At 42.2% G+C, this 144,179-nt stretch overlaps 3 protein-coding genes and 1 long non-coding RNA gene across 9 annotated transcripts in view; 2 read left to right on the top strand and 2 right to left on the bottom strand.

Moving 5' to 3' along the window:
• The window catches only part of LOC106579179 (testicular acid phosphatase homolog), a 15,044-nt gene extending 66 nt beyond the window's left edge, over window positions 1–14,978 (bottom strand). Inside the window, exons 1-12 of the mRNA XM_014158837.2 lie at window positions 14,581–14,978; window positions 14,108–14,252; window positions 13,428–13,523; window positions 13,028–13,114; window positions 11,990–12,145; window positions 8,198–8,296; window positions 3,871–3,969; window positions 2,084–2,216; window positions 1,710–1,792; window positions 1,381–1,487; window positions 707–885; window positions 1–457 (exon numbers count right to left, since the gene is read on the bottom strand). The exon at window positions 1–457 is cut by the window's left edge and continues 66 nt beyond it. Of these exons, the coding sequence (XP_014014312.1) occupies window positions 348–457; window positions 707–885; window positions 1,381–1,487; window positions 1,710–1,792; window positions 2,084–2,216; window positions 3,871–3,969; window positions 8,198–8,296; window positions 11,990–12,145; window positions 13,028–13,114; window positions 13,428–13,523; window positions 14,108–14,197 (1,239 nt within the window). The 5' untranslated portion in view covers window positions 14,198–14,252; window positions 14,581–14,978 and the 3' untranslated portion in view covers window positions 1–347. The remainder of the gene's footprint in view (window positions 458–706; window positions 886–1,380; window positions 1,488–1,709; window positions 1,793–2,083; window positions 2,217–3,870; window positions 3,970–8,197; window positions 8,297–11,989; window positions 12,146–13,027; window positions 13,115–13,427; window positions 13,524–14,107; window positions 14,253–14,580) is intronic.
• A 19,034-nt stretch (window positions 14,979–34,012) lies between these two features.
• On the bottom strand, window positions 34,013–76,156 carry lrrc4bb (leucine rich repeat containing 4Bb). Of its 5 annotated transcripts, XM_045702557.1 has the most exons (5): window positions 75,773–76,156; window positions 64,428–64,445; window positions 63,649–64,211; window positions 37,620–38,222; window positions 34,013–37,489 (listed from the first exon to the last, which is right to left on the bottom strand). In XM_045702557.1, the coding sequence occupies exons 4-5, from the start codon at window positions 37,860–37,862 to the stop codon at window positions 35,474–35,476; spliced, it is 2,259 nt and encodes a 752-aa protein (XP_045558513.1). In that variant the 5' UTR covers window positions 37,863–38,222; window positions 63,649–64,211; window positions 64,428–64,445; window positions 75,773–76,156; the 3' UTR covers window positions 34,013–35,473. The 5 variants fall into 5 exon arrangements, with proteins under 5 accessions (XP_045558513.1, XP_014014315.1, XP_045558512.1 ...); XM_014158840.2 differs by lacking the exon at window positions 64,428–64,445; XM_045702556.1 differs by lacking the exons at window positions 63,649–64,211; window positions 64,428–64,445; window positions 75,773–76,156 and adding an exon at window positions 61,756–62,029.
• LOC106579181 (uncharacterized) lies at window positions 75,425–79,346 on the top strand. The gene is made up of 4 exons (XR_001322604.2): window positions 75,425–75,556; window positions 77,440–77,548; window positions 77,683–77,846; window positions 79,188–79,346. It is a non-coding gene; the product is annotated as an uncharacterized lncRNA (long non-coding RNA).
• Window positions 79,347–84,916: 5,570 nt separating this feature from the next.
• LOC106579182 (heparan sulfate glucosamine 3-O-sulfotransferase 2) lies at window positions 84,917–118,148 on the top strand. Of its 2 annotated transcripts, none has more exons than XM_045702555.1 (2): window positions 84,917–86,911; window positions 113,920–118,144. In XM_045702555.1, the coding sequence occupies exons 1-2, from the start codon at window positions 86,874–86,876 to the stop codon at window positions 114,536–114,538; spliced, it is 657 nt and encodes a 218-aa protein (XP_045558511.1). In that variant the 5' UTR covers window positions 84,917–86,873; the 3' UTR covers window positions 114,539–118,144. The 2 variants fall into 2 exon arrangements, with proteins under 2 accessions (XP_045558511.1, XP_014014318.1); XM_014158843.2 differs by lacking the exon at window positions 84,917–86,911 and adding an exon at window positions 107,827–109,387 and having other exon boundaries at window positions 113,920–118,148.
• Window positions 118,149–144,179: the final 26,031 nt, after the last annotated feature.

Genomic DNA, 144,179 nt, shown 5'->3' with positions numbered 1-144,179 from the left:
AATCTTAATGTAATCCATTTTAAATTCAGGCAACAAAATGTGGAAAGAGTCAAGGAGACAACTAATTCAATCATTTTCTAAATATTATAAAAGCCAAATCACTCAACAAAGACCTAAGATGACTTGACATTCTGCTAAATAGAACAAAATCCAATAGGAACTCAATACAATACAATAAAAAACAGTACAATATATCACAAGAGAACAAAATTCACAAGGTCATTGTATGGATTATTTCCATTTTAATCTCAGAGATAGTAGGCCTATAAGTATTGATGTATTGCCCTGTCCTCTCCAAACGCCTCCATGTTGTTTTAGGAAGACTTTTTCAAGCCTGGAGAGCCTTACTACCCCTCCCTGGAGTACAGGTTTCTCCTCTGGTGGATCAACACAGCTATGCTGGCCAACAGCGACATTGTCAGGATAGCTACTGCCACTGCAAGCGCCGCAATGACACCTTGCAAAAGTCAGGAGAGATGCAATGAAGATAAGTAATCCGATTTAAAAGATTTCAGTCTTAGAGTCCGGTTTCAATGAGCAGTGGCAGTTTCCGAGTTAAGCGTTATGTTTACTTATACTTACAGTATCTGTGGCAATATTTATGGACATTCTGGTGTATAGAATGACAGAAAAATGAGCTCCTATAAGCAAAAGTAACAAAGCAAAACCTTTGAGCCATTAGGACAATATGGACTACCTTTCTTACCTGTGCTGGACCATGATGGTTTGAGCCCACACTCGGCGTCCCAGTCCGTAGAGATGACATCTTTAACCAGGTCAGTGAATGAGGTCAGAGGGCACGGCGTTGTCTCACAGCCAGGCACAGGGGTCGGGTAGGGATCACGGGATGAGTCATTACGGTAATACAAGTCAAGAGAATAGGACCTGGAATAGTTCACACAGAATACTAATTTCACATCTCGCATACCATTCAGTTGTCATTTAAAGGTGCAATGTGCAGAAATCGCTCAGCCATTTCCTGGTTGCTAAAATTCTAATAGTTCACCAAATGTTTACGTGACAAAACAAGCAATGTATAGTGTAAAACAAATCATTGTACCTTCTAAACCACTGTGCAATATCTTTTCAATAAGCAAAAATATTGTATTTTCAGCTGTTTGAAGCTGGTGTACAAAACTGAAATTAAGAGATGCAAATATGAAACTTAAGCACGGGAAGCATAAAAATAGCGCACATAGAACAGATATAGCGCTTCTTGGACTTGCTTTTAATGTGAATGACTATGTGAATTTTTTCAGGTCACCCAAAAAGTTACATATTGCAGCTTTAAACCAAATAACTTGTACAGTTTATTGCGCTAAAACATTAGCCTTGTACATATGATCATTTCTGGAGGTATCACAACTAAAACTACATTACCCATCATCCTCTTGGTAGAACTCAAAGAGCTGACAGGCAGCATAAGGAGGAAGAAGACCATTGTAAATGTCTAGGGCAGCCTGGAGAGTGATGAGGGTGGAGTCATGCTAGAGAGAGAGAGATGTGCACGTTAGAAGACAGAATGAATTGTGTCGCATAAATTGCATAATCACATAGCATTAACATTGTGTTTGGTCACGTGTGGATGTGCTTGTGAATGTGTAAATATGAATACGGAGACATGCTAGATGTCAGATTGCATAATATGAAGTGTGAGTGTACATGTATGCATGTGGGTGTGTATGTGTGTGCCAGCGGTGTTCACTAACTGCTGAATACATGATGAACTTGAGCGTGCTCCCTTGCTCCATTGCCTTGGAGAAATTCCTCAGGATGGCATTCAACAGAACCCCTAAACAATAAACAAACCATCAACATTATAAAAACAATCATAGTGACATACACACAAACAAACAAACTGTTGGCATAATCCAACTCATTAACATAACATTCAGACCAACTCACAATCCAAGGGATATTTCATCCACTCAGCATGAGCAACCTCTCAGTCCACAGTCACAACATTAACTCAACGTCACTTCAACTTAGTTTCAACTCTCAACCCACAACATCAAAGCAACATTACTTCAACTCTTCTACAACCCACATGACCTCTGACACCTTCTGAACTCTACCCTCTCACCTCCTGAGAGCCTAGCCTTTTCCTTTCTCTTGTGAGTGACGACGCTGAACATGACCTCAAAGGAGGATATTTCCTGTAGAGTGTTGAGGACTTCCTGTGTGGCCCAGCCAGGGGTGGTCAGGTTGTGATTCCTCTAACCAGGGTACAAAGACAACCGTTAGCATCGTTCTGTTTGAAGCGCAATCTTCTCCAACACATGAGTCATGACCAAGCCTGTACCCGTGTAATTATTGTGGGTGCATCCCAAATGGCACCCTATTCCCTTTAAAGTGCACTAGGGCACATAGGACTCTTGTCAAAATTAGTACACAATATTGGGAATAGGGTCCCATTTTGCGAGGCAACCTGTATTTCACGGTTTGTATAAGTCTTTCTATTTATATCCATCTCTGAAAATAACAGATGATGGATGTACACTTTTCACTGGTGCGAATGTGTATTACTGTAAATATGACCATATTATTCATTTCAATGAGCTATTGAGTGATTCATCAAGCCCAACTGCCGAGATGATCACTTGGCAGTGTTTCCCCTATACTGTTTGTTCCCAGGCGGGGCACAAAAGCCCAAAGAGTAACATCCAGGCTTTCTGGCATCAAAGTTGTCAATTGAAACCAATAGAAGCCAAACTATTTGACACAGGGCAACTTGCAAGAGAGGTAGGCAGGGGAAGGGAGGGGAAGCGTCCTGCCTATATAATGAGTGAGGCAGGATGCAGAGTCAGATGAACTCATGGATGCAATTTTTACGTCTCTGTGCAGTATTTGTATTTGTATTTTTGTATTTATTATGGATCCCCAAGGCAGCAGCTACTCTTCCTAGGGTCTAGTAAAATTAAGGCAGTTTATACAATTTTAAAAACATTACAATACATTCACAGACTGTGTGCCCTCAGGCCCCTACTCCACCACTACCACATATATACAGTACAAAATCCATGTGTACGTGTGTGCATAGTGCGTATGCTATCATGTGTGTGTGTGTGTGTATGCATGTGTCTGTGCCTATGTTTGTGTTGCTTCACAGTCCCCGCTGTTCCATAAAGTGTTTTTTAATCTGTTTTTTAAATCGATTTTAAATGCTTGCATGAATTACTTGGTGTGAAATAGAGTTTAGTACTGTGCACCTTCCATAGTCTGTTCTGGATTTGGGGACTGTGAAGAAACCTCTGGTGGCATGTCTTGTGGTGTATGCATGGATGTCTGAGCTGTGTGCCAGTAGTTCAAACAGACAGCTTGGTGCATTCAACATGTCAATACCTCTCATAAATACAAGTAGTGATGAAGTCAATCTCTCCTCCACTTTGAGCCAGGAGAGATTGACATGCATATTATTAATATAGCTCTGTGTACATCCAAAGGCCAGCCGTGCTGCCCTGTTCTGAACCAATGGCAATTTTCCTTTTTGTGGCACCTGACCACACGACTGAACAGTAGGAAGTTAGAGGTAGTTTCGTAAGCCAATGCTAACTACCATTAGTGCAATGACTGAAAGTTACACAGTGGCACGGACAACATGAAGGAAACGTGAGTTTATTGGGTTTCAAGCAAGTCTATGCATGCATCCCAAATGGCACACTATTCCCTACAGTGCACTGCTTTTGACCAGAGCCCTACAGGCCCTTCACAAAGTAAGTGGCCTATAAAGGGAAGAGGGTGCCATTTGGGACGTAGATCCCTTCGAAGGGGACCTGCAACTAACCCTAGAGGGGAAACCCTACATGTGGCATAGTATTTATTTCAGAGTCAGAGTGTGTATGCAGAGAGCTACATACAATAGTCCAGTACCTGACAGGAGAGAGTGTCGTAGACCCTCCAGATGGAATTCCTGCCCAGCAGCCTAGACACAGGGTACCCAGTGTGGTTGGAGAGCTCCTGTATAAATCGCTGTGGGAAGATGTTCATCTTAAACGATTTTTTTAAATTCCAGTCAGTCAATTTTATTATTGCGCCTGATGGATTCCTAAAAGAAATCACTTGGTCACATATTTATTTTACCTTTATTTAACTATGCAAGTGAGTTAAGAAAAAATTATTATTTTCAATGACGGCATAGGAACAGTGGGTTAACTGCCTTGTTCAGGGGCAGAACGACAGATTTGTACCTTGTCAGCTCGGGGATTCAAACTTGCGACGTTTCAGTTACTGGCCCAACGCTCTAACCACTAGACTACCCTGCCTTCCCGTCACACATTCGTTTTTTGCTTCCATAAACAGTTGATTATTAAAACCGTAAGTCTAGTCAAATAAGGGCACTGTACCAAGGTTTTTTTTATACCCAGTGCTTAGTTGAGAGAGGGAAGGTTCTTAATAGTCTAAAGCGACATCCTCTCCTTGTGTCCTTCCCTTCATCTACACTGATGCAAAATACATGAATACAAGTCTTGATTACTGTCAGTACGTAGTGATAGGTCATCATTCTAGGTCCAGTATGTAGCTTTGTGGGTGACCCAACCAAATTCAGATAGAAATGTGAGTTGTAGATCTGTCATTCTCATTGAAGGCAATATGTGAGCTATTTCTATGCTTCCCATCCTTAAAGAGATTGAACGGGATCTTTTGGACTTACATATTGTATGAATTGGAATTCATAACACATCATACATTTTGGCTCATGAGCGCTACTTTTCAACTACTGGCTGAAATTATACAAAACCTTTATAACGTATCTTTAAGTTTCGGTTTTGCATCTTTTTACTTTTCGTTTTGTACACCAGCTTGAATCATCTGAAAATACGATATTTTTTATTTTAGAAAATATATTTCACAGCAGTTTAGATTGTTTAATGATTCTCTACACTTGTTTTGTCACATCAACTGAAATTAGGCGAACATGATAGAATTTTAGCAACCAGCTAATGGGGAGCGATTTCTACATATTATGTCTTTATGCCCATTAACCTTTCACCTGCTTTTCAGATAAACATAAAATGAGACAAGAGGAAGCCACTTGTGACTATTAGGATGAACGCAGGGTGACAAAAATTTTCAGATACTCCCTCTTCTCACCAGAGGGTAGTAAAGAGTACCAAGGACGCCTCCATCAAAAGCCAGACATCTCCATAATAGGAATCAGGATGGGATTCAGTTAATTAAAGCCTTTTCATTTTAATTCTCAATATAATTCAATCCTGTCATTAATTAACAGCTCTGAGAATGTGAGAGAAATTGCACCAAGCAGCTTTTTGGAAGATGAAGGAGAAAACTGTGAGCGAAGAAATCACTGAGGACCTGATGTCACACCGAAATAACTAACAAGGCCTTTGTGACAACTAATAACCTACTGGAATGAAACAATAATTCAGTCTTTGAATAACAAACACATGTAGCAAGTGAGTCAAAATGAATTCACAAGACAAGATGAATAGGGACAGGGTTGTGAGGAAAAGGGTTTCATTGCTGCGACATATTGCTCAAGGCCCATCTATGACAGGATAGGACTTGAAATGACTAGACAGAACAACAAAAAGAAACATTAACAATAACAACATAAAAAAAACTAGTGAAAGCGATTGAGGTGTGTTCGATAACCTTGGAGTTTTTCCCTTTGGAGCTATTCTATTTGGACAAACTCAATCAAGTGCAGAGTATTTGAAAGTATTTGACATACTACTATGCATTTGACACAGGTCTGAACATGTTATGTCATGTCTACTACAGGTGTAGTATCTTCATTTTTAAAACTCCCGAGTGGCGCAGCAGTCCCTGGTTTGAATCCAGGCTGTATCACATCCGGCCGTGATTGGGAGTCCCATAGGGCGGCGCACAACTGGCCCAGCGTCGTCCGGCTTTTGCCGGGGTAGGCCGTCATTGTAAAATAATAATTTGGTCTTAACTGACTTGCCTTGTTAAATAAAGATTTAAAAAATATATATATATATATATATATATATATATTGATCACTCTGTTGCCACTGACAATTTTCCTCATTATTTACATACAGTCGTGGCCAAAGGTTTTGAGAATGACACAAATATTAATTTCCACTAAGTTTGCTGCTTCAGTGTCTCTAGATATTTTTGTCAGATGTTACTATGGAATACTGAAGTATAATTACAAGTTTCATAAGTGTCAAAGGCTTTTATTGACAATTACATGAAGTTGATGCAAAGAATCAATATTTGCAGTGTTGACCCTTCTTTGTCAAGACCTCTGCAATCCGCCCTGGCATGCTGTCAATTAACTTCTGGGCCACATCCTGACTGATGGCAGCCCATTCTTGCATAATCAATGCTTGGAGTTTGTCAGAATTTGTGGGTTTTTGTTTGTCCACCCGCCTCTTGAGGATTGACCACAAGTTCTCAATGGGATTAAGGTCTGGGGAGTTTCCTTGCCATGGACCCAAAATATCGATGTTTTGTTCCCCGAGCCACTTAGTTATCACTTTTGCCTTATGGCAAGGTGCTCCATCATGCTGGAAAAGGCATTGTTCGTCACAAACCTGTTCCTGGATGGTTGGGAGAAGCTGCTCTCGGAGGATGTGTTGGTACCATTCTTTATTCATGGCTGTGTTCTTAGGCAAAATTGTGAGTGAGCCCACTCCTTTGGCTGAGAAGCAACCCCACACATGAATGGTCTCAGGATGCTTTACTGTTAGCATGACACAGGACTGATGGTAGCGCTCACCTTGTCTTCTGAGGACAAGCTTTTTTCCGGATGCCACAAACAATCGGAAAGGGAAAATGACTTTACCCCAGTCCTTAGCAGTCCAATCCATGTACCTTTTGCAGAATATCAGTCTGTCCCTGATGTTTTTCCTGGAGAGAAGTGGCTTCTTTGCTGCCCTTCTTGACACCAGGCCATCCTCCAAAAGTCTTTGCCTCACTGTGCGTGCAGATGCACTCACACCTGCCTGCTACCATTCCTGAGAAAGTTCTGTACTGGTGGTGCACCAATCCCGTAGCTGAATCAAGCGCCCTGAAGCCTTCTTCACAACAATTGAACCGCTCTCCTTGAAGTTCTTGATTATCCAATAAATGGTTGATTTAGGTGCAATCTTACTGGCAGCAATATCCTTGCCTGTGAAGCCCTTTTTGTGCAAAGCAATGATGACGGCACGTGTTTCCTTGCAGGTAACCATGGTTGACAGAGGAAGAACAAGGATTCCAAGCACCACCCTCCTTTTGAAGTTTCCAGTCTGTTATTCGAACTCAATCAGCATGACAGAGTGATCTCCAGCCTTGTCCTCGTCAACACTCACACCTGTGTTAACGAGAGAATCACTGACATGATGTCAGCTGGTCCTTTTGTGGCAGGGCTGAAATGCAGTGGAAATGTTTTTTGGGGATTCAGTTAATTTACATGGCAAAGAGGGACTTTGCAATTAATTGCAATTCATCTGATCACTCTTCATAACATTCTGGAGTATATGCAAATTGCCATCATACAAACTGAGGCAGCAGACTTTGTGAAAATTAATATTTGTGTCATTCTCAAAACTTTGGGCCACGACTGTACATTCTCTGAAAACCTGTAGTTCTCTTTCTCTCTTGCTCGCTCAAACACTAAATCACCAGACAGAATAAATGTCCTACTGCTGTAGGTCCTACTACTGCCGCGTTAAAATGTACAACAATGTATCTGAAATGCAGCCATACACATCAACAACTGTCATCGTATATAGCTTATTATAAACGAATGCTGATTGGCTGACAGACGTGGTATATCAGACCGTATACCACGCGTATGACAAAACATGTATTTTTACTGCTCTAATTACGTTGGTAACCAGTTTATAATAGCAATAAGGAAACTTAGGGGTTTGTGGTATATGGCCAATATACCACGTCTAAGGTCTGTATCCAGGCACTCTGCGTTGCGTCGTGCATAAGAACAGGCTGTATACCACACCCCCTCGGGCCTTATTGCTTGAATAACACAAATATATAGTGGTCTCTACTACAACATAGTGTATCCGAAAATGCAGCCAATAGCCTACTGTAGCCTATCAAAACTAATTTCCGTCATAAATTATCTGTGAAAAAATACAAAAATAAAATCCTCCTGCAGCAGGATTATTTTACTCCTGTGACAAAACTGGTCCAATTAAGATGTAAGAAGCGTCATAGGCTTTATGATTTGATGTGTTACCTTGACAACTCTTCTGAGACTTACCTGGTGAGACTTGAGAACTCTCCGGTAGTGTTGGCTGTCAAACGTCTCCCCCATCAGCTCTCTAAACCTGGGGCAGTGTTTGCTTGGGGACTTCAACAGCTTGTGAAATCCAAGACAAAACAACAACTTTTATTCCTCTGTCAAATTCCTCTTCCTCTTCTCCTAAAACCCATGTAAACTCGGTTTCCAGCTTTGCTTTATTAGTGGCCCTTTCTTTTGTTTTTAACGCCATCTCACTGCCAAATGGCCTATTGGTAAGGGAAATGGACATGAAGGTCCATGCTCACATCTCAAATGGGCATAGTGATATTGAGTTCCACATCAGGCTCCAACAAAACCAATATATCTTAATTCAAACTAGTCTTTCTTTTTTTTCAAATACTTCAGATGGGATGGGTTTACACTTCTGGGACTATTTCATTGGTTTCAATGTAACCAGGCAAGCTCAATCAAGCACAGCTAAAGTTTTTGAAAGAAAACAAACACTATTTTGAACCCAGGTCTACTGGATAGATTCATACAGTTGATTTAATGGATGATGTGTGAGTGAGTGGGCATGTTTGTCTATGCCAGCCAGCCGCCAGCCCAGGGCTCTAAATGAAACAAATTCATTGATAGCACTGGTGCTCCCAACTTTAAAAAGTTAGGAACACCACATGAAATTTAGGAGCACCAGAAAATATATATTTTTTAATTGATTGAGATATACTGTATGTGGCCTATATTAATTCTAGATACTTTTGTGCCCTAAAAATATGTAACACAGTAAATACATTTGTTTATTATAAAAGCTAAAATGTTGATATAAATACCTGTCATTAAAATTACAAAGAAAATGGTGGAATATTTTGTTTCTACATTGTGTAAAAGCACTATTTTCATATTGCGATGCATTACATTGAAAATTATACACTTTCTCTTTAAAAATGTCAGGTTTGCGATTAAGAGCAGCGCTATTAGTGAAAGGAGGAGCTAGGAATCCCATTGGGAAATAAATGGAGGACCGTATAATGCCCCACCCAGTAGATTGTCAAACAATCGCGTTCACGTTGTCATGCTGCTTCACGTGGTTGCTAAAATAATTGTCACGCAATCCCTTCTCAAAGTCAGGGTATGAGTCAAGAAACCTGACTATTTTTCTCGAAAGTACATAATGTCATGATTCCAAAGCTATACGATGTTACATCTCGGAAAAGACTTGTAATGTTGTACTTCTTGTTCACGGAATTCATGCTAATGTTGGGTTTTTAAACTAGCGCCCAATTGACCCCCATTCACTCCTTGAAGAAGATATTTTCTTGCCGTAGAATAGCCCAGAATGCACCTCGCGGCTCATTGACGACGCATGGCAATGTACACAATCGCATTAATATGATTTCAATGGAGTTTCCAATCTCCTCAAAAGTATCTCTGTTAGTAGTGTGTGATTGCAGCCGCAATCGAGCGTGTCCTCAGTCCAGTGCGTTCTGTGTCTGCTCCTCGCACTCACCCTGAAGTGCGTGTCACCAGTCTGGTGCCACCTGTCCCAGCTCCACACACTAGGCCTCCAGTGCACCTGCAAAGTCCAGTGTGTCCTGTGCCTGCTCTCTGCACTCGCCCTGAGGTGCGTGTTACCAGTCTGGCACCACCTGTGCCAGCCCCACGCATCAGGCCTCCAGTGCGCCTTCCTGTTCCAGAGCTTCCAGCGACAGTTCCCAGTCCAGAGCTTCCGGCGACAGTTCCCAGTCCAGAGCTTCCGGCGACCGTTCCCAGTCCAGAGCTTCCAGCGTCAGTTCACAGTCCAGAACCTCCGAGACGGCCTACAGTTCGGAACCTCGTGAGACGGCCTACAGTCCGGAACCTCCTGAGATGGCCTACAGCCCGGAGCCTCCTGAGACGGTCCACAGCCTGGAGCCTCCTGAGACGTTCCTCAGCCCAGAGCCTCCTGTGATGATCCATAGTCCAGAGTCTCCAATGACGGTCTGCGGTCCAGAGTCTCCAGCAACGGTCTGCGGTCCAGAGTCTCCAGCGACGGTCTGCGGTCCAGAGCCTCCGCCGATGCTGGCGGGTTCGCAGGATGAGAGGGTTCTTCGTCCTGCACCAGAGGCACCTCCTATGCTGGCGGGTTCACAGGATGAGAGGGTTCTTCGTCCCACACCAGAACCGCCTCCAATGCGGGAGGACCCGCTGGATGAGAAGGTTCTTCATCCTGCACCAAAGCCACCACCAACATTAGACACCCCCCCTAACCCTCCCTTTTGGTTTCAGGTTTTGCGGCCCGGGGGGGGTACTGTCACGTCCTGACCATAGAGAGCTTGTATTTTTCTATGGTAGAGTAGGTCAGGGCGTGACTGGGGGGTTTTGTCTAGTTTATTTATTTCTATGTTGGTTCTAGTTTCTTTTTTCTATGTTGGGATTTTTGAATGATTCCCAGTTAGAGGCAGCTGGTCATCGTTGTCTCTAATTGGGGATCATATTTAAGTTGTTGTTTTCCCACTAGTGTTTGTGGGAGATTATTTTGAGTTAGTGTATGTTGCAACTCTTCGTCACGGTTTGTTGTTTTTGTTTATTAGTTTATTGTATGTCTTGCATAGTTTCACAGATAAATAAAGATGTGGAACGACACACACGCTGCACTTTGGTCCGCTCCTTCATACAACGAACGTAACACTTGGCACATATTTTCTTTCCTTTACACTGAACAACTACATGTCCCATTCTTTGGAATTTAAAACACTGCATTGGGGATGAGACAAATTCTCCGACATTGAAACTAAGGAATCCTATCTGTACTTTTCCAGGCAAAACCTTCTCAAACCTCAGCATCACTGATAAGCTTTCATTTCTTTGACCCTCTTTCCTACTGATCTACCTTTTGGCCTCAATCACTCTGCCTCCCTTCACATTTTCTTTAATATAATCTATGGACATAGATATTGGGACCCCAGTGATGACTCCCCTCGACCTAGCATAAGCATCAGGGACATGGCTTTTAATCTTCTTCCCATTAAGCTTTCCATTACAGAATCTTGCCTTGCTGAGCCTGGCTACCACAAAATATTATCACTCTACCATTTCCAATGAACCAGGCTGGTTTGACTTCACCTATCTCTACGGCATTGGTTAATCGGATAGGGTGTAAATGAGGCCCTGTGGTCTCATCAAACACCATCACAACTTTCCACTCCAACACATTATTACTCTTGCTTCCTACTTGGCCCTCTTTATGCTTTGCAGACTAGACGCTCCGCTGCTTTCAGTATCATGATCTCTCTTCTTCCTATGTCTTTCCTCTACAGACCATTCAGATCCTTGACCCTCATCCTCCCACTCCATATCATCAGAACGGTCACCCATATTGATCGCATTCCAGCACAGCTGTTGCTTCTCCAACCTTGTCTCAATTTCCTCCACTTCGTCCGCACTACTCGCCGCCATTTCCAACCATCCGCCATACGTTACCATTCCTCGACCTGTCTTTTTTGCTCTGTTATGGTTCTTCCATCTAGAGGGAGCTGCCAGCTTGCGATGGATCTGCCATTGGAAGATGAAAATGTTGCGCCGATAATATTGAGCAGATCTTTTGACCTGGTTGGGTTAGAAGCACGCCGTTTTCGCTGTAGTCATTCATGGTGAAACCATGACGCGAATGAATCTGCACTCGCTTGTTTCTCTAGCGCTCAGAGAAACAAATGGTACAGTGAAGCCTTATCGTTACAGATGTTTTCATAGTCGCTCAGTGCTCCCAAAATAAAACTCCTAGTCGCACAGGACAATATTTGGTCGCAAGTTTAGAGCCCTGCGCCCGCCTACCTTATCCTGTGCTCTGGTGACAGTGTGCACTGGAATGGGCCGCCATGGTAACTGGGGCGTGAGGGGAGGGGGGCGTCTGTTTGGGGGGAACAGCCCAGCCAGGTTAGCCTGGGCACTCATTAGAGTGCGGTCATAGTCTGTGCTCCGCACGTACACCTGTGTGGAGGGGAAGAAGTAAAGCTTAGGTTCCTATGTCTATACCAGCATACCACTTAGAGAATGCATGTCCCAAAAACTACTCCACTGTACAGTAAGTGGTTTGCCAGTGTGCATAATGGAACAAAGCTTTACTGTATTAACAATTAATATGTTCTACTTAAAATGTGCTTTTCCCTTTTCTGTCATCCTATGTGAAGTGATTGCACACTGTAAATCATTTTGACAACATTGGCTTTTCCTGTGATGCCGATAAAGCTTGCTTGAATTCGGATGTGACATGACAGGGGACAGGAAAGGTACAGCACGAGCTGAAACTTGAGTGTGACAACAAATCGTTAGCGACAGCGAATTAGGAAAGTTGTTATTTTGGTGGTAATTGCTACTTTATGGACGGAGGGAGGGAAAAAGGGAGAGAGAGACGGGGACGAGAGAGAAAAAGATAAAGAGATAGAATGGAGTAAAGAGAAAAAGGGAGAAAATGACAGGAAGAGAAAGAGAGCGACTGGAAGAGGGAAATCAGATCGTTGTTGTAATGCCAGTACGATGCGAACTGCCTCGGGGCAAACAGAGCCAAACAACATGCATGCAGTCTAATGCACAGTGACGAGATCAGGCGAGATTAGCCCACATGTTACATCATGTTATGAGGCCGGGGTGATGATGTCATCAACATGAGTCATTCTCATTAGCCTACACCATAACAGACATTACAGGCACTAAGTACCACACATGGATATTGTGTGGTCATATGCTCCAAAGAACCCAGACGTATAGCCCGAAATAGATTTGCCAAGACTCAAATGCACAAACAGCACATATGGTAAACAATGCAATTTCTCTCCTGTGTAATATGTACATGTTTGGGCTCCAGTAACGCACCTCTTTGCTGTTGTAGTCTTCACTGAGGAAGTGTCCATAGCGTCTCTTTAGAAACCTGCCAAAGTCAAACTGCTGTCTCATCCCCAACTGAGCCAAGTGAGACAAAAAAAGACGAGAGAAAGCTTATACCTCACACAACAGTCTAGGTCAAGTAAGAACTTCTACGGAGAAGATTTAGGAGATATTACTGTGAAGTGTGATAATATTGCTTGTTTTTGCTACGGTACAGGATTATCTAACATTTCATGACAGACTCCTTCAACTTTTTCTAAAGAAAATGTGTGTGCTTGCTTAAGCTTATAGTTGTAGAAGAAGTTACAGGCACATTCAGAGTGAAAATATAGGCAAAGGGATATGTTTTTGGAAATATAATTGTCATTGCATACTCAAATTTCTGTACCTCAGTTAGCTGCCCGAAGCCTTGTGCCCACACTTCCTCACCGTGAGGGTCCGTGGGAAACGACTCAATGGGGGATCGATCGCCATGACGAAATACCTTACGCCAGTCATATGTTTTATGTTATATGTATAGAGCTACAGTACCTTACACAAGTCATGTGTCTTATATTCTTATGTGATATGCAGAAGTATATTTTATACCTGGTGCTAACGTGTCCTATGTCCTAATCTTATCCAGTTTCCGATTGTGCCCACATATTAGTCGTCGCATCTACACGTGGTATTAAAATGTGTCTCTTATCTGATTACTGTGTCCCCATTGTGACCAGATATCCTAGTCCCTCCAGAGGTGGTCAGGAAGATCGGATCACAATCAGCAAATAATACATATTTTAATCACCTACACCTGTCTTAAAATGTGGGCACAATCAGAATGTGGACAAGATTGGGACAAAGGACACATGTTAGAACCAGGTATAAACGGGGCTAAAATTGGGTTAAATTAAGCTTGAGTGATTGGTTTAATGGCTCCTACATCAGACATAAAATACAATATGATTATTGATCATCTTATTTACATATTTTCCCTTCAAGCATAAACCAAGTGTTGAATCTATCAGGATTTCATGAAACATTTTAAAACAAATCCCAGAAGAGTAAAGCAGAACTGAAAAGACTTACGGCTACAACAAATTTCAGAATGCGGGATTCAGTCGATGAGACACAAGAGAGAAGTAAAAGGTATCCCAAAGTTTTCAGGCACTCCACCATCTCTTCTGTAGTTTCTTTCACTTCTGTTACAGCGGTGTCGCCTTTTAGAGGTTAACTGAAAAAAGGTCATATCGAATATCGATAAAGACAATGAAAATGTTCTGCCAAATTCAGTCTATTTGCTCACTCAATATTACTTGGAAACTTTTAGCAGAAACACACTATTTGGCAAGTTCATTAATAAGGTCATTATTTTATAGAAATGCAATGGTGATTCTAATTCCACAAGTTTAATAGTTGTTAATTAACTAATAATAGTTTGTTTGTTTAATAATAGTTAGTTAATTTCTTCTGAACCCTTATGTCATTAAATGTAAATGATGACCTGTCATGTAACAAATTTGATTAATTATAAAACATAATTACTGCAAATTTTCACGTACCTTAGTTTGTATGTAACAGACTCAGAGTAGTTCCTTACAGCTGGTTTGTATTTTAAGAAATCTATGAGAAAAAGGCCCACTGCAGTAAATCTCATCCGTGAAGCTATACACAGATATGAATTGACATTTAGTGCATGTTTCACTACAGGATGCACTGCTTTCATAACCCACCTAGCTGACCCCCTCTTCCTCTTCTCTTCCTCTCTCCCTTGTGATGCCTGCTCCCAGTTCGCACTGGCCGCTCAAAATCCAAATCACTGTATCTGACAATCGCACTCTCTCTCCCTTGACGTACCAATGGACCAATATACCCTGGCAGTTCTCTTCAGTTTCGCATTTGATCTGTAGACATATCTGTCCACCCCACCCACCACACACACACACACACACACACACACACACACACACACACACACACACACACACACACACACACACACACACACACACACACACACACACACACACACACACACACACACACGCACAAACACTCATTATATCGTGCCATGTCATCCACCATGGATTTTGCCCCAAAATTACAGGGCCTGCAGTGTTTTCCCTGACTTAGCAAACTTGTAGGGTTCTGTTAGTATCAAATTCGCCTTATGGGTCAGTAAAATAGGGTAATATGATGTACTATAGGCTTATAATTTATGACCCATCATGATTGGAACAAGTGAGCTGACTTTTAGTGCTCAGTTATTCATCAGTTCATTATTTTGTAACCCTGTACATTCTTAGAATGTGGGGACAGCCAAAGAACCCTCTTGGAACCCTTTTTTGTAAGATTGTTGTCACAAGCGTCGTATTGATGAGACCAAGGCGCAGCGTGTAGAGTGCTCATTCTTACTTATTTTAAGAGAACACTTAAACAAAGAAAAAACAAACGATAGCAAACAGTTCCGTAAGGTTCACAGACTATACGGAAAACAACCACCCACAAAACCCAAAGAAAAACAGGCTGCCTAAGTATGGCTTCCAATCAGAGACAACGAAAAACACCTGCTTCGGATTGGAAACCATACTCGGCCAAACATGGAATATGAAACATTGAAATAGAAAACTAGAACCAAAATCCCCTAGAACCAAAACCCCCAAAACACACAAAACAAACCCCCCTGCTACGCCCTGACCATACTACTATGGCAAATGACCCTTTTCACTGGTCAGGACGTGACAGTACCCCCCCCCACCTCCCCCGAACAAAAACCCCACAAAAACAACCCCAAACCTAAAGGGAGGGAAGGGAGGGTGGCCACCGTCTACGACGGTTCCTGCTACACCCTAGCCCTTCCGCCAATCCTCTAGCTACGGAGGTGGCTCTGGTTCCGGGCGTAGGCCCCGTTCTGCGCTGCAGACCACCGCTGGAGGATCCGGGCTGCGGACCGTTACCGAAGGAGGCTCTGGGTTGCAGACCACCGCTGAAGGCTCTGGGTGGCAGACCACCGCTGAAGGCTCTGAGCTGCAGACCACCGCTGAAGGCTCTGGGTTGCAGACCACGGCTGAAGGCTCTGGGTTGCAGACCACCGCTTAAGGCTATGGGTTGCAGACCACCGCTGGAGGCCCTGGGCTGAGAGGCGTCGCTGGAGGCCCCGGGCTGAGGGGCATCGCTGGCGGCTCCGGGCTGAGGAGCGTCGCTGGAGGTTCCGGGCTGAGGAGCGTCGCTGGAGGCTTCGGGCCTAGGAGCGTCCCTGGAGGCTCCGGGCTGAGGAGCATAGCTGGAGGCTCCGGGCTGAGGAGCGTTGCTGGAGGCTCCGGGCTGAGGAGCGTCGCTGGAGGGTCCGGGCTGAGGAGCGTAGCTGGAGGCTCCGGGCTGAGGAGCGTAGCTGGAGGCCCCGGACTGAGGGGCGTCGCTGGAGGCTCCAGGCTGAGGAGCGTCGCCGTAGGTTCCGTGCCATGGATCATCACTGGAGGCTTCAAGCCATGGATTATCGCTGGAGGCTTCGGTCCGTTGATCATTGCTGGAGGCTTCCTACGGGGAGCTGGAACTGGTCTCACCAGACTGGGGAGACGCACAGGAGACTGGGTGCGCAGAGCAGGCACAGGGCACACTGGGCCGTGGAGGCGCACCGGAGGTCTGGAGCTCAGGGCTGGCACACTCCGTCCTGGCTGGATGGTCACTGTAGCCCGGCATGGGCGGAGCGCTGGCACAGGGCGAACTGGGCTGTGCTGGGGAATGAGGGCTGCCGTGCGTAGAGCAGGCGCAGGATAAACTGGGCCAAGGAGACACACTGGCGGCCAGATGCGCTGAGCAGGCACACTCCTTCCTGGCTGAGTGCCAACTCAAGCACGGCAACACTGCGGAGCCCGTACCGACCGCACCGGACTGTGCGTGTGGATGGGCGAGATAGTGCGCATTACCCCGTAATGCATTTCTTGACCCTCTGCAGTGCCCTCTCCGCCAGCACCATTTCCCGGAATCTCACGTCGAACTCCGCGCTTGACTCCTTGACTTGCTTGGCTCCGGTTTGCTCCACGGCTCTCTCCTGTACGCCCGGGAAGTTAGGTCAGGGCTCCCCCCTGACCTAGCCAAACTACCCGTATGCCCCCCAAAAAATTTTTGGGGGGCTGCCTCTCAGCCTCCTCTTGCCGCCCCAGCCGTTCCTCCCAGTATCGCCGTTCCGCCTTCGCTGCCTCTATCTCCTCCGGCGGGCGGTGATACTCTCCCGGCCGTGTCCACGGTCCTGCCCCATCCAGGATTTCCTCCCAGGTCCACGACTCGATGTACCTCCTCTCACGCTGCTTGGTCTTCTTTTGGTGGGTGGTTCTGTCACATCTGTCGGAAGGATTAGATCAAGGCGCAGCGTGTAGAGTGCTCATTCTTACTTATTTATTTTAAGAGAACACTTAAACAAAGAAAAAACAAACGACAGCAAACAGTTCCGTAAGGTTCACGGACTATACGTAAAACAACCACCCACAAAACCCAAAGAAAAACAGGCTGCCTAAGTAAGGCTTCCAATCAGAGACAACGAAAAACACCTGCCTCTGATTGGAAACCATACTCGGCCAAACATGGAAAATGAAACATAGAAATAGAAAACTAGAACCAAAATCCCCTAGAACCAAAACACACAAAACACACAAAACAAACTCCCCCTGCCACGCCCTGACCATACTACTATGGCAAATGCCCCTTTTCACTGGTCAGGACGTGACAATTGTAGGTATGTGTATACATAGTAGGATGAATATGGTTTAGCAGTACAAGCTAAATGACACATTTGAGTATACAGCCATAAGCCATAAATAGTATGCCCACACAGTACACACTGTACACATTGTACACGCACACACACAGTGCCTTCAGAAAGTATTCAGACCTCTTGACTTTTTCCACATGTTGTTGTGTTACAGCCTGAATTTAAAATTGATTACATTGAGATTTGTTATCACTGGCCTACACACAATACCCCATAATGTCAAAGTGGAATTAGGTATTTCTTTTACAAATTCATAAAAAATGAAAAGCTGAAATGTCTTGAGTCAATAAGTATTCAACCCCTTTGTTATTGCAAGCCTAAATAAGTTCAGGAGTAAAAATGTGCGTATCAAGTCAAATAATAAGTTGTATGGACTCGGTGTGTGTGTGCGGTAATAGTGTTTAAAATTATTTTTGAATGACTACCTCATCACTGCACCCCACACATTCAATTATCTGTAAGGAGTGAATTTCAAACACAGATTCAACCACAAAGACCAGGGAGGTTTTCCAATGCCTTGCAAAGAAGGGGACCTATTGATAGATGGGTAAAACATTTACTACACTTTGGATGGTGTATCAATAGACCCAGTCACTCCAAAGATACCAGCATCCTTCTTAACTCAGGGATTTCACCATGAAGCCAATGGTGACTTTAAAACAGTTGCAGAGTTTAATGGCTGTGATGGGAGAAAACAGAATGGATCAACAACATTGTAGTTAATCCATAATACTAACCTAATTGACAGATTAAATTAAGGAAACCTGTACAGAATAAACTGCAAAACAATTGGCAAAGAAATTAACTTCATGTCCTGAATACAAAGCCTTATGTTTGGGGCAAATCCAACACAACACATCACCGAGTACCACTCTTCATATTTTCAAGCATATTGGTGGCTGCGTCATGCTATGGGTATGCTTGTCATCAGCAAGTACTAAGGTTTGTTTTTATAATAAAAAGAAACCGAATAGAGCTAAGGACAGGCAAAATCCTAGAATAAATCCTGGTTCAGTCTACTTTCCAACAGACACTGGGAGACACATTCACCTTTCAGCAGGACAATAACCTAAAACACAAGGCCAAATATACACTTGAGTTGCTTACCAAGATGATATTGAATGAAAATCTACCGCAAGACTTGAAAATGTCTGTCTGGCAGTGATCAATAACTAACTTGACAGAGCTTCAGGGGCTGAGCCCCACCTGTTTATAAAAAATGTTGGGCCTGTTTTGCATGTTATTTTGTCATTCATACGTGTCACATATCAGTTTGCAAACAATGTAAAAAAATAAATAATATTTCAGTTAATAAAGCAGCACGCAAACTTGGTCTCTTTTGCTTTCTAGAGTTAGGCAGCTCCAAAATGCAGGTGTTTCAGCCTAGCTCAGTGCTCTCTGTGGTGGTGAGGCAGCCAGCGGAAAATATGGGGTTTGTAATTTTCTCTCGTTGCGCCGTGGCTCAGTGTTCTGTCACTCATGGGGACGCTACGTCACCGCAAAATCTATGGGTAGAGCTACGTCTACGTTGAGAATTTGAGAGTCTACATTGAGAGTCTACTCTCAACGTAGACTCTCAACGACTCTCAACGTAGACTCTCAACGTAGACTCTCAAATGGTCTTTAAATTAGGGTCTTTAAATTAAAGATCCAAGCAGCCTCTCGTTTTAACAATAAATTGTCGAGGTCACCCCCTCTCCTAGGGAGGGTGACATGTTCGATGCCAATATAACGTAGAGACGAAATCGAGTGGTTTTCTTCTTTTCTTCCAAAAAGTGGGCCGCAACTGGGTAAGTCAAGTTTTTGCACCTAATGGTGCTACGATGCTCTGAGATACGTAATTTTAATTCACGCTTTGTTTAACCCACGTAATATTTACCACAGGGACAAGTTAAAAGATAAATAACTGCCTTAGTGGAGCACGTGATAACACCTTTGATTGGGATCTGTTTCACTGTTTGGGGGTGTTTGAAGGATCTACATTTATAAGTGCCATTGCATTGAGCACAGCCATTACATTTGTAGTTTCCATCCAGTAAGGGTGCTAATAGACGTTGTGCAGGGATATCTTGGGGTGGTAAATCAGAGTTTACCAGTTGATATCTGAGGTTTCTGCCCTGCGAGAATACGACCAAGGGAAGGTCCGAATCCACCTGACACACACACACACACACACACACAGTCTTGTATAACTAACCTTGTGGGGGTACACAATTCAGTCCCATTCAAAATCCTAACCTTAACCCCAAAACCTAACCCTAGCTCCTAACCCTAACCCTCAAACGAACCCTAGCTCCTAACCCTAACCCTAAAACTAATTCTAACCCTGACATTCATTCTAACCTTAACTCTAAACCCCCCCAAATAGCATTTGACCTTGTGGGGAATAACAAAATGCTCCCAGTTGATCAAATGTTTTTGTTTGCTATTCTTCTGGGGACTTCTTGTCCCCACAAGTATAGTTAAACACGACCCCTTCACGCACACACGCACACACACATACAGTATATACTGTTGACACTGCAATACACTGACTACGACATCTGAACTGCATTAAAGGGATGGTAAGATATATATATTTTACTGCAGCAATACTGTTTTTGTCTCTGTTGAAATGCAGTGCATTCGGAAAATATTCAGATCCGTTGACTTTTTCCCCAAAAAATGACATTACCGCCTTATTCTAAAATTGATAAAATAGTTTTTTCCCCCCTCTTCAATCTACACACAATACCCCATAATGACAAAGCAAAAACACGTTTTTAGATTTTAAAAATGTAACTATCACATTTACATAAGTATTCAGAACCTTTACTCAGTACTTTGTTGAAGCATCTTTGGCAGCGATTACAGCCTCGAGTCTTCTTGGTATGACGCTACAAGCTTGGCACACATGTATTTGGGAAGTTTCTCCCATTCTTCTCTGCAGATCCTCTCAAGCTCTGTCAGGGTGGATAAGGAGCATCGCTGCACAGCTATTTTCAGGTCTCTCCAGCGATGTTCGATCTGGTTCAAGTCCGGGCTCTGGCTGTGCCACTCAAGGACAGTAAAATATTGTCCCAAAGCCACTCCTGCTTGTCTTGGCTGTGTGCTTAGGGTCATTGTCCTGTTGAAAGGTGAACCTTTGCCCCAGTCTGAGGACCTGAGCGCCCTGAGGCAGGTTTTTGTCAAGGATCTAGCTGTACTTTGCTCCATTCATCTTTCCCTTGTCTCCCAGTCCCTGCCGCTGATAAACATCCCCACAGTATGATGCTGCCATCACCATGCTTTTCCGTAGGGATGATGCCAGGTTTCCTCCAGATGTGACGCTTGGCATTCAGGACAAAGATTTCAATCTTGGTTTCATCAGACCAGAGATGTTGGTTCTCATGGTCCATCTTGTTTGGCAAACTCCAAGCGGGCTGTCATGTGCCTTTTACTGAGGAGTGGCTTCCGTTTGGCCACTCTACAATAAAGGCCTGATTGGTGGAGTGCTGCAGAGATGGTTGTCCTTCTAGAAGGTTCTCCCATCTCCACAGAGGAACTCTGGAGCTACGTCAGTGACCATCGCATTCTTGCCAGGTCTAGGAAGAGTCTTGGTGGATCCAAACTTCTTCCATTCAAGAAGAATGGAGGCCACTTTGTTCTTGGGGACCTTCAATGCTGCAGACATTTTGTGGTACCATTCCCCAGATCTGTGCCTCGACACAATCCTGTCTCGGAGCTCTATGGGCAATTTCTTTGACCTCATTGCTTGGTTTTTGCTCTGAAATGCACTGTCAACTGTGGGACCTTATATAGACAGTTGTGTGCCTTTCCAAACAATGTCCAATCAATTTAACTTACCGCAGGTGGACTCCAATCAAGTTGTAGAAACATCTCAAGGATGACCAATGGAAACAGGATGCACCTGATCTCAATGTCGAGTCTCATAGCAAAGGGTCTGAATACTTATGTAAATAAGGTATTTCTGTTTTGTATTTGTAATACATTTGAAAAAATGTATAAAAACCTGTTTTTGCTTAGTCATTATGGGGTATTGTGTGTAGATTGATGAGGGAAAAAATATTTTAATTTATTGTTGAATAAAGCTGTAACCTAACAAAATCTGGAAAAATGAAAAGGGTCTGAATACTTTCCGAATGCACTGTTATGCCACAATTTCACAATTGTTGTCATGGAAACCCAGCAGTTGATGAATTTTGACCGAATCTGTGCAGGGAGACTGAGAGATTGAAAATGGGAGATGAGAGGTGGAGGGATACAGAAATCCATCAAACGAGTGAACGTTACTAAACAGTGCAGGGCATTTCAACACAATAAGGCTCCAATGGGAATGAACGGTTGTGAGAAAGAGCACAAGAGAAAGAGCGAAAGAGAGAAAGAGCCAGAGCAAAAAGGACGGAGAGGGAAAGAGCGAGCTATTTTAGGCCGCAGGTTGTCATGGAAACAGCAGCCTCGCTACTACAAATGGAGACAACTAGAACACATGGATCGACAAACAAATGGCGTGCGTACAAGCGCATGCAAATGCCACGGCATGTGTGACTACTCTCCATCTTGGTCGGGTTAATCCTCATGAAAACACAGTCTCTTTCAGCCAGAGTGAATATGAATGGGGTGCTTTAGTGAGAGGGGACAAACGCTGGGAGTCAGGGGCTAAGTAATGTCCATTCAGTCAATAGTGAGCCAGCCACTCAGTCTGTCTTTTAATTAACCAGTCCCTTTGGCCGCTTCCTTCCCCCTCTTTTTCTCTCTTTCCCTCTCTATCTTTCTCCCTTTCTCTCTGCCCTCTCTCCCTTTCTCTCTCCCTTTCTCCCTCCCTTTCTCTCTCCGTCTCTCTGAAGGACAGAGGTATTCCCACAGTTCTCGGGTTGCTATAGCAACACTGCGGCGAGAGGAAAAAAAAAGAGAGGACACAGGCGGGAGGAGGAGTAGGGGGAAGGGGTAGAGAGAAGTGGGGCCTAAGATGAGGGGATGTGTGAACAATGCTAATGCTAATGATAGCCGCACCCGACCGGGGCGATGGCGAATCTTCGCTTGTAGAGCCGCCGAGAGCCCAGACTGTCACTGTCATTAACATAATTCTCGCTGGATATCTTATCTTGCTTCGAGTCGATATCTCTCTCTCACTCTCTACAGAACACAGTGGAGGCCTATAGCCGTCTGCTCATTCATTTGACATTGAGTTGCTCGATTGTCATAATTGTGTTGAATTTATTTACCTCGTGAGCGTCGTTCAGAATGACAGGAAGTACAGTGATAAGATCCCACACATCATTACTTTACCCAGGGAGACTGAGAATGACAGGGGGATAATGCAGTGTGTGGTTATTGCGTGAGGACTTAAACAATGCAAACCAAAGGGCCCATCTGACAAGAAGGTGGATTTTTTTTAAACATGATAAATAAACGGATAAATATGGTATGAAGTTACTGTTATACACATACTGATATAATACCCTTCCGTGAATGTATACAAAGTCGGCATGCTGTTGGTCCAGTTGACGACACCCGACGCATGCCTTCACTCAACCAAGTTTGGCCCGAGTCCTGGTGGTAACTGGGTAATAACGATGACACTCAATCTCTAATATGTACATGTACAGTGTATGTATATGTAGGTAGGCTATATGTAATATCAAAAATATTTGTCACATCAACACATTAACACAACCGAAGACATACAGTATGTGCCACGGAAGGCCATGAGGAATATTAAGGGGAAATAATCTGAGTGTCCGTGTTGCCAATGTACACTGAGTGTACAAAACACCTGCTCTTTCCATGACATAGACTGACCAGGTGAATCCAGGTGAAAGCTATGATCCCTTATTGATGTACTTTGTTAAATTCACTTCAATCAGTGTAGATGAAGTGGAGGAGACAGGTAAAGGAAGGATTTTTAAGCCTTGAGACGATTAAGACATATTGGGTAGGCGCGCCATTCAGAGGTTGAATGGGCAAGACAAAAGATTTAAGTGCCTTTGAACAGGGGTATGGTAATAGGTGCCAAGCGCACCGGTTTGAGTGTGTCAAGAACTGCAACGCTGCTGTTTTTTTTTAACGCTCAACAGTTTCCCATGTATTTCAAGAATGGCCCAGCAGCCGAAGGATATCCAGCCAACTTGACACAACCGTGGGAAGCATTGAAGTAAGAAAACATGGGCCAGCATCCCTGCGAAACGCTTTAGACACCTTGAGTCCATGCCCTGACACATTGAGGCTGTTCTGAGGGCAAAAAGGGGTGGAACTCAATATTAGGAAGGGATTCCTAATGTTTTGTACACTCAGTGTACACCTGGTAGACACATACATGCACAAGTCCAGTAGATACACGTAGGCTATGTATCACTATGGCCATCAATGTGTGTCCCATGCATACCGCATAGGCCTATTAGGGGGACTTTTGTTGTTGGCGTCTCGTATACCTTCTGCATGTCAACTGTCTCTCTGGCCTCTCTTGTCAATCAATAACTCATCTCTTGACGTCAATAATGTTGTACCCCATGGGACAAAATGTATTTCCTTAGGACAAATGGAGTATAAGATGGGAGAGGGGAGAGAGAGAGAGAGAGAGAGAGAGAGAGAGAGAGAGAGAGAGAGAGAGAGAGAGAGAGAGAGAGAGAGAGAGAGAGAGAGAGAGAGAGAGAGAGTTATAGTAGATAGGTATAGAAGAGAGAAGAAGTAAAGGGAAAGAGAGATAGATAGATGTGGAGAGGTAGAGAAACTTGTTCTGCCTTCCACTCTCATCATGTTATAAATAATATATCCGACAGCAAGAATTGTTACATCTTTCTTTGCTTTCCTTTTATCTTTCTTTCTTAATTTTTTTCTTCCAGTCCTTTGCTTCTTAAAACAATCTTCTCCTTCTTTGTGTTGTCAAAAATGAATTTTCAGAGAGAAAGAGGACCTGCCCCCAAAAATAAGAATACATATTGGAACAGTAATAAAATGGAATCAATATATTAATCTAGACACAACAGAGAGGCAGCAGACACAGAAACGATCAAGTGCCTTACGACTGCCCCATATTCTCAAGTGTTGAGTTCGCAGACACTGATTTGTCACTTCTACCGTTCCGAGATAGTCGTGAAACTGACAGTTACTTGCAAACGCATTCAAATTAAATATATATAGCTCATGTTACCAGGCTTGAAACTGAACACTCCACTCAATGAGTAGTGACATGTTCCAAACATGGACCTTTCACCCTCTTCTCATATTTTTCATTATTTCTCTCTTTACATTTTACAATCCTTTATCATTTCCCCTTAATCCTCATCCACTTCCTTGCCATCATCCTACGGTGTCTCTAAGGAGCAAAGGAGCTTCACCGTATCATCCGGCAACCAGAGGCCTACTGTAATGTACCATACGCAGTAGTGATGCATACTGTAGTCTATTCCAAGATGTATCCACACACGTCAACATAGTGCATAAACTTACCTCAGCATACCAACATACATGACCTACTACTTCTCCCCCCGTTCATCTGCAAGACTGGGATATCAGAAACGATAGAGAAGTAGCTAAAAAGCAAGGAATCCCTTTCTAACCTCAAAACTCTTTTTACAGTGGCTGGTGAGATCTTTATGGAAGTCCTGTGCTTGTTAGAGGTTCTGTATTGGTAACATCTAACACGGTTAGAATACATTATGAAGGAGATTCTAACGCACTAATGCATTCTGAATGTGTGAGCTATTTCAGTGTGTGTTGATGATGCACCACAAGGAAAATATATTTTGGTAATTGACCCATTGCTGCATTGCTGGAAATGGAACACAAGACAATCATCAACAAAAAAAATGAAGATATTTTGCTGACATTTTCTGTTAAGGTAACATGTTTTCGCTGAGAGTAAAAGAACATTCTAAGTGGAGACTGGAGACATAAGCATTTAAGTTTACACAATGCTTGACTTGGACTGAAATAGGTGCCAGTACTCAGTTCCGGTGAGCTGCTGCCCAAATCAAGCACTGGTTTTACAGCTTTAGAATATAACTGTGATAGCCTTGCGTATGTCCTTAAAGACACGGACAAGCTGTTCAGGAAGCTTGTCATGGTGTTATGAGAATTCTGTTCCCAGTGTTCATAAACTGAACTTCAATTAGACTACTCAGTCAGCACCCCAGATTTTGTAAGATTCTGGATAAATGACACAGACGGAGGCCCAGCTTACAATAGTCAACAATGTTTATTCACGAGAGCTCTGAATATCATACAATGTACACAGCCTTTTATACCTAACCTTTGGTCATACCATATGTCATACCCCTTACAAATGCCCCTTCCTCTTCTTTAACACTGTCAATGCTTATTTACAAGTCTTCTCCATCACATACATTGCTTATCATATCCTGCCCCATGTTACATAATCTACTGCAAGCCTAAAGGTTTCTCCCCTCCCTGGGTGGGGAGACCTCTTTCCTGTTATTAGTTTCACAGTGGTCACAGGTTGTCTGCTGTCTGTTAACAGTTCCCCTTTTCCTTGAATGTCTCACTTACATTGCTAAATAGTAAAGTCTTAGCTTGTCCTATGCACACACATTTATAGAATTAGTCTTATAATCACTCAGTTATACATTTTCAGGGGGAAATCATTTAGTCAAACCTTTAATCCTATAATATCCATTACACAAGGAAATAAGATACAGTATTTATACCATGCGTACATGATTGAAAAAGTGTATCTCCTCTTCAGTCTCAGTGTCAAAGGAAAATGCACACAATTCCTCCCAGTAACAATACGGGCAAAGGTTTCCATTTGGAATCAAACACATGCATTTCTTAACAACAACAATGTCCATATTTTATTCCACAAAATTTGTTTCAGGTGGGCACATGAACCAATTGGATCATCATAAAAAAAGTTGGCACAGGCTCCAGATAAACTCTATCAACCTACTCCCCCATCTCCCACCCACTTCCACCTTTTTGCATTAAACGATAGGAAAAAATCATCAGAGTAGAAATACAAATATGCAGTTATTTCAGGTGACATAGCTTGCTGGGTTGAGCGCTGTCTCCCCCTGAGAGACATCAAATGTGGTAATGAAACTGCCCTGGGGGAGGAGTGTGTTAGGAAAGTGAAAGTGGAGATATGGGTTAAGAGTATGACTAAAATAGAACACGGATAGCATCTTCCATAGCTCTTTGAGCTGGTATACACTGTCCAGAATACTAATCGAGATAAAAATCGCATTTTCCTGAAAAATATATTATTTACATCTGTATATTTCCACATACCATACATTGTGTTAGACACTGAGACATTCGAGAGCATTCGGTTCTCATCTAATGGGGATCCAGAATAAAATGCAAATGCAAAATAATAGTAAGCTGAAGTAGTAATTTGTCTCTATTTACATATAAAGATCACTATCTCAAAAATAATTGTATTTAGTACAATACATCCGTAATACACACTAACTCCTATTCAGTTGAATGTATTCTGTTCCTTAGGCTTTCTCTCACATGTAGATGTAGCTGGGAAATGTTGCCCAGTTCCAGGCTTTGAGTGGCATTAAAAGGCAGAGCATATCCACTCAATTCCCTAACAGATCACATAATCCACAGCCAGTATCTAGCCATTGATGCTACATCCACACTTGAATATAGCTACCCTAAACTGCTCTTGTATGCATGTACTGTAGGTATGCTCAGAAGTACGCTACCTCCCTACAGCAAAAAAAACCCCAAAATGTCCATGGTTCTAGAGCAAAGGCGCTACTGTAGCTGCCTACGCACTGTGACACCTCTGCTCCATAGCTCCATAGTGGAGTTCATGTAGTGTCGGTCTCCCAACAGACACTGTAGTATATGTGCAGTCTGTTTGTTGGCCAGAGGAGTGAAAAGGGAATCCCCTTGAGAATCACTGCTGGGAGGCTATTGAATTTGAAGGGAACAATAGCACGGAAAAAGAAAAACAGGGCAAGAGAGCAGGCTCAGGGAGGCTCAGGGAGAGGATAGATACATTTTTGGGGGATCCAGATAAAGGGGACAGCGATGGGGAGGAAGGTAGCATCCATCAACAAAAACAATTTGTATCCCTTTCATTTCAATTAGTCTGGTCACAATTAGAAGAGCCAAAAACGTAATGTAAAAAAAACGTGCCCCCAGTACAAATGATTGTGCCTTGCTGTGAGCGATGAGAAGGGTACTTTCACAAGATCACCTTGCGCTGCCACATATGTCCGCGTTAAGATCACACGCTCCTCTAATCACATTTGCATTCCCAGAATTTTATCTTCGGTCTTTTAGTGTGGATGCGTGTTCAATTTGTTTTCCGCCGCAGCATACGACGCATTCCGCTTCTCTCTTCAAGGCCTCTTATAATATTTACGATTGATGCGATACCTAAATCTGCCTGTTCTGTCGACATAAAAGCCTACTTAAGGCACGAGTGATAGATGTTATGTAGATTTTTTTCTTTTTCGTTAACCCACATTTATTTCCTTTCAGCTCATTCTGTGTGTTTAGCAACACAGCTTACGATTTATCTACTCGAATTTTCACCTCAAGGTGTTTTGGGTGCAACTGCTTTCAAGCCTCATCACAGCTCAAGGTTATCTCCTTCAACTTATTAATGAACACCATCCTTACTGGCAGCTACAAATGTAACTCCGTTTTTCTGTTACAATTCCCCAATTGCTACCAACCCATCTCTTTAGGTCCAATCAATGTCTGTACTGCAGTGTGATGCTTGTTCCAACAGGAAGTTTTTTAAACAGATGTACAGACAGTCTCCAGGGACCAATGGGGGATTTCCAGAGGCTGCAGGAGGACAACCACATATAAACATGCCCCAAAGAACATGCCCCAGAGAATTGAATAGTGTCCCTACAGTAGTGTTAGTTAAACATGGCACATAAGCATCACAAATCAGACAAATGTTGCAAATTCGAAACGCAAAACGGATCACCAGTTTCGTACTTGTCAATCAACATTTCTTTATATTGGTTGTAATCAATAAGCAATAAACCTTATGAAACTGGGACAAATAAGTGGAACATACTATGATTCCAGTACTGAAGGCTTATACCCACGGTTATGAGAAGTTACGTTTACCTTTCTGTGACGAACCAGATGTAGGTAACTGTCCTCAACCATTACTCTATGACCAATTGGGTGCAAAACACAGACAGTTACTCTACCCTGACCACGAAATAAAACATGTCCTGTGTTCTAACAGTGTGTCAAATCAAGGAGTTAATCTATCAGTGGTTCCCAAACTTTTTATAGTCCCTTACCCCTTCGAACATTCAACCTCCAGCTGCGTTCCCCCTCTAGCACCAGGGTCAGCGCACTCTCAAATGTTGTGTTTTTGCCATCATTGTAAGCCTGCCACACACACACTATACAAAACATTTATTAAACATAAGAATGATTGTGACTTTTTGTCACAACACAGCTCATGGGAAGTGACAAAGAGCTCTTATAGGACCAGGGCACAAATAATAATCAATAATTTTGCTCTTTATTTAGCCATCTTACAAATAACACCTTATTTGTTCATCAAAAATTGTGAATAACTCACCACAGGTTAATGAGAAAGGTGTGTTTGAAAGGATGCATCAGTTTCCACACACACTCTGTGCCTGTATTTAGTTTTCATGCTAGTGAGGGCTGAGTCCACTCTCACATAGGTACAGTACGTGGTTGCAAAGGGCATCAGTGTCTTAACAGCGCAATTTGCCAAGGCAAGAAACTCTGAGCGCAGCCCTATCCAGAAATCTGGCAGTGGCTTCTGATTAAATCAAATTTTCACAGAACCGCTTGATGCAATTTAGATGAGGCTCTCTTGTTCAGATATCCATAAGAGGACTGTAGGCAGGGCATGAAAGGGATAACAAATCCAGGTGTTTGTGTTGTCCGTTTCTGGAAAGTACCTGCGTAATTGCGCACCCAGCTCACTCAGGTGCTTCGCTATATCACATTTGACATTGTCCGTAAGCTTGAGTTCATTTGCACACAAAAAATCATACAATGATGGAAAGACCTGTGTGTTGTCCTTGTTAATGCAGACAGAGACGAGCTCCAACTTCTTAATCATAGCCTCAATTTTGTCCCGCACATTGAATATAGTTGCAGAGAGTACTTGTAATCCTTGATTCAGATCATTCAGGGGATAAAAACATCACCTAGATAGGCCAGTCATGTGAGAAACTCGTCATCATGCAAGCGGTCAGACAAGTGAAAATGATGGTCAGTAAAGAAAACTTTAAGTTTGTCTCTCAATTAAAAAAAACCGTTTCAATATTTTGCCTCTTGATAACCAGCACGTATGTTGTAAAAGCGTTACATGGTCTCTACCCATATCATTGCATAATGCAGAAAATACACGAGAGCTCAGGGGCCTTGCTTTAACAAAGTTAACCATTTTCACTATAGTGCCCAAAACATATTTCAAGCTGTCAGGCATTCCCATGGCAGCAAGAGCCTCTCGGTGGATGCTGCAGTGTACCCAAGTGGCATCGGGAGCAACTGCTTGCACGCGCGTTACCACTGTGCTATGTCTCCCTGTCATTGCTTTGCGCCATCAGTACAGATACCAACACATCTTGACCACCAAAGTCCATTTGATGTCACAAAGCTGTCCAGTTCTTTAAAAATGTCCTCTCCTGTTGTCCAGGTGTCCAGTGGTTTGCAGAAGAGGATGTCTTTCTTAATTGACCCCTCATAAATGTAACGGACATATACCAGGAGCTGTGCCAGGCCCGCCACGGCTGTTGACTCATTCAGCTGTAACACATATAATTCACTGGCTTGTATGCGAAGCAGTAATTGTTTCAAAACATCTCCTGCCATGTCACTGATGCGTCGTGAAACAGTGTTATTTGATGAAGGCATTGTCTGTATATTTTTTGGGGCCTTCTACCCAAGCATTGTCCCAGCCATATCTGCGGCAGGATAAATTAAGTCCTCCACAATAGCATGGGGCTTGCCTGTCCTAGACACTCGGTAGCTCACCATAAAACTCCTGTGGATTATTTTTCAAATTGTCATGTTTCGTTTCTAAATGTCTGCGCAAGAGTGAAGGTGTCCTGCGAGAGAGTAACGGTTAATGTGATTGGATGTTAATTATTTGACTAGGTTACTTGTGTTTGACATTGTGTTGTTATTTCGCTGAACACTAGATGGTTTAATTTGATTTTTGGCAGTGAAACGAGGATACTCAGGCGAGAAACAAAACCTCACCCAAATGTATAGCACCGTTGGAAAATATAAATGTACTGTTTGAAAATGTGAAGAAATTATTATAATTAAAAAAAAAATGTGAATAACATTTTTATTTGGCGTACACCCGACGGCATTGTGCGTATCCCAGAGGATACGCGCACCCCAGTTTGGAATACCTGATCTAGATGAACAAAGGGTAAAATCCATCTAACGTCATTTTTTGTCAAATACTTTAAAGATAAATATCTTTACTGTGTATTGTGCACCCTGACAGATGGTAGGCCTTTTTGTCACTCCTATGTAAATATTATAAAGACAGTATGTCAGGCCACCTCAAGTATTATTACCTTGGTACTTGCTGTACACCTCAACATGCTAGAAAGCTAGCAACATCACAACAACAAAGAGCACCTACTCATGTGTGGTTAAACAAACTTGCAATGACTTCCACTCATGCATTGATTAAGAGTGTACTTTCATAGCCCAATCTCATTAAGCCGTACTGCAGTGTAAGATTCAGTCCACAGCAGTGACTCACACCTGTCTACGGTGTCCATATTAGGACACTTACTCCAAGCGACAATGATATCAACTCCAAGTGACTCTGACATAAACCCCTGCTAACTCTGACACAACTTCCATGGATGTGTCTCTGACCTAATATGGGCACCGTGCTAGTGGTCAATGAAGTACTAACTCCCTTTTCTTCTTAAAAAAGAAAAAGAAATGACAGAACACACAGAATAATTTATATTTTTCAGAATTCATTTCATTTTTGTTTTACCGAATCCACGCCAGAACTTAATGTATCATCATGTGACCCCGGCTTAAATGTTAAAACTTCTGTAGTACGTGGTGCTCAAGATGGGAAAACAACAACAACAACTGAATTGGAACTATGTGTGTTGAATAGTTCTGTATGTGAAATATGATTTACAGCTGGCAGAAGGTTAAGCCAAACTGGCATAGACAGCAACGTACAATACCTCTCAGTCATTGTATGACAATCATAGAAGTGTAAATACCATATGTATTGATTTGGCCAAAGTTATAGAAAAATAGTATAGTGTTTCAAACCTTCTACTCCACCATTTTGTATCCCTGGGTTTATGATTTATACAGATGACAGTACATTGATAATGACCATATTAATAATATTACACTTTAGATACAACCAACACTTGCGGAAAAAAATGTCAACAAATGAACACAAAAATGACACTTTTATTATTTTGCATTTAAAGAAATCTATATGTTTTCTATAGCTTCACTTCATGTATTTCACATCATTAAAAAGCTTTCCAAACAACAACCTAGTTCAGTTTCTTGTTCTGTTTATCAAATGGAATCTTGTACCAAAAGGTCAGTTTGTGGTTCAGAATACAGTATTCCATTATTTTCTCACAATTTTGTGGCTGAAGTAATAGTAATCTACATTCTGTGTAATTTATCCAATTATTGCTCCAAACACCAAAAGTAATGGCATCTGGGCTGTAGCATCCAGCTGTACCAAGAGGTGGGACAAACAACACACTCAGTATTACATCTGTTGCAAGAGGCCATCATCATCTTCTTCTGTGAAGAAGACAAAGTTCATGTGTTCTCTTCTGATGTTGTTACTCGGGGCATGACTTAGTAGTAACTGTATAATACTTCCTGTTGTGTAATTCCTCCATCAAATTCACCGCACCACTATCTTCAGGGTGTAACAGGGTTGTTGATAATTATGATAATTCTAATAATAATAACAATAATAACATAATAATGTTAATAGTAATATGGCTTAAATAATAGATTTGTTTCTCCAATGGTACAGTTGTAACAACAGTGATGCTACAATATTCATATTGATCATCAAACATGGCCAAATACTATAATTCCAAGAAAGGAATTTCTTGTTCTACTAGCATATTCAGGAGGTACTTAATATGCTCTTTGAAATCTGACAGCACAGTTACCAAATGTAGCACATCAACTGTCATCAACAGTGCAGCCATATGTTGGAGTTTTTAGTCTTCATTTATATTCTAGTAGCGTCTCAGTAGGGAAACAGTTGAACTCTCTGCCGGGCCACATTACTAAAATACTATATCATCATCCTACTTCACTCCTTTTGAGGAGGAGTGCCATAATTACTGAAAATGTGTGTAAAACATCAGGGAAAACCTTGCTTTACAACTCCCTAATAGTTCCTTGGTTGGTTGGCCGTTTTGCCTGTCTCATCTCAGGAAGACTACAGGCAACACATAAACTGAGCGACATTGAGAGCAGACAAATTGCATCGACAAGTGATTCTGCCCTGTTATTGGTATGTTGTTCGGTATGTTCCTCTCATATCTTAACACTGATCGAACTAACTTAAATCCATATGTAAATGTACGAGAGATATTATCACAAATTCTATCAGAATTGACCATATTATTATTAATGTTATTATTATCATGGTTGTTTTGATCATTATCAGAATCATTATTTCCTAAAAAATAAACGATGCACTCGTTACGGGAGTATAACAACGAGTAGATCAGAAGAACCAGCCTTCCCCACCCACTCAAGCACTGAAAATGTATGCAGCACCGCGAGGAGAGAGGGGTGCAGCAATAGCGATTGTTGAGTGGTTTGCAAATTACACAGAGCAGCATGTTGGTGCAAGATCCCCTCCATATACACAAAGACTTCTGCGGGTAGCGTTACCATCACACACGTCTAATCTCAGTTGTCTTTCACTTGAATGGAGTTGGCGTGTTCAGTTTGCTCTCAATTGCAACAACCATTTTTATATCAGTTTTCCGTGTTGATTCACATCACTTTCTTGGGGTTAAGGAGACAAACTGGATTCTGTGTCATTTTAAGCAGCCTTTTAATGCCAATGTAACTCCCTCATAAGAATGACTAAAAGCCGGTCTTGAGATATAAAAAGAACAGACATCATAATATGATTACCAAGATGACTAATGGGTGTATCGTATACCATATAGGTTCAACCTAGATTGAAATATGTAGCCTACTGATCACTCTTTATAACTACTGCATGTTTTCAGTTGGTTTCAATTGACCGCCCAGACCTCGATATATGATTTATTTATTTCATGTGAATGATACATGGCTAGACAACTGTACACGTTATATCAAACTAAACAAAAATAATTGAAGACATAGTTTAAATGCACAAAGCTTTAAATGGTATTAACACATGAAAGGTACACCGTAAAAAGATGGTTCGTACAATTGTCGTACAACCAAATACTATTATCATACATTTCTGTTCCACTAAACCAAAGAATGTGGCCGAATCCACCCACTGAATGCCATTGCAAAGACAGGCATTTAATCACCCTTATGACAGCGTTATGTAGCATCAAAATGGTCACCATGAGAAAGGAGTTCATATCAAATTCACCACTTATAGCACATATCTTGCTACTGATCGAGTTACACTTTGTCAACATTTCCCATTGCCCATACAAGTCTTTGCAAGGTATTAGCTCACTGTTGATGTGTTTTGTTATTTCACCTAAATTTGCTGATGGTACACGTATATGCTGGCATCTGGAGCGCTCATTTGAATAATCAAGTAGCCTGCTGGAACATGTGGAATATATTCTCAAAAACAAACAAGAACAGAAGTGTCCAGTTATTGTCGCGGTTGAGGGAGTGAAACACAGGAAAAAAAGCTCGCCAAACAGAAAACTAGGGGAACTCTCCAACCATTCTTCAGAATTCATGGCAGCCAAATTCATAGATTCACAATGAGTGTTGCAATTGAGCCCTTATGTATTCGAGGAGTAGCCAAACTCAAAACATATGTATCATATAATCAACCTTCACAATCACCGCCCCTGATTATTCACAAAACAAACTACTACTGCTCATACATCCTCCAAAATATCTCTGCGTTAGAGTCTGCAATGTAACATATTCAAATGAAAATATATTTATGTATCTGTGGGATTTTCACAGTAGTCTGTACTGTACTGTACTGTATGTACCTTTTGTCCTTCCATTTCTGCCAACCTACAGCCTCAAGGGGAGACTATTGAGTTCATATGAGAGTGTCTTGCACAAGTATTTTCTGTGAAAGAGAAATGTCTCTAGCATTTTTTCTGCAATGTCTCCAAACTTCAATGTAGTCAGTGCTGTGCGTGACTTAAGTCTTGACTTACTGGCCCACCACGTCTTGGGGGATTGAGCTACAGTACTTGGAAAGGCGGTTTCTTCTATGTGAATACAACTCGTAGAAACTGCAAGAAACATTTGCTTTGGCACAGATTTACATTGTAGCGATGTTCGTTTTTGAACTCCATTGCCGTGATCGTTACTACAAACACAAGTAGCCCATTGTGGTAATCCTTGGCTCAGTACACTGTCGCTGACCAGTCTATGTGTTTGTGTATTGCCGTGTCAGTCTATCCCCTCTCCTGGTGTAATGTCAATGCACTGTAGTGTTTAATCGTTCGGCACGTAAAGAGGCCATCAATCCCCTCTCTGTCTTTCCCTTGCACTCTCTCTCTCCTCACTCTTTTTTTTCAGATTTGAGTCTCTTGAACGTTTTCCTTTGAGTTTCCCTTGAACAAAAGAGGCTCCATTTGTGGATTCTGGTTCTGGCCCATGAAACCCTTGATCGATCCGTGTAATCCCATAGGGGACATGGGGAGGGACATCGGCAGAGGTGGGGAAACAGAAAGAGGGTTGGTGTTGGCGCCATTTCCGGACATGGTCTGGAAAGCGGCTGAGGAGATTGGAACCTGTGTACAGGAGATGGGGATATCCTGGCCTTGCTGGTTCAGTGGGGACGGGTTGTTCTTGTTGCTTAGAGTACTGACGCCTGCCCCTGTTCCAATGCTCAGACCCATCACGTTGTTGTTGAAATGATTGGCCTTGTAGTAATGGTTAAGATGCTCTGATCGCCCGATGTTGGGAAGGTTGACTATTTCCGGGTGATGCATCCTCAAGGTTCCGTCTCCTCCGCACCCGGATTGCATGGTCGAACCCCCTGAGATGCCGCTCCCGGCCCCGGCACCAATCTCATCCTCCACATTGATGATCTCGATGGCGCGGGTGGGGCCATGGTGCTTGTGCAGCTGGTGCTGCTTCCTCAGCTTGTAGAAGACCACCAGCATCACGGCCGCCATGAAGGTGATGGCCACGAAGCAGCCAATGATGATCTTGGTGGTCTTCATCACGTCGTCCAGGCCAGGGATGTTCGTGACCTCCATTATCGACACTGTGACTGCCTTTTCAGGAGCTCTGGTGGCTTGCGGGGACAGGGAGGAGAGAGATGAGCGAGATGGAGATATGGTAAATCCAGCCCTGCCTTTACCCAGTACCCCTCCTGAAACAGTGGGACCCAGGTAATCTGGCGGTACATAGGTTTCGTTGATGTACTGCCTTGCAGCGGAATCCTCCCCATTGTTAGTTTCCACGGTTTCCACAGTGACGGTGGTGAAATAGCTGAAAGGGTTGCTGGAGTCAGAGGTGGACACGTTGAGCACTGCGGTTGCCGTAGTGTTGCCGGCAGAGTTGGTCACCATGCAGGTGTATTGGCCTGTGTCCTGCACAGTCACATTGGTGAAATTCAGGGTTCCATCGTGAAGGACTGAGATCCTGACGCGGTACGACCCATGCGTCATGAGGGTGCCATTTGGGGTGAGCCAGTTGACAGACGTCATGGAGGTGCCAGTGCGACACTTCAGCTCGGCAGCCATGCCCTCTGTGACATTGAGGTCAGTGGGTGGCTCTACAATGACGGGAGCGTAGCATGTGAAGTGGCTCTGGTCCAGCTCACCAATGTACCGGCCCTTCAGGCCTGGGGGCGCATGGCAGCGGGCACAGCATGTGGTGTTACTGGGAACCGTCTCCTTCAGCCACCAGCTAAGCCACAGGACATCACAGTTGCACACCCAGGGGTTGTGGTTGAGGTGCACCCGCTCCAACTGGTGCAGCGGGGTGAAGAGATCATGGGGCAGCGAGTGCAAGGTGTTGTGGGACAGGTTGAGTTCCTCCAGGTTCTTCAGGTCGTCGAAGGCATTGCGCTCAATGACCGTCACCTTGGAGTGCATGAGCCACAGTTTGCGCAGCGACACCAGGCCTTGGAACGAGCCGGGCCGGACATTCCCCAGCTGGTTCCCAGACAGCTCTAGCTCCTCCAGTCGGACCAAGGGTGTGAGGTTGGGGATTTCCTTCAGACCACACATGCCCAGGTTCAGGAAACGCAAGTTGAACAGGCCCTCGAAGGCGGCCTCAGAGATGTAGTCCAACTTCCGTAGTTCGCCCAGGTCGAGACGGCGCAGGGAGGGAACGCGGTGGAAAGCGTACGCCGGCAGTGTCTCGATGGGGTTGTTCCGTAGCCAGAGCTCCCGCAGCTTGCTGAGGTACTCAAAGGCCTGCGACGGTACCAGCGTGAGGCGGTTGTCGAAGAGCTCCAGGGTGTTGAGGTTGGGCAGGCCATTGAACGCGCCCACCTCGATTTGTCGGATGTGGTTCTTGGAAAGCTGCAGGATTTCCAAATGCCGCAGGTGCTTGAACGTGTCAGACTTGATCACCTGTTAAGAGAGATAAATACACGTTGGTACATTGTAGCCATATGAAACCGCTCTGCCGTAAAGCATACTCTTTTCATATGCGTACATGTATGGATTGTAGGTAAACGTAATGAGAGAAAGGCATATTTACCTCAATCGTGTTCTCTTGTAGGTTAAGGTATCTTGTGTTCACAGAAATACTATCCGGTACTTCCACCAAACTCTTCCTTGTACAGATGACTCGGCTTGCCTGATTGGAGCAGCTACAGGGGTTTGGACATGGGGGCGCGGCCTCTGTTACCTGAGGTCCATGGTGGTGGAGCCACAGTAAAAGCTGGACCAACCAGAGGAGGGGGGAAGGGGTGGAGGGGCTGGTCACCATGACAACACGCATGGCAAATGGGTCATGACCCACCCCTAGTCCTAATATGTTGATAAGTCCCCTCTGATACAAGACAATTAAGTGGTTCTCTTGTTGTTCATTTTACCAATCCATTCTATTCTTCTCTTTCAAGTCTTTTTAATAACTGTGAAGAACTGTTAGATATTAAATGTTCTCTTGATTTATCATTTATATTTCCTCACTTGACTATGTTAATGTCAGTGTAAATATAAAATGCCGTCTAATTTTCAGCACAGCTTTTTAGGGAATTATGTATTTGTAGATCCCATGACAATTATTAGAACAACAAAGTAGATGTTTGGTGAATCTGCTCTTGATAGGCGTATCTCTGTGGATGGTAGATGCTCCTCACTGTATAGGGGAGGAAGAGAGAGCGAGAGAGAAAGAGTGAGAGAGAGAGAGAGAGAGAGAGAGAGAGAAAGAAAGAAAGAGGGATCAGACAACCTCACAAAGCATGAGTTCTGTAACTATAGAAGCATTGTGAACTCTCTGTGGGCACTGAAACATAGAATCATGTTGGACTTTTAACGCAATTGCAAGATTGATGGTCAATATATAACATGTTTGGAAAGCATGTCAGCTTTCAGGTTTACACTAAAGCGTTGGTTCTCATAAATTAGGCTCTAGAGCTTACTGTTGAGTCACCTACTATTTACTAAAGGCGGCAGGTGGCCTAGCAGTTAGAGCGGTGGGCCAGTAACCGAAAGGTTGCCAGTCTGAATCCCATCTGTCATTCTGCTCTTGAGCAAGGCAGTTAACCCCCCACAAGTGGAAGTCAAGTTTCAGTTGGACCTTGTATGCCATTGACAATATAAATAAATCATGTAAATGTAATCCTTCATAGGCCGAGGGGAAACATTTTAGTCAAGGCTTGATACTCTGAGTTTGCTCAAAAAGTGGATCACAAATTTAAAAAATATTTTTTTAAACTCAAGAGCTCAGGTGTGTCAAAACTCAAAGAAACCACAGGCCTCGAGCAAAGTATGAAATAAACTTTAGTGTATAATTCATTACTCGATGACGAGAGACAAAAACAAAACACCTTTGTTATTTATGAGCATAATCATACACACTGTAATGTATTTGGACTGGAGAAAAAGTATTTGTGTAAAAAATAAACATGAACACATGCCAACATCACTCTAAAAGACTATAACAAGCAAGCATTGAACTGTTAGTTTGGTATTCTATTTAATGAGGTATAACTTATTTTTTTAGAATCACTGCTACACAACTACTGCTACATGGGGGAAACAGCAAAAAGTTTCCCGACATCAAATGTATGGTGACCTAGCCCTAATGATCTGCAAGACAGATATTAATTGAGTCACAATCAGTTCTTTTGATTACAAGGAACTGGAGGGTATGCTCTGTGATGTCGAGGGGTGCTTCCACAACCAAGTGTACAGATGCTGGATCTTAATTTGAGCCAGTTTGCTACAGCAGGAAAAGAATCCTGCAGCAACAGGGCATTTGAATTATTATGTGGATTATAATTCATGGATTTTTTTGTAGGGGTTGATACATTGTTGGTATCAGCAAATCTTGTCTGAAAATCTTAAGTTTGAAATGACAAACTTTTGAAGCCTTTGTAAACCTTGAATACATTGCATGTTTGCATTTCTCAGCAGCAAAAATGAAGATCTTACATCTGTAACTCCTAACTGGTCTGCATCCTTCAATAGCCCTTCAGGGTTTGATTGGGGTGAAAGAACCCGGGTTAAACATGTACCCTCTAGCCTTGCGGCTGTATCATTTCAGTAGCCCATTTCACAGTGAACGTGTTTTACATTAAGCAACTCAGCCCTTGCACCTCTAGTGTGATACCATCAGGCTACTCATGATGTACACATACCACATTTGAAAATAGTTGTCTTATGAAGACACAAACAAGTAATTTATAGGTTATTGCTGGGTACCAGTTTACCATATAATTTTTACATGGTAATTTCTGCCAATTTCTGCTTCTACAAATTGGGAAGTAAAATAGCTAACATAGACACTGTCATTCTGAAATATGAAATGAAACAGGAGTTGTTCGATTTGATAAACTCTTTGGTTAGTGTCAGTTGATCTCAAAAAGTATTTGTATAGTTAGACAACCTTAAATTTAAAAATATGAAATGATACCTCTTCTATCAAAAACCTGAAGCGATCAGGTGAATTTACACTATGCTTTCAAATCACAAATCACAAATTAGCCTGTATACAAACATGGGATCCCGCTCTCATCTCTGATTCAGAAGGTTGGGTTAAATGCGGAAGATGCATTTCAGTTGAACACATTCAGTTGGACAACTGACTAGGTATCCCCCTTTCCCTTTCCTTTCCCTTCATCCTCCTTCCCACAAACTACCCCGTACTGTCCCTTTAAGACCGAGAAATATGGAGACCCTTATCAGAACCTCAATACAATACTACATGTGGTCCAAGGCCCTGTTGTTCAAACTGAAGCTACCTGTGCTCAAATTCCTGTATATCCATTCATATCATACCTCTCTGGTAAATAGTCAGATCGTAAACCCAAAACATCCTCTTTCCTACGCAGTGCCATGAATGCATGCGGTCCTAGAAACCCGGTTGCTATGGCAACCGGCTCACACACCATCTTGTGTTTCACTGCCCAGTGCCCTATCCTGATTTCGATTTGAATATTACTAGGTGCAACAGTAATATGCGCATTGACTTTTATGTGTAATGTCTTGACCTCCGTATTGAAATGTGTCTGTGTGTCCTAACTTCTGTTTTAAAGAAATCTGATGTATGTATGTTGTCCTTCTGTATGTAATGTTTTCATGTTTATGCCTGGGGACTGCAGATGTAAAGTAGCTGTTAGCTAAATCTGGTGCAACACATCACTTCTCACTTCTGAGACGTATGTTTTTTCTGTACGTTGTCCCTGACTAAATAAACGTAATAAATCAAATTAATGTATCCCACGCTGTAGTTATACCTACTGTAGCAGCTTTACTGTATGCGCGTCATTTTAAACCAATCAGTGTCTCACTTTTCACTCATTTAACACCTACATTCAGTGGCCAGTATATTAGGTAAACCACCCCATTCACAAAAATGGTTTGCTCCTACAGACAGTGACCGTGGCTTGCTACATAAAGCAGGCAGAGTGGCATCGAGGCATTCAATTACTGTTCGATTGAACGTTAGAATGGGCAAAACGAGAAACCTAATTGACTTTGAGCGCGGTATGATCGTTGGTGCCTGGTGCGCCGGTTCCAGTATCTCAGAAATGGCCGGCCTCCTGGGGTTTTCGCGTGTGACAGTGTCTAGGGTTTACAGAGAATGGTGTGACAAACACAAAACATCCAGTCAGCGTCTGTCCTGTGGGCGAAAACAGCTCGTTGTTGAGAGAGGTTGACGGAGAATGGCAAGAATTGTGCAAGCTAACAGGCGGGCCACAAACAGGAAAATAACATTGCAGTGGTGTGCAGAACAGCATCTCAGAACGCACAACTCGTCGATCATTGTCACGGATGGGCTTTTTCAGCAGACGGCCACACCGGGTTCCACTCCTATCAGCTAAAAACAAGAAGAAGTGGCTCCAGTGGGCATGCGATCACCAACACTGGACAATTGAGGAGATGAAAAACATCGCCTGGTCCAACGAAATCCAGTTTCTGTTGCGTCATGCTGATGGCAGAGTCAGGATTTGGCGTAAGCAGCATGAGTCCACGGCCCCAACCTGCCTGGTGTCAACGGTACAGGCTGGTGGTGGTGGTGTAATGGTGTGGGGAATGTTTTCCTGGCACACGTTAGGTCCCTTGATACCAATTGAGCAACGTTTCCATGCCCCGAAGAATTCAGGCTTTTCTGGAGGAAAAGGGGGGTCTGCCCCGGTACTAGATTTGTGTACCTAATAAACTGGCCTCTCAGTGTAAGTCAAAAGCTTTTTAGGGTTCAGTAGGCTATGTTACACTGTCGGGTGCCTGCATGTCAACAGCCCATACTTGCTCAGTAGACATAGCATGTTTCTTTCTCTGACAAAGGGGTCATTAAAAAGTTATGCTTTACAAATGTTCTAAACCAATCTGAAATATCTGGCTGGTGGTTTACAGCTCTAGTAATAGAACTAGGCCTACATATTGAAATGATTGAGTAGCCTAAGTGAGTCCACGATATCTTTAGACCAAACTTAACATAAATAAAGGAAAAATACACAAACTTCCCATACCACAACGTCAAAGTACCTGATCCAGAGATGATCCCTCAAACGTATACGTTGCACACATTGAACACACTGAAGCCAACCCCTGCCTCTCACGATCACAGAGTTGGGAAACAAACTCTTCATGAATCCTAATCTGCGCATAGGCTGCAGATTAGATCCACATCAATGGGTGTTCAAATAATGCTGAAGTCTTAAAGCAGCCATTAAAGGGCCCAGTGTAGTCAAAAACTTGATTTCCTGTGTTTTATATATATTTCCACACTATGAGGTTGGAATAATACTGTAAAATTGCGAAAATGATGATAACGCCTTTTTAGTGTAAGAGCTGTTTGAAAAGACCACCTGAAATTTCAGCCTGTTTTGGTGGGATGGAGTTTCGGCCTTCGATGGTGACATCACCATGCAGTAAATTAGTTAATAGACCAATAAGAAAGACAATTCCAAACATCTCTGCAAATAACAGGACATTTTCACTTTTCCCCACCCCACTCAGACCACTCCCAGACAGTCCTGGCAAAATTCTTGCCTGAGAAATTGCTCTTCGCTAAGAAGCTATTTTTGTTTATTTCTGACCATTTTAACAATCACAGTAAGGTACTTAATTGTTACCCAGAAATGATTTAATATTGGGGAAAAAAGGCTGCATTGGACTTTTAAGAAGCTTATGATGGAGAATATCCTAAATATAGGTCTGTGGAAATGTTCTTTACCCGCCCTCACACGTGCACACACACACACACACACACACACACACACACAAACACTTGCACACACCAAAGTAAAGTTTAAATCCATGATTCTCCACTATAATTTCAACGTTGAGACAAATGATTGTTGTGTCACTGTGCATTAGATAGTTTACCGGTCTTTGCAATGGACAGTCGCATTGGGGGAGGGGAATATATTCAATAATTGCCCCGGGTGTCCCTTCACGATCTATGTGGCCGTCATTGTAAATAAGAATTTGTTCTTAACTGATTTGCCTAGTTAAATAAAGGTTACATTTAAATTGAAATTACATTTTAAAAATGTGGGGCCTACACTCCAGTATGACATCTCTGAGATTATGCCCACTGAAGTCAGTTCAACGTCTATTCCACGTTAGTTCAATGTAATTTCATTGAAATGATGTGGAAACAACGTTGAATCAACCAGTGTTGGACTTATCCATCACTGTGAAAACCTTCTTTTTTATTGTGGCGATCTTGATCAGCAAAGGTCCATTTTTATTACAAAAGAAGTGTATGTTGGGTCTTACAAAACAACAGAGAGACACACCATTGTAAAGCGAGTTTATGAGCTCATGGCTGCATGGGGAAATGATTCCTCTTTACTAAGACTCCTTCCAAAGCCATCAAAACAGAACACATATTGTTGTCCATGGATGTACAGTATCTCTTATTTTCAGACGACTCTCTCGTACAGGCTGTGCACTGTGGAGGCAGGCATCTGCAACAATGCACTTCTATAGTGCACATGCTCTTATTGTAGGTGAACACTGGCTACCTATAGTCTACTAAGACATGTCAAATCATAACATTTTCTCTCAATTCAATGTGTCTATCACAGTAAGACCAGCGAACTTATACAAATGTGTGCCATATTATTTGATTTACTTATTTTACTGAACCCCTAGCCCTTTACTCCCTTCAACTACAGTGAACTTCTGTCAGGGAGATAGCTTTTGCCTATCTTGGGTTACACTAAAAAGCACTGGGAAAAAAAACACTCGAACACCTGAGTTACCCTACACCACACATTCCACCTTCAGTGGAAGACAAGGTTGAGTAGACTGTAGCCTTTTTATTTCCTGTCGCAAATACAGAACATTACATTATGTCCATATAAAATGGCTCCGGTTTTATTCCTATGTGACATAGGCTCTTCTTACTCTTTCCCCCCATACATTAGTCTTTACACTGATGCAATGAATTTGTCTCATGTCAAGAGCTGGTTGCAGTTGCACCCATGTAGATATTGATCGACTACACACAATCAGTTCTGGGAGAAGAAAGCGTTCAGTCGTGAAGAAACAAATGATCTGCAACATGCTGGCCAAATGTTACACCAACACATGATTATTGTGTAATCACTGTCTACCAATGGTTTATTCTTTGGATCTGTTGAGGTGAATAGTGGGGTAACACTTTACTTAACTAGCCAGCGGTTTCAATTGACTTCAATAGCCTGCAACTATAATGTCCATTTTGATGCAGTTATAACGCATTGTCGAGTGTATAATGTAGACTATTATAATAGTGTCAAAATGATCCTGAATAAATAACAGCCATTTTGAGTAAGTTGAAATGTTGATACATAATAGAGACATAGGGCTAACATAAGTCTGTTATAAGCCTTATTATAAGACATTATAAAGGCTCATAGCTTATATGCTTATAACAAGTTATAAAGCACAGCAGTCTAGTAAAGTCACAGTAAAGTGTTACCAATTGTGGCTTTGTTTTCAATATCCTCGGGCTAAAGGCTACCTGAGCATAAAGAGAGATCCTGTAGGGTTCCCAACTCTTTCCCTGGCTGCCACTGGTCTTGCTCAACAACAAAAAATCCTCTGTGTCATCACAACTTTTGGAGATATTTCAACAAAACAATTTTCTGGTAAATGTATCTGATTTTCGGAAAATTTGAAAAAGTTATAGATATATTCCAATGACGTTAGATTTATAGTTGTTTTTTAAATATACAAGGAGGAAAGCCTTAAGATGAATTATCCACGTGTTTAGAGAGAAACATGTAGATCTTTTATTTGTAAAGTAGTAATATGTTGGATGAGTGTGTTGGGGGCAACTCCCCCCCCAGCTAGTTAGCATTAGCTGCTAGGAGTGCTAGCTAGCAACCTTACTACCAAATCATCAAAGGTAAAATACATAAAAAGATAACGTAACTTAATTGCAGTTGTAAATGTTTCCACTAGTGACTGATAGCTTACAGTTAATGTGACTTTATAGCCTTTTAGCTATTTTGCACAGCAAAACCTAGTAGACTTGTTTTCAGTCACAGGTGGGGATTAGGTGTGAGCAGTGCAGGAGGTTGGCTCATGAGTTGTGCTTCAATTTTACTGGGGATATCTTTATTTGTGACCTTTGTACAAATTAGAATCGTGCAATAATAGAGCATAAGAGAGTTGCCATAGCAATGTTACACTGAGTTAATTAGGTAAGTTATTGTTGTTGCTATTAAATGTTATATTCCAATGTTATGTAATGTTATTAGTTATATTCCATTCCAATGAATATTTATTTTTATGAATTAAAAACAAAGATTGAAAACCTTTTGCTCTTGAATGTAATTTTCAAGACTGCTGGGATTTCAAATCTTGCATTATTCAAATAATATTTAGTTCAATTGTACATCATGGATTGTATGGAAAATGAAGAACAAAGAAAATGCAGGTGCAGGTGAGTTAAAAAGAGGGACTTTACATCAAATCTCCTCATGGTGCGGATATTAATGTTGGCATGTGCAACACCCTTCGCCCCATATTTTATTTAAATAATTAAAATTAGTCAACAAGACGTAGCTTTTAAGTAGCTTTTAAGTATTACTACTAAAGAATTTCTAAAAACAACTGATTAAATGGATTTTAACACACTTTTGTGAAACCCTATTCCGTAATCTTCTACCGGGGTAACTGGCCGCCGGTACTTTAACAAAAACGGCCCTTTTCTAAAAACAACATTTCATGAAAAAAATGTCAACTGTAGCCATTTATTATCCTTTATAGTTCATTCGCCTACGCATGGCATTCATCCAAATACCATTTATTTCCCAAACCGTTGCTTTATTGAATGAGCAATTAGACATTGTTCTTTAGAGGGGGCTAGTTACCCCCTAGTACCCAATACCACGCTAAATTAGGCCTGATATTTACCGCTGGTCTGAGATTAACACAAAACTGCAACAGCGCTAACGTCTAGGCCTACTGTAACTATGACAACACAAAATTGATTCGGAGTTGTTGGAAGTGGGCTTCCTGTTGGGAGGAGGCTATATTCAAAATAGTGGAAATCAGAGCTTTAGCCTATTGGGGAAATTAGGTAGGTCATAATGGTGCTTCAAACACTTCAATTGCAGGAGAGATTTTTTTCTCTCTCCTTAATTGGTCTGATATTTTACAGCGTAGAATGGAGAGTGTAAACACTGGAATAAAAAATCGAATTAGATCATTTCCAAGGAATTTATATGACAAACGGGTGTCATCTATTCTCAATGTATGGCCAAAGCACAATACACCCTAGTGGAGATAAATGAACATATAATTTCATTAATGCAGCTGGCCTCGCGCTACGGCGCACCTTCTATGGAACGCAATTGAAATTCTTAGAATAGGCCTAATTCGGCACATGCTGCATTACAAAATGGCTTGCATCGACTGTCTCTTTGAATGTGGAATAATGACAACTACACAATTGCAACAAGAATAATGATATTTAACGTTATGAAGGTATATTACTACAGAATAGGCTTACATATGGTGACAATATGATTTCAACAGCTTTTAGGGTTGAAATGATTTTAAGAATACATTTCAACACATCAGCTTTGATTTTCAAAATGTCTAACGTTAATTGGAACCTACTAGTTATGCCGTGTATCCATTTATACTTAGCTATTTTAGCTAATAAAACCGTAATGTCGCCACCAGATATCCGCAGAAACAAACCAAAATAAGAAATAGGTTGACTACGACTGTCTTTTCAGACGTTTCTACCAGTATTAGGCTATGTGCAATAGACTCATACCTTTCTGTTTCAATTGCTGCGGCGTGAGGTCGACGTTTTCTTCTCCTTTCGAGCCCTCTCCTCTCGTCAGTCCCCCAACCTCTCTATCTATTTCTCATTTTCTCTTCTCTAAATTGATTCGCTCGCTTCCACGGCTGTGAGTTCGGCTCTTGTTCTAGTCTTCCGCAGCAGCAACGCAACAGGGACTTCATACACCGATAGCACGTTCAATATAAGCAGAATCCACACGCACCATAAAAAAGGGTGAAGAAACGTTAACGTTACAAACTATAAAGCGGTATTTAGTTCAAATAAAAACGAAATCCGGATTGGATGCATCCAAGCGTCTTCTTATCCTTGGAGACGCGCGCAGGCAGCAAACGCGACGGCGCCCGTTGGGCAGAGTATTTTTGCGCTCCAGCATAAGCGGCAGTATACGCACATTCCGTAGGTCTGCAGCTGAATGCCACGAAGGCAGCGTAAGCTCTCAACATGGACCACAGAAGACCAACCATTTATGATGGAGGGCCATGATCAAGGAACTCGCCATGTATTCCAAGACATGTGGCGCTAATGCACTACAATATACTCATGGTCTTTGCAATCGTTGTGCAGTCCCTACTATAACCTATGTTTGTAGGGTGAGTGGGATATCAGGTCCAGTGGGTTTGAGGGAACCTAGATAGATCTATGGTGGGCTACTGACAGTGGTCACAGAGTGTTAAGTGTTTGATATGACTCAGCACTCTATTGCTCGATTAATTGATTGATTCGGTACATTTCAGGAAAAGTTGCATGAGGTTTCTCTGCAGTGTGCTTAGTGGCTTTGAGATCACGATATTGCTGTTTCCCAATTGCATCTCAGAGTGAGTGAGCATATTGCCACTGGGCCTTTGGGAAAAGTAGCTATTTCACTACCCCCTGGGCATTTTCAGTTGTACTATTGTTGCACAAATGTTGCCTTATTTAAATGTGTATTTTTTTTAACCTTTATTTGACTAGGCAAGTCAGTAAAGAACACATTCTTATAGACAATGACGGCCTACAAATATCAGACCTGACCTGACCAATCAACATTGGTTTAACAGAGTACAAAGGTTTCCTAGAAGAAGAAAAAAATAAACATTGAGGCAATGGCTTTTCAATTAGGGTTTTGTATTTTTGTAGTTTATCTAAGGTTGCGGCGTCATGGCATACAGCTTATTAGCAGTGTTGGGGAAGCGACTCTGAAAAATATAGTTTACCAAGCTACATGGCAAAAAAAAAACACTACGTACGTTTTAATTTAATTAAACTACACTACATGACCAAAAGTATGTGGACACATGCTCGTCGAACATCTCATTCCAAAATAATGGAAGTTAATATGGAGTTGGTGCCCTCTTTGCTACTATAACAGCCTCCACTCTTCTGGGAAGGCTTTCCACTAGATGTTGGAACATTGCTGCGGAGCACTTGCTTCCATTCAGCCACAAGGTCGGGCACGGATGTTGTGCGATAAAGCCTGGCTCGCAGTCGGCATTACAATTCATCTCAATGGTGTTCGATGGGGTTGAGGTCAGGCCTCTGTGGAGGCCAGTCAAGTTCTTCCACACCGATCTCAACAAACCATTTCTATATGGACCTCGCTTTGTGCACGTGAGCATTGTCATGCTGAAACAGGAAAGGGCCTTCTCAAAATTCTTACCACAAAGTTGGAACCACAGAATAGTTTAGAATGTCATTGTATGCTGTAGCGTTAAGATTTCCCTTCACTGGATCTAAGGGGCCTATCCCGAAGTATGAGAATCAGCCATAGACCATTATTCCTCCTCCAATAAACCTTACAGTTGGCACTATGCATTGGGGCAGGTAATGTTCTCCGGGCATCCGCAAAACCCAGAATCGTCCGTCGGACTACCAGATTGTGAAGCGTGATTCATCACTCTAGAAAACGCGTTTCCACTGCTCCAGAGTCCAATGGCGGCAAGCTTTTCACCACTCCAGCCGACGCTGGCCGCGGTTGCTCGGTCATGGAAACTAATTTCATGAAGCTCCTGACGAACAGTTATTGTGCTGATGTTGCTTCCAGAGACAGTTTGGAACTCAGTAATGAGTGTTGCAATCGAGGACAGATTATTTTTACGAGCTGCGCACTTCATCACTCAGCGGTCCCGTTCTTTGAGCTTGTGTGGCCTACCACTTCGCGGCTGAGCCGTTGTTGCTTCTAGACGATCCACTTCACAATAACAGCACTTACAGTTGACTGGGGCAGCTCTAGCAGGGCAGACATTTGTCAAACTGACTTGTCGGAAAGGTGGCATCTTATGACGGTGCCACGTTGAAAGTCACTGAACCTTTCAGTAAGGCCATTCTACTGCCAATGTTGGTCTATGGAGATTGCATGGCAGTGTGCTCAATTTTATACACCTGTCAGCAACAGGTGTGGCTGAACTAGCACGAATCCACTCATTTGAAGGGGTGTCCACATACTTTTGTAAATATAGTGTACCACCAAGCTACTGCAAAATTTAGTTAAATGACTAGTTGAACTGCATTAATCACTCCTCCCAAACAATGCTTATTATGACATATGGACAACCAAGCAATCAACAAAACATTGACTATCTGATCTGAATTTTTGCTCAATGGGTATAACAGCGAATGGCTTTGTCGGGACATAGCAGCCTTGGACAGCAATTGTGTGTGTGGGGATGCCGTGTGTGGCATGTGGTCCTGTTACTCGCTTCCTTGTCCTTTCCTTCTCGTAAATAGATCCCTAAACTGAAAGTAATGGAGTTCAGGAGAAACAGTGACACTGCTCCACTTGGTGTATACCACCCACCTTGAACGTTAGCATGGCCCTCCACACCACCCAACTCTAGTAACCTGTTGTACAATGTACTGGATCCTGTCACTCTGTGTCCATGCATTCCACTGAGAGTTGTGTCCAATTTAAAAAAAACACAAGACCATAGCTATTCTCAGCAATCGACAGCATTTGCTCTCAATCAATTTTCAAGCTGCACCCGCATGAACCCATGATAAGTTCAAATGCGTGGCTTATAGCATCCCTCCCTCCCTCCCTCCACCCCCATTCCCCCTCACCCCATCTATCTGCACAGTACAGGCTGTGGAGTAGAGCACAGACAAGAGTATCACCAGAAGAACCCCTCAGATATACTCTCCACTCCCTCGCTTTACGACTCCTCCCCTTCCTCTCCTCGAATGCCGTAATGAGCATTGCTCACCACCGATAGCTTTCACTAAGAGCCGCACAGCAATGAGGTCTCTGTGCCTTTTGCCTCTCTCTCCCTCTCCCTCCCCCTCTCTCCGCCTCTGACTCTCTCTCCCCCTCCACCTCTCTCTCTCTCTCTATTAAATTTCCAGTCACACAGTGGTGCGGAGGATGTTCCTCTTTTCCCTCTTTCTCCCTCTTCCCCTGGTCTCTTGCATTCCCCCCACACTCCTGCTGAAATCTTAGTCCTCTCCCAATCCCACTCTCCCTTTCTGGCTCTCTTTCAATCCCTTCTCTCTCGCTCTTCTTCCTCCGTACATCTCTTTCCCTTCCGACCCCTGCACCATTTAAAATGTTTCCATACACATCACCAAAGATCACCCCACCCCCTGCTTTACCTCTTGCCCGACCCTCCCAACACTCTGTCCTCGCTGTCATTGCATGTGTGGCAGTACGTGTGTGTTGGTGTGTGTGCACGTTCGTGTGTGTGTGTGTGTGTGTGTGTGTGTGTGTGTGTGTGTGTGTGTGTGTGTGTGTGTGTGTGTGTGTGTGTGTGTGTGTGTAGGCGAATGAACAAACACTTATAGCTGTATTGCTTGTGTCATCAGTACAGAGAGGCTACCTGACAGAAATACAGTGGATGGCACTAATCCTGCCATTGAGAGAGGGGCGCATGTACACCATCTCCAATACATCCCAACACATAAACTCTTAACGTGGTGTTATGATCCACAGGGGAGAGAGAGGGGGGGGGTGGAGATTTGGCAGTGGCATGTCATCGCAAGACACATGTAACATGCTGATAGCTCTGGAGAGGTGCAGCTAGGACCGTGGAGACACACAGGAAGGTGTCGCTACGTATTCATCAATTCCATGACACTTTGGATCAAGGATGTTGGATAGCTGTCTCTATGCCCTGTCTTTTCAGATAGCCAAGCTGGTTGTGCCATTCCTATTGTGGTGAACATTTATTTACACGCATTGTTTGACAATGTGGGTCATTAAAATATGCTTTGAGATTCTAGTAAACAAAATAGCAGTCTGCTTGATAGGCATCTGATTTGAGCTTGCTAACGAATTGATATTTTGGCACTTTAGACTTTTGGATCTGTTCTATTTATAACTGTGACTGAAAAGATAGAAAACCGTTCAATGTCATTTGTGATACAGAAAGAGATAGATACTGAGTGAATTTAGTGCTATTCATGGTGACAACGCTGTGTGCTGTGTGAGGGAGGGAGAGAGCCAGAGGAGAGATTCTAGTGTCACAGTATCTTAGCAACTGCCTCCATCTCCTTGGAGACAAGACCTGACATCATTTCCCGTCTGTGAGAAATCGCTTTGGTTTGTACACAGTGTGTTTGTGTGTGTGTGTGTGTGTGTGTGTGTGTGTGTGTGTGTGTGCGTGCGTGCGTGCGTGCGTGCGTGTGCGTTATGTGCATGCACTCATGTTTATGTGCCGATGTGGGCCTGTTATGATTGCTAGCAGTATGTGCAGTGATGCGGTGGGGATGTATTCCAATATAATAGGGTATATTCAAGAATGACTTTCAGAAAAGAGTTTACAAGTATGTATTAGTTAAAACAACATATTAAGACAGACGTTAACCAAAATGCCTCACCTGAAAGTAATATTATGAATTGTTTATATATTTTTTTACTGAATTAAAATGTAACTTTATTTTACAAATTATTTATTTTTACTTTATTTAAGGTAACAATAAACATTATATTTTTCTGTAAAGTTTATTTTTCCCATCAACAAAAAAATACAAATGTGATCATTTGTAATAAGCATTACTACACTTTTTTTAACTAGGCAAGTCAGTAAAGAACAAATACTTATTTTCAATGACAGACTACGAACAGTGGGTTAACTGCCTTGTTCAGGGGCAGAATGACAGATTTTTACCTTGTCAGCTCAGGGATTTGATTTTTTCAACCTTTCGGTTACTAGTCCAATGCTCTAACCACTATGCTACCTGCCACCCCTTCATTAACAATTCATTTGTATTTAATTACTTTTAAAAATGTAGAAACATTTAGAAACATTAAGAAGTAATTATGATAATTTAGCAAGCACAGAATTGATAAATATTTAGCGAATGATTTTGTCACGTCCTGGCCAGTATAAGGGTTAATTGTTATTGTAGTTTGGTCAGGACGTGGCAGAGGGTATTTGTTTTATGTGGTTCAGGGTGGTGTGTTAGTTAGGAGGGCGTTTGATTTATTATTTCCGGGTTTTGAGTTATGGTCTATGTTTATGTATTTCTATGTGTAGTCTAGTGAGTGTGTTTCTATGTTGAGTTAATTGGGGTGGACTTCCAATTGAAGGCAGCTGTTTGGTGTTGCCTTTGATTGGAAGTCCTATATTAGTTGGGTGTGTTTGTCTTGTATTTGTGGGAGATTGTTTTTGCATTGCGTGTTTTTGTGAGCCTGCAAAACTGTCATTTGTCGTGCTTTTTGTTTTCTTGTTTTTTGTGTTCAACGTTCTTTAATAAATTAAGAAAATGAACGTCAACTCTACTGCGTATTGGTCCACATTTTCAGACGACGATTTCGCTATATCATCGGATGATGAAGAAATACGTGACAGATTTAACACGGCTTATTCAGGAAAATGATTGCCCCAAATTTGCTATCTAGATACCAATGTTTATCAGATAGCAAAAGTCAGGGATAATAAATCCAATTTATTTGAAAATAAATGACACTTTTGACAATACTTTGTGAAAATACACTACATGACCAAAAGTATGTGGACAGCTGCTCATCAAACATCACATTCCAAAATCATGGGTATTAATATGGAGTTGGTCCCTCCTTTGCTGCTGTAACAGCCTCCGCTCTTCTGGGAAGGCTTTTCACTAGATGTTGGAACATTGCTACGGGGACTTCCTTCCATTCAGCCACAAGAGCATTAGTGAGGTCAGGCATTAGTGTAGGTCTGGCTCGCAGTTGGCGTTCCACTTCATCCCAAAGATGTTCGATGGGGTTGAGGTCAGGCTTCTGTGCAGGCCAATCAAGTTCTTCCACACCAATCTCAACAAACCATTTCTGTATGGACCTCGTGTTGTGCACGGGAGCATTATCATGATGAAACAGGAAAGGGCCTTCCCCAAACTGTTGCCACAAAGTTGGAAGCACAGAACCATCTAGAATGTTATTGTATGCTGTAGAGTTAAGCTTTCCCTTCACTGGAACTAAGGGGCCCGAACCATGAACAACAGCCCCAGACCATGATTCATAACTCCAGAGAACACGTTTCAACTGCTCCAGAGTCCAATGGCAACGATCTTTACACCACTCCAGCCGAGTTAATGTGCTGATGTTGCTGCCAGAGGCAGTTTGGAACTCGGTAGGGAGTGTTGCAACCGAGGACAGACAATTTTTACGTTCTTCACGCTTCAGCACTCGGCGGTCCAGTTCTGTGAGCTTGTGTGGCCTACCACTTCGCAGCTAAGCCATTGTTGCTCCTAGATGTTTCCACTTCACGATAACAGCACTTACAGTTGACCGGGGCAGCTCTAGCAGGGCAGAAATTTCGCAAACTGACTTGTTTCAAAACTTCTATGACGGTGCCATGTTGAAAGTCACGGAGCTCTTCAGCAAAGCCATTCTACTGCCAATGTTTGTCTATGGAGATTGCATGGCGGTGTGCTCGATTTTATACACCTGTCAGCAACAGGTGTGGCTGAAATAGCCGAATCCACCAATTTGAAGGGATGTCCACATACTTTTGTATCTATAGTGTACCTTGTGCTGATTTAGTACATGTATTTCACAATACTACTAATGATTAATGTATACATAGTTGATGGTTTACAGCAAGAATATGTCTGCTGCTGTACTCCGCTGAACAACCAGTGTGCTCTGCTGTCACCTAGTGAACACAGGAGAAAACTACAACGTTAATGAGTTTCACTTATACACTTAAATTCATATGCATGCGCTGGATTAAAGCCTAATTCAGTTATTTCAATGGACTGATTTCCTTATATGGACCTAGTAAAATCTTTGAAATTGTTGCATGTTGCGTTTATATTTTTGTTGAGTGTATATTCCATACATTTAATTTAGATTGCTGATATTCCATCTAAATTGATTTTATGCAAAAGTTGATAAAAAAAAACGTATGATACAATTTGATTTACATTTATCAAAAACTCATACAATGACTGTACAAAACATTAGGAACACCTGCTCTTTCCATGACATAGACTGACCAGGTAATCCAGGTGAAAGCTATGATCACTTTTTGATGTCACCTGTTAAGTCCACTTCAATCAAAATAAAATAAATCTTGACTACTTTCTACATTGTAGAATAATAGTGAAGACATCAAAACTATGAAATAACACATATGGAATCATTGTCACGTCCTGACCATAGTATGATGTTATTTTTCTATGGTAGAGTTGGTCAGGGCATGACAGGGGGTGTTTTGTGTTTTTCTATGTTTTCTATGTCTATGTTCTTAGGTTCTAGTTTTTGTTTTACTGTTGGTCGTGTTTGTTGTTTGTATCGTTATTGTTTTATCCCTGCGTGGATTTTGTATGATGAGCTTTTTCTGGAGTAAAGACGTATGTTTTACTCAGTTCGGTGTTCTGCGATTGACTCTAATTCTCATCTCCTATACACGGACACTGACAGAATAACGCACCACCAAAGGACCAAGCAGCGTGATCAGGAATGGACCTGGGAAGACATTCTGGACGGGAAGGGACCTGGGAGTCAGGCTGGGGAGTATTGCCGCCCGAGGGAGGAGATTGAGGCAGCAAAAGCAGAGCGGCGTTATTATGAGGCGCTATATCCACCAAGAGGCAAGTGCGAGAGGCAGCCCCCCCCCCCCAATGGGGGCACACGGGGAGTTTGGCAGAGTCAGGGTGGAGACCTGAGCCAACTCCCCGTGCTTACTGTGGGGAGCGAGTAACAAAGCAAGCACCGTGTTATGTGGTGATACGCAGTGTGTCGCCAGTGCGCATTCACAGGCCGGTGCGATCTGTGCCCGCGCCTCGCATTTAGTAGTGATTTGGATAACTATCGACCCATCTCTAGGCTCCCTTGTCTGGCAAAGATCCTAGAATCTATAGTCAACAAACAGTTACAATCTTTTCTTTCTGCTAACAGTATTCTTAGCACCAATCAATCTGGTTTTAGATCTAAACACAGTACCACATCGGCCACTATGCTTGTTGTAAATGATATTGCAAATGCCTTAGATGATAGAAAGCACTGTGCTGCGTTGTTTGTAGATTTGTCAAAAGCTTTTGACACTGTAGACCATGCTATCCTTTTGAGTAAACTGTCATCTATAGGACTGGGCACTGATGCCTGCCGAGGGTTTTATGACTATCTTAAAGATAGAACTCAGGCCGTCATGGTCGACGGGGTCAAGTCTGACCCCTTACAGTTACTTAAAGGGGTCCCTCAGGGTTCAATAATTGGCCCACTATTGTTCTCACTTTATATAAACAACATTGGTGATGATGTCAGATATTGTAAATTCCATTTATATGCAGATGACACAGTGATGTACTCTATTGCTCCAACAGCGGACCAAGCTTTAATGCAGTTGGAGTCTGATTTTAGGATACTACAGGGGTCTCTTTTACAGCTTAAACTTGTTTTAAACGCTAAGAAAAAAAAATGTCATGTTTTTTTCTAGGTCTAAACTCTCAGTTAGAAACACTTTTGTAATCACTAGCTTGGATGGTACTCAAATCAAACAGGTCTCTGCATATAAATACTTAGGGGTATGGTTAGATGATAGGCTTTCTTTTAAAAAACATGTTACTGAATTAGGAAAAAAGCTCAAATTCAAGATAGGGTTCCTTTACAGAAACAGGGCTTGTCTGTCCTCCGTAAATAGAAAACAAATTGTGCAGGCTATTTTTATGTCCGTTTTAGATTATGGTGATATTATCTATATGCATGCATCGGCAAACACATTAAAACCACTGGATGCTATTTACCATTGTGCACTCAGGTTTATCACGGGTGATAGTTACAAAACTCATCACTATATCCTATATCAACATGTGGGTTGGGCCTCTCTATCTGTGAGGCGAGAGCAACATGCTCTCTTGTTTATTTATAAAGCACTTCTTTTAAAACTACCTCCATATATATCATCATTCATTTCCACTAGATATACAAATTTTAAAACCAGATCACAGATGTGGATTACATTAAAGACTCCTGCGGTCTACACAGAGTTGGGTAGGACTGCCTTCAGTTCCTTTGCACCTTATTTATGGAACAAACTGCAGATCCAACTTAAGTTAGACACTCTGGTGTCCCTTGCCCATTTCAAAAATGTTATGGAGGATTAATATGATGTTGTCTGTGATTGTTTCTGTTGAATTATGTCTTTGTTTGGTATGTTTGAAATGTTCTTGTCTGTATGCCTAAAACTGTACATGTCAACATGTTTACACAGGGCACAGCCGTAAAAGAGATCCAGGTCTCAGTCTGTTTTCCCTGTTAAAATAAAGATTTAAAAAATGTGTCAAGCTAGGTTGAGCATCCAGCCAGAACGGGTTGTGTGAGCTCTACGCTCGAGATCTCCAGTGCGCCTCCACGGCCCAGTATATCCTGTGCCTGCCCCACGTACCCGGCTTCCAGTGAGTCTATCCAGCCTGGTACGCCCTGTGCCTGCTCCTCGCACTTGCCCTGAGGAGCGTGTTACTAGTCTGGCACCTCCTATGCTAGCCCCACGCATCAGGCCTCCAGTGCGCCTGCCCAGTCCGGGGTGTCCTGTTCCTGCTCTCCGCACTCGCCCTGAGGTGCGTGTTACTAGTCTGGCGCCTCCTATGCCAGCCCCACGCATCAGGCCTCCAGTGCGCCTGCCCAGTCCGGGGGGTGTCCTGAACCTGCTCCCCGCACTCACCCTGAGGTGCATGTTACTAGTCTGGCGCCACCTATGCCAGCCCCACGCATCAGGCCTCCAGTGCGCATTTCCAGTCCAGAGCTTCCGGCGACAGTTCCCAGTCCAGAGCTTCCGGCGATTAGATTAGATTGTATCAATACAAATATATTGGGGTCTGGATAAGGCAATGGAGCTTAGATGTAAGAAGCGTGGGTTGTGCGAGAAATTGGTTTTAGGTGCAAGTTTGCTGCCAAGCTGATGTGTAGCAGTAAATTACTGTTTTCTTTATTTACAAGGACATGATATCAGGAGATGTTGCCCTGCATGTCAAGTTTTTTGTTTTAATCTCTTTTAAGGTGCAGGAAGGAAGACAAATCAAATCAAACTTTATTTGTCACATGCGCCGAATACAAAAAGTGTAGACCTTATGAAATGCTTACTTGCAATCCCTTAACCAGCAGTGCAGTTCAAGAAGAGTTAAGAAAATATTTACCAAATAAACTAAAGTAAAAAATAATAAAAAGTAACACAATAATATAATAATAACGAGGCTTTATACAGGGGGTACCGTTACCGAGTCAGTGTGCGGGGGTACAGGTTAGAGGTAATTTCTACATGTAGGTAGGGGTGAAGTGACTATGCATAGATAATAAACAGCGAGTAGCAGCAGTGTACAAAACAAATGGAAGGGGGGGGTCAATGTAATAGTCCAGTGGCCATTTGATTAATTGTTCAGCAGTCTTATGGCTTGGGGGTAGAAGCTGTTAAGGAGCCTTTTTGTCCTAGACTTGGCGCTCCGGTACCGCTTGCTGTGGAGTAGCAGAGAAAACAGTCTATGACTTGGGTGACTGGAGTCTCTGACAATTTGATGGGCTTAACTCTGACACCGCCTATTATATATACCCTGGATTGCAGGAAGCTTGGCCCCAGTGATGTACTGGGCCATATGCACTACCCTTTGTAGCGCCTTACGGTCGGAGGCCGAGCAGTTGCAATACCAGGTGGTGATCCAACCGGTCAGGATGCTCTTGATGGTGCAGCTGTAGAACCTTTAGAGGATCTGGGGACCCATGCCAGATCTTTTCAGTCTCCTGAGGGGGAAAAGGTTTTGTCATGCCCTCTTCACGACTGTCTTGGTGTGTTTGACCATGATAGATCGTTGGTGATGTGGACACCAAGGAACTTGAAATTCTCGACCCGCTCCACTACAGCCCCGTTGATGTTTATGGGGGACTGTTCGGCCTGCCTTTTCCTGTAGTCCACAATCAGCTACTTTGTCTTGCTCAAATTGAGGGAGAGGTTGATGTCCTGGCACCACACTGCCAGTTCTCTAACCTCCTCCCTACAGGCTGTCTCATCGTTGTCGGTGATCAAGCCTACCACTGTTGTTTCGTCAGCAAACTTAGTGAGGGTGTTGGAGTAGTGTTTGGTCACGCAGTCGTGGGTGAACAGGGAGTACAGGAGGGGACCAAGTACACACCCCTGAGGGATCCCAGTGTTGAGGATCAGCATGGCAGACATGTTGTTGCCTACCCTTATCACCTGGGGGTGGCCCGTCAGGGAGTCCAGGATCCAGTTGCAGAGGGAGGTGTTTAGCCCCAAAGACCTTAGCTTAGTGATGAGCTTCGTGGGCACTATGGTGTTGAATGATTAGCTGTAGTCATTCTCACATACATAGGTGTTTCTTTTGTACAGGTGCGAATTGGAGTGGGTCTAGGGTATCCGAGAGGATGCTGTTGATGTGAGCCATGACCAGCCTTTCAAAGGACTTCATGGCTACCAACGTGAGTGTTACGGGGCTGTAATCATTTAGGCAGGTTAGCTTCGCTTCCTTGGGCACATGGACTATGGTGGTCTGCTTGAAACATGTAGGTATTACAGACTCAGTCAGGGAAAGGTTGAAAATGTTGGTGAAGACACTTGCCAGTTGGTCCGCACATGCTGTGAGTACACGTCCTGGTAATCCATCTGGCCCCGCGACTGTGTGAATGTTGACCTGTTTAAACAGGTCTTGCTCACATCAGCTACCGAGAGCGTTATCACACAGTCATCCAGAACAGCTGGTGCTCTCGTGCATGCTTCAGTGTTGCTTGCCTCAAAGCGAGCATAAAAGGCATTTAGCTCATCTGGTAGGCTCGTGTCACTGGGCAGCTCGTGTCTGGGTTTCCCTTTGTAGTCCGTAATAGTTTAAGACACCTTTTCCTTCAAGGTCTATAGCAAGATAGAGGAAGTGGTTCTTGCAGCTGACTCTCTTCCTGCAGTGGTGGCCTCTATGCAGCAGCAAATCCTTCAGCAGCAGGTTATGAAGGACACGTTTTCCTGCACTGTATGCAGAGGTGAGCGACCCCTGACCTTCTCACTGAATGCCACACTGAAAGCAGTGTATAGGTCACACTGTAATCTTTTGTAATTTGCATTTAATTTAGCTGATAGTCCTTGCTCATCCAACAGGACATGTGTTACACACAGGTTTATCAGCATTAGAGACAACAACTATAGAGAGTACAGTACTTCGCTCCCTGTGGAGCGAGCATAATGCAGCATCAAGCCCTTGTTTTGCCTGATGGTCCTTGGCAACTTTTTTAGCTTCCCCCCCCAATACAGGCTAATGGTCTTTAATCCTTTGTGGTTGAATCAGAATTGCGGTTCAAGTTTAAAGGACATCAACACCATGTTGTCCTGACTCATTTGGTAAAGGCTAGTTAAAAGTAGGCTCAGCACAGTATTCCATTCAGAAATCAGATCATACAGACATAGCATTACTTACATTTGTAAGAATAAATGTATAAATGAATGGGGTGATCACATCAGAGCAAAAGCAAAGTAGCAGTTACTGAAATGATCACACTCAAGGATAAAGTTCTTAACAGAAAGAGCATGGAAAATATACACAAGGGTGTGTCCTCAGTCCCCTCCTGTATTCCCTTATATACCCACGACTGCGTGGCCTCCATCATCAAGTTTGCTGACGACACGACAGTAGTAGGCCTGATCACTAACAATGACAAGATGGCCTACAGGGAGGAGGTAGGCACTCCGACGGCGTGGTGCCAGGTAAACAACCTCTCCCTCAGGAACCTGGCTGGACATGCCCCCATCCTCATCAACGGGGGCCGCCATGGAGACGGTCAATAACTTCAAATTCCTTGGTGTACACATCTCAGAGAAGCTGAAATGGTCTAACCACACAGACACCGTAGTGAAGAAGGCACGACAGCGACTCTTCAAATTCAGGATGCTGAAAAAATGTGCCCTGTCACCGAGGGCCCTCACAGTGTTCTACAGGAGTACCATCGAGAGCATACTGCTGGGCTGCATCACAGCCTGGTACGGCAACTCCACCACTGCGGACCGCAAGGCTCTTCAGAGGGTGATGCATGCAGCCGAACGCACCATTGGGTGCACACTGCCTGACCTACAAAACTGACCAATAGTTTCTACCCTCAGACCATCAGGCTGCTGAGTAACCACCACTAGCCAGCTATCTGCTCCCCCTCCCCCTGCTACTCCCTGTATGGACATTCTTTCTCCTACTGCTCCCCCCTCCCCCCAAATGGTCATGCTGCTGCTCCCCTTATGGTCATCCCACCCCCTCAAGTCTTTACTCTGCCTCCACCCATATGGACATTTATTTATTCATCACTGCCACAGTTGCTATTATGTATATAGTGCTATTTATATCGTTTTTTTATTACCATTTTCATTATTTTATTTCACTTAGTCCTGCATGTCGGTGCTCGAAGCTTAAAGATTTTCACTGTACCCTGAAATCACACCTGTACACGTGACTATGAATCACTCTAAGAAGTGGTGGATCTGTTCTATGTGCACTATTTCTATGCGTCCCAAGGTGATGGAGTCAAGGTGAGTGTCATTATGCGCGTAACGCTGGTGACAGGTGTGCGCCATAACGATCAGTCTGGTGACCTAGAGGCTGGAGAGGGAGCACAGGTGACAGTATTCTGTTGCAGACCCTTTACGCCCCTCTACGCCCACACCGTCTCTGTTCATTAATTCAATCTTGTGACGACGTAAGAAAAATTAGTACGGATAATGATTCAACAAACCGTACGCGGATCAAATACTTAACTTTTGAGTACTTTAATACACATATACAGTAAGTGAATTTGTCCCAATACTTTTGGTCCCCTAAAATGGACGGAAATACAGTACAAATTAAAGTTGACAGTTTGCATGTCACATTCGTCGTAAGGAGTGGACCAAAATGCAGCGGGAATGTGTATGCTCATTTTCTTTAATGACGAAGAAACTAAACAAACACTTAATACAAAAAACAACGACAGACACCAGTCCTGTGAGGCACACAGCTACACACAGAACAACGACCCACCAATCCCAATGAAAACACACCCCTCTTAAATAGGACCTTCAATTAGAGGCAACAAGGAACAGCTGCCTCCAATTGAAGGTCAACCCAATAAACTACATAGAAATAGAAAACTAGAACAAACATAGAAATAGACTAACATAGAACATTGCCCAACAAACCCCGAAACACTCTAAACAAACACCCCCTGCCACGCCCTGACCAAACTACAATAACAAACAACCCCTTTTACTGGTCAGGACGTGACACTGCACTTTAACCTCATAGTCATTGTATAATTTCAAATCCAAAGTGCTGGAGTACAGAGCCAAAACAAACAAAAAAATGTCACTGTCCGAAATACTTTTGAAACTCACTTATTTGGGAAATTACATTTACAGCGATGCCCTCTTACCTCACTCCAACTCAGATAACATTTATACAATACTGAAGTGTCCATGAAAATCACACTGCTTGTAATACATTTAAACAGCATTTTGCATATGGTGTCTGTAATAAATCTTCTTGGGTGTTGACTACTTACAGTATGTGTTGAAGAGTTACAGATTCCGTGATAGAAATGAAAAGGTTACCGTGAATGCAGTTTCCTCTAAAGCGGGAACATTCCCTTTCAATGACGCTGTAAAGCTGAACTTCCGCAATGTGGATTGAAGAGCCCTTACACTTTTACCTTTAGTCAGGTGATATCAATGAACTCCTCCCTCTCCCTTTTCTCTGCATGTCGGAAATAGCACTATGGTACATGAAAGCTGTTATGAGCTAAAGCCCATTCACTTACTCTACAGCATCTATTAATAAATTGAGTACAAGTTCTTCTTAAGAAAAGTATGCATCATGTTCACATCAGTGACAGTACTAACTAAATCACCTTTGCACAGCTGGACCTGTATGCGTCAGAAACAAAATGAGACCTCAAGACAATTTAATTTCATAATACATTTTATTATCCAAAGACAAGGCTGACGTGGCTCACGTGATAACATCCTTTTTTAGATTTAAGTTCGTTCCTCATACACATCTAGAGAGTATGACACATTAGTGCAACTCTGATCAAAACAAAAGTTTACTGAACAACAATAAACAAATGTACAGATAATTTTTTACATCTTAAAATGGTACAAGGCCATATTCACAATGTGATATATGTACCTGTAGAATATATTCTGTATGGGTAACACATGATTAAATGGGTATACATGAGAACTTACCATATGACATTATTTAACCAGGCAAGTCAGTTAAGAACAAATGCTTAATTACAATGACGGCCTAAGAACTGGGGCAGAACGACAGATTTGTACATTGTCAGCTTGGGGATTCGATCTAGCAACCTTTCAGTTACTGGCCCAACGCTCTAACCACTAGGCTACCTGCCGCCCCTTCATGAACGTTGAATTTACACCTGTGCTCAGGATTCTTCTCCTAACTTTTTGCTGATAATCTTGTGTTAGTCTTAGGTTAATGATATGTTTCTGTAAAAGTTATAAAGAAACGATGACTATACAGACCATTCACCCAAAATACTGTTTGATATACACTGAGTGTACAAAACATTAGGAACACCTGCTATTTCCATGACATAGACTGACCAGGTAAATCCAAGTGAAAGCTATGATCCCTTATTGATGTCACTTGATAAATCAACTTCAATCAGTGTAGATGAAGGGGAGGAAACAGGTTAAAGAATGATTTTTAAGTCTTGAGACATAGATTGTGTATGTGTGCCATTCAGAGGGTGAATGGGCAAGACAAAAGATTTAAGTGCCTTTGAACGGGGTATGGTAGTAGGTGTCAGGCCCACCAGTTTGAGTGTGTCAAGAACTGCTACGCTGCTGGGTTTTTCATGCTCAACAGTGTTTGTATCAAGAATGGTCCACCACCCAAAGGACATCCAGCCAACTTGACACAACCGTGGGAAGCATTGGAGTCAACATGGGCCAGCATTCCTGTAGACCGCTTTCGACAACTTGTGAGTCCATGCCTCGTTCTTGTTATTTTATTGTATTACTTTTTATAATTTTTTACTTTAGTTTATTTGGTAAATATTTTCTTAACACTTCTTGAACTGCGCTGTTGGTTAAAGGCTTGTAAGTAAGCATTTCACAGTAAGGTCTACACTTGTGTTCGGCACATGTGACAAAAAGTTTGATTTGATATCGTATATAAGTGCAATTGTTTTGTTAGAGTATAGGCCTACTTTATTTTTCATACTTAAGAGACAAAATGTGTGACACCAAGCAAGAGGCTTTCAGAGAGCTGGATATGGAGCCCAGGGGACCCTAAAACATTTAAGTGAAATCTGTGTTTCTCCAAATTTGTATACCGTATAGGTGATATGACACATTTGAATGGGTCAATAAAAAAACATTACAAAATGTACTACTAGTACACGTAGGTTGTTGGTAGGGTGAATTACCTTTGGCTGTATGTTCAGACCCCTCCAAATCGTACCGACTGCTTCTTTATTGCGAGGACAGTCCAGTAGTCCCTGGTTCTCATGAAACAGACAGTCCACTGTTATCATATCATCTCTGGTCACCAGTCTGCTACTGTCGGGTACTGTGCAGTCTGGGTTGAAGGAATGATGCAGCACCACCAAAACAACACGTTTACCAGCTGTATAGAGAGTGACCAAAAAAATGTTTAGCATAAGAAAAAGCTAACAAATAAAACATTCAGGTAATTAGCATCTTGCTAGATACAAAGGTCAACACTGACATGGATTTGATATAAAACATTTCAGATATATAATATATGTCAATAACTTTCCTTCGTTACTTGGGATCTCCTGCAGTGCTGCTTCAATATCAGTCCCAACACGACTGACGATAGGACAGAAAGTTATGATGACATCACTCTTCTCCGGGGTCCACACTTCAGTAAAGTCTCGTTGCATGGTGAGTTGTTTCAAAAAGTCCTTATGAGAACCCAAGGTATTGCCACAGACAACAGTGAAGAATGTTATCATCCTTGGATTACCTGCAGGAGGATATTAAAGAGGGAACCTTTATTGTTAATTCCGTGACCTTAACCATTAGTGCAGCTGCATTATGTAAAAAGGTGGCGTATCAGCTCGGCTACTTTTTGTAACAGCTTACAACTTTAGAACTGACGGATTTTGATGAAATGTCAGACCAGAACATCTAAGCAAGAAAAACAACCAATGCCATCTGAGAAAGTAACATGTTGACTTACTATGAACACTGGACTTGCCTGCATAAAAAAAAGTTTGAAATCATTACTACACACATCATTAGGTTACTTCCCCCCCTTTATTTAACTAGGCAAGTCAGTTAAGAACAACTTCTTATTTACAATGACGGCCTAGGAACAGTGGATTAACTGCCTTGTTCAGGGGCAGAACGACAGATTTTTACCTTGTCAGCTCGGGGATTCAATCTAGCAAACTTTCGGTTACTGGCCCAACGCTCTAACCACTAGGCTACCTGCCGCCCCTACTTAGTAGTATGGTTTTTGTTATATTTTCTCCTTCCCATTAAAAAAGGTCTATTAAAATTATTTTTGGAAATTGAAAGTAAGACTTCTTGGGCTCTATTTTACTCACGCTCATTTGTAATTTCGACCTGTTAAAGCTGGCACTCTTCTGTTTTCAAACCCTAGCGCCAGGATTGTTAATTTACCTGTTTTATATGAACTCGCTTGCGCTGAGGTGTGAGTGGTGGCAATATGTGTTATTAAAAATGTGCGCTAAAGTGCCAATTTCAGGCAGTGCTGGTGGGGATATTTAAGACCAACCAAAACCTGGTCTATTATGGTATGGATTTTGACAGCGGAAGCGCAGCCTATCCAGCTGTGACGTACAGTGACTATTTGCCCATGGAACAAGAGGGATGTGCATTTTGTACCAGTAAACCTCTTATTTAGAAACATTAAAAAATGATTATTTTTAATAAAACATTTATTAAAAACCAAGCATAACCTCCCCTCTTCTCAATGAAGGCTATTTATTTTGTCTTGCCCAATGCATTCACCAACTAGTCACGACTATCATAAAGGGTTTGGCTCATCAGACCGCTTTAAAATAAATCTTAAATCACCAAAGTTTTATTAGAAGATCAAGTTTGGGAGCATCCCCTTTTATCTATCTAGGAGGGTATTGTACATTACTTTAGCCAGCTCCTGTTATTATTTTGGATGTGTGAAAACCCCTCCATGTAGGCTATATGCTCATCATGGAAGAAGAGATGATCTGGTGACACTCATATTTACAAACAATTGTGTTATTTTCCTGTAACAGTTGCTTGTATTCCGTTTCGTTTGTCAAGAAGCCGATCCATAAAAGGTTTCTAAAATGGTCTACTAGTGAGGCTTTTGTATTATTCACAATTCACACACTGTAGTTCGTCCATCAGTGCAGGATACTCTGTTCGGTTTGTATCCATCCCCATTTCCAAAGAGCGCCTCTTGTCCGGCTACAAAAGACACACTCCTCCAAATATATTAAAGTTATTCCGTCCTATAACACAATATCATTGGTAGGCCTAGGCTATATCTAGCCCATTCAGATGCTAACTACCTTTAGCGCCTATTGATGATAGAATCATCTGGGTCGGGTGAGTTTTGTTAAAGGACTGGTTGCATGATATATATTCCACAAATCTAATGTAGATTGCTGATATTCCATTTAAAGGAGTGTACAAAACATAGACTGATCAAGTGAATCCAGGAGAAACCTATGATCCCTTATTGATCCCACCTGTTAAATCCACTTCAGTCAGTGTAGATTAAGTGGAGGAGACAGGTTAAAAATCAGGATTGTTAAGCCTTGAGACATGGATCGTGAGCTAGGGTTTTGCTAACATGATTGCGGTGGCTGGAGCAAGGTCGTAAGTGTTCAGTTGAGCAGGTATGGTCGTGAAGGAAACATGGAGAGGTCAGAGATAGCCAGACTTGACACAGAAGGTTGGGTTTTAGAGAAACGCCATCAGTCCGTGCTCTGCAAGCAATGCAGCGGATGAAGACGCGACAAGAGCGTGGTGAACTGAGATGTGATTATAGACAGCGAGGAAGGAGAAGCGCCGAATGTAGTGCGAAGATGTGTGTTGAGGAAGAATAGTGTCAGACATGATAAAGAAGAATCTGCACCAATAGGAATGACATCTGTGGAGAAAGTGGACCCTTGCCTTTTGGTGGATCCATTTGTGGTTTCAGGGTGGGTGAGAAAGGAGTTGAGGGCAGTTTAATCAGTGAAGGTAACATGTGGTGGACTTGTGATATTTGTTTGTGTTTCTTCTGACCAGAGGGAGCAGGCACACAGCGTCACGCAACCTGGGTCAAGATCTGTTTCTTGCTTTGCTTTTAGGAACAGGGCACCATTCAATTATTTCTGGGGTAGCGTTAAGTGTGGAGGTGGTGCAATTGAAGTTGAAAATTCCTGGTGTTTGTGACGCCCGTCGTTTGGTGCGACGCAGAACCGGTGGGGAGCATGGTAAAACAGTGGGGTCATTGTCAGTCCTTTTGAGTCAGAGTCTCTACCAGACCTAGTCATGTTAGGATATATCAGTTATCCTGCTTTTGTGCAGAATCCACTGCACTGTTTCAGGTGCAACGTTTATGGTCATGTTTCAGCAGTGTGGGAGGGAGATTCCAAGATGTGGGAAGTGTGCAGGAGGGCATGGGACAGAGGATTGTGTCGTTTCGGTGGATAAAGTTGTGTGTGTCAACTGTAGGGGTGCTCATGCTGCTGGGGATCGAAGTGTCCGGTGTGAGATGGGCAGGTTGAAGTGGCCAGAGTCAGAGTAGTGCTGAGTGTGTCGTATGCTGATGCAGTGAAGAAAGTGGAGGAGGATGGGTCAAGGGTGATGGATCCTGAGAGGACCCCAGTGAGCAGTATATTTGTGTCAGCACAGAGGGATAGGGCAACGAGTGAGAAATGCTTCAGTAAGGATGGCTTCTTAGCATTCATAGCAATGGCTATTAACTGTACCGCAGAAATGGAACGTAAATCACAGAGAATAGATGTTATGGTGGCTGATGCAGAGAAGTATTTGGGTATACGAGATTAAACTTCAGAAGAGTTATAGGGTGTGTTGAGGGGTGATGTCCTGTCTTTCCAGGCCATTGGCATGGTACGGAGTAGATAAGGTCAAAGTAGTGGAATGGGGTAGTGGGGTTTTAATGAGTGTAGGTGGCTGCTGCAGAGCTGTACCTGGGTGTATGAGATTTGTGGTATATAGGTGTAGGGTTAGTTGGTGGCGCAATTTCTTTCCTTTTAGGAACAGGAATAATGAAGAGAATTTAATGTAGGTAGGTTGTGACTGGCCTCACACTTTAGTACAGTAGGTTGCAGTGTAGGCACCTTTAAGTGGATAGGGGGCAGTATTTTCACGGCCGGATAAAAAACGTACCCAATTTAATCTGGTTACTACTGTTGCCCAGAAACTAGAATATGCATATAATTAGTAGATTTGGATAGAAAACACTCTAAAGTTTCTAAAACTGTTTGAATGGTGTCTGTGAGTATAACAGAACTCATATGGCAGGCAAAAACCTGAGAAGATTCCATGCAGGAAGTGGCCTGTCTGACAATTTGTAGTCCTTCTGTTGCATCTCTATCGAAATTACAGCATCTGAGCTGTTACGTGACACTTTCTAAGGCTTCCATTGGCTCTCTAAAGCCTTCAGAAAGTGGAATGACGCGTCCCGTGTCTCTGGGCAGATAACAGGAGCAGAGTTTAAGTGGTCTGCCTGAGGACAGAGAGACTGGAGATACGCGTTCACGAGACCTTGCCATTTTTTTCTTTGCCTCTTCGAATGAATACAACGTTGTCCGGTTGGAATATTATCGCTATTTAACGAGAAAAATAGCATAAAAATTGATGTTAAACAGCGTTTGACAAGCTTCTAAGTACGGTAATGGAATATTTTGAATTTTTTGGTCACGAAATGCGCTCGCGCGTTACCCTTTGGATAGTGACCTGAACGCACGAACAAAACGGAGGGATTTGGATATAACTATGGATTATTTGGAACCAAAATAACATTTGTTGTTGAAGTAGAAGTCCTGGGAGTGCATTCTGACGAAGAACAGCAAAGGTAATCCAATTTTTCTAATAGTAATTCTGAGTTTAGGTTGCCCCGACGTTGGCGGGTGTCTGAATAGCTAGCCTGTGATGGCCGAGCTATGTACTCAGAATATTGCAAAATGTGCTTTCGCCGAAAAGCTATTTTAAAATCTGGCATAGCGGTTGCATAAAGGAGTTCTGTATCTATAATTCTTAAAATAATTGTTATGTATTTTGTCAACGTTTATGATAAGTAATTTCGTAAATTCTCCGGAAGTTTTCAGTGGGTATGCTAGTTCTGAACATCACATGCTAATGTAAAAAGCTGGTTTTTGATATAAATATGAACTTCATTGAACAAAACATGCATGTATTGTATAACATAATGTCCTAGGAGTGTCATCTGATGAATATCAAAGGTTAGTGCTGCATTTAGCTGTGGTTTGGGTTTTTGTGACATATATGCTTGCTTTGAAAATGGCTGTGTGACTATTTTTGGCTGGGTACTCTCCTGACATAATCTAATGTTTTGCTTTCGCTGTAAAGCCTTTTTGAAATCGGACAATGTGGTTGGATTAACAAGAGTCTTATCTTTCAAATGGTGTAAAACAGTCATATGTTTGAGAAATTGAAGTTATAGCATTTTTAAGGTTTTTGTATTTCGCGCCACGCTCTACCATTGTGTCCTCAACAGGTTTTAAGTTGTATTTACGATCCGCCAAAGAAGAACCATTCAGAGGATGAATGGCCAAGACAAAAGATTTAAGTCCCTTTGAACAGGGTATGGTAGTTGGTGCCAGGTGCTCCGGTTTGAGTGTGTCAGGAACTGCAAAGCTGCTGGGTTTTTCACGCTCAACAGTTTCCCGTGTGTATCAACAACGGTCCACCACCCAAAGGACATCCAGCTAACTTGACACTGTGGGAAGCATTGGAGTCAACATAGGCAAGCATCCCTGTTGTCCATGCCCTGACAAATTGAGGCTATTCTGAGGGGAAAAGGGGTTGGAACTCAATATTACGAAGGTGTTCCTAATGTTTTGTACCTTCAATATATTTATTGCCTGATGGTGGCAGTGCACTGTTTACCGGCAGGCATGTTTGGTCAAAATGCAAGAATTGTCACAGCTGTCGTCATGGAGATAAGAAGACCAAGGTGCAGCGGAGTTAGTGTTCGTCATATTTACTCAAACTGAACACTATACAATTTAACAAACAAGAATAACTGACAGCCAACACAGTCCTGTCAGGTGCAAACACAATGACAAGAACAATTACCCACAACCCCAAAGCAAAACACACACTACTATATAGGACTCCCAATCAAAGGCAACTCAACACACCTGCCTTCAATTGGGAGTCCAACCTCAATTAACTAAACACATGACACAAAAACATCTCTGCCACGTCCTGACCAAAACCAATACAATTACGCCCTCTGCTGGTCAGGACGTGACAAGAATATTGGGAAGAGAGTCTGCCCAAAGCAGACTAGGTCAGGGGAACCCCTGGCACTTCAGTCATGTTATACTGCTAGAAGATTATAAAAAATGAAGATGGAAAGCAATCTAAGTGGACCGGTCCATGCAAAATGAACTGGCCCACTCACATGGATGTACCAAACTCACTAAAAGTGGCAGTAATAAAGCCTCACTTGAAAGACAAACCTTGACCCGGAAAATGTAAAAAAAACTATTGGCCTATATCAAATCTCCCATTCCTTTCAAATGTTTGAAAAAGCTGTTGCGCAGCAACTCACTGCATTCCTGAAGACAAATAATGTATACGAAATGCTTCAGTCTGATTTTAGACCCCATCATAGCACTGAGACTGCACTTGTGAAGATGGCAAATTACCTTTTAATGGCATAAGACCAAGGCTCTACATCTGTCCTCGTGCTCCTAGACCTTAGTGCTGCTTTTGACACCATCGATCACCACATTCTTTTGGAGCGATTACACGGACAAGTTCTAGCCTGGTTTGATCTTATCTGTCAGAAACAAATCACTGATGGTTAATCCTCTGTCAAATCAATTGTAAGTTTCGGCGTTCCTCAAGGTTCCGTTTTAGGACCACTATTGTTTTCACTATATATTGTACCTCTTGGTGATGTCATTCAGAAACACAATGTCAACTTTCACTGCTATGTCGGACGACACACAGCTGTACGTTTCGATGAAACATGGAGAAGCCCCAAAATTGCCTTACCTGGAAGCCTGTGTTTTAGACATAAGGAAGTGGAAGGCAGCAAATGTTTTACTTTTAAACTCAGACAAAACAGAGAGAGAGATCTGCTGTTGGTTCTTACAATTAATCTTGATGATTGTACAGTCATCTCAAATAAAACTGTGAATGACCTCTTTTGACAAACATATCAAAATATTTCAAGGACAGCTTTTTTTCCATTTTCGTAACATAGCAAAAATCTGAAATGTTTTGTCCAAAAATTATGCAGAAAAGCTATTCCATGCTTTGTCACTTCTAGATTAGACTACTGCAATGCTCTACTATCTGGCTACCTGGATAAAGCACTAAATAAACTTCAGTTAGTGCTAAACACGGCAGAATCTTCACTAGAACCCAAACATTTTATCATATTACTCCAGTGCAAGCCTCCCTACACTGGCTTCCTGTTAAGGCTAGGGCTGATTTCAAGGTTTTACTGCTAATCTACAAAGTATTACATGGGCTTGGTCCTACCTAGCTCTCCGATTTGGTCCTGCCGTACATACAGTTGAAGTCGGAAGTTAACATACACTTAGGTTAGAGTCATTAAAACTCGTTTTTCAACCACTCCACAAATGTTTTGTTAACAAACTATAGTTTTGGCAAGTAGGTTAGGACATCTACTTTGTGCAAGACACAAGTAATTTTTCCAACAATTGTTTACAGATTATTTCACTTACAATTCACTGTATCACAATTCCAGTGGATCAGAAGTTTATATACCGTAAATTCCGGACAACAAGCCGCAACTTTTTTTCCCAGTCCTTGAACCTCGCGGATTAAACAATGACGCGGCTAATATATGGATTTTTCCCGCTTTCAATTTTGTTTTCTCCAAAAAAAACACATTCTGTGACGTGCTCAGTTTTTTGGCGGCATGAAGCTTTCATTAGACCAATGAAATTGCCGAACGGGTTAAGGTCAAACAACTTTTTTGTTTACTATTTAGATTAAATCGAGCGCTCTCAAACTTCCCATCATTCTGATTATGGTAGTCATTTTGTCACACTCATCATGGCAAAGACACGGAGAAATGCATATGATGCAGCTTTCAAGTTGAAGGCGATTGATCTGGCTGTTGGAAAAGGAAATAGAGCTGCTGCACGGGAGCTTGGTCTTAATGAGTCGATGATAAGACGTTGGAAACAGCAGCGTGAGGAATTGACTCAGTGCAAAAAGACAACTAAAGCTTACTGCTAATTTTTTATTTTTTGTTACAAGCCGTGTTTCGTTAAAGCCTATTTATTTTTGTTACAAGCCGTGTTTCGTTAAAGCCTATTTATTTTTGATACAAGCCGTGTTTCGTTAAAGCCTGTGTAAAGTTCATTTGTTTCAATGTACCGGTAGGCACCTGCGGCTTATAGACATGTACGGCTTATTTATGTTCAAAATAATATTTTTTTTTAATTCAGTGGGTGCGGCTTATATTCAGGTGCGCTTAATAGTCCGGAAATTACAGTACACTAAGTTGACTGTGCCTTTAATAAAAAGCTTGGAAAATTCCAGAAAATTATGTCATGGCTTTAGAAGCTTCTGATAGGCTAATTGACATCATTTGAGTCAATTGGAGGTGTACCTGTGGATGTATTTCAAGGCCTACCGTCAAACTCAGTGCCTCTTTGCTTGACATCATGGGAAAATCAAAAGAAATCAGCCAAGACCTTAGAAAAAAATTGTAGACCTCCACAAGTCTGGTTCGTCCTTGGGAGCAATTTCCAAACGCATGAAGGTACCACGCTCATCTGTACAAACAATTGTACGCAAGTATAAACACCATGGGACCACGCAGCCGTCATACCGCTTAGAAGGAGACGCGTGTGTGAAAAGTGCAAATCAATCCCAGAACAACAGAAAAGGCCCTTGAGAAGATGCTGGAGGAAACAGGTACAAAAGTATCTATAGCCACAGTAAAACGAGTCCTATATCGACATAACTTGAAAGGCCGCTCAGCAAGGAAGAAGCCACTGCTCCAAAACCACCATAAAAAAGCCAGACTACGGTTTGCAACTGCACATGGGGACAAAGATCGTACTTTTTGGAGAAATGTCCTCTAGTCTGATGAAACAAAAATAGAACTGTTTGGCCATAATGACCATCGTTATGTTTGGAAGAACAAGGGCGAGGCTTGCAAGGCAAGAACACCATCCCAACCGTGAAGCATGGGGGTGGCAGCATCATGTTGAGGGGGTGCTTTGCTGCAGGAGGGACTGGTGCACTTCACAAAATAGATGGCATCATGAAGGAGAATTATGTGGATATATTAAAGCAACATCTCACAACATCAGTCAGGAAGTTAAAGCTTGGTCGCAAATGGGTCTTCCAAATGGACAATGACCCCCAAGCATACTTCCAAAGTTGTGGAAAAATGGCTTAAGGGCAACAAAGTGGCCAGTATTGGAGTGGCCATCACAAAGCCCAGACCTCAATCCCATAGAACATTTGTGGGCAGAACTGAAAAAGCGTGTGCGAGCAAGGAGGCCTACAAATCTGACTCAGTTACACTAGCTCTGTCAGGAGGAATGGGCCAAAATTCACCCAACTTTCTGTTGTAGCCTTGTGGAAGGCTACCCAAAACGTTTGACCCAAGTTAAACAATTTAAAGGCAATGCTACCAAATACTAATTGAGTGTATGTAAACTTCTGACCCACTGGGAATGTGATGAAAGAAATAAAAGCTGAAATAAATCATTGTCTCTACTATTTATCTTACATTTGACATTCTTAAAATAAAAGTGGTGATCCTAACTGACCTAAAACAGGGAATTTTTACTAGGATTAAATGTCAGGAATTGTGAAACTGATTTACAATGTATTTGGCTAAGGTGTATGTAAACTTCCGACTTCAACTGTACCTACATGTATGCTACGGTCACAAGACACAGGCCTCCTTATTGTCCCAAGAATTTCTAAGCAAACAGTTGGAGGCAGGGCTTTATCCTATAGAGCTCTATTTTTATGGAATGGACTGCCTATCCATGTGAGAGACGCAGACTCAGTCTCAACCTTTAAGTCTTTACTGAAGACTCATCTCTTCAGTAGGTCCTATGATTGAGTGTAGTCTAGCCCAGGTTTGCGTAGGTGAATGGCAAGGCACTGGAGCGACGAACCGCCGTTGCTGTCTCTGCCTGGCCAGCTCCCGTCTTTCCACTGGGATTCTCTGCCTCTGACCCTATTATGGGGACTGAGTCACTGGCTTACTAGTGCTCTTCCATGATGTCCCTGGGAGGGGTGCGTCACTTGAGTGGGTTAAGTCACAGACATGATCTTCCTGTCCGGTTTTGTGCCCCCTCTGGCTCGTCCGGTGGAGGAGATCTTCGTGGACTATACTCAGCCTCGTCTTAGAGTAGTAAGTTAGTGGTCTGTTGATATCCCTCTAGTTGTGTGGGGGCTGTGCTTGGGGTTATATCCTGCTTGGTTGGCCCTGTCCGGGTGTATCGTCGGACGGGGCCACATTGTCCCCCGACCCACCAGTCTCAGTCTCATGCTGCAAAAGTCTATGTGCCGGGGGCTGGGGTCAGTCTGTAATATCTGGTGTCCTGTGTGAATTTAAGTATGCTCCCTCTAATTCTCTCTCTCCCCTCCCGGAGGAGCCGAACCCTAGTATCATGCCTCATGACTACCTGGCCTGATAACTCCTGGCTGTCCCCAGTCCACCTGGTCATGCAGTTGCTCCAGTTTTAACTGTTCTGCCTGCGGCTATGGAACCCTGACCTGTTCACCGGACGGGCTACCTTGTTCCGAACCTGCTGTTTTCGACTCTCTCTCTCTCTCTACCGCACCTGCTGTCTCTACCTCTGAATGCTCGGCTATGAAGTGCCAACTGACATTTACTCCTGGGGTACTGACCTGACCCTCTACAACCACTGTGATTATTATTTGACCCTGCTGGTCATCTATGAACCTTTGATCTTCAAGATTTCAATCAGGCCTTAATGGCCATGTACTCTTATCTCCACCCGGCACAGCCAGAAGAGGACTGGCCACCTGTCAGAGCCTGGTTCCTCTCTAGGTTTCTTCCTAGGTTCCAGCCATTCTAGGGAGTTTTTCCTTGTCACTGTGCTTCTACATCTGCATTGCTTGCTGTTTGAGGTTTAAGGCTGGGTTTCTGTATAGCACTTTCTGACATCTGCTGATGTAAAAAAAGCTTCATAAATAAATGTGATTGATTGATCTAGCATGGTGTTTTCGAGATGAAATAAGACAGGTAACAAGCTGCCTTTAGGAGCACTCCCTTTAAGAGTGTGCTCCTAATCTCAGCTCGTTACCTGTATAAAAGACACCTGGGAGCCAGAAATCTTTCTGATTGAGAGGGGGTCAAACACTTATTTCCCTCATTAAAATGCAAATCATTTTATAACATTTTTTACATGCGTTTTTCTGGATTTTTTTGTTGTTATTCTGTCTCTCACTGTTCAAATAAACCTACTATTAAAATTATAGACTGATCATTTCTTTGTAAATGGGCAAATGAACAAAATCAGCAGGGGATCAAATACTTTTTTCCCCCACTGTAGACATGGAATCACTAGTCACTTTAATAATGTTAACAGACTGCTTTACCCAATTCATATGTACAGTTCAAAAAGTATTCAGACCTTTCCTTTTTCCACATGAAAAGAAAAATTCCAGTGCCCCTGTGACAACAATTTTGGACCCCCTTGTGGCCCCCCTAAATGTGGAGTATGAAATCATTTTTACATAACTAATTTTTGCTATGTTCTTTTTTTTTTTACATCGGTTATTAGACAGTGGCAACGATGATGATTGTGAACATGGTCTTTTGCCTGCTAATGCCTGCAATGCAGTGAAGAAAACGATATGACAACAATAACGTCTAATGTAACTGAACCCTCTAACAGTACAACTGGCCCCAGCTTGGCCCCCCCAGTTGAAATGTTCTAGAACCGCCACTGCTTTCTGCTACTAAGATCAGTAAACTGTAGACTAAACTGACAACGGAGTGAAGAGCAGAAATTCCAACTAGCAAGCAAGTCGCAGCAATGAAGATTTGTGTGTGGTGCGCGTTCACGCGAAGGGGGTGGGGGATTTTCGGCACAACACCGGTTTTCGGTTCAGGTATGTGAGATGTAATGTACACCCCAATTAGACTGATCGAAATCCTCAATATTTCGGTTAATGATTTTCAATTTGGGCGTCATTATTTCTATATAGCCTACACTTACTCTTTCAGAACTACTAACGCGAGTGGGACGGTAGGCTTCGTGACAATGACAAGAGCAGCTGCGCTAAGATTTACCATTGCGTTAGGTTTGTTAAAACAGAGCCCCTTACCTTTAATGGTCTTCCACATCAGATGTGTATTCCATTTTTATTTGTATTTTTATTTAACCAGGAAAGTCAGTAGCTGGTAAAACATTTTTTGCTGCTTTATATCTGCATCAATGTATGACAGTCATAAAAAACAACTATCCCTTCATAAAACAATATCTAAACCACCATCATCCGAGGACAAGAAGTCTGACCGAAACACTTTTCCTCAGATGCTTCTGGAATGTTCATGGGTGCAGTCCAAACACTTAAAAGACACCATATCCCCTCAGCCCTCAAATGAAGTGGACACTTCTGATGACTTCAGGGCAAGGGAGGAATGATTTTTAAATGGACCGTCCTTACCCGGAAATTCGTAACTCGTTCATCCCGCAATGATTTTGTTTGCTGCTACCGGTAGCTTGTGGGTGCTTTATATGCGCTACAGTCAATTACGATTGCATATCTACTTACATTAAATATATCATTATTAATATACGAATACTGTATGATAGCTAGTAAATGAATTAGCTAAATAACGTTAGAATGCCTAGCTGGAACTTCTGAAGAAAGAAAATGTTTTATTTCTACAATTTGCAAAAGATAACCAAACAAACACATAATTACTTTTACGAGACGTGTTTGTGCCGTCCTATGCATTAGTAGCACCATTTCTAACTTATTTACATTCGTTTTAACTTTACATATGTTGACTCCATGTTGAAGTTTACATTTTTGGCTGACTTTTCTTAGCGGATGTACAATCGTCGCAAATTGAATTATGGGGAGTTTCAGGCCCCGAAGTGAACATAATTGTACACTCGCAAACTCGACTAAAAACGAGGGCTGAGGGGCTTACGTTGCAAACTTCCCTTGCTTGGCTAATCATTTGAACCGCCCGCCAAGATGGCGACGGGCATACCAGACGAGGGTGTGTTGTTTATGAGTTTGAACAACATTTACGTCATTTAGCAGACGCTCTTATCCAGAGCGACTTACAAATTGTTAACACAAACCATATTTCATCTCGGCAAGGCCAAACAAGAGGAAATGACTGATTTTAGAATTTCTCGTTGAAAACCAAAACGAAAGTTGGGTATCAACTCGTTCTCGTTTATGGTTTCCAAATCTAGTAACAGATAACAAATAAAGATAAAATTGATTAATTTTTTTTTTTTTCTTTTCATACCTGGAAGTACACGCACCCTAATATAATATTCACGGTGCATAGCGGGTGTATTTACAGTCTGAGTTGAGCTGCAGTGTAAGCAGCACAGATAAATTATTAGACATTTGTGTGACAGGAAGATAAAATTAGTAATGTTAGCTAAGATGCTTAACTTATCATGCCAATAGAACAAACTCCACAACAAATTAACAAAGTTGGTGTGTGCCCGCAGGAGAAGGAACACAGTACTGTATCTGAGATGATCATCATGAACTTCATCATGAACTTCATACATCAGCCAATACATTAAGTTTAAAATCAGCCTTTTTATTGGTGTGGGTATAATTCACAAACCTCCTTTTCTGCTAACTGAAAGGCAGATGTAGTAAAGGCATACTGGTGAGGATACTAAATGAATTGCTACGACAATTGGCATACCTTTCAGGGCTGCTGATGATCAATGATAGAGAAAGTCTGATATTACTTAATTACTGATTTCCCCCCACACTTCTCTCATTCACAGAACCATTCGCTCAGTCCAGTCACTCAGCCCTGTCTAGAAGCTCTCAAGGTCCTTCATTACTTCCTCCTACAACACCCTGATGAGAAGCAAAAAGCCTGGCACCATGACTGTAAGTTTGCATATCTCTCTAACCCTGCTGTACCCTACTGTGCTATGACAATCTGACTCTAGAACAGTATTACACAATTTAAGTGGAATGCTCAACAGTGATTATTGATCTCTCTCTCTCTGCCATCCTCACAGTTCACACTCAGATGGTATTGTAGGCTGATTGATGGCACTGTTTGAGGGACAACTGGACAGAACATATCAGAATGCTTGGACCTCAGCTGAAACCCTCCTCCCCTTCCCTATCGTTCAAGGAAAGCCCCTTCTTTACACTTCCTGTTTGGAATGATGCTTTCAAGGTATGTCACTTTCTCATGTTGTGTGGTATTACCTATAGTTTACTCTTTACTTGTTAGAATACTGTATTTTTATTTTGTACCTTTATTTAACTAGGCAAGTCAATTAAGAATAAATACAATGACGGCTTACCAAAAGGCAAAAGGCCTCCTGTTGGGACGGGCTGGGATTAAACATTTAAACTAAAATAAAAAATATAGGACCAAACACATATCACGACAAGAGAGACACCACAACACTACATAAAGAGAGACCTAAGACAACAATACAGCATGGTAGCAGCGCAACAGGACAACATGGTAGACACACAACATGGCAGTAGGACAACATGGTAGCAGCACAAAACATGGTACAAACATTGTTGGGCACAGACAACAGCACAAAGGGCAAGAAGGTATAGACGACAATACATCACATGAAGCAGCCACAACTGTCAGTAAGAGTGTCCATGATTGTGTCTTTGAATGAATAGATGGAGATAAAACTGTCCAGTTTAGTGTTTGTTGCAGCTCGTTCCAGTTGCTAGCTGCAGCGAACTGAAAGGAGGAGGGACCCAGGGATGTGTGTGCTTTGGGGACCTTTAACAGAATGTGGCTGGCAGAACGGGTGTTGTATGTTGAGGATGAGAGCTGCAGTAGATATCTCAGATAGGGGGGAGTGAGGCCTAAGAGGGTTTTATAAATAAGCATCAACCAGTGGGTCTTACGAGGGGTATACAGAGATGCCCAGTTTAGAGGATTATAGAGTGCAGTGATGTGTCCTATAAGGAGCATTGGTGGCAAAATGGTAAAGAACATCTAGCCGCTTGAGAGCACCCTTACCTGCCGATCTATAGATTATGTCTCCGTAATCTAGCATGGGTAGGATGGTCATCTGAATCAGGGTTAGTTTGGCAGCTGGGGTGAAAGAGGAGCGATTATCATAAATCTAGACTTGTTTCCTCTAACTTTGGCCTGCAGCTTTGATATGGGCTGAGAGAAGGACAGTGTACTGTCTAGCCATACTCCCAAGTACTTGTATGAGGTGACTACCTCAAGCTCTAAACCCTCAGAGGTAGTAATCACACCTGTGGGGAGAGGGGCATTCTTCTTACCAAACCACATGACCTTTGTTTTGGAGGTGTTCAGAGCAAGGTTAAGGGCAGAGAAAGCTTGTTGGACACTAAGAAAGCTTTGTTGTTGAGCGTTTAACACAAAATCCGGGGAGGGGCCAGCTGAGTATAAGACTGTATCATCTGCATATAAATGGATGAGAGAGCTTCCTACTGCCAGAGCAATGTTGTGTCCCTTTCAAATAATTGTAATGACCCCCTCCACTGCCACATGCTCTCTCTTTCTCTCCAGGATACATTATGGGGAAGTTGCTTTGCCGTTGGTACCAATCCCACACTGCCAGGCTGTCGGACAACATCAATGAATTTATCCCCCTCATCCTAAACTTTTTGCTACCTCTTGTTCAACTGCTCTTTGATTAGATTGGTTTAATTAAATGTTTACATTCGCTTCAAGTGTGCTTTTTTACTGAATGTTGACACATTTGTGGAGTTCGACATTTCAAAGGGTAACTTGAATCATAAAGAACATTTTCCAGTTGGTTTTGGTTCAGTAAAACACCAATCCCAGTCCTAATTTTTACAATGTGCACCAATGTGGTATATCTGGTATTATTTGTAGTAAATCTCGCTTATTTGTGCCTCTGGTCTGGAAACTCAGTCATATTTTTAGACCTATTTTCAACTTCAGTATCCAAAATGTTCTCGCTGCTGCCAAAGGATGGAATACAAAGCCGGCTTTGTATTCATGTTACCTGATGAAATTGCTGTACAATATGATCTTGTTGCCATCTGATGCACATTCAGATGTCATAAATCAGCACTGCAGAGCTCTCCCTGTCCTCTGCCGTGCCTTGATTGTATTACTGTTGATGATATCTGGAAATGTGCATCTACATCCTGGCCCCAATTCTGACTTGTGCTCTGATATCTGCTTCACTGATTTCTGCTCTCGTAAAAGCCTGGTTTTCTGCATGTTAACACTAGAAGCTTATTACCTAAAATGGATCAATTGAAATTGTGGGTTCACAGCTCCAATCCAGATGTGTTGGTCATTACTGAGACGTGGTTAAGGAAGAGTGTTTTGAATACTGATATTAACCTTTCTGGTCATAACTTTTTTCGTCAAGACAGATCTTCCAAAGTTGGGGGAGTGGTAATCTTTACCAAGGATCACCTTCAGTGCGCGGTTGTCTCCACCCAGTCTGTCACCAAACAATTTGATTTGCTGGTTTTAAGCATTCAACTTTCAAATAGCTCTTTGTTGACTGTTGCTGGGTGCTACCGTTCTCCATCAGCCGCGGCCTGTACCCTACCTGCCCTAAGCTCTCTCCTGGCCCCTTACACTAAGTCTGAATTTGTCCTGCTGGTGACTTAAACTGGGACATGCTTAAAACCTCCCTGGGGTATGCGGGATGCTTGCGGGACACACTATTCAACAGCCAGTGAAATAGCAGGGCGCCAAATTCAAAACAACAAAAATCTCATAATTCAAATTTCTCAAACATACAACTATTATATCCCATTTTAAAGATACACTTCTCGTTAATCCAACCACATTGTCCGATTTCAAAAAGGTTTTACGGCGAAAGCATAACATTAGATTATGTTAGGACAGCGCCTAGACAAGAAAAAACACACAGACATTTTCCAAGCAAGGAGAGGCGTCACAAAAACCAGAAATACAGCTAAAATTAATCACTAATCTTTGATGATCTTCATCAGATGGCACTCATAGGACTTCATGTTACACAATACATGTATGTTTTGCTCGATAAAGTTCATATTTATATCCAAAAACCCCATTTTACATTGGCGTGTAATGTTCAGAAATGTTTTGACTCCAAAAACTTCCGGTGAATGAGCACATCAATTTACAGAAATACTCATCATAAACATTGATAAAATATTCAACTGTTATTCAAAGAATTATAGATACACTTCTCCTTAATGCAACCGCTGTGTCAGATTTCAAAAAAGCTTTACAGCGAAAGCACACTTTGCAATAATCTGAGTACGGCGCTCAGTCACAAAACCAAACCCACCATTTTGTGGAGTCAACAAAACTCAGAAATAGCATTATAAATATTCACTTACCTTTGATGATCTTCATCGGAATGCACTCCCAGGAATCCCAGTTCCATAATAAATGTTCATTTGTTTCGATAAAGTCCATCCTTTATGTCCAAATACCTCCATTTTATTCACGCGTTCAGTCGAGTAATCCAAATCCACTGTGCTCTCGCTGTGAGTTCAGACAAAAAGTCAAAAAAGTTATATTACAGTTTGTAGAAATATGTCAAACAATGTATAGAATCAATCTTTAAGATGTTTTTATCATAAATCTTCCATAATATTCCAACCGGACGATTCCTTTGTCTTCAAAAAGAAAAGGAACACAGCTAACTCTCACAGGAGCGCGCACCACTGAGCTCATGTAATTTTCTCAGTCATCTGATTCCAATGGCTCTTATTCTCTCCCCATTCACAGTAGAAGCATGAAACATCGTTCTAAAAACTGTTGACATCTAGTGGAAGCCTTAGGAAGTGCAAAATGACCCCACAGACACTGTATATTGGATAGGGAATCACTTGAAAAACTACAACCTCAGATTTCCACACTTCCTGGTTGGATTTCTTCTCAGGTTTTTGCCTGCCATATGAGTTCTGTTATACTCACAGACATCATTCAAACAGTTTTAGAAACTTCAGAGTGTTTTCTATCCAAATCTACTAATAATATGCATATCTTAGCTTCTGGGACTGAGTAGCAGGCAGTTTACTCTGGGCACCTTCTTCATCCAGATGTCAAAATACTGCCCCCTACCCCGATGAAGTTAAACCACCTGACCAAGTCCTAAAGCAATGGGACTCCCTAAATCTTTCTCAGATTATTACTAATCCCACAGGTATGACTCCAAACACCCAGAAAAGGCTACTCTCCACGATGTTATCCTCACAAATAATCCTGATAGGTATCAGTCTGGTGTTTTCTGTAGTGACCTTAGTGATCACTGTTTTACAGCCTGTGTTCGTAATGGCTGGTCAGTGAAATGACCTGTCCTGATTTGTCATAGACGCTTGCTAAAAAACTTTAATGAGCAAGCCTTCCTTCATGAACTGGCCTCTGTAAAATGTTATAGAATCAGCTTGATCCCCTCTGTCGAAGACGCTTGGACCTTTTTTGATATTTTCAGTGGTATTGTTAACAAACATGCCCCAATGCCCCAATAAAGAAAATGAGAATTAAAAACAGGTTCAGCCCCTGGTTCGACCGTGATCTTGGAGAGTTACTTCACCTCAAGAATTGCATTTGGCGAAAGGCTTGGCACACGGATACTCAGGCTGACTGCCTATCGTTCAGGAAAATAAGAAATAAGTGCACTTAGGCTTTCCGGAAGGCCAAAGTTAGTTACTTTTTAAGGAGCAGTTCTCTCTCTGTGGGTCTAACCCAAAGAAGTTCTGGAAAACGGTTAAAGTCCTGGAGAATAAACCCTCCTCCTCACAGCTGCCCGTGTCCCTTAATTTTGATGATGTGGTTGTTACTGACAAGAAGCACATGGCTGTAAGGGGTGCGTAACTGCTGACAGGGAAGTCAAACACAGGAGAGCAGAACTTGGTGAATAGCCGGAGCAGTTTAATATATAAAACTAACGGCATACAAAATAACAAACACATGGGTACAAAACCCGTAGCGCACAGGTACTTACAATAAACAATTCCGACAAGGACATGGGGGAAACAGAGGGAAAATATACAACATGTAATTAGGGAATTGAAATCAGGTGAGTGTGAAAACAAGACAAAACAAATGGAACATGTTTGCGGCTTCCTGTTTCCGGTCACAATTTGCAGACTTGTTTACGTGCTGCTGTGCGTTTTGTTGCCGATCTTACTTTGCTACCTGACTACCTCACGGTTTTTACTTTTTCATTACCGTATATTTGTAGTTTTTCCCTCACTCAACTTTTTTCGTTCAACTTTTTCACCCCGGAGGTTTTATCTGGACATGGTTCGTCAGGACTTCAAACAGCCGAAGCTAAGTAACATTAACACGATGCCTTCTAATTGCAGTCGTTGTACTTATAATATACAGGAGAACGCTCGCCTTACGGCGAGGATAGCTGTGCTGGAAGCCCAGCTTCAGACGCAATCGTTAGGAAAGGGTAATTTCAGTGTAGGAAAGGATGAAACAGCGTCTGTGCCACCAGTAAGTACAGATAGTAACGTTAGTATAAACCCCCTCGCACGGTCCCCGCAGCCGGACACCTTTCTCATGGCTTCTGGAGGGAAACGCTGTAGGAATGCTCAACCGGAGTCGAAACTTTCAACCGGTTCTCCCCATTAAGCGAGTCGGAGTCGGAGGCCGAGACTTCTCTGGTCTCTGCTCCTCCCGTTATGGGGTCTGAGACGCCGAAGCCTCCCACCATTAGCTCTGACAAATTGAAAACCCTAGTCATTGGCGACTCCATTACCCGCAGTATTAGACTAAAAACGAATCATCCAGCGATCATACACTGTTTACCAGGGGGCAGGGCTACCGACGTTAAGGCTAATCTAAAGACGGTGCTGGCTAAAGCTAAAACTGGCGAGTGTAGAGAGTATAGAGATATTGTTATCCACGTCGGCACCAACGATGTTAGGATGAAACAGTCAGAGGTCAACAAGCGCAACATAGCTTCAGCGTGTAAATCAGCTAGAAAGATGTCGGCATCGATTAATTGTCTCTGGCCCCCTCCCAGTTAGGGGGAGTGATGAGCTCTACAGCAGAGTCTCACAACTCAATCGCTGGTTGAAAACTGTTTTCTGCCGCTCCCAAAAGATAGAATTTGTAGATAATTGGCCCTCTTTCTGGGACTCACCCACAAACAGGACCAAGCCTAGCCTGTTGAGGAGTGACGGACTCCATCCTAGCTGGAGGGGTGCTCTCATCTTATCTACGAACATAGACAGGGCTCTAGCTCCACAATGAAATAGGGTGCAGGCCAGGCAGCAGGCTGTTAGCCAGCCTGCCAGCTTAGTGGAGTCTGCCACTAGCACAGTCAGTGTAGTCACCTCAGCTATCCCCATTGAGACCGTGTCTGTGCCTCGACCTAGGTTGGGCAAAATTAAACATGGCGGTGTTCGCTTTAGCAATCTCACTAGTATAAAGACCTCCATCCCTGCCATTATTGAAAGAGATTGTGATACCTCACATCTCAAAATAGGACTACTTAATGTTAGATCCCTCACTTCAAAGGCAGTTATAGTCAATGAACTAATCACTGATCATAATCTTGATGTGATTGGCCTGACTGAAACATGGCTTAAGCCTGATGAATTTACTGTGTTAAATGAGGCCTCACCCCCTGGTTACACTAGTGACCATATCCCCCGCGCATCCCGCAAAGGCGGAGGTGTTGCTAACATTTATGATAGCAAATTTAAATTTACCAACAAAAAAAACAACAACGTTTTCGTCTTTTGAGCTTCTATTCATGAAATCTATGCAGCCTACTCAATCACTTTTTATAGCTACTGTTTACAGGCCTCCTGGGCTATATGCAGCGTTCCTCACTGAGTTCCCTGAATTCCTATCGGACCTTGTAGTCATCGCAGATAATATTCAAATTTTTGGTGACTTTAATATTCACATGGAAAAGTCCACAGACCCACTCCAAAAGGCTTTCGGAGCCATCATCGACCTACTCACTCACTCTGGACCTACTCACTGCCACAGTCATACTCTGGACCTAGTTTTGTCCCATGGAATAAATGTTGTGGATCTTAATGTTTTATTACGTTCGCAATCGCAACAAATAATCTGCTCAGACCCCAACCAAGAAGCATTAAAGTCGTGCTATAAATTCTCAGACAACCCAAAGATTCCTTGATGCCCTTCCAGACTCCCTCTGCCTACCCAAGGACCCGCCCAGCACCCGCCCTGATTGTCCAACAGCAGCCCATTCAGCCACCTCAGCCGCCGCAGCTCTACCCCCTAACAAGACCTGATACGATTGCAGGACCAACAGACCCCTCAGAGGCAGCCCCAGCGCAGTAGGAACCCATTCTACACACGCCTAAAATGACTACCGTTTCACTGGACGGAGGACAGACTTTATCAGACCCAGCTGGCTGGACTGTGTGATTGTATAAAATAACATTACCTGCCCATCACTGATTAGACAGCCATCAATAGTTGCACGCAGAAAGCTAAAGGGTCACTGGAAGACTACAGGCATTGATTGGATAACTTTTTCCGCAAACACAGTGGCATCAGACCAGCTACAGACGGTCATTGAACACTGTAAACACGCTGAGAGGCAGCAACTGTCTCAAGAAGATAAGACGAAACAGAGAATGAAAAAGGGAGGGTGTGAAACTACAAGCTGTACAGCTGGCCTTCTATCAAGGACAGGGCCAGCAGCAGCAGGCTCAGGGAGGACCTCAAAATGATGGACAGAGAGGAAGAGGTAGAGGGAGACAAGGAAGGGGAGACAGTGCTGAAGGACGGGCTTGACAACAGACACCACAGATAATAGCTTTACCTGCTATATCTGTGGACCGGAGGGACATTTCACCAGAACATGTCGAAGCAAACCTACCAAACGGGGTAGGGGGGGGGCTGGAAAACTGGACCACCGCCGAAAATGACCTTTTACAACCCACATATGGCTGACGCGAGGTAGTGACAGTTGACACTCTTGGACAGCATTTCAAGATTTTTTCAAGCCCCTGTGAGGAGTCAATGGTTTGTCTCTTCGTCAGTGATGAGTCAATCAATTTTCCGGTAGATACTGGCGCTGCAATGTCTGTCATAAATTCAAAATCTATGTCCAAACCTCCCATGTGAAATGAATCAGTCAGCACTGTGGGAGCCTCAGGAGTGACTATGAAAGAGTTGTTCACGATGCCCCTACCTGTTAAAGGTTGACGACATGCATAAAACATCAATTCATTTCTTCTGCATGTTGCCCTGTAAATTTAGCAGGAAGAGATCTTCTCTGTAAGTTGGGAATTAACATTCTTTGTAAAGAAAAGGGCCTCACTGTTATACAGCCTCAGGGGACATGCCATCTCATGACGCTGTCTAACTGGCCCAACGTGTGATTGGTATGCATGGGACATATAGCACAATGACGGATCACATTGTGACCCAATTGAAGAGATTTTATCAACAGCTGTTGGAAACAAACTGGTAGTTTTATGCCACAGACTGACTTACATTGCACCACTGACGAGAGATTTATATTATGAACAGAACTGGCTGACAGGAACTACACCCCAAGAGAACTTACTATGCAGTGACATGAATAGTGGGCCCCAATTTTGCGCTCTTAGTGTGAAGATGTCTAAAGAACAGGCTTTATTTTATATTTTTAGTGACAGGGTACCACATGTTTCAGCAGCTAAGGCTACTGTTATAGCCTCGCTACTGTTATTTTATTTCTTTACTTACCTGTTATTCACCTAATACCTTTTTTGCACTGTTGGTTAGAGCCTGTAAGTAAGCATTTCACTGTAAAGTCTACACCTGTTGTATTCGGCGCACGTGACAAATAAACTTTGATTTGATTTGACAGATGACGTTGCCTGGGAGGATACTGGTGTCTGGTTGAAATCTGTCTTGCAGGTTACTGACTGGGAAGTTAGAGCGGATGGGTCTAAATTCTCCACGAGCACACATTATGTGTGCCTTACTGTTGGGTTGCTGCTTTACAGCGAGGTGTGCATGGTTTGATAATGCAAAACCAAATAAACAGATGGTTTCCATGGAGACTGAGTCACCCTTGTTGGCTGTTCTCCCAGACTCTCTGTGGGATAAAGATAAGTATGACATTGGGCAAATGAGGGGGGTGAAACCGCTTACGTCACACCTGAGACCACACAGACCAGGCCGAGCCCAGTATCCTCCGAGTCAGGAGGCAGTGTGGGAGATTGCCCCTGTTCATGCTTCATTGGTAGAAAGGGGAGCAATGGTGCCTTGTCCACACTCTCCATGCAACACCCCCATTCTTCCTGCCCAAAAAGCTTCAGGTGATTGGCGTTTTGTTCAAGATCTCAGACCTGTTAATGATGCAGTTCATGCAAGCGCTCGTTGTGCCAAACCCCGTTACAGTACTATCTGCAGTGCCAGCACCGGCTAAATGGTTTTCAGTTGTTGATTTGGCTAATGCTTTCTTTAGCATTCCCGTCGCTCCAGAATCACAGTTTTTAAACAAGCGTTGGACTTGGACCGTTTGCCCCTAAGGTAAGCCCCTAAAGTTATACGGTATCACCTGCAGTGTTTTTTTCTGCTGCTTTGGCGAACAATTTAGAGGGTTTCATACCCCCTGCTGGGTGTAAGTTAATACAGTATGTCAACAACCTTCCTTTCCTCATGAGAGCCAGTTTCATCATAGCGCTTGATGGTTTTTGCGACTGCACTTGAAGAAACTTTCAAAGTTCTTAATGTTCCATATAGACTGACCTTCATGTCTTAAAGTACTGATGGACTGTCGTTTCTCTTTACTTATTTTAGCTGTTCTTGCCATAATATGGACTTGGTCTTTTACCAAATAGGGCTATCTTCTGTACTACCTTGTCACAATACAACTGATTGGCTCAAACACATTAAAACAAATAAACTTTTAACAAGGCACACCTGTTAATTGAAATGCATTCCAGGTGACTTCCTCTTGAAGCTGGTTGAGAGAATGGCAAGAGTGTGCATAGCTGTCAAGGCAAAGGGTGGCTGCTTTGAAGAATCTCAAATAAAAAATATATTTTGATTTGTTTAACACATTTTTGGTTACTACATGATTCCATATGTGTTATTTCATAGTTTTGATGTCTTCACTATTATTCTACAATGTAGAAAATAGTAAAAATAAAGGAAAACTCTGGAATGAGTAGGTGTGTCCAAACTTTTGACTGGTACTGTGTGTTGACACACAGGAATGGCAGGCTATTGTTGAGCCTGGCTGCCTGACAATGCTGATGTTGTACAGCCACTTTCTGACCACAAGATGGCAATGAATGACAAGATACAGTGGACTCCAGGGGGACTGAAGGAGAACCATTAGTGTCTTATACAGGAACTACAGCTGCCACTACCCTAGAGAGTGCTAAATATACCGCCACATCTGTCATCCCAAGCTGCAGAATTGTTTGCTCAAACTTGTGCATGCATTTTGTTAAAGGATACTGTTATGATGTATACTGGCAGCAGGTATGCATTTCGGGTTGTGCATGACTTTGGCAACATGGGTTCTTCACCTCATCTGGGAAGACAATTTCACATTCTAAATTGGTTGAAAACTTGTTGGGAGGCTATTTTGTTGAACTTCATGTCTCTGTTAAAAGCATGTTGTTTTCGCTACAGGATGTTTCTGATCTGCAATCAGGTGCAGGGCCTGGGGAAGTGAGCCAATGTGTCAAAAGGGAGAAGTAATGGTAGAAAAAATACCTGTACTCTCGGGCGCTGAATTTAAGTAAGCAGAATTGAGTTGACTGATCTTTGGATTTGAATTTAAGTGAACCAAATTTAATTTAAAATAGGCCTGGAATTAGTTAACTGATTGATCTAAGAGTTGACTGCTGTTAAGAAATGTAGATACTGTTAAAGAACTAAACAAATGAGGGGGTACCCCATGAATTAATGTGTGGACGCACACAATACCAGAATGATTGCTGTCGTGACGTTGTATTAGTTAATGTGACGACTGTTGCTCATCGAATGATTAACTGTTTATAATTGCGTGATTAAATGAATCAAGCAATGAATCAAGCAATTATTAACTCATTAACCTGGGGCACCATGGGAAAATTCGTTTTATTGAGTTTCTATTTCCCAAATTAACTCAAAGAATATCAGAATATTGGTTTTACAACAGTCGCCAAATTAATCAATTTCCTCTAATGTCTCATTTCTGAACGTCGCATAATCCGGGAATCTGCACGAACCCGGGCTACACCAATGAGTTTACCACACCAATCTTATTATTTATTTACTAGCAAGCTAAAATGATGATAAAAGATACATAAAACACATACACAGAACACAGTCTAGGCTATTGATTAGGACTTAGTATAAAGGGCCAACACACTATGGCGCGTGTTACCCAAAATGGGGATTTAAAAGAGAGAGAAACAAAGAAAGTACACGAGAGAAATGTTCATTTGTCAGCTATGCTTATTTAAACCTAGCCTTGCCCCGAACTGCCGCTCTTATGGGTCAGAATATAATGATGTAATTACGTGTTGGAGATCTCAGAGGGGCGTCCCGCTTGGTTCGTTTAGGCTTCTCAAGGACGCACCGCTCCGACGCAACTCTCTGGTTGTCCTGACGATGTCAGTGTCCCTTTTGGCTTAGTAGTCTGATTCCTCGTCCTTGCTTTGAAAGGGGGCTTCTGAGGACAGACAGCTCTGTAGCTCAGAGCTCACAGCATAGGAATGAGACAGCGTAGATACCACGATTCGATGAAGAGTGGAGGCTAGGTGGTTCGGCTTGAATTCACCCACTTAGACACAGCTACTCATCCGTAGCTTGGGTAGAAAAAGATTTCTTTGTCTTCAAACTTTATGTTGCGTTTTGGGGTTCGTTGACCATTCAGACCGTGGCTGCAGCCTGGGGTCAGTAGTCTGATATGTTACTTCTTCAGTCCCATGTCTTATACCTTCTGGTCAGAAGTGGGCATAACCGCCTTTAGGGCAATTCTCTGGGCGTACCAAGTTAAGGGACAAGGCCTAGATTTTACTCAAATCCAATTTTAGACACTAACTTCACATCTCATCTTTACCAAAACATTCTCTTTGATTTGGATATTTTCCACACAACGTACAATGTATAAACAACAGGCATATACTGGGAAAACTCTTAAAGGTACAATGTTTTCATAATAACGTCATCTGTTAACCTTTAATAATAAAACAAAAATGACATACATTTTCATATTCCGTCTATCGTTATGACCACCATTGTGGCTGACGGAAACCATTGTTCCAAAGTCCCTTTATTGCATGGTTAATGTTCTGAGGCCAGTTCTCCATAGTGAGGACAAAGGAATTTCTCTGTGGCCTAAGACTATCATGGGCGTGAGGGGTCATAAAACCCCCACATCTTCAGACCCCTAGATCTCTCCTCCTCTGTTGGGGGTTGAGAGATACCCTGTAGGATTGTGGTCTCCTGTAACCTGACCTGATCAGGACAGTCATGACATTGCGAATTAATGATTGCATAATGATGAACTGTTGAACACATTTTTCTTAAGGACAGGTCGAATACCTGTCAAGTACACCGCTGGAATGGCAAGTTACTATGCTCTGTGTGTCACGACTTCCGCCAAAGTCGGTTCCTCTCCTTGTTAATTTGGCGGTCGACGTCACCTGTCTTCTAGCCATCGCCGATCCACCTTTCATTTTCCATTTGTTTTGTCTTGTTTTCCCACACACCTGGTTTACATTTCCCTCATTACTTGTCGTGTATTTAACCCTCTGTTCCCCCCATGTCTGTGTGTGAAATTGTTTGTTTCGTGTATGCGCACGTTAGACTGGTTGCGCTGGGTTATGTCAACCCGTATTGTGTTTAGTGTTCTCTGTGCCGTGTGTTTTGTTCGCCTAAATAAAAGGCTCCGTTTGCTACCCAAATTCTGCTCTCCTGCCCCTGACTCCCTTACAGCCAGTTACACATACCGAACATGGTGCTGCACTTAACAAGGCTCTGAAATCTATTTTTCCAGGAGTTGAAGCAGCTTTGCCTGAACCAAAGAGGAGGACAGCTCCACAAATTGCAGCCAGGAGATTGGGTGGTCATCAAGGACCTCTGCAGATAGACTTGGCACCAACAGCGCTGGACTGGTCCATTCCAGGTGCTCCTGACAACCCAGACAGCGGTGAAGGTTGCAGAGAGGTCTACGTGAATTCACGCCAGCCATTGCCACGGTTGTTTGGGTCCTGGGAGGAGCAGAACAGCACAGAGCGAGAAGTGACCACAATGCATCTGAAGTATGCAACACCAGCATAGTCCCATGGCGGGACTTAAATAACAGCCGCTCCAGCTCAAGCCAACGGCAGGTTCAGGACGGGAGTCCAGTAAAGCTAGATTATGAATCAGAATGTCATTGGAATTTTCTACCACAATTAATTTGGCCAGGATAACAGAGGACCTACTGCCTGATGCCCCTGGATCTGCAGATATATACAGAGAAGATATTGGCTCAACACTCACCTTCCAATCAAATCAAATTCTATTTGTCACATGCGCTGAATGCAACCTTACAGTGAAATTCTTACTTACAAGCCCTTAACCAACAATGCAGTTAAGAAAAACAAGTGTAAAGAAAGTATTTACTAAAATAAACTGAAGTAAACCTGTTTTATTAAAGAGCAACAATAAAATAACAGTAGCGAGACTATATACAGGGGGTAGCAGTACAGAGTCAATGTGTGGGGGCACCGGTTAGTCAAGGTAATCGAGGTAATATGTACATGTAGGTAGAGGTAAAGTGACTATGCATAGATAATAAACAGAGAGTAGAGCAGCGTAAAAATGGGGGGGGGGTTAGACATGCAAATAGTCCGGGTAGCCATTTGATTAGCTGTTCAGGAGACTTATGGCTTGGTGTAGAAGCTGTTAAGAAGCCTTTTGGACCTAGACTTGGCGTCCTGGATGGCAGGAAGCTTGGCCCCAGTGATTTACTGGGCCATACCCACTACCCTCTGTAGTGCCTTGCGGTCGGAGGCCGAGCAGATGCATCCAGCCCCATCAATGAAAATGGGGGAGTGCTTGATCCTCCTTTTCCTGTAGTGCACAATCATCTCCTTTGTCTTGATCATGTTGATGGAGAGGTTATAATCCTGGCACCACACTGCCAGGTCTCTGACCTCCTCCCTATAGGCTGTCTCATCGTTGTCGGTGATCAGGCCTACGTTCCTCGGTGTTGGCAACTTGGTAGCATTGGAAATGACAGGGCTATCTCTAAACCTACGTTGGAAACACTTATGACATACAGTACATTCGGAAAGTATTCAGACCCCTTGACTTTTTACACATTGTTATGTTACAGCCTTATTCTAAAAATTATTATAATTTTTTTTAATCCTCAATCTACACACAATACCCCATAATGACAAAGCAAAAACAGGTTTTTAGAAATGTTAGCAATTTAATAAATAAAAAAACCTGCAAATATCACATTTACATAAGTATTCAGACCCTTTACTCGGTACTTGGTAGAATCACCTTTGGCAGCGATTATAGCCTCGAGTCTTCTTGGGTATACTTGTATTTGGGGACTTTCTCCCATTCTTCTCTGCATATCCTCTCAAGCTCTGTCAGGTTGGATGGGGAGCGTCACTGCAGAGCTATTTTCAGGTCTCTCCAGAGATGTTCGATTGGGTTCAAGTCCGGGCTCTGGCTGAGCCACTCAAGGACATTCAAAGACTTGTCCCAGAGCCACTCCTGCATTGTCTTGGTTGTGTGCTTAGGGTTGTTGTCCTGTTGGAAGGTGAACCTTTGCCCCAGTCTAAGGTCCTGATCGCTCTGGAGCAGATTTTCATCAAGGATCTCTCTGTACTTTGCTCCGTTCATCTTTGCCTTGATCCTGACTAGTCTCCCAGTCCCTGCCGCTGAAAAACATCCCCACAGCATGATGCTGCCACCACCATGCTTCACCGTAGAGATGGTGCCAGGTTTCATCCAGATGTGACACTTGGCATTCAGGCTAAATAGTTCAATCTTTGTTTCATCAGAACAGAAAATCTTGTTTCTAATGGTCTGAGAGTCCTTTAGGTGCCTTTTGGCAAACTTCAAGTGGGTTGTCATGTGCCTTTTACTGTCAGAGGAGTGGCTTCCGTCTGGCCACTCTACCATAAAGGCCTGATTTATGGAGTGCTGCAGAGATGGTTGTCCTTCTGGAAGGTTCTCCCATTTCCACAGAGGAATTCTGCAGCTCTGTCAGAGTGACCATCGGGTTCTTGGTCACCTCCCCGACCAAGACCCTTCTCCCCCGATTGCTCAGTTTGGCCAGCTATAGGAAGAGTCTTGGTGGTTCCAAACTTCTTCCTTTTAGGAATGATGGAGGCCACTGTGTTCTTGGAGACCTTCAGTGCTGCAGACATTTTTTGGTACCCTTCCCCAGATCTGTGCCTCCACACAATCTTGTCTCGGAGCTCTACGGACAAATCCTTGGACCTCATGGCTTGGTTTTTGCTCTGACATGCACTTCTTTGGTCTAATGGCGTTCGCAACAATTATGTGCATACCGCCACCTATTGTACAGGTGGATAATAAGGATTCAATAATGAAAAAATTGTGGGGTAAAAAATGTATTCTGTACAATCTATTAGTAACAAAATGTTAATTAAATCAGCCTGCTTTTCTGTTTTAATCAGTTCCCTACACAGGTTCAGAAGATCCTGTGATGGCGGGACATTTCCTGGCGACAGTAGTCCCTGCAGTGCTTCTGCCGTTAAGTCTTGGAGGCCCAAAAAACATCTCGGCTGCAGATATGATGTCCAGCACCTTGGACATTTTGGACACTTGTGCTGTACAATTAATAACTGTGGCTATAAATGCTACCAAATCCACCTTCTTCACAATAAGCGTATCCAGATCACTTGATGTATAACATTTGCAACTGGTTGTGGTGCATCTACCACCATATCTTCTTCAGAAGGGGCCTTTTGCCCCTTCAACGCTCTTCACCGCCTCCAAATAGATTTGCTGTAAAGCCCAGATCCATCACACCTCAACCTTTTTCACCCTAACAGGGCACTCATAGAATTCGGAAATATGATTTCCCACCACAGTTGCAACATTTTACATTCACAGACTTACATATTCCTTCCGTCTGCAAACAGTTGACACATGGCCAAACTTTTTACACTTCTTTGCATTGCATTGGGTTTTGCACGATGGTCTTATATCCCAACTTTACATAGGGGGGTAAATACTCATCAAACATCAATAATACAGAAACTTAGCTTCTTTTCCCCATACGGGTCAAGCGACGTGCATTAACGACTCCTGGAATTTTTTGCCTAAGATATTGCTTATCAATGTCCAACGGGACGCCAGAGAACACCTTTTACCGGTGCCCTGTTCCGAAAATCAAAGCTATTCACTTCATGCGTCGATAATTTCGCGAGCCACAATGCACGCTCCTTTTCTTCTTTAGATACACACGATATCAACACCATACTACTCCTGGTTACTTTGATTGCATGGACTTTTCCCAGTGCCTTCTTCACCATCCTTGTGACATCAAAAGGGTTTCCCAAATAAACATCCTTATCCAAAAAAACGTACTCCAACAAGTAACGATTCATCAGACTCATTTTCTACAACACTTTTTACCCTTTTTGTTCCATTATTGAACTTCACTGTTGTCCACTCATCTTTCTCGCTAACTGTACTCGACAAGCTTTCAGCTTCAAATGACACTTCTACTTCCGCCATATCACGGTCCTTCCTCACTCTTGCGTATGCCACGCTTCTAACATGCACTGTCAACTGTGGGACCTTTATATAGACAGGTGTGTGCCTTTCCAAATCATGTCCAATCAATTGAATTTACCACAGTCACAATCAAGTTGGAGAAACATATCAAGGATGATCAATGGAAACAAGATGCACCTGAGCTCAATTTAGAGTCTCATAGCAAAGGATCTGAATATTTATGTAAATAAGGTATTTAAAAAATGTATTATAATAATAATTTTATTCACCTGTTTTTTCTTTGTTATTATGTGGTATTGTGCGTAGATTGAGGAAAATTATTTATTTAATCCATTTGAGAATATGGCTATAATGTAACAAAATTTGGAAATAGTCAAGGGGTGCGAATACTTTACAAATGCACTGTATTTATTAATAATAACAGATAATGGCAATGCGCCATTCTACACCTATCTACGAGTGATATCAATGCTATGACAATACATCTTGATATGGCCTATAGTGGTGACAGACTGAACTGTCAAACAAAGCTGAGAGTGAAAGACTAGCCAGTAAATTAGTCTAGGTTAGGTTTTGCTGCCATTGTTTCAAAGCTTGTATACTCTCTATTAACCTGAGTCCACTGTGATATGTAATAAGGGGTTATTAGACACATACATGAACATGTACATGAGTAAGTCTTTATCAGAGCTAACAAGCCACAACTGAATGACATATGTAATTTTGTTTCTAAACTCAATGAAAAAAATAAACAGGACACTGGTTGATCTACAAACATCTGCAAGTCACTGAGCTGTGACAATGCATCTTGTTATGGCCTATAATGGAGCATGTTGACTACTGTCAAACAAATTTTGAATTCTACTGTAGCTGTAGAACTTTAGCATATTGTGTGCTTAGCTTTCAGAAACCTTAAACACTGGAAAAAATGGTTTCGAAAAATGTCAAGGTAGGAGATCCTTCATCGCTGCCAGGGCTTCCCCCAGACCGACCACCCGCTGGGATTCTGGTGGACCCTCTGCTGGGCACTTTAGGCACTGATGAGTTCTGTGCCAACTATCTCCCACAGGCCAGGGGTGCCAGGCCTGTGGGGCCAGTCACTGGACCAGGCTTCTCATCAGGGTGTTGTAGGAGGAAATAGTATAGGATCTTGAGAACTTGTGGATAGGGCTGAGTGAGTGGACCCTGAATGGTCCTGTGAATGACAGAGAGGGTGAGAGAGTGTGGGGGGAAATCAGTAATCAAGTAATATCAGACTTTCTCTGTATCATTCATTATTTTTTTATTTAACCTTTATTTAATTAGGCAAGTCAGTCAAACGCTCCCCTAACCAGGATGACGCTGGGCTAATTCTGCGCTGCCCTATGGGCCTCCCGATCGCGGACGGTTGTGAATCCGTCTGGGATCGAACCGTCTGTAGTGACACCTCTAGCACTGAGATGCAGTGCCTTAGACCGCTGCGCCGTTCGGGAGCTTAAAATGATGACATGTTCAGATGTCATTCTGTGTCCTACTCGGTCAATAAGCACCAACCAGACAGAAGATCTAGCTAAATTAGCTACAGAAAGTAATGTACAAATCTCACCTTTCTGCAGGAGCTAACGTTACCTCGCTCTGGCCGGGCCGCTTCATCTTTTAGCAGCAGGTTGAGGGACTAATGTTAATTTACATCCACTACCTAGCTACAACTAGCTAGCATGAGGGACTAACTTACTTCCACTAGCTAGCATGACTATAGCCATAGCCAGGTAGGGCTCTCTACTGTAGTTAGCCAGCCTGCTAGCTAGTCAGCAGTAACACAGAACAATGCGGTTTAGTTATAAAGATATTTGGCAGTCACGTTAGCCGGCTAATGCTAGCTAGCCAGGTAGTGCAAGCCAACTTTGTTCAGTTGTTGTTGAGTTCGTTCTATTGGCATGCTAACTTCATGATAAATTGGCCATTTTAGCTATTTTTATCTTCCTGTCACACAAATGTAAAATCCTTTCTCTGTGCTGACGACACGGTAGCTCAACCCAGTCTGTAAACACAACCGCTATGCACCATTAATATTAGCTATATTAGGTGGCGTGTACGTCCAGGTATGAACAAAATGTATATAATCATAATTTGATACACTTTGTCGTTATTTATTATCTGTTACTCGATACCCAATTTGGAAACCAGAAACGAGAACGAGTTGATATCCAATTTTCGTTTTGGTTTCCAATTAGAAAAATGATCAAAGCGATTAATTTCCTCTTGTTTGGCATTCCCGAGATTAGACGAAATAGGAATTACCCATAAACACACGGACCTGAACTCCTCCTCTTCTGTCTCGTTTTATGTTGGAAGCAGAAGTTAACGTGTAGACTAGAATGAACATGCTTTTTTTCATGATCAGTCCTCATATTTTAGCCCTATCTGAAGTTGTTTTGTACTGTATGTATACTGTATGTTTTAAGCGATTACACTTAATGCTTTAAAAGCATGTATACACCTGATGGAACTAAAGCTCTTACTGTGTAGCAAAGAAAGGGCAACGTTCCATTGGTGATTTTGTCATCGACTGTCAGTAAACATTGTGACTACAGTTGGTGCTGCAGTCTTGGACAGTGAGTTTTCTCAAAACTTCCTCATGATAACCCAATTATTACTAGCCACAGTAGTGAATTTAACTATTAGAGAGGTGCATAGAATGTGAGTGTAGCAAAGCTAAGAGCGGGTCACACTCTTTAGCCTTGCTAACTCTGTCAGATCAGCTCACCCAGAAACCGAACCTAAAGAAGAATCTGATCAACCCTCATTTTATTTCACAATAACCACTGTGGGGTGGTTTCCCTGTGATCAATCTCAAAGTGAAAATCCTGCTTGATATATAGGATGTTGGATATTAGATTTGAATGAGTCCTTGGCAGATGTGTTAATAACACATGTAGATAGACATGGTGCCTGCTTACACATTTAAAGAGAGTTGAATGTTGACCCAACTAGCATAAACACATTGAATGGACACTGTGTCAAAGTCAAATTTCAACGTACCTCATGTTGAATATCAATTACATTTTTCTTTGTATCAGCAGTGTTCAACATACCCTGCTTCTAAGAGGTTTAAGGTTTTGGGCGAGATATAAAAAGCGGGGGAAATGCGTTGATTTTGTACATTATAAACAGATGCTCTATTCAAGTACCAATCTTAAGAACAAGTTAGACTGGTAAATTGAGCAATCTACAGTGACCTTGTTGAAGATTTCTCATTGAAGATGCTAACCATAATTGACCCTGCTTACCTTGAAACATTTTTATGTGATTGTTACCAGGGTTCTACCATGGGGTTGGTGAAGGGATCTAAAAATAGATAGGTTATTAATACCTTTTCATAAAATAATCTACAGTGCTCTTATTACTGTGTAAATACAGTAACAAGTAGCCTATTGTAATTACTCATTGTTACACTGTACTGACCCTGTACTTAGGGTAAAGGTTATGGTCAGTGTTAGGGCTAGGTTTACTCCTGTAAGCGCTGTGTAAGTACAGTGTAACAATGACTCATTACAATACTTGTTACAATGTACTTACAGCAGTAATTACACAGTAATAAGGGCACTGTAATGTGACATTTTGCCTTATCTTACAAAATGTTTAACACTGCAAATTAAGATAATTGACCATATGGCCGACCAAAGAGTTTAGTGTTTTGAAGCTCCTAGATTGTTTAACAAAATACTTGAGCTTTTCTGACCCATATTAATAATAATAATAATACATTCAAATAGATACTTCACATTTCATCAAAGCTGTTTTTGTTTTTATTGCATTTGCAAGACGTCATCAGCATTTGAAGATTTTATTTCAGATGACTCCAGGTTTCAATCAATGCACATTCAATAGGGAAAACTGTTTAATTACTTTTACAATAGTTTTTTGTTGTTGTTGTTTAATGTACAATATATTCAACTTGTGTCAGTTAAACTCAATTCAATATCAATATACAATTCATTGCATCCCTTCAATAGTCATTTTGGTGGTTTCCATAAGTTGATTGAAAGAAGTCCTTATACAATTCAATCATACATTGAGCTAAACATAATTTTCCTAGGACTGTCTGGGAGTGGTCTGAGTGGGGAGGGGAAAACTGAAAACTAGCTGTTATTGGCAGAGAAGTTTGGAACTCCCTTTCTTAATTGTCTTTTAACTAATTTATGTCGCCAGACTGGCCAAAACTCAACCCACCCAAACAGGCGAGGGGCGACTGCGGTGCTAAATAACTTCAAGTGGACTATAAGTTGTAACTATAACTTTGGTTGTACGTTTAGCCTCTTCAGAATCATATCGACTGCTTCTTTATTGCGAGGACAGTCCAGCAGTCCTCTGTGATTAAATAGACAGTCCACTGTGAGTATTACCTTGCCCCTGGTCACTAGTCTGCTGCTGTCAGGTATAGCGGAGTCTGGGTCGAAAGTGTCATGATGCAGCACCACCAGAACAACAGGTTTACCAGCTGTCAAGAGAGTGAGGGATGAACAAGGTTAGTTTAAGAACTCTAACAAATAAAGCATGTATTCAGGTAATTAGCCTCTTGATACATACCTAGGTGTTTTGAGACCACCTCCAATTGTATATCAAGGTCCAGAGTTCCAAAGTCACTGAACATAGGACAGATCATTATGATGACATCACTCTCCTCTAGTGACACTTCAGTACAGTCTTCTCGGCCAGTGAGTTGTCTTACCAAGTCCTTATCAGAATTGAAAGTATGACCTACGACACAGGTGCATACTTTTCCCATCCTTGGCTTACCTGCAAGAGGATATCTGTTTTATTAAAGATTAAACAGTATTTTTTTACTTCATGACCATGCTTTTTGGTGCTGACAGAGTTGACTTTATGTGAAGGTGTGTCCTGTTGAGCTCCGTTTTTGTGACAATGATTACAGGAAACGATGTTTATTTAACCGTTTGTGACTCAACAACAATCCCATGTCTGCTCCAAATCTATAATCTATGACATAGATCTACTGACTAAACTGTGGTTTGTATATAGTACATTAATACAAGAAAAGCAACCAATAACTCCTGAGAAAGTGACGTGTTGACTTACTAGGAAAACCAGCCTCTGCCATTTTGCCTGCAGAAAAGAAAGTTGGAATCCATAACTATACACATCGTTAAGCTACTTTTCTATTCATCCTATTCTCTATTTCTCTCAAGTGCAAAAACACATACTGTGTAACACATGTTGTATATCCTGTGTTTCTCTCTCTTCAGAATTTTTTGTTTTATGATAGAAATGTATGTTTATTTTTGGAAAGTAAAAATATTAGATATACCCCCTACCTTACTGCCACTTCTGATAAAAAACGTTTTTTATCAGATTAATATCAATAGAAATGCGAAATAGTCATTAAAAACAAACAAACTTCTCTCCAGATCTGCCATATGACTATACAGAAAATCTATTTTTCACTTTCATTTCACAAGAACTCAGGGCTTAACTCCTCCCCTTCTTTCTCTCTTAGAAGGGGACTGTACATGACTACTCCCCAAAAATGATTGTCTTGTCTTCTCATATTTTGACCCTATATCTGAGTTTGTATTTTTTATGTCAATTGAGATTTCGTTCAATGCAGTACTAACGTTAATTTAGTTGATGACACTAAAGGTTTTATAGAGTAATAGAGAAAGCACATATTTTAGTCTCTTGGTGCTTCTCTCATTGACAGTAAACATGGTGACTTACTGTAAATACCAAAGGCCACACTCATCTGAGATAGTGTTAGAGACTATGTGTTGTAACTTCTAGTGTATAGGCAAGGACAAGGGAGCAGCAACTTTAAAGAGATTCTCTGGTTCTTTTGTTTACTTTTTAGCCAGTAGTTCTGAAAGTAGCACTCACGAGCCATTTGAGGTCCCCGAAAATTGTGTACTACGTTACATATGTGCAGATTTGTACACCATGTAATTTCTCTCTCTCTCTACTGTGGGTGAATCATGTGCATCTTCCTAGCCATCACTCATATGGCAAGGGGCTGAAGCTCATTGGCTGAAACTCTAATTGCTTGGGGGCTGGCCCACGTGCTGTGAAATGTAGGGAAAATTGCACAGCACAGCTTCAAGAAATAGTCCCTTTCAATCTAGGAATTTTGTGGCTAATTGAGGTGTCACGTTTGTCGTAGGAAGGAGCGGACCAAAGTGCAGCGTGTGTGTCGTTCCACATTTTATTTTCACTGTGAAACTATGCAATACATATAAATAAACAGAATAACAAAACAACAAACCGTGACGCAGAGGTGAAACATACACTAACTCAAAGACAATCTCCCACAAACCCAGGTGGAAAAAACACCTACTTAATTAAGTATGATCTCCAATTAGAGACAACGAGGACCAGCTGCCTCTAATTGGAGATCATCCCAAACAAAACCCAACATAGAAATACAAAACTAGAACATAACCCCCGTCACGCCCTAACCTACTCTACCATAGAAAAGAACAGCTTTCTATGGTCAGGACATGACATGAGGTAAAACAGGAATTATTTTCATAGATGATGTATGTATGTATGTATGTATGTATGTATGTATGTATGTATGTATGTATGTATGTATGTATGTATGAACTACACATTGACACATCCAGCCCAAAACGGGCATCAATAATGATGCTGCCACCACCATGCTTCACTGTAGGGATGGTGCCAGGTTTCCTCCAGACGTGACGCTTGGCATTCAAGCCAAAGAGTTCAATCTTGGTTTAATCAGACCAGAGAATCTTGTTTCTCATGGTTGGAGCGTCCTTTAGGTGCCTTTTGGCAAACTCCAAGCAGGCTGTCATGTGCCTTTTACTGAGGAATGGCTTCTGTCTGACCACTCTGACCAAGGCCTTATTGGTTGAGTGCTACGGAGATGGGAGAACCTTCCAGAAGGACAACCATCTCCACAGTGGAACTCTGGAGCTCTGTCAGAGTGACCATCGGGTTCTTGATCTCCTCCCTGACCAACGCCTGCTCCCCCGATTGCTCAGTTTGGCCAGGCGTCCAGCTCTAGGAAGAGTTTGTTTTTCCAAACTTCTTCCATTTAAGAATGATGAAGGCCACTGTGTTCTTGAGGACCATCAGTGGTGCAGACATGTTTTAGTACTCTTCCCCAGATCTGTGCCTCGACACAATCCTGTCTCGGAACTCTACGGACAATTCCTTCGACCTCATGACTTGGTTTTTGCTCTGACATGCACTGTCAACTGTGGGTCCTTATATAGACAGTTGTGTGCCTTTCCAAATCATATCCAATCAATGGAATTTACCACAGGTGGACTCCAATCAAGTTGTAGGAACATCTCAAGGATGATCAATGGAAACAGGATGTACCTGAGCTCAATTTCAAGTCTCATTGCAAAGGGTTTGAATACTTATGTAAATAAGGTATCTGTTACAATACATCAATACATTTGCAAATAATTCTAAAAACCTGTTTTCATTTTGTCATTATGGGGTATTTTGTGTAGATTGATGAGGAAAACATTTTATTTCATATATTTTAGACTAAGGCTGTAACATTTCTTTTTGAAAAAGTCAAGAAGTCTGAATACTTCCGAATGCACTGTACGTAGCAGGTTAGGAGAACTTACGTAGCAGGTTAGGAGAATTAATGTAGCAGGTTAAGAGAGTTAGGTTAAGGTTATGAAAAGGGTAAGGGTTAGCTAAAATGTAAAAACGTTCAACTTTTGATGTTTATTTGACGAAAGCTGGATCCCTTCTAGCCATAACCCCTTCAGGACAAAGCTCTCACAAAGGCCTAAAGGGTTATTTTAATCCCTTTTATATATTCACCACTAATTAGGGTCCCCTGGGAAACTAAGGATCTTACCCTGTCACACAAGGCCTTATGAGTAGGCCTCATTCCACTTGCAAATAGTTCTGTGGCAGCTGTAGACTCTTCTACAATGACAAATAAAGCAGCAGCCTATAGGGACAATTATCAACAGATACCGTTCTCATTTGGATCACAGCCAGAAATTCAATTACAAAACCATTCAGTCTGAACTAGGATCAGCCAGACACTACTAGACAAACTGCTCTACACCCCTGAGATTGCAATATGTGTAAAGTCAAATTGTATGTTTTCTATTTAACTTAATTTAGTTATTCCTCTTCAAAGACTTACTTCAATAGTTCATTTCATTGACTCATTATACGAAACCCCTTTAGATACAAATTCAAAGAATCAACATTTTTATAATACAATCATATTTTGTCAGGGTATTTAAGGGCTAAGTGTCTGATCAGATTTGTTGGAGTGATCAGATACTGCCTCCAGGCTGACCTTAGTATGACAAACGTGCGAGGTGATATGAAATGAATCCTCCGACTATAAATATAAATATATTGATAAAGTAGATTGATAGAATAGTCATAGTTCAGCATATCTATAATGTAAACATTGCGTCAGTGTATTTATAAGTGCTGAGTGTCTGATCAGATTTAGGAGGGGGTAATCAGATAGACGCTGCCCCCCAGGCTAACTGTTAGTCTGATAAATGGGCAGTTGTGCCACAACACAGTGCACGCTCAGCAGCGGTGATTATAACATTTAATCACCAGCCCGTATCGCCATGCTGACACTGTCCAGCCAGGCTTCTCGCGCCAAGGGTATGATTTACCCGCCTCTGCCTGGGAGAAAAACTCATTCAGGAGACGGATTGCTGAGCGAGCCTCTCCGACCGGGCCAATAAATCATTCTTTAATCAAAGAGCACTGAGATTGGGCCGGCGTGGACACCTACGGGAGCACAGTTGACACCTCAACTCCTCCCTGCTCTGGAGCAGCTCTCCCCTGATCGTTTCCTTTTCTCCTATGGTTTCTTATCTGGCTGTATGTATCAGTCATCTGGGGGTAAGACTGACCAGGATGTGGATGATGTGGATCTGGTTTCCCCCACTCACTAATCTCCAGAGGGATGTCTGGGAATAATGTGTGGGTGAGGTCACTTCACAGACTGACACACTGATCCATACCATCACAAGGACAAACACACTTGTAACACATATACACACACACACACTATATAAACTCAGCAAAAAAAGAAACGTCCTCTCACTGTCAACTGCGTTTATTTTCAGCAAACTTAACACGTGTAAATATTTGTATGAACATAACAATATTCAACAACTGAGACATAAACTGAACAAGTTCCACAGACATGTGACTAACAGAAATTGTATAATGTGCCCCTGAACAAAGGGGGGGCCACCAGCTGCATTAAGTACTGCAGTGCATCTCCTCCTCATGGACTGCACCAGATTTGTCAGTTCTTGCTGTGAGATGTTACCCCACTCTTCCACCAAGGCACCTGCAAGTTCCCGGACATTTCTGGGGGGAATGGCCCTAGACCTCACCCTCCGATCCAACAGGTCCCAGACATGCTCAATGGGATTGAGATCCGGGCTCTTCGCTGGCCATGGCAGAACACTGACATTCCTGTCTTGCAGGAAATCACGCACAGAATGAGCAGTGTGGCTGGTGGCATTGTCATGCTGGAGGGTCATGTCAGGATGAGCCTGCAGGAAGGGTACCACATGAGGGAGGTGGATGTCTTCCCTGTAACGTACAGCGTTGAGATTGCCTGCAATGACAACAAGCTCAGTCCGATGATGCTGTGACACACCGCCCCAGACCATGACGGACCCTCCACCTCCAAATCAATCCCGCTCCAGAGTACAGGCCTTGGTGTAACGCTCATTCCTTCGACGATAAACGCGAATCCGACCATCACCCCTGGTGAGACAAAACCGCGACTCGTCAGTGAAGAGCTTTTTGCCAGTCCTGTCTGGTCCAGCGACGTTGGGTTTGTGCCCATAGGCGAAGTTGTTGCCGGTGATGTCTGGTAGGGAACTTCCTTACAACAGGCCTACAAGCCCTCAATCCAGCCTCTCTCAGCCTATTGCGGACAGTCTGAGCACTGATGGAGGGATTGTGCGCTCCTGGTGTAACTTGGGCAGTTGTTGTTGCCATCCTGTACTTGTCACGCAGGTGTGATGTTCAGATGTACCGATCCTGTGCAGGTGTTGTTACACGTGGTCTGCCACTGCGAGGACGATCAGCTGTCTGTCCTGTCTCCCTGTAGCGCCATCTTAGGCGTCTCAAACTATGGACATTGCAATTTATTGCCCTGGCCACATCTGCAGTTCTCATGCTTCCTTGCAGCATGCCTAAGGCACATTCACGCAGATGAGCAGGGACCCTGGGCATCTTTCTTTTAGTGTTTTTCCGAGTCAGTAGAAAGGCCTCTTTAGTGTCCTAAGTTTTCATAACTGTGACCTTAATTACCTACCGTCTGTAAGCTGTTAGTGTCTTAACGACCGTTCCACAGGAGCATGTTCATTAATTGTTTATGGTTCATTGAACAAGCATGGGAAACAGTGTTTAAACCCTTTACAATGAAGATCTGTGAAGTTATTTACATTTTTACAAATTATCTTTGAAAGACAGAGTCCTGAAAAAGGGAACGTTTCTTTTTTTGCTGAGTTTATGTATACACTAAACAAAAATATAAAAGGCAACATACAACAATTGCAAAGATGTTACTGAGTTACAGTTCATATAAGAAAATCAGTCAACTGAAGTAAATTCATTAGGCCCTACTCTATGGATTTCATATCCATGGGAATACAGATATGCATCTGTTGGTCACAGATACCTTTATAAAAAAGTAGGGGCGAGGATCAGAAACCATTCTGTGTCTGGTGTGACCACCATTTGCGTCATGCAGTGCGACACATCTCTTTCGCATAGAGTTGATCAGGCTGTCGATTGTGGCCTGTGGAATGTCCCAATCGTCTTTACTGGCTGTGTGAAGTTTCTGGATATTGGCTGTCGTACACGTCGATCCAGAGCATCCCAAACGTGCTCAATCGGTGACATGTCTTGTGAGTATGCAGACCAAGGAAGAACTGTGACATTTTCAGCTTCCAGGAATTGCTTACATGTTGCCGTCCATTATCATACTGAAACATGAAGTGATGGTGGCGGATGAATGGCACGTCAATGGGCCTCAGGATCTCGTCAAGCTCTCTCTTTGCATACAAATTGACATCAATAAAATGTAATTGTGTTTGTTGTCCGTAACTTATGCCTGCCCATACCATAACCCCACCGCCACCATGGGGCACTCTGTACACAATGTTGACGTCGGCAAACCGCTCGCTTGTACGACACTATACATGTGGTCTCTTGAGGCCTGTTGGACGTACTGCCCAATTTTTCTGTGACATTGTGTTGTGTGACAAAACTGCACATTTTAGAGTGGCCTTTTATTGTCCCCTGCATAAGGTGCGCCTATGTAATGATCATGCTTGTTAATCAGCTTCTTGATATGCCACATCTGTCAGGTGGATGGATTACCTTGGCAAATAAGAAGTGCTCACTAACAGGGATGTTAACAAATTTGTGAACAAAATCTGAGAGACCAACAATTTACACATTACATGGACCAACAATTTACACGTTGTGTTTATATTTTTGTTCATTGAATATATACACTACATGACCAAAAGTATGTGGACACCAGCTCGTCGAACATCTCATTCCAAAATCATGGTCATTAATATGGAGTCCGTCCCCCATTTGCTGCTACAACAGCCTCCACTCTTCTGGGAAGGCTTTCCACTAGATGTTGGAACATTGCTGTGGGGACGTGCTTCTATTCAGCCACAAGAGCATTAGTGAGGTCAGGCACTGATGTTTGGCGATTACGCCTGGCTTGCATTCGGCGTTCCAATTCATCCCAAAGGTGTTCGATGGGGTTGAGGTCAGTGTAGCTCTGTGCAGGCCAGTCAAGTGCTTCCACACCAATCTCGAGAAACCATTTCTGTATGGACCTCGCTTTGTGCACGGGAGTATTGTCATGCTGAAATAGGAAAGGGCCTTCCCCAAACTGTTGCCACAAAGTTGGAAACACAGAATTGTCTAGAATGTCATTGTATGCTATAGCATTAAGATTTCCCTTCACTGGAACTAAGGGACCTAGCTCGAACTATGAAAAACAGCCCCATACCATTATTCCTCTTCCATCAAACTTTACAGTTGACACTATGCATTGGGACTTGTGGAATTCTCCTGGCATCCGCCAATCCCAGATTCGTCCGTCGGACTGCCAGATGGTGAAGCGTGATTCATCACTCCAGAGAACGCGTTTCCACTGCTCCAGAGTCCAATGGCAGCGAGCTTTACACCACTCCAGCCGACGCTTGGCATTGCGCATGGTGATCTTAGGCTTGTGTGCGGCTGCTCGGCCATGGAAACCCATTTTATGAAACTCCCGATGAACAGTTATTGCTTCCAGAGGCAGTTTGGATCTCGGTAGTGAGTGAACAGATGGTTTTTACATGCTACGAGCTTCAGTACTCGGCGGTCCCATTCTGTGAGCTTGTGTGGCCTACCACTTTATGGCTGAGCCGTTGTCACTCCTAGATGTTTCCACTTCACAATAACACCACTTACAGTTGACCGGGGCAGCTCTAGCAAGGCAGAAATTTTATGAACTGACATGTTGGAAAGGTGGCATACTATGACGGTGCCACGTTGAAAGTCACTGAGCTCTTCAGTATGGGCCATTCTACTGTCAATGTTTTTCTATGAAGATTGCATAGCAGTGTGTTCGATTTTATACACTTGTCAGCAATGGATGTGAAATAGCCGAATCCACTCATTTGAATGCTTGTCCACATACATTTGGCCAGGTAGTGTACATGAACACAGAGCGAGGATATCAACATTGGCGTCCAATAACTGCCTTGGATGTTGATTACAATGTTGTATGGGTGAAATATCCACACCTGAATTTGAAGGGGTGTCCACATACTTTTGTGTATATATATATTATTATTATTGATGTCACCTGTTAAATTCACTTCAATCAGCGTAGATGAAGGGGAGGAGACAGGTTAAAGAATTATTTTTAAGCCTTGAGACAATTGAGACATGGATTGTGTATGTGTGCCATTTAAGGGGTGAATGGGCAAGACAAAAGATTGAAGTGCCTTTGAAGGGGGTAAGGTACTAGGTGCCAGGCACACCGGTTTGAGTGTGTCAAGAACTGCAATTCTGCTGGATTTTTCACTCTCAACAGTTTGCTGTGTGTATCAACAATGGTCCACCACCCAAAGCACATCCAGCCAACATGAAACAATTGTGGGAAGCATTGGACTCAACATTTTTTTTTTTTTTACTAGGCAAGTCAGTTAAGAACAAATTCTTATTTACAATGACAGCCTACCACAGCCAAACCCCTAACGACACTGGGCCAATTGTGCACCGCCGTATGGGACTGCCAATCACAGCCGGTTGTGATACAGCCTGGAATCGACACCTTTAGCACTGAGATTTACATTTTAGTCATTTAGCAGATGCTCTTATCCAGAGCGACTTACAGTAGTGAATGCATACATTTCATACATTCTTTTCTCCGTACTGGTCCTCCGTGGGAATCGAACCCACAACCCTGGCGTTGCAAACACCATGCTCTACCAACTGAGCCACACGGGACCAGATGCAGTGCCTTAGACTGCTGCGCCAGCTCGGGAGCCCAACATGGGCCAGTATCCCTGTGGAACGCTTTCGACACCTTGCAGTCCACAGCCCAACAAATTGAGGATGTTCTGAAGGCAAAGGGGGGTCGAACTCAACATTAGGAAGCTGTTCCTAATGTTTTGTACACTCAGTATTTATATACAGTATATAATATATGAATGACATGTAGCCTCGTAATTGTTGTCATAACATTTATATAATGATAGATATGCTATAGTCAAAGATTAACCCTTCTAGACACCATGGCTGGCATAAGCATTGGTTCAGCAGGTCTGATGACAAAATACAAGACATATTCTAATACATTACAGTGGACAAGCAGCAATAAATCAATGAAAGCCTATGGCGCAATTCAAATATTATGATAAACCAAGATTTGGGTAGGCTAGAGGAACCTACAGATTTTTTCTCCAAAAAAAGAAACGATGATAACTGACGTCAGGCGTACCTTTAATAATGTATATTTTTCTCTTGTATTGGCACTGGCAGTCTTGTGAAGTAGACGGAACGGAGAGAACTGCGCCGCACGCTCCCAGCTTTTCGAGCTAGTGCGCAAATAAGAAACACAAGGATTTGACAATAGGATGTGTTCAAGATTTCATAACGGAAAGGAGTTTTTTTAACTGAGTGAAGAAGTAAAACATAACAGTAGGCTACTATTTCCTCACGCAAGCACACACCTGAGTGATTTTGGTGGTTCGATCCAGGATGAAGTGAAGTAATGTGGCGCAATATTGAAATAATTCGGATATCTGAAACAAGCTTGAATGGAATACCCTGATTGCTATTTGTAATGTGGGCTTTAAGACACCACTTAAACTGTTCCCAGGGCAGTTTTGGGGGAATGAAGATATTAGTCAGAGCTGCGTAATGGGTTTATATGCCCGTGGATATAGGCTACGTTTTGTCTTCACTCTTTTAACGACAACGCAGATAACAAGTATATAATCGATCCAAAAAAAAACATGCACCATCTATATCCATGGAGATATGGCATGCATTCTCCTCTATAGCCGAGTTGCGCCGTCTTCATATAGGCATACCAGGACATGCATCTGCATATTTTCCCTATCTCTATCACTATCATATATATGCTACTGTCTCTTATTTTCTTCTGATGCTATCATGCAAAAACCAAGTGATCCAACGCAGAACTGCCTGCGCCTCAGGAGTGATGGAGGCAAAAAACTTCAGCAGAAATCTCTTTACTGCACTTTGCCATTGAACGCGAGAGGGACAAGGGAAATCTCTCTCCACGAAGCGAACCAAAGCAACGCCTCGGTTAATCTCAACACAGTTCGGAATAACACATCAGACCGTCCTACCACTAACAACATGGGCAGTGGGAAGTTCGGGAATAAGAAGTTGCCAAATGCCATCATTGTCGGTGTTAAAAAGGGCGGCACAAGAGCTGTCTTGGAGTTTATAAGAATCCATCCGGACGTACGGGCGGTCGGCACAGAAACGCATTTTTTCGACAGGAACTATGACCGTGGACTAGACTGGTACAGGTAAGACAATAACTCATTTTACACCTGCACAGGTGTCGACCTAGGGAGCTCATTAACGGAAGCCAACCGTCATGCCAACGGATGTGTTGCCCGCGAATTCATCATGCATTGGATTTTTAAGATAAATTAGCTCTTGCTGTTAGTCCTGATTTTTGTAAAGAGGCATTTTGTAAAAAGGTACATTTTGTGAAAAGCAGCCTTGTGGAAGGCTCAATACGTGTATTAATCTCGCTGTAATTTATTGTCATTCTCCTGAAACCCATTAACCTAATAATTTTCCCTCACATCTTAACGTTAGTTTACATCCCTCCTCTAGCTTAGTTTTTTGCCATAATAATTAATTGTAGCCTACTAGTCTGTCTGTTGAACGAGACAATGCAATCGTCAGTGGAGAAGAGCGTTGAATCATTGAATTACATGACTAGTGTGTAGCCTGGAGAATATCGCCTCCAGTGACCTGTCCATCTGTTCAAAGGCAATGTCAGAGAAACAAGTACAAACAACAGTTCCATGTCATGTTGACAGTCATGTTGACCGTGGTCAGTGGAGGATGACAGTAATTGGAAGATATTTTGTGCCACATCAACTCAGATGTTTTTGTCATCCATCAAAAAACGACCTTGAGCATCAGTGGCCATTACTTTCCAAATAAAGATGCTTTCTTTTTCAGAATGTGTCTTCAGAAGATTGATCCATGATGTGTCTATTTGTCAACAGTAGGCTAAAAGCTGCTGATTTATTGCAACTGTATTTTTAGCCATTGTCTGCAACTGTTTTCTTCTTATCAATGAATAGGATACCATTTAATGAAATTAAATCAGACAGAGCTATGCATGCGTTTTGAGTGAGTTTTAGAACTTGAAGTGATCAAAAATAAAATCGGTGTACCTGACAGAAAACAACCAAAAGTTTCGGTGGCCTACTTGTTTGACCCAGTTATGACCCAGAGAGTCATTTTCCTCTGTCCAATCTACATTACATCTCACAGGTGATTTATTACTGCTGAACCTGGGACTGAGCTAGTTACAGTATATGAGAAAGACAGAGAGAGATCTTTCCCACACAAGTCTCTTGTGGCAACTACCTTCTGTGACATTGGTAAAGTGTCCTTATTGTTTTTATGTTTCACTGGAAACAGGCCCATAGCCAAACTGGACCTCCCTTGATGTCTATGGCCATAACGTACTCATACTCTTTACATACTAAGTTAGTATACAATTACTAAATATACTGTAGGTATAGGATCAACAACACATTTCACTGCGCCTATCCAATGGATATATATATATATAAACTCAGCAACAACAAAAAAGCATCCCTTTTTCAGGACCATGTGTTGAGCACACAATCCCTCCATCAGTGCTCAGACTGTCCGCAATAGGCTGAGAGGGGCTGGACTGAGGGCTTGTAGGCCTGTTGTAAGGCAGGTCCTCACCAGACATCACCGACAACAACATCGCCTATGGGCACAAACCCACCATTGCTGAACCAGACAGGACTGGCAAAAAGTGCTCTTCACTGACGAGCCACGGTTTTGTCTCACCAGGGGTGGTGGTCGGATTCGCGTTTATCGTCGAAGGAATGAGCATTACACCGAGGCCTGTACTCTGGAGCGGGATCGATTTGGAGGTGGAGGGTCCGTCATGGTCTGGGGTGGTGTGTCACAGCATCATCGGACTGAGCTTGTTGTCATTGCAGGCAATCGCAAAGCTGTGCATTACAGGGAAGACATCCTCCTCCCTCATGTGGTACCCTTCCTGCAGGCTCATCCTGACATGACCCTCCAGCATGACAATGCCACCAGCTATACTGCTCGTTCTGTGCGTGATTTCCTGCAAGACAGGAATGTCAGTGTTCTGCCATGGCCAGTGAAGAGCCCGGATCTCAATCCCATTGGGCACGTCTGGGACCTGTTGGATCGGAGGGTGAGGGCTAGGGGCATTCCCCCCAGAAATGTCCGGGAACTTGCAGGTGCCTTGGTGGAAGAGTGGGGTAACATCTCACAGCAAGAACTGGCAAATCTGGTGCAGTCCATGAGGAGGAGATGCACTGCAGTACTTAATGCAGCTGGTGGCCACACCAGATACTGACTGTTACTTTTGATTTTGACCCCCAACTTTTTTCAGGGACACATTATTCCATTTCTGTTAGTCACATGTCTGTGGAACTTGTTCAGTTGATGTCTCAGTTGTTGAATATTGATATGTTCATACAAATAATTACACATGTTAAGTTTGCTGAAAATAAACGTAGTTGACAGTGAGAGGATGTTTCTTTTTTACACACACACACACACACACACACACACACACACACACACATTAAAATAACATCAAATTGATCATAAATACAGTGTAGACATTGTTAATATTGTAAATGGCTATTGTAGCTGGAAACGGATGATTTTTAATGGAACATCTACATATGCGTACAGAGGTCCATTATCAGCAACCATCACTCCTGTGTTCCAATGGCACGTTGTGTTAGCTAATCCAAGTTTATCATTTTAAAAGGCAAATTGATCATTAGAAAATCCTTTTGAAATTATGTTAGCACAGCTGAAAACTGTTGTGCTGATTAAAGAAGCAATGAAACTGGCCTTCTTTAGACTAGTTGAGTATTTGGAGCATCAGCATTTCTGGGTTCGATTACAGGCTCAACATGGCCAGAAACAAAGAACTTTCTTCTGAAACTTATCAGTATATTCTTGTTCTGAGAAATGAAGGCTATTTCATGCAATAAATTGCCAAGAAACTGAAGACCTCGCAAAACGCTGTGTACTACTCCCTTCACAGAACAGTGCAAACTGGCTCTAACCAGAATAGAAATAGGAGTGGGAGGCCCCGGTGCACAACTGAGGAAGAGGACTAATACATTAGAGTGTCTAGTTTGAGAAACAGACACCTCACAAGTGCTCAACTGGCAGCTTCATTAAATAGTAACCGCAAAACACCAGTCTCAACGTCAACAGTGAAAAGGCGACTCCAGGATGCTGGCCTTCTAGGCAAATTTATGAAAAACAAAAAACAGAAATACCTTATTTACATAACTATTCAGACCATTTGTTATGAGACTCGAAGTTGAGCTCAGGTGCATCCTTTTTTTATTGATCATCCTTGAGATGTTTCTACAACTTGATTGGAGTCCACCTGTGGTAAGTTCAATTGAGGCACACACCTGTCTATATAAGCACCAACAGTTGACAGTAACATGTCAGAGCAAAAACCAAGCCTTGAGGTCTAAGGAATTGTCCATAGAGCTCTGAGACACGATTGTGTCGAGGCACAGATCTGGGGAATGGTACCAAAACATTTCTGCAGCATTGAAGGTCCCCAAGAACACAGTGGCCTCCATAATTCTTAAATGGAAGAAGTTTGAAACCACCAAGACTCTTCCTAGAGCTGGCCTCCCAGCCAAACTGAGCAATCTGGGGAGAAGGGCCTTGGTTAGGGAAATGACAATGAACCTGATGGTCACTGACAGTGCTCCAGAGTTCCTCTGTGGAGATGGGAGAACCTTCCAGAAGGACAACCATCTCTGCAGCACTCCACCAATCAGGCCTTTAGTGTAGAGTTGCCAGACAGAAGCCACTTCACAGTAAAAGGCACATGACAGCTTGCTTGGAATTTGCCAAAAGTCACTTAAAGGACTCTTAGACCATGAGAAACAAGATTTTCTGGTCCGATGAAACCAAGATTGAACTCTTTGGCCTGAATGCCAAGTGTCACGTCTGGAGGAAACCTGGCACCATCCCTACAGTGAAGCATGGTGGTAGCAGCATCATGCTGTGGGGATGTTTTTCAGCAGCAGAGACTAGTCAGGTTTGAGGGGAAGATGAACGGAGCAAAGTACAGAGAGATCCTTGATGAAAACCTGCTCCAGAGTGCTCAGGACCTCAGACTGGGGTGAAGGTTCAACTTCCAACAGGATAACGACCCTAAGCACACAGCCAAGACAATGCTGGAGTGGCTTCGGGACAAGTCTCTGAATGGCCTCGAGTGGCCCAGCCAGAGCCCAGACTTGAACCCAATCGAACATCTCCGGAGAGACCTGAAAATAGATGTGCAGTGACACTCTCCATTCAACCAGACAGAGCTTGAGAGGACCTGCAGAGAAGAATGGGAGAAACTACCCAAATACAGGTGTGCCAAGCTTGTAGCGTCATACCGAAGATGACTCATGGCTGTAATCGCTGCCAAAGGTGCTTCAACAAAGCGCTGATTATAGGTTCTGAATACTTATGTAAAGGTGATATCAGTTTTCTTTTTTTAATATAAATTATCAACAATTTGTAAAAACTTGATTTTGCTTTGTCATTACGGGGTATTGTGTGTAGATTGATGAGAAAAAATAAACAATTTACCATTTTAGTATAAGGCTGTAACGTAATAATATGTGGAAAAAGTCAAGGGGTCCGACTACTTTCTGATTGCACTGTGTATAAATATATATTTCTAATGGCATTGCTGACCCATTCTTCTTAATCATGTATTAATTGTGTATTAATTGTCTGTCTCTTCCTCCTCATTCAGATGCCTGATGCCACGGACTATGGAGAGCCAGATCACCATGGAGAAGACGCCCAGCTACTTTGTAACGAGGGAGACACCTCGCCGGATCTCCGCCATGTCCCGGGACACCAAGCTGATCGTGGTGGTGCGCGACCCTGTCACCCGGGTCATCTCTGACTACACACAGACCCTGTCCAAGACACCTGACCTTCCCAGCTTCCAGGATCTGGCCTTCCAGAACCAGAGTTTAGGATTGGTTGACACGTCTTGGAACGCCATCCGCATTGGCATGTACGCTCTGCACCTGGAAAACTGGCTCCGCTACTTCCCCCTGTCCCAGATCCACTTCGTCAACGGGGAGCGGCTCATCACGGACCCGGCTGGAGAACTGGCGCGGGTGCAGGACTTCCTGGGTCTGAAACGCATCGTCACGGACAAACATTTCTACTTCAACAGGACCAAAGGCTTCCCCTGCCTGAAGAAACCAGAGAGCAGCAGCTCACCCCGCTGCCTGGGCAAGTCTAAAGGTAGAACCCACATTCAGATAGATCACGACACTATCGAGCAGCTACGGGACTTCTACAGGCCATACAATGTCAAGTTTTACGAAATGGTGGGTCATGATTTTAGATGGGAATAGAGATTTGTGGGGAGATCCGCAGTTTACAAGTGGCACAAGGAGAGACAAGATGTCATCCATGAATGTACGCACAGTTGAAATGTTTTTTTGGTGTGGTTATATGGACCTCCTATTTGGCTGTTGGTAAGAGTGTGGCTCTAGCTAAGTCGTGGATCCAAGTCTTGAAGGGATCACATACACATATTTAAAAAATATGTACAGTGCATTCGGAAAGTATTCAGACCACTTCCAACAGGACAACGACCCTAAGTACTGAGTAAAGGATCTGAATACTTAATTAAATGTGATATTTCAATTGAAATGTTTTTATAAATTAGCCAAATTGTAAAAAAAATAGTTTTTTGCTTTGTCATTATGGGGTACAGTGTGTAGATTGATGAGGGGGAAAAAAAACATTTCATCCATTTTAGAATAAGGCTGTAACGTAACAAAATGTGGAAAAAGTGAAGGGGTGTAAATACTTTCCGAATGCACTGTACTTACTGTCCTGTTAGTCGCTTTAGATAAGTGTCCGCTAAAGTTTTGAAAATCTCCTGGCCTTTTCCTGCTGACTAGCTTTCCTCTGTTGCCGACTAATGTATAAAATGAGCAAATGTCATGGGATAGATGTAACTCCCCTCACTAATCCCAAGACCATGGAAAATGTGAGCATCATCTTCAGAGAGGGATATTATTGTAAAAGATAAATAGCACTCTGGGCTTGAACTCAAACTGAAGTAGGAGCTGGGAAGCCTCTGTCGATTCATGTATACACTGAAAAACGTTCTTGCTGTTTTGACAGTATTATAAAATAAAACTAACAGTAAAGTACCATATTAATTATTTACAGTAAATTGCCATGAATGGCAGTGCACTCTGGGTGATTTTAAGCGTAAACAGTAAATGATACTGTAAATTACAAAGAAACTTTGCTTTAACAGTACATTACTGTAAGCACACAGCATTGAGGTTCTGGAGTGAACCTATAAAACAAGATGTGTACTAAATGTATATGATTTACTAAATTAAGTACACCTACTATTACACTGTAATGAAAACAATTGATTCATGTGGTAAATATGTACATTAATCAAGAATAAAATACTGTGAAGCATTATACTGCAGCAGACTGTAAATTATGGTGCATTGTGAGAAAATATTTTGGGCGGGGAAAGAATTGCTGTATTTCGAGTGGTACTGTAATTCCACCCCAGAGAATACAGTACCGTACTTTTGGAGCACCAAAAACCTTTTGACCACTAGTGGTTGCGTCGTATTGTTTTTTCTGGCTCATTGATATATTTTGAAGCGTGCCTTGTAAGAAGCTGCATTTGGCCACCCGTTACTGAGAGTGCTGCACCAATTTCACTGATAGTAGTGCCCCAACAATTAAATGTGTATAGGGGACCTATTGGAATGGCAACTAGTCTCAAACCTTTAATGGTTGAGTATTTACCATGTCCTTTGGTCTCTTTTGCCCTGTAGACACTGACAGTTTAGAAGCATTTGTTAAGGACTCTAAAAGTGCAAGTGATATAAAATACAAAAATGGTGTATTTTATATCACTTACACTTCTAGAGGCCTTAATAAAGATTTCCGAACTACCATTCATTGATATGCTGTAATATGCAAACACATTACCTAGCAGCCAACCTGCTTGCACCAAGCCCATGTAATTATGGTAAAATACTGTAAAATACAAACCCCATCTCCCCTCAATGAATTTAAATAATTAATCTATTCATTAATTGATTCATTACAATTACCGTAAAACATATTACAGTAATGCACTGTACTGTTGTTTTACAGTAACTTACAGGCAGCCAGTTGTCTGTAAGTTACCATAAAACAATGGTAAAAGATTACAGTATCAGTATTGGATACCGTGACATACAGTATAGTAACATACTGTAAGTAAGTAACCTGTAAGTTACCGTAAAAACAACAGGAAAGATTTTACAGTGTACAGCAAAGCTCACAATGTGACTGCAATAGCACAAAAGCATCATATTTCCCAATCATTTGTTTAGGATTTTAGCTGTGGACTAAATGAGCAATTAACCAGTTTCATTTCATGGATAAGAATGATGTAACATGTAACACTTAGCTTCTGCTTTTGATGATGCAAGGTCCCTTTTCATGTTTCAATAAAAAAATTACTTAAGAAATATATAATCCCCCAATCCCCGCAAGATCAAATCAGATCAATACTTTATGAGCCCTTCTCTGTCAGTGAAGGTCACCTCTAATACAGTGGCCTCACTTCTGTTTGAATTTAGACATTTCGCCCTTTTCCCAAGGTAACCCATACACACTTTTTTTCTCTTGCCTTTTACGATCTTACTCACATCAATCTCCTCTAAATTAAAAGGTTGATGTCACAATTGAAAAGTGAAGTGTTTGGCCGTACCATCACAGCTACACAGTCCATTTGGACAAATCATTTCAGCTCATCAGACTACAGAAGTTAGATTTTTGATTGTCCTTTTTTCGTGAATTGCGTGAATAAATATCTTTCTTATTATTTATGACTCTTTGCCATCATAGAATTTCCACAAATTGTTGAGTTGTGTTTAGTAGTGATGGAATATCCTTGTTGGGTACAGAATTACAATAGCTTTTCAAAGACAAAGGAGGGAGCGCCTAGTTGTGGCAGGTTGTCAAATTGATTTGGGGACCACTTGGATCCCACTTGTCACATGATTGTATTGAAGAAGTTTGGTTTTGGATGCATGCTTGGAATGCTGAAACCAGGCTGTCTAGGCGTGTGCCTCAGGCTTACAAAACAAGTGTCACAATTCTGAAGTGAAGAAATGAGTTGCCTGTATTTTTAATAGGAAACATTATCAGCACTTATCTAAATGGGGCAATACATGTTTTACAATTATGATAGCTTATTCTAGACTAGAGGAAATTCAGTATGTACAGTACATATACTTTTGCTGTATCTGTTGGTCATGAGTCATGACTCATGAAAGAGAATGAAATGGCTTACGGATTGATGTTATGTTCAGATATTTTACAATATCCGTATGCAATGAAAGCCTTACCTACCAACATTTGTGCATTAAAAGTGAAGCTTAGACCCTACAAATGGAATCAAGAGAAAGCCTGAGCTCTAACCAAATGAAGCGGTTCTCATTTCTTTGCGTGACATAGCCACGGTAGCTCACCATTACTCAAAGAACTGTTGGAGAGGAATTTAGAACACGTGTTCATTGTCCAGAGGAAAGTAGGACGGCCAGCACCCTCGTGCCATCGAGTTACCTCGTAGCTCTACTGTTATTTAACAGTTACCGGGCTTCAAACCAGAGATCCTGTTCATTTACCTTCATTCATTAACCATGACTCTCTCTCTCTTCCAGACATACTAGTGTGCCATGGGGAATTTCAAGAGCTGTAAATAACCACTCAGTAAAAACAGAGAAGGACCATCATAAATGTGTTAATGCTAGACTAGAGAGCACAGAGGAGAATGGTTGAAGAAAGACTACTTGTTCTTTACATATCCCCTGTTCTCTCTCTCTTTCTCTTTCTCGCTCTCCCAAATCCGAACAAGCTGTACTGTCTTGACAGAAGTGATTAAATGTTGCCAAAGCCACATTCTGTCTTTCTCGCTCTCTTTCCAACTGTCTCCCTTTCTCGCTCCCTCTCCAATTGTTCTCTCCGTCTGGCTTGCTCTGCTGGCATTCATTAAACCGAAAGGACCTCCTGGTTTGAGGGACTACCTCTACCTCCGCTGCCCCTGCTTGTCATCATGTTCTCCAGCAGCTCATTTCTGTGGCCTGTTGAGCACACACAGGTGAGCTTTTTCCAACAGGCAGTGTGAAAGGCAGCTCTATGTACAGTACACATGGGTCCTAATTAGGCCTGGGGACTGGAGAGGAGCGATCCGCAGGACACACGTCAGCTACACTCTGATTAGACTCTCATGGTAAAAAGCCCCTCTGGAGACTGCCTAGAGGTTAAGGATCTCAATTCTCTCTCTCTCTCTCTCTCTCTCTCTCTCTCTCTCTCTCTCTCTCTGGCTTTATGGAAGAGTATGTGTGGATATGGATCCTGTTAGATAAGAAACCATGCAAATTATGCAAACTCATGACTGTAGGAACTGTGCATGTAGGATGTTGAAATGTACTGTTCTTGTTTTTGATATGAAGGCAACGGTATGTGCTCCCGATGTATAAAACACATTGCAGTACTGGCTGGATGAATGAAAGGTGTTATGAGGTATGAAACTACAATTTACTGTTACCGTTTTCAACTAAACTTATCTAAGGTCCTGATATCCTGATGATATCCGCACTATCAAATATTCTCTAGTGGATATATTTTGAACCTTTAAAAATGTTCATTACTAAGCCATTTGAAGGCTTAACCATAATTATCTGGGTTAATTTCCAATAATGAAACCCAGGGCGATAACTTTAACCTCGAAAGGACGTTTCAGTGCACTGTTCTCTTTGTGCATATCATATCTTGAATAACCCCCCAATGGTATTTCATTCTTATCTCACAGTCTCTGGTAATTCTAACCAGTTATTACTGCAGAAACAGTCCTGTGTACAAACTCAGATAAGACTTCAAGGACAACCCTGAGAAGCATTGTTGTCTTTTCCCTGGACAAAACAAAATGTTTGGAGTTTAAGTGGGTCTAGGAGATATGTATTGTGCTTTTGTTACATACAAGGACTTTAGACCAATTTCTAAGTTATCTTGATTCAGGATGTTCAGACAAGATTGAATAAGGTACTTTGGTATCAAGATGAGACATATACCAGCTGATATTGCACTCTATGGAACCCTGTCTACCTCCATCCAAACACTTAGTTTAGTTTAACTGCCACAGAGGACAGGAAATCCCAGTGGTCAAAGCCGCTAGTGGCTTTGGAGCCAAATTAAAATGAAGTGCTGACAACTGTAGCACACTCCCCAGCAGCTAATGATACAAGAGACATGTCCTGTACTTCTGCCTTCCAACATCAGCCAAACCTGAAAAACTCCTGGAGAAATCTGTTCACTGACTGTGTGAGCACACCACAGTCAGATAAGTGGAAAAAAAAAAGGTGAGGCAGCCGAGGATCAGCATTCGTACAAACTGATCCGGAATCAGCCCAAAAAGGTACTGTATACAGTGAATGAGAACCACAGCTTTCAGACAGGATCACCTCAATGTATGTCACTCGATATATAAAGAAACTTACTGAAGTCCTTATAGGCCTCTAGCCTCCAATATAGTCCTTTATTGTCTATGTGTGAATTCCTGAGATGGAATGCTGAAAATAGAATAGAAGCTGAAAATGTGTATATTGTGTTATGCACTTCTATTTCTGATGGTCATCTGAAGGACGATGAAACACACACCCATTCACTTTCACCTCGTCCATTCCAATCATCACATCTACTCCACAAATCAACCAGCGGGTCAACATCCCCCTATTTCAACTCCAACAGAGGCAGAAACGAAGATGAAACGAGATAGAATGCAAGTCCCCCATTGTCACACAGCTCTCCGAAATTCAGAAAAAAAAAACTCCAATTTAGAAGCAGTTGTTCAATCCCATTGCCTTGTTGTTGTATCAATTTGTCAGATTGCTGAGAGTCTGTCCTCTCCGCGTTTCTGTGCAGTAGATAAAGTGAGTTGAAGGACTGATTAAAACGGTGAATCTGCCAGACCTCGACAGTCCTCACACCGGGAGATGAGTTGTAATTACACAGGATACACAGGATGGTTGATGGCTTACTGAGGAGAATAACAAAACCAGGCCCCATCCTGAGACCTCCTCCCCATGAACTTAGCTGTTATGTCTGACGCAAACCAAAGCATCAGCCTGATGTATAAACAGAACCCAGGCTGGATACCTGCACCTGTAGTGGTTAGCTAATAATAGATAGCAACACAGTATACTATACATGAGTCATGCATTTAACTTCAGCGCACAATGAGTGTTGCTGTAAATTACATGCCATTTGACATAATTTGATTCAAGCAAATAATTCTATAAAATGTGTTATCCTTAGCTATAATGTTAGTTTAATGATGTAAGCAACGTGAAAGCGACACAAATGTCTTACTGATAGTTTTGTAGTACAAGGCATGCGACACGTCAACTTACGTGGGTGCCAACAACAGAACAGAATGATCTACTGCAGGTTTCACCAAATGCAAGGAATCCTATCCTAGCTACAATCAATTGGGAAACACAGTTTGAGCCACGGCGGAGGGTTAAAACATGCCTTCTCATGGTGATTATTATTTGACAGTAGGGAAATTACTGCAAATCCTGTGTGACTTGGCCGGAACACCAACTTCTTAGGATTGCTCTAGCACTTTTAAAGATATTGAGATAGAGCTCACTGTATAAGCAGAAAACAAACAACTCTGTCTCTCTCACACACACACACACACACACACACACACACACACACACACACACACACACACACACACACACACACACACACACACACACACACACACACACACACACACACACACACTATAGAGAGTGCGCCACCTCCCGTGCGGCTTGTTTTCAGATTGGATGTCAGGTGCTGTAGACAGCTGCTCTCATCATAGCTCTTATGAATACATTAGCTTTTATGTTCATTCCAAACACAAATTTATCTTCCTCAAAAAAACTGAACAGGACAGAGATGCACCCACCTTCAGTTCTGGAGCTTTCACTCGGAATCGGTGGTGTGCATATTGCACAACACCAATATATGTTTCACTTGATGAGACAAATGAGACAAATTCTCATCTGTGGGCATGCGTGCATTCGTGTGTATGTGTGCATGCATTCATGTGTGTGCGTGCGTGAGTGTATATGTCTAGAGATAGCTTATGAAATATATGCTTGCATGATACACTGCAAGATCAAAGTGTTAGGCCACACTTCCCCAACAACGGAAGGTTTTTATCCGTCTCATTTCCTGCATCCCAGTATTACTGCATCGTACCTAAAAGCAAAATCAAAAGCATCACCTACCTTGAGAGGAAAAAATAACCTCTGAAGACACATGATACAATACACACTGAGAGTACAAAACATTAGGAACACCTGTTCTTTCCATGACACAGACTGAAGTGGTGAATCCAGGTGAAAGCTCCCTTATCGATGCCACCTGTTAACTCCACTTCAATCAGAGTAGATGAAGGGGAGGAGACAGGCTAAAGAAGGAGTTTTAAGCCTTGAGACAATTGAGACATGGATTGTGCACAGGGTTGGGTAAGTTACTTTCTAAATGTAATCCGTTAGTTACTAGTTACCAGTCCAAAATTGTTATCAGCAACGTAACTTTTGGATTACCCAAACTCAGTAACGTAATCTGATTCCATTCAGTTACTTTTAGATTACTTTCCCCTTAAAAGGCATTAGAAGAAGACAAAAATGTATGTTAGCAATTGAACGACGTCTATTGCAAGATAAATCAATGTTAAAGTTTACATAGCTGGCCAAATATGGATGTTACATTATACTTTATGGGTTGGTTACGTAGGCTTCTTCTAATCCATTGCTTTCTCCTACATATAATAATATGATTAAATTATATCTTTACATTAAAAACCAAAGTCTATCAGAATTCCAGTCATTCCAATACATTTTATACACCTTGACTTTCAAGAATAGGACTTGGAAATATATATAGATTAGCCAAATTGTTTTACCTGAGCATGACCCCAAAACTAAGGACTTATTAGCCAGCCCTACTCTGTTGTTTATGATTGTGTTGTCATGGAGGACTGATTGGGTTCATTGATTTGAGTTGAAAATTAAATGCTGTGCTCATGGAATGGCATACTTTGAGTACTCCTGAAAAGTGCTATGTACATGGTAAAAATGTATGCCATATGCTGCATTTGCTATAGGCCTATTGTTTACCTTTTTGCTGGTGACACTTTGATATCGTGATAATGCAGCTGTTTAAAGGGCAAATTCACAGATGAAACAATAACAAAATGGTCGCCCTGCCTCTGTTTTGGTAAAAAGCTGGGGGATGGGGCTGGAGAAATGTAACCACTCTCAGATTAATAGACTGAGCTATAGATGCAAGGACTGACCATCCATGATATCAAAATTATTGTTTTAACCATGTAATGAGGCTATACAGTGTTTGTTTACATTTACAATTTTGGGTTCTCATGGAATGTGAAAGTTGAACCAAGCTCATGATGCATTTATAAGTTATATTCTTCAAGAATCAATGCATATATATATATATATATATATATATATATATATAGAGAGAGAGAGAGAGAGAGAGAGAGAGAGAGATAGTACTAGTCAAAAGTTTGGATACACCTACTCATTCAAGGGTTTTTCTTTATTTTTACTATTTTGTACATTTATAGAATAATAGTGAAGACATCAAAACTATGAAACAACACATATGGAATCACGTGTTAAAAAGTGTTAAACAAATCAAAATATATTTTATATTTGACATTCTTCAAAGTAGCAACCCTTTGCCTTGACGACATACAGAAGATAGCCTGATTTGGTAAGTCCATATTATGGCAAGAACAGCTCAAATAAGCAAAGAGAAACAACAGTCCATCATGTCTTTAAGACATGAAGATCAGTCAATGTGGAACACTTCAAGAACTTTGAAAGTCTCTTTAAGTGCAGTCGCAAGAACCATCAAGCGCTATGATGAAACTGGCTCTCATGAGGACCGCCACAGGAAAGGAAGACCCAGAGTTACCTCTGCTGCAGAGGATAAGTTCATTAGAGTTAACTGCACCTCAGATTGCAGCTCAAATAAATGCTTCACGGAGTTCAAGAAACATCTCAACATCAACTGTTCAGAGGAGACTGCGTGAATCAGGCCTTCATGGTCAAATTGCTGCAAAGAAACCACTACTAAAGGACACCAATAAGAAGAAGAGACTTGGACATTAGACCAGTGGAAATCTGTCCTTTGGTCTGATGAGTCCAAATTTGAGATTTTTGGTTCCAACCTCTGTGTCTTTGTGAGACGCAGAGTAGGTGAATGGATGATCTCTGCATGTGTGGTTCCCACCGTGAAGCATGGAGGAGGAGGTTTGATGGTATGGGGGTGCTTTGCTGGTGACACTGTCTGTGATTTATTTAGAATTCAAGGCACACTTAACCAGCATGACAACCACAGCATTCTGCAATGATACACCAACCCATCTGGTTTGTGCTTAGTGGGACTATCATTTGTTTTTCAACAGAACAATGACCCAACACACCTCCAGGCTGTGTAAGGGCTATTTGACCAAGAAGAAGAGTGATGGAGTGCTGCATCAAATGACCTGGCCTCCACAATCACTCAACTTCAACCCAAATGAGATGGTTTGGGATGAGTTGGACAGTAGAGTGAAGGAAAAGCAGCCAACCAGTGCTCAGCATACGTGGGAACTCCTTCAAAGCATTTCAGGTGAAGCTGGTTGAGAGAATGCCAAGAATGTGCAAAGCTGTCATCAAGGCAAAGCGTGGCTACTTTGAAGAATCTGAAATATATTTTGATTTGTTTAACACTTTATTGGTGACTACATGAATCCATATGTGTTATTTCATAGTTTTGATGTCTTCACTATTATTCTACAATGTAGAAAATAGTAGAAATAAAGAAAAACCCTTGAATGAGTAGGTGTGTCCATACTTTTGACTAGTACTGTATAGTATATAGGTCAAAAAATGGATGTAGCAACTACAGATTGCCCCTTTAAGTCTAGCAGAAGTGTGTGAGTCTCAGCATGTGTCCATTAAGCCTATGGATATTTTTTTTACCAGCATAAATTAGATTCAGCAATAAAAGCGACACTTTTATTCCATAGGCTGGGATCCACACTATGCAGCTTTTGCAAGAGCGCATTTTTCACTGGCTGTCCACTGGTTTCAAAAACAATGATTGATAGGCAGCTTAAACTTATTGAATTCAACCATTATTGGGTTCATATACACATTTAGATTTGTGAACAGCCACCCACAACAACCACAATCCGTAAGGCGCAAATAGCTAAATGAGAGAGCAGCAGTGTGATTCACATCAATGCGCTATGTAGATATCAATAATAAGTGATATCCGTATCTCCGTAGAATACACCACTCCTGTCATCCTTACCTCCAAGCGTTTATTCAAGTTGGAAAATCTTTGGAAGCTGTCAGCAGTCGTACCACTGGAAGACATAGCTTGGACTGTAGCCTACAAAAGCCTATTCCTGCTCTTTTCCCACAATCAATCAAACCCAGTTGGTGTGTCATCACAGTGGTCTCTGACTTGTGGTCAGACTCGCTCAGGTGAAACAAACTTAAACTTGCACCTTTTTTCAATGCTGATTTGAATGTCATTGAGAAAACAGAGAAGTGTCAAACCTCCTTTCTGAATTTAAAAGTAATCCTCGAAGTAATCATGTAGTTTTTCAAAAGTATCTGTAATCTGATTACAATATTTTTGTTGGTAACATAACGGATTACATTTACCGTTTTTCTTACATAGGGGATGTAATCCCTTACATATCCTGATTGTGTACAGTACGTGTGCTATTCAGAGGGTGAATTGTCAAGACAAAAGAAAGATTGAAGTGCCTTTGTAAGGGGTATGGTAGTAGGGGCCAGGCGCACCGGTCTGAGTGTCAAGAACGGCAACGCCGCTGGGTTTTTAACGCTCAACAGTTTCCTGCGTGAATCAAGAATGGTCCACCACCCAAAGGACATCCAGCTAACTTGACACAACTGTGGGAAGTATTGGAGTCAACATGGGCCAGCATCCCTGTGGAACGCTTTCGATACCTTGTAGTCCATGCCCAGACGAACTGAGGCTGTTCTGAGGGCAAAAGGCGGTGCAACTCAATATTAGGAAGGTGTTCCTAATGTTTTGTACACTCAGTGTAGAAAGGGGTGAGCCAAAAATAATGAGAAAATACTGGAACAAAAAAATACACATTTTTGGAAGGCAGTGGAGGATTAACACGCAACAACAATTCACTTTGATTGACAGCTCCAGATCTCTTTAATATTCCTGTGATGTTTGTCAAGACACGCCAGTGCCAGAAACTGACGGCCTTACACTTTGGCTGATGCAGCAATCTGGTGCGCTGCGCTTCTTTGCTTGCCAGCCACCTGGCTCGAAGAAGCATAATCAAAATCTCTGTCAATCACTTCTCAAACAGCCTATAGACTAGAAGTGTCAGTGGGAGTAGGATAGACACGTGTTGGCTGTATCTTGGACTGAAACGCTTCACTGCCTTCTCACATCACACAGACTTGCTTATTGACAAGGGAATGTCAGACATTCAGTGAGTGGGTTGGGATTCGTTGGACACTGCACAACGTAGCCGAGGTCTTATGAAGTATGGAGGTTTAGTGTGGCTACCCGTCTTGTGTATTTAGCAGTTGTCCATGGCTTTCAACATGCTCCACCTTTTGTGGTGGATTCTGGGGGTACTGTTGTAGTAGAATAAGAAAGAAGACATAATTCGAGTAATCCATATGATAGTGTTCGAACAAGCTGATGACACAGTACACAACATCAATGAACTCAAGCTCTAGAGATATGAACACGTGGTGTATAGTAAATGGCCAATGAATACAGACATGGCTAGTTCTCTAAAGACCTAAATTACATGGCACAGGTAAGAATCCAAGATGGCTCCATAAGGAACAATTCGAAATGTACTGGGGTTGGGGGGCTGGTCCAAAATAGGGGAGGGTTGTCTAACTTTTTTGGTTATTTTGAGGAGGGTTGTGTGCTTTTTCATTGAGAACAGGGGAGGATAGTGTTTTTTCCCTGATTTACATTCACCATTTTGCAGGTTTTACTATATAATGTCCTCATCTGCTTGCTTGTACCTCCCCTATCAAGGTGTTCTTCACTTAAGGCGTCCCCATGCTTCCCCAACAGTTTTGAACAGCTATTGCATATATTATGAGGTCATTTTGTGACGATTTTGTTTGTTTTGATCTTCGGCTGTTCGTGCACACAACATTTTTTCCTGATGTTTCAAGTTTTTAATGTCACGTGCACAAGTACAGTGAAATACCTTTCTTGCAAGTTCCAAAACGAACAATGCAGTAATCAATATCAATGTAGCACTAAAAATAACGTAAGGGAGAATAAAAACACACAATAAATAAAAATAAGAACACACGAAAGTAAGAAGTCATATACAGGGTCAGTTCCAACTCCATATTTACAATGTGAGGGGATACTGGAGTGGTAGAGGTAAATATGTATAGGGGTAAGGTGACTAGGCATCAGTCTCAACTCAGATAGTCTGTGTGGCCATTCTGTTAGCTATTTAGCAGGCTTGGAGATAGAAGCTGTTCAGGAACTCGTTGGTGTCAGACCTGATGCACCAGGGCCTCTTGCAACTGGTGTGAAATGGCTACTGTAGCTAGTTAGCGGTGTGCGCAAGTAGCTTTTCAATCGGTGACGTGACTCACAACTCAAAATCTACGCAACTTTGTCGGTGATTGGTCAACAGTAGGGATTCTTCAATGAAGTGTTTGTCATTCAACGAGCGATGACTTGTTTTCATGCAAATGTTTTCACTTGAGAAATACTGCACCAAACATCTAAGTTGGATGTAAAATTGCGTGACTAAGACCTCCTCGGCAAAAACATCAAAATGAATTACACATTTCTTGAGTTATCTTAGATTCATTCTGACTATTTTGAGGAAGTGTATACTGGCTACGACGTCTCAAGAGGGACAAACAGTACTATTGACGCTTTTTCCCCAATTTTTTAAGGGAGTATACGAGGAGGCACAGACGTTCACTTCGCCTAGCCGAGTTCTGCTAGGAGCAAACCGAACCTAGTATGCAGACGCCTTTATACACTACTCTTTCCCGAATGCTTACTATACCACAGGTCACTATAATCTACCAGTCAACGGTCTATCATGGCCCTAGCGGTTAAGACTCAAGATATTTCAGCTTTACATTTTTTTATTAATTTGTTGCGAATTCTAAAAACATAATTCCACTTTGACATTATGGGGTATTGTGTGTAGGCCAGTGACACAAAATCTAAATTTGATCCATTTTTAATTCAGGCTGTAACATAACAAAATGGTGTGTGAATACTTTCTGAAGGCACTGTAGGGTGGCCACATAGGTCTGTGCTCAACGCAGGCCCAGTTATTCAGTAACACTTAACATGGTTCTGCTTCCTTTCCGATCTGAGGGGTTATTACTCGACCTATAACCAACGAGCAAATTATGGGTAAGCTAGAGGGGGCTCAGCTCCCCTGAATGAGACTTTAGCTCCCCTAAATGCAACAAAAGTTCAACTTCGTTTTGGGTCTCAAAATAATGCTAATTGAACCATTCTTCTATTTGTTTAAAATATAGTGGTAAATATGGTTTTTTTTTAAGCTTTCAAATGAAATTAACCTCTGTCATGGTTTAAACCATGTATTTCTATGCGGAGGCGCTGTCCACTCAGTAGTGCTGAATTTCAGCCTCAGCTGAGCTCCTTTATGCATAGTATTTCCTTTGCACTTCCTCATTTTTGCCATTTATTTTCCATGCGTCCTTGATAAAAAAAGCATATACCTTTATTCCAACGCATTAGATTCATCAGTTGATTTATCATTGTTTGCTTTTGTCAGTCAGCTGTTTAGAACTGTCATTGTTCTCTGAGCTGTCTGTGGTCAGAAGTAGTAGACCTTTTATTTAGCTTCATTGTTTTCTATCAATATATGTTTTCTTTCCTGGATCAGCTGATGACGGTCGACAATATCACTAGACAACTAGCCTACAGCTAGACACCAATGAGCATCCAATCCATCCAACAAGTAGGCTATACGTTATTGACAGTAGGCCTATAAGGTGACTCTATCAGTTAGAAGAGGATCAAATATTAATGTTCGGTTAGAAGCATTCGATTTTGCAATGGCATAGACCAACATTATTTTGAATGTGTGCGCCAATGAGAACTGTTTTCACGGCGAAACATAATGACATGTTAAGTAGGGATAGTTACACTTACAGTGCATTTTCCCGAGATTTCCAAGATCCATGATTCGCACAGGGTTTAAGTTCAATGTTCTAATTCAATTGTTAAATGCTTAGTAATTACAAATAACACTGTCATAAATGTCATTAATGTAAGGAACGAAAGGTAGTGTTTTATTTCACACAATCTGTGAAGACTCCAAGCATTAACGCATAAATTATGGCCAACTCATGAACTAGGGTGTAAAACATGTTTTGATTCAACTCATCTATTATATTGAATGTAAGCTACCTGTTCTGTGTGTGTTCATGTGTGCAAAATTGCATCGATTGAGAGGGTAGACTACCGGCAATAGTGTAGGCCTAGTCGAAGGTAAACGCAAGTAAACGCTGTTTATCTACCCCTTTCAGAAAAATGCATTGAAAGTATAGGGAGTATAGTAAAGTATAGGGAGTATAGTAAAGTATAGGGAGTATAGTAAAGTATAGGGAGTATAGTAAAGTATAGGGAGTATAGTAAAGTATAGGGAGTATAGTAAAGTATAGGGAGTATAGTAAAGTATAGGGAGTATAGTAAAGTATAGGGAGTATAGTAAAGTATAGGGAGTATAGTAAAGTATAGGGAGCGTGACTTTTTGTTGTTGTTGTTTACCGCAACGGCTATCAGAGTTTACCCACCTATTTTTTTACCACTACATTACTGGCTACCGGTAAGGCTTATTAGAAGTTCATGGTAATACACATTGTATCCTATTCTTGTAAATTGACCATGTGTGTTAGGGTGACCATCCCCCTTTTCCTGGGACAGTTTTAGCCCCATTTTAGGTGTCCCAACTTTTCGGGCTACAAAAAAGGTTGATTTGTCAGCAAGACGCGTCAATTAATGTAGACCTAATCAATGGCAATCGCTGAATGTCATTAGGTACACTTTTTGGTGTTTTGCAACAGACGTCTATTCCCATTCATCAAATGGCTTGAGTATACGTGTAGTTTCGATGCTGGAATTATTTTGGAGTGGACGAACATGCACAGGTATCCTACTTTTGACAATCAGATCAGAATATCATGCCTGGTTGTGTTCAAGCCACATTAAAAGGTTAAAAAAAATGATGTCTTTACTATTAGGCCAATAAAAAAAAGTATATAGATAGACTGCCTATAACCTAACACTTCAATATAGCCTAAATATTTGTAATTTAACTTTAAAATGCATTACCTTTTATGTGTGGCATAAACACAACTAGTCACAATGTTTGAATCTGATTTATATTAACTATTGTCTATTGTCCTTTGAGAACTATGATAAAATCATTGTGTTGGGCAATTTTAATACTCATGTTGACGAAGAGACTGACTTTGGACCTGATTTTACCAAGGGGCTCTCTATTGATATACCCTCTATTGTTGATGTTGCTTTATCTGATCACCACTGTATATTTTTTACTACCTTGTTGCCCGTAGCACAGGGTATTACTGAACACATTATTAAGAAACACTATGTTACCTCTGAAGTTGCTACAGATTTTATTGAGTGTATGAACAATACTCCACCTATTCTGCCTTCTTCTTGTGTTGATTTACTTGATCACTTTAACAGCAAATTAAGGGCAACCATTGATGCCACAGCTCCAGTAGAGTTGAAAAAGGACACATCCAAACAGAGAGCCCCTTGGATGAGTGAGGAAACTAATCAATTAAAGAGAAATTGCAGAAAGGCAGAGCGGAAGTGGAGGAAGTCAAAGTTGCAGGTCCATTATGATATTCTGAGAGAGCAACTTGGCAATTAGAAATGCCAGACAGGCTCATTTTTCTAACTTGATCACTATTAATCAGAATAATTCAAGAGTGCTCTTCCTGACCACTGATGGCCTGATAAATCCTATCCCCGCAAACCTATGTGAACTTTCCTCCACATCTAAATGTGATGAGTTTGCGGCATATGTCAGAGATAAGAAAACAAACATTACGCTGGGTATCAGTCAAGCAAGACCTGATGAGAGTTTTGATGATATGTGCCTTAGGCACTATGTGCAAAGGCACTATGGATTTATTTTCCCTGATTGACACAGACATGCTCAGGAAAGTGATATAACAATTTAAGCCTTCTACCTGCCTTCTCGATCCTATCTCCACCACCTTTTCAAATCAGTTGTGAATTGCATATCTGAAGAATTGCAAGCTATTGTTAATCTCTCCCTGTTCACAGGCACTTTCCCCACTGCACTAAAAACTGCTATGGTGAAACCCCTTCTGAAGAAAAGTCATCTAGATTCTTCAGCTCTTAGCAATTTTCAGCCAATCTCCAACCTTCCATTCTTAAGCAAAATTCTGGAGAAATTGGTTTTCAAACAGCTAAATTATTTCTTAAGTGCCAACTGTATTTTTGAAAAATTCCAATCTGGTTTTCCAGCCCACCACAGCACAGAGACAGCCTTAGTTGAAGTGGTAAATGATCTTAGAGCCAACATAGATGCCAAACAGCTCTCTGTCCTTGTACTCTTGGATTTAAGTGCTGTATTCGACACTTTTGACCATGATGTCCATCTGGACAGACTGGAGAGGTGGGTTGGCCTCTCTGGTTCAGTTCTAAATTGGTTTAGGATCTATTTAATGAGTTGAGAGTTTGTCACGCGTGATGAAAATAACTCAGAGAAAATACATATCACAAGGTTCAATTTTGGTCCGGTACTGTTCAGTTTATATGTTATATATGTTACTTGGCAGCGTTATCAGAAAGCACATTCATTTTCACTGCTACGCAGACGATACACAACTTTGCATTTCTGTGTCACCAGAGGATTTTAGCTCCACGAATAAATGATTAGACTGTAATAGTGATTTAAATACTTGGGTGGCTCAAAACTTCCTCCAGCTAAATCAAGACAAGACCGAGGTACTTATTGTTGGAGCCGCACATTTGAATTGATGGGAAATAAAGATAAAACAATAGGTAAAAAACCTAGGTGTTATTTTAGATTCTGAACTCAATTTCAAATCACACATTTGGAATGTGACCAAAATACTGTAGCTTTTTACCACCTGAAGAACATGGCCAAGGTTTGTCTGTTTCTCTTTTAGTGTCACGTTCACTGTCTTCAAACTCCCTGTCATAAATGAGCCAAGGCGCAGCGTGCATGTAATTTCACATCTTTAATGGAAGTGAAACTTTAAACAAAAACCAGGTAAACAGAAATCAAACGTGACGCAACTGTGGCGCGCACACAAACACTCACAGAAAATAATAACCCACAAACACAAGTGGGAAAACGGCTGCCTAAGTATGATCCCCAATCAGAGACAACGATAAACAGCTGCCTCTGATTAGGAACCATACTAGGCCAACAAAGAAATAGAAACATAGATATGCCCACCCAAGTCACACCCTGACCTAACCAAATAGAGAATAAAAAAGGCTCTCTAAGGTCAGGGCGTGACACTTAGGCTGATACAGAGAGACTCATCCATTGACTACTGTAATGCTCTCCTGTCTGGTCTACCCAAGAAAGCCATTGGTCCACTGCAAAACATACTGAATGCTGCAGCATGGGTAATGACCAAGCCAGACAGAGGGCTCACATTACACTGGTTTTAAGGTCTCTGCACTGGCTGCCTGTGAATTTTTGAAATATTGTTTTTTTTAAATCAATCTACAATTGTGCACACAAATACATGACAGACATGCCTTTAAGCTATGTACCCAGTACGTCCTTCATGTCCTCTGGCACTGGCCTTTTAACTATCCCAAAGTCTAGGAGCAAGAGGCATGGAGAGGCATCCTTTAGTTACTATGCCCTCATGTAACCGTCATTAAAAGAGATCTTAAAACACACGTGTTTAGCTTTGCTTTTCCTTAGGGTGCTTTTTGTCATTCAGTTTTTATTGTTATTATTTTGTTTTTGTAGTAAATATTTCAGTTTTATTTTCCTTGCTTTAAGTTTTTTTTCTTCCTGTGAAGCACATTGTGTTGCATTCAATGTCTGAAATGCGCTGTATAAATAAAGCTTGGTTTGATTTGATATGTTCATCCACTCCTCGTTCATCCCCTCCACTCTAATACAATTTCAGCATCCAAACTGTGCAAAGGCCATTCGATTAAAGACATCTGTTACAAAACACAAACGTTTAATGACATTTGGAGATTGTCAAACAAAGCATTTGATGCTGAGTATGGATGGATGTATTTTCTTTTTATTGAGATTAACATACTCTACTTGACTGTGGTGTTGAAAATGCAAACCATGATGATAAGCGCACAAAGTCGGTAATCAGTATGAAGCTATGTGATGCATTGGCACAGAAACCTGTTGGTGGAAAATGTGTTGCATATATTTTATAGAATTATACAGTACCAGTCAAAAGTTTGGACACACATTCTCATTCAAGGGTTGTTCTTTATTTTTGACTATTTTCTTATTTGTAGTAACAGACACATCTCAACATCAACTGTTCGGAGGAGACTGCGTGAATCAGACCTTTATGGTCAAATTGCTGCAAAGAAACCACTACTAAAGGACACCAATAATAGTAAGAGACTTGCTTGGGCCAAGAAACATGGACTTTAGACTGGTGGAAATCTGATCTTTTGTCTGATGAGTCCAAATTTGAGATTTTTGGTTCCAACCGCCATGTCTTTGTGAGACGCAGAGTAGGTGAATGGATAATCTCCACATGTGTGGTTTCCACCGTGAAGCATGGAGGAGGAGGTGTGATGGTGCTTTGTTGGTGACACTGTCTGTGATTTATTTTGAATTAAAGGCACACTTAACCAGCATGGCTACCACAGCATTCTGCAGCGATACGACATCCCATCTGGTTTGCGCTTAGTGAGACTATCATTCGTTTTCAACAGGACAATGACCCAACACACCTCCAGGCTGTGTAAGGGATAGTTTACCAAGAAGGAGAGTGATGGAGTGCTGCATCAGATGACCTGGCCTCCCCAATCACCTGACCTCAACCCAATTGAGATGGTTTGGGATGAGTTGGACTGCAGAGTGAAGGAAAAGCAGCCAACAAGTGCTCAGCATATGTGAGAACTCCTTCAAGACGGTTGGAAAAGCATTTCAGGTGAAGCTGGTTGAGAGAATGCCAAGAGTGTGCAAAGCTGTCATCAAGGCAAAGGGTGGCTACTTTGAAGAATCTCAAATATAAAATATATTTGGATTTGTTTAACACTTTTTTTGGTTACCACATGATTCCATGTGTTATTTCATAGTTTTGATGTATTCACTATTATTCTACAATGTAGAAAATAGTAAAAATAAAGAAAAACCTTTGAATAGGTGTGTCCATACTTTTGACTGGTACTGTAAATATACCATCAAATTGTTGAAAATCTGATTTTCCCCCTAGCTGATCATTGTCTGCAGCCGGCTCTGAACGTAGTGTAATGAAACGGGCAGGGAGAGTGAGCTCGTCTTTGGTGGTCGGCCAACCCTCAACCATCTAGTCCGTTAGTCCTGTGTGGCATCGACTGTGCCACAAAACCATGCTGAAATGGTAAAGTCGATATCCATGTACACAGGGTTGCTACAGTTATTGTTATTTATGGTGGTAATCATAATTTATTTGTACATTTGATGAGGGGGGAGGATGTCAAATGTTTTTACAGTACATGTGAAAACTATTATTAAAAAATATATAGATATATATATGTCACAAGTTGGACCAGCCCACCCACCAGTAAATGTTGATTTGTCCCTAATAAGATGCCTCTAAGAAATTGTAATAACTTCCACATTCCACTGGTCAGTCAGAAATTTGAATAGATGGGCAATGCCAGGCCAGTTGTCACTTAGGCCTAAATGGTTAAAAGAACACAGAGACGCTGCGGAGGAGCTATCCATGGTCCTTATCCTGATACACCGCTGCGGCTTCTTCAAGTGCTGAAGTTGTTTTCTGAGCAATGCTCACGGCCTCAGGTTATATAATTCAGCTGTGGTTATCCCATTTGGCATCACATCATTCATATTGCATTAGCTAAAAAGCCACTCCTAGCAGGGCTACACTCAGACCTGCTAGATTTTTTATCTCCAATTAAAAAGGAATTAAAGTAGTGCATCTTTGGACTCAAGAGAAGAGGAATAATTGACGTACTCTCTCTTCATCTAAGTGAATTATTGACTGTGTTTTTTTCATTCGCTGCAAAAATGCACTCACAACGGAATTCATCTGATCTCTGGAGAAGCTGCAGATGAGTATGTTGGTAAAATCATGAGCACCAACAAAGGAGGGAAGAGGATGAAGGGAAGAGGGATAAAGAAAATATAAATATATCATTTTCCGATAGCATTCCAACCAAAGTATCCCAAAGCACCATATTTCAGACCGCAGATTTCAGTTTGCACAAACCATGTGATAAGTGTTAGCCAATTTAAAACAGACCACCTCATTGACACAATTCTGCAATAAAGGGCTCTGGAATCTGATGTCCAGGCCCAATGACAAAAAACGAATTCACAAACGGTTCACATAAAAAACAAATACTTAAAATTATTAAATCAATTAACGGTGCACTTGACAATGGGTCAATTACTTTAACCGTCAATTAAACATTTTTTTGACATATTTATAAACAGTTATGGTTAAAATTGTGAAATAGTCATTCGTGCTAAGCCTATTAAGCTTCGTTGAATAATGGTTTATAAATGCACTTATTTCATCATGCAAACTTGCAAGGGTTTAACTGTTGAGGAAAATTCTCACTTTTGAATGGGATGCATTGGTGCAATTATTTCTTTATCCCAGGAATTAAGGCACCGTGTCAACATCTACCAATCTGCGCAACATGCTCGAAATAACGACGACCTTGAACGGCCCAAATTTGTTGACCCTGATGTGATGTGGCCGTGCACAAAGAACGGGTCGAGAAAAAGGTCAGTGTGCAAAATCCAGAATGAGAGATTGCAGAGAAAGAAACAAAAGTTACGTACAGTATGTAACAACGGTCATGTGAGCTATATGGATCACTCCAATATATTGGTATCACTCCGCGGCAGAGGGATACATCCGAGGTGAGGATTTTACCTGTGTCACGGCTGGGGTCCGCCCCTATATATAGACCCCATGGCTGCGACACACGTTCTCTACATCATTTGAGGCGCCTCTAGCACCGTAGAGGATTGGAGTGATCCATATAGCTCACATAACCGTGGTTACATATGTAACCGTCGTAATGTTTCACTATATTGGATCACTCCAATATATTGGTATATCCGTACCAGATTTAGTTGGTGCTAGAGGGACCTGGCCAGCCAGCGGCGAAGTCCCAGCGCGAGACCGAGACGCAGGGGCTGTCAATGTGGAAGGGGGGTCCGAGGAGGCGACGCCCAGGACCGCTGAACCAACCGCAGAGGGAGGTGCCACATTTACCCGATAGTACCTAGCAAAGGTGCAAGAGGAAGCCCAGCTGGCCGCAGCACAGATATCAGCTAGGGGCACTCCTCTCAGTAGAGCCCAGGACGCAGCCACACCTCGTGTTGAATATGCCACCACAGATCCCAGCACTGGCCTGCCAGCCAGGCGGTATGCTGTCGTAATTGTCTCCACGATCCGGTGAGAGAGCCTCTGCTTTGATAGCCCACTCCCCAGGACTCTCTCACCATAGCAGACAAAGACCTTGTCTGTTGTTCTCACTGACGTGTCCGCTCCACATAGGCAGGCAGCGCCCTCACAGGGCACAGCATGCCGGAGGGGAGCCCAGACTCCCCCGCCACTGCCGGGGGGTCGTAAGCAGACAGGATAAAAGGGATGTTCACATGCCTGTCTGACAGAACCTTTGGGAGGAATGAAGGGTTGGGGCAGAGAGATATACTCCTCCCACCGGGGTCCATCTGGTAGCACTCAGAACTTACTGAAAGAGCATGGAGCTCACCCACCCTCTTCATGGAAGTAATCGCTACCAAGAAAGCCACCTTCATAGAGAGGTTTTTCAGGGAGGCAGACTCCAACGGTTCGAAAGGCGGCTTTGCCAAAGCTGCAAAGACCACATTCAGATCCCAGCTCGCCATTGAGCGGGTCCTAGCTGGACGCAGGCAACGAACCCCCTTCATAAACCTGGAGGCCAAGGGATGACGCCCCACTGGCCTGTCCGTCCACCCCACATGGCAGGCAGATATAGCGGCCAAATACCCTCTCAGTGTAGAGGCTGCTAAGCCCTCATCCAAGAGAGACTGCAGGTATTGGAGGACATACTGCACCCCGCATGACTCAGGCACATCCTCAATACCAGTGCACCAGAGCAGGACAACCGCCAGCGCAACTGGTATGCTGTGATTGTAACCAGTCACCTTGCGCTCTGCATGGTGTTCCTTACGCCCTCCTGTAGTCCTAACATGGACCATTGATGCCGTTCAGCGGCCAAGCCCACAGACTGAGGCGGTGCGGTCTCGGATGCCACAGTGAAACAGCCGGTCGGGTCTCAGGGGCAGTTGCCAAGACAGCAGGGACAGTAGAAGGCTGAACCAGGGTCGTCTGGGCCAGTATGGAGCCACCAGCAGCAGAAGATGCTCCGCCATCCTGGTCCTGTCCAGCACAGCCTGGATCAGGGGACAAGCGGGGGAATGCGTAAGCTCCAGCCCTGGCCAACCATGAGCCAGAACATCCAAGCCCAGAGGCCCTGGTGGCTCCGACATGGAGAACCACATGGGGCAGTGTGCATTGCCCAGGGAAGCAAACAGGTCCATCTGCACCCTCTCGAACTTGTCCCACAGGCGCTGCACCATCTGGGGATGTAGGCCCCAGTCCCAAGATGGTGGGCTGCCACATTCAGGATGTCAGGTATGTGCGCTGCACGTAGAGACGCTAGACGTCCCTGAGCCCAGAGTGATACCAATATATTGGAGTGATCCAATATAGTGAAACATAACAAAATGTTGTAGACAAGACAAAAACGTCAACACAACACAAGTTTTCCATGCAATTTGTTTTGCTTTTTTGTATACATGATTTCTGCTGGATGATTTAGCATAGGTTATTTAGTTAGTTAGCTAGTTAACTGTAGCTCGCTAACGTTAGCTTCTCTTGCGGTTTTGTTAGGCCTACCAACTAGTTAGTTACCATCTGCAGAATAGACTTTCCATGCAATCTGTAGATTTTTTGGGCATTAGCTAGCATGCTAGTTTTTTTTACCTTGATTAGCTAGCTACCTAAAGCTGGCAAATAGCTATGCAATGGTTGCTACATGCTAGTTAACTAGCTAGCTAACATTAGGTGGGCTCAATGGTCTTATCTTTCCTGAACCTTGTTCTCAGGGTATCCGTACCCCAAGGATATTACGTAAGACACACTCAGCATGCTAGCCACCTGTGTCAACACACTGTGAGTAACATTAGTTCCTTTTCAATGTAGCTAAACACTGGTAAATGTATTAGTGTTAGCAAGCACTATTATTGCTAGCTGTATAACACGACAACTAACTAGGTAGCAGGCCTAAACTATAGAAGTCATTATGATGATGATAACTAGTATAGGGTAATGTAAATTATCATAGGTACATTATTTTTCTCTACCCCAGATTCCAACAAGGTCTCAGACTCCAGGATGGGAAATTACTTACAACAAAGAAACCGATGAAGACAGAAACAGAGTTGTCGATTTCCATTTTTACTTGTAATGTTAAAAAGGAAGAAAAACGACAATCCCATTTTTCTAAATTAGCTATCTAGCTTACTACTCACAACCACTAGAATAGTTATTTTTATGTTATTGAGTAGGCCTATATATTTGTTTAATCTAATTAATCAAATTATTAATCTAACAATACAAATCCTTTTTACATGTTGCTTTTTAAAGTTGACGAAAGGAGAAGCTCATCTTTTGTTTGTAGGTATTTTCACTTGGTAATGAGTAGTAAGTAGTTATATAAGAAATTGCTCATATGTAACTTTAAAGTTACACTTAAAGTTACACTCCGAGACAGGATTGTGTCGAGGCACAGATCTGGGGAAGGGTTCCAAAAAATGTCTGCAGCATTGAAAGTCCCCAAGAACACAGTGGTCTCCATCATTCTTAAATGGAAGAAGTTTGGAACCACGAAGACTCTTCCCAGAGCTGGCTGCCCAGGCTAAACTGAGCAATCAGGGGAGAAGGGCCTTGATCAGGGAGTTGACCAAGAACCCAATGGTCACTCTAACAGAGCTCCAGAGTTCCTCTGTGGAGATGGGAGAACCTTCCAGAAGGTCAACCATCTCTGCAGCACTCCACCACTCCTCAGTAAAAGGCACATGACAGCCCGCTTGGAGTTTGCCAAAAGGCACCTAAAGGACTGTCAGACAATAGAGAAACAAGATTTTCTGGTTTGACGAAATCAAGATTGAACTCTTTGGCCTGAATGCCAAGCATCACATCTGGAGGAAACCTGGCACCATCCCTACGGTAAATCATAGTGGTGGCAGCATCATGCTGTGGGTATGTTTTTCAGGGGCAGGGACTGGGAGACTAGTCAGAATTGAGGGAAAGATGAACGGAGCAAAGTGCAGAGAGATCCTTGATGAAAACCGCTCAGAAACTCAGACTGGGGCAAAGGTCCTTCCAACAGGACAACGACCCTAAGCACACAGCGAAGACAACGCAGGAGTGGTTTTGGGACAAGTCTCTGAATATCGTTGAGTGGCCCAGCCAGAGCCCGGACATGAACCCGATCAAACATCTCTGAAGAGACCTAAAAATAGCTGTGCAGCGACGCTCCCCATCCAACCTGACAGCGCTTGAGAGGATCTGCAGAGAAGAATTGGAGAAACTCCCCAAATACAGGTGTGCCAAGTCATACCCAAGAAGACGCGAGGCTGTAATTGCTGCCAAAGGCCCTTTAACAAAGTACTGAGTAACAGGTCTGAATACTTATGCAAATGTGATATTTCAGTTGTTTAAAAAAAAAAATACATTTTCTAAAATTATTACAATTAACTACAATGCTTGTTACAGTATAATTACACTGTAATAAGGACCCCTTAAAATGAAGTGTTACCCAAAATACTTTCATTTTTTCAGAACACAACATGTAGTTATGATGGCACAAAGTACATTGATTTTAGAGTTTCCCTCTCTCAAATCAAATCAAATTGTATTTGTCACATGCGCCGAATACAACAGGTGTAGACCTTACCGTGAAATGCTTACTTACAAGCCCTGAACCAACAACGCAGTTTTAAGAAAATACAAAAAAAAAGTAACAAATAAAAGTAACGAATAATTAAAGAGCAGCAGTAAAATAACAATAGCGAGGCTATATATAGGGGGTACCGGTACAGAGTCAATGTGCGGGGTTAGTCTAGGTAATTGAGGTAATATGTACATGTAGGTAAAGTTATTAAAGTAACTATGCATAGATAATAACAGAGTGTAGCAGCAGCGTAGAAGACGGGGGTGGCAATGCAAATAGTCTGGGTAGCCATTTGATTAGAAGTTCAGGAGTCTTATGGCTTGGGGGTAGAAGCTGTTTAGAAGCCTCTTGAACCTAGACTTGGCGCTCCGGTACTGCTTGCCGTGCGGTAGCAGAGAGAACAGTCTATGACTAGGGTGGCTGGAGTCTTTGACAATCTTTAGGGGCTTCCTCTGACACCGCCTGGTATAGAGGTCCTGGATGGTAGGATGCTTGGCCCCGGTGATGTACTGGGCCGTACGCACTACCCTCTGTAGTGCCTTGTGGTTGGAGGCCGAGCAGTTGCCATACCAGGCAGTGATGCAACCGGTCAGGATGCTATCGATTGTGCATCTGTAGAACCTTTTGAGGATCCATTCCAAATCTTTTTAGTCTCCTGAGGGGGAATAGGTTTTGTCGTGCCCTCTTCACGACTGTCTTGGTGTGCTTGGACCATGTTAGTTTGTTGGTGATGTGGACGCCAAGGAACTTGAAGTTCTCAACCTGCTCCCCTACAGCTCCATCGATGAGAATGGGGGCATGCTCGGTCCTCCTTTTCCTGTTGTCCACAATCCTCTCCTTTGTCTTGATCACGTTGAGGGAGAGGTTGTTGTCCTTGCACCACACGGTCAGGTCTCTGATCTCCTCCCTATAGGCTGTCTCGTCGTTGTCGGTGATAAGGCCTACCACTGTTGTGTCACATTTGATAATATAGTATGTGTGTGTGCTGTATTATATAGGCTAGGGATGGGCAACTTTGATGGGTGTGGAGGCCACAAAAAAACAGAACTCATCATGAGGGGCCGCCGTAAAAACAAAATGGACCTCACAATGGGCCTCAGGATCTCGTCACGATGTTTTTGTGCATTCAAATTGCCATCAATAAAATGCAATTGTGTTCGTTGTCCGTAGCTTATGCCTGCCCATACCATAACCCCACCGCCACCATGGGGAACTCTGTTCACAACATTGACGTCAGAAAACCGCTTGCCCCCATGACGCCATACACGTGGTCTGCGGAATTGAGGCCAGTTGGACGTACTACCAAATTCTCTAAAATGACTTTAGAGGCAGCTTATGGTATTACATTTTCCGGTAACAGCTCTGGTGGACATTCCTGCAGTCAGAATGCCAATTGCACACTCCCTCAACTTGAGACATCTGTGGCATTGTGTTGAGTGACAAAACTGCACATTTTAGAGTGGCCTTTTATTGTCCCCAGCACAACGATCATGCTGTTTAATCATCTTCTTGATATGCCACACCTGTCAGGTGGATGGATTATCTTGGCAAAGGAGAAATGCTCACTAGGGATGTAAACAAATGTGTGCACAAAATTAAAGAGAAATAAGCTTTTTGTGTGTCTGGAAAATGTCTGTGGTCTTTTATTTCTGCTCATGAAACATGGGTCCAACACTTTACATGTTGCGGTTATATTTTTGTTCCGTGTACAAGTTTAGATAGCTGGCCCCTAGACTAATTGACCAATCTAAAACAAATGAGCTGACATGGACTAATTGAGTGACTGCTGATGCACAATCAAATTTCGATATTGCACCTTGTGTGTTCTATTATTCTAACCCTCAACAGTAAGTTGAGAACCCGAGTTGCCCATCCCTCATATAGGCCTACTGTTACAACGGTATGCACAATATCCTGTTGCCAGTAGATGTACGCTTGATCAATGACCTAGAGAGAGAGGCATAAGGATAAATATAAAGAGAGAAGGCTTCCTGCATACATACATACATACATACATACATACATACATACATACATACATACATACATACATACATACATACATACATACATACATACATACATACATACATACATACATGTAGGACCAAATAAACCTTTTACAAATTTACCAGTATCCACGTAGCCTCCTTACAAACTCATGCCTTTCTCACAAGAGAGTGAAATGCATCTTGGTACAAGTGCGTAGGCGCTAATCAAGAGGCTGTTCCACCTCCTGCCGTCTTTATTCCCCACCCTAATAACGTTTCAGGAGTTATATCCATCGAGAGTGTCTTAAAATGGAGTCTCTCAACAGCAGTGTCAAGGATTAAAGTCGGCCCCAGGAGACACCCGGAGAAGACTGATCAATAAAATGAGATTGCCTGTCTAGAATTTGCGGGCCAATAACCCAGGAAAAGCATTCCTAGACCTTAATCAACACACAAAACGCATTATGTTCAGAAGACAAACGAGATATTGTCATTGTTCAGGTGTTACATCAAGATAAAAAGTCGACAACTCTTCTTCTTAGGTATCGCTAATAGGGTTCCCTTAGATCTCACACAATTGGCAACAGATTACTGATTTGGCATGAGAAGAACTTGGCTGCTGTGGCTCATATTTCTGATTTCAAAGAAAACATCTGGTTTGCTTTTTAAGCTTGCTGGTTTTACTGTCACCGCCCCACGAAAGAATATTATCTGTGTAGAGAGATAACAGAGATGTTGTTATATGTATACTACTCATTTTTATTTATTCATCTTATTTATTTGGATATTTTTCCCATATATATATATATATTTTTTTTTTCTTATTTAGTTATTTGTTTCGCTATTCCAATTTGGTAGATCAGCAATGATATTGATAGAGTATAATGATATTTGATGTTTCCTAGGCAGCGAGACTGTGGGGGAAAAATAGACCTAGTTGTAGCCCCAATAAGCAATTTCATCTGAAGGTTGGATTTCATCACTTTTCTCCCTCGGAGAGAGGAATAAGTGGAAACAGAGAGCACAAAAAGAGTCCTGAAATAGATGAAAATTACAGGGGAAAAGAGACAAAGAGGGTGTATTAACTCTTAATAACCCCCCAGCCTTGGGCAAAACTAATATATCCATAATTCAATCAGCTATAAATAAATGATGCCTCTGTAGTTTAATACACCAACTGTCATTCCCTTCAGTGACAACATTAGATTGGACAGAATGATATGTCTTGATAAAGGGAGATTCACTCCAAGTTAGATTTTAAGGGCAAATTCCGTTTTGTGGTTACTTTATTTCCAAGTCATCAACTGGCATGCAGTAGAATTTGGAGTAATGGAAAAGGTTTGCTCCACCAAGTGGATGAAACCAGAACTGTAATGATAAACAAACAAACAAAACTAAAAACTAAATCCATTCAAAGCAATATAAAATTAACAATTATTTTTATTATATGACATATTTTTGTTGCTGCATTGCTAAACCAATGGCATATACAAACATTGCGTTCTCCCTTTGAAGTAATGAATCCTTAAAAAATATGTTTTTTTTTCCCATTTCGTAAGTGCATACTAAAAAAGTGCATACTAAAAAACGTTTTATTTTTATTGACACTCATGCGCTTGCCCCAAATAAATAATGACTTGCATTTTACCTTTTACTCTATTGAAGTCCCATTCCACTTGAACACAATCATGATATGATTTGAAGCTTTTCTGTTGTTTTATGTTGTACTGTATGTAGACCACCAAGGCTAGTGCTCCAGAGCGGCCTCCCTACGTAAAATCCCCATTACCATTCTACTCTTCATTTGAACTTGGTGCAAGGGTGGGAAGGGGAAGATATCATCATTTCAACAGCTAATTGCGAGGTTGAAAAAATATACGTCTTGCAATAGTTGAAATCTGCAGATATTCAATTGAACACAATCTATCAAATAAATAAAAACATTAGGAACACCTGCTCTTTCAGTGATATAGACTGATCAGGTGAAAGCTGTGATCCCTGATTGATGTCACCTGTTAAATCCACTTCAATCAGTGTAGATGAAGGGGAGGCGACAGGTTAAAGAAGGATTTTTAAGTGTTGAGACAATTGAGACATGGATTGTGTATGTGTGCCATTCAGAGGGTGAATGGGCAAGACAAAAGATTGAAGTGCCTTTGAACGGGGTATGGTAGTAGGTGCCAGGCACAACAGTTTGATTGTGTCAAGAACTGCAACGTTGCTGGGGTTTTCACTCTCAACAGTTTCCTGTGTGTATCAAGAATGGTCCACCGCCCAAAGGACATCCAGCCAACTTGACACAACTGTGGGAAGCATTGGAGTCAACATGGGCCAGCATTCCTGTGGAACATTTTCGACACCTTGTAGTCCACGCCCTGATGAATTGAGGCTGTTCTGAGGGCAAAGGGAGGTGTAACTCAATATTAGGAAGGTGTTCCTAATGTTTTGTACACTCAGTGTATATGTGATATTTTAAGGGCGATTTTATGGTAGAAAAAGGGCGATTGGGCGATTTTGAACAAGGCAACAGAAGGCAGTGTGGTTGCAGAGGTAATGCTGATAAAGGTCACCCCTGTATCACCCTTTACTGTATCATCTCACTTTGAAAAACATCTGGGAAATTATAGCTACAGACAGT

The sequence above is a fragment of the Salmo salar genome, chromosome ssa19 (assembly GCF_905237065.1).
Source record: "Salmo salar chromosome ssa19, Ssal_v3.1, whole genome shotgun sequence".
NCBI lineage: Eukaryota > Metazoa > Chordata > Actinopteri > Salmoniformes > Salmonidae > Salmo > Salmo salar.
The sequence above is the reverse complement of the archived record's forward strand: the minus strand, read 5'-3'. Positions and strand labels throughout refer to the sequence as shown.

Bases quoted from the DNA above. Each gene is read 5' to 3' on its own strand.
- lrrc4bb (XM_045702557.1), bottom strand. From the start codon at position 37,862: ATGCGTGTTGTCATGGTGACCAGCCCCTCCACCCCTTCCCCCCTCCTC. The intron at 37,490-37,619 runs GTAAATATGCCT...CTCTCTTAACAG, and splicing joins TACAAGAGAACACGATTGAG to GTGATCAAGTCTGACACGTT.
- LOC106579182 (XM_014158843.2), top strand. From the start codon at position 108,867: ATGGCATGCATTCTCCTCTATAGCCGAGTTGCGCCGTCTTCATATAGG. The intron at 109,388-113,919 runs GTAAGACAATAA...CTCCTCATTCAG, and splicing joins CGTGGACTAGACTGGTACAG to ATGCCTGATGCCACGGACTA.